The 144,179-nt window shown below is 36.6% G+C and overlaps 1 long non-coding RNA gene across 10 annotated transcripts; it reads right to left on the bottom strand.

The window, feature by feature from the left end:
- Positions 1–44,070: 44,070 nt before the first annotated feature.
- LOC119149169 lies at positions 44,071–129,264 on the bottom strand. 10 transcript variants are annotated; one of them, XR_005104595.1, is made up of 9 exons: positions 129,110–129,264; positions 126,498–126,651; positions 123,521–123,592; positions 123,046–123,145; positions 112,787–112,912; positions 65,312–65,376; positions 59,316–59,493; positions 48,328–52,428; positions 44,071–44,396 (listed from the first exon to the last, which is right to left on the bottom strand). It is a non-coding gene; the product is annotated as an uncharacterized LOC119149169 (long non-coding RNA). The 10 variants fall into 10 exon arrangements; XR_005104597.1 differs by lacking the exon at positions 126,498–126,651 and adding an exon at positions 46,766–46,849; XR_005104601.1 differs by lacking the exon at positions 126,498–126,651 and having other exon boundaries at positions 48,321–52,428.
- Between the last annotated feature and the right edge of the window lie 14,915 nt (positions 129,265–144,179).

The following is a 144,179-nucleotide window of genomic DNA, read 5'->3' as shown; positions in this document are numbered from 1 at the left end:
ATAGAAAGTTCAGATGCTAAATGAGTTGTTGTGCATATATAGTCCAGTCTAATATACTTATTTCATGCCTGCATTTTTCATTTGCTGTTAATCAATCTGAATTAAGTACAAACTACTGTGCTCGCTACACATGATGCCTGGCATTGATCAGTTCACTACACACTTACGTACTGTTTTAAATCTTGATCTGGAAGATATAAACAGTAATTTCCCAGGGAGCCAAGAGTCAGGACCCCTTCAAAGTACAACAGTAAGTGATAAATTAGATTGTTTAATTATAAACATGAGTACAGGTTATTTGTAATCTCAATAAATCATCCAACAATTTCTACACCTGGTAGAATTTTAATTCACCCTTTCAAGAGAGCCTGACCTATAATTTGCCTTTATTGAGCAGATAATGGAAAGACCAGATGATAAAGCTGGAAAGAGAATACTCAGATGTTAAGAATAAATCTTTTATTTTACTTTGCACTAAGAATTTTTACATGCCAGCATTTAGGATGTGTTGAACTGTGATACTAATCCATAGCAGTATAATTGTTGTAAGGAGTATAAGGACAAGTACGTAGGTACTTGTTAATTAGTGCTCAGAACCTCATATGGTAGCAGGCAAGATAACTACAAGACCTTTGGAAATGGAAATATGAGATAGCTTTCTAGAACATGCTTTAGTTTGGTGGGATAAGCAGAAGAGCAACCACAAAAGTTTTGGAGTCATTTCTCGTTTCTTTTTGTGGTCACAGCAAGTATCTCAAGCCGAATGTTAAACTGCATCTAATGATAATTCTTTTTATAAGCTTCTGTATGATCAGCAGCTGAAAAAAATTCTCGTCACATAAAGAATAACATGAAACTAGGTTTATTTATTCTGATCAAAGTTTACATGCAATTTATTACTTTCAAACGTAGCATTAGATAAGGAACACTTCAGAATGGGAAAGTATACAAGTTCTTTTGATCTTTTCTGTTTACTATCCAGACTGTGCATGAATCTCCAGGGTATTTTGATTAAAAACCCCTCTGGCCAAAATTTTCAAATTTCTTTTCTGAAGATCGGCTACTAAAATAATGGCCTAATTTTGACTAATTATAAATATTCCAAATTTCCCATTACCTTTCTTTGCAGTTTCAATGCTATTGATTTTTTTAACCACACTTCAAACAAAAACAACTCTATAAACTAAGTCTTGTAAAATATAGTAATGGCTTAGAGTATGTCACCCTCCAAGGAAGCTGTCTGAAATTCACAAGAGTAGCTTCCTTACACTCAATATCTGAGACATGGCCTTCATTATATAAATCATTTAAGTGGTTAAAAAGTGGTTTGCAGGCAGGGCAGAAAAATAAATAAATAATTCAGTGTTATTCTAAAGATAGTGCATCTTACAAGGCTAAGTAAAGGTGGTCTGTATCCATCACATAGTGACATTATAAATCTTTGTACCTTGCAGGGCAATGACATGAAAAATTAGACTGAAAAAAACAGAGATGCACTATTTGTAAGTCTCAAAGGAAAGGTTAATGCAAGTTAAATATTGACATGTCAGCAATAAGGATTATAGCAATTATAAATTTGCACTAATGCCAGCTGCTGTTTAATTATTATGTGACACTGACAGGTCAGACTGGTAGATTGACAGCTGAAGGCATTTGCCTTTTAAGAATTACTCAAAATCTTTGGAGTAGGCTCTGATCTCAGTTACATCAGTTTAATTTTACACACAAATCTCCTAGAGTCAGGGGAGTTAATTCATATTCCCAGTGGCAAGAGCAGAATCTGCTACTGTGTCACGTGTGGTATTCATTTTCCCTAGTGTCAGTAAAATGAATAATTAGCTATCATGTAAACATATAATAACACACATCCTCTTTTCTCTCCTTTAAGTCATTCTTCTAAGAACTAGACTAGAACATATGTAAATAACGTTAGCATCTGCCTGAGAAAAGGGGAAAGGGGGGGCGGAGGCAGGGGAGAAGTGGAATAAGAAATGTGAATTTCTGCTCTAAATGGGAATGTTTTCATTAATCTCAGTAATAATTATAAATCTTGAGCTTTTGAGAGGTGCTTAGAAAGAAAAAATATGTAGCTAGAGAAGGAGAATTTCATGTTTTCTAAGGAAAAATCAAGCACTGATTAAAACAGGAGTATTTGTGGTGTACAGGGAAAACAGTAGAATGAAGTTCTCTTCTGAAATATACTGGGTCTGATTAAATTACTCATCTGGGAAAATTCATTGACTGCCATTTTGCTGCACTTGTATTGTTCACTAAGAAATCTTGACATGTAAAAGCAAGCTGAAACTATGGCAGTAAAAGCCTGCAAATGACCAACACAAAGCCTGTGAATCAATTAAATTCTAATTAAACTTTAAACATACTGAATGAACAGGATTTAACTTGTGGAGAGATCTTAGTCCCTCCAAACACTGGTGAATTTCTAAAAGACTATATAAAACAGAAAATCAAGACAGTCATACCTTTCCTCCTTTAAGTTGTATGAAAAAAACCCAAAACACTTACTGATTTCAAATGGAGAAGATTACAGCAAGTCTTGTGACTTTTGAAATTTCTAGATTGTACCTTTTCTATTTTAAGTATCTAAGTAAAACCAGGGACCTGTCCCAAAGCCCCGTAGAGTTATAAATTTAAAATTTTATGGAAAAGTATGTCTGGAGGCTTCTATATGCTTCTATTTCCATGTTTCCCCTCTTCTTACACCGAGTGGCGTGGAATCAAGGTTTAAACCTTCCATAGGATTCCACTATATAAGTTTAACTTAAATGTAAAATTAAATTTTTGGTAAGATGAAACACATAAGATCAGTGGCACATAACTAAACTGTAAAATATATGACCTGAAAAACTGTTTGCATTGTTCTTTCTTCATCAAAACCAGGATGTTTCACTTGTTAAAACATGTTAAAAGTAACCTCCAAGAAATTTCATATGCAAAACTATTTCATTCTAACATTTTACAGACACAGAAATAAAACAAATCAGAGGCAACCACTGCAGCACAAGAAGATTGTGGCTCCTTGCTCTGAACCAAAGCAGACTGAGTGGTGACAGTTAGTGGATTCCCTCAAAAACCACACTCCTGATCCAAATATGAAGAGAAATATTGGTAGGCACATCCTGCAGTGTTCTTCACAATAAATGAACAGCTGAACTGAGACTACTTTATGGCAATATACTGAGGAGGCATACCATACTGCAGTAATTTTAAAACAGACCAAGGTGACCGAATTAGTGTCTTTTACCCAGAACTTTGTTGAGCTTTAGAGAGGAAATACTGGAGGTGTACCTACACTGCAGCAGTTTAACTGAGATTATTTTAAGAGCTTTCATGTGATCAAAATGTAACAGGCATTTGTATTATAAAAGTTTCAGTGTTAGTAATTAGCCTAATGTTTGCAAGTATGCTGATAGAATGAACTCAGAGTCCTCTCCAGATCAAAACCAGATTATTCAGATGGCAGCTCTTTTTCTCCTGCACCCAAACTAACAGCAGCAGCATTTGATTTAAAATAAATATATTTGTAAGTGTACTTTCAATTTAATAGGGCAGGGTGCATTTTAATTAGAATGCTTTCTCAACTTCAATCCACAAATCCAATTTCTGCAGAAAATGAAAGACATTTCTCCAGTTTGAGGGTGGAGTTGTAAGGGTATTATGGCACAAATTTCAAGGGCAAAATCCTTTAAAAGATTGACCAATCTCAATTATGTTGTTAATTCCTGAGTGTGCTCATATGAAAAAAGTCATAACAAGATCCAAGGGGTTTGGCAACTGAGCGAGTGTTTCTGCACCTGGCATTGTACATGCTCTGCATCACAAGCAGGCAGAAAAATAGTATTCTGCATTTTTCTGGAGCACTTCAGTAGCAGTAAGAGTCATGATAAACTTTCCAGGGGAGGGAAGAGATTTCACTAATGTCCAGTTTGGAGAACAATTATTTAAAAAACTCAATTGTAAAAAAAACTGGTTACTGAATTTTGTTTGTTTGTTTGGGGTTTTTTTTGGTTTTTATTTTTATGTAAAGGTCATTAACCTCAAACAACCATAAGCACATCTTCACAGTTATTCTTTTAATCTTCACTCGGTTCCCCAAAGGTTAAATCTTTTTTCATTTGTTGATTAAAGACTTTCATGTTGTTTAAAGACTAAGCAGACCTCTGCTACCTGGTAGTTATAGGATTAATATAATTTCAAATCTACTTAAACAAATTCACATAGAGACAACATAACGATTTTTGCTGTCTTTGTGGTTTTAATTCCAAGTACACTTTTTTTTTTTAGAAAAGCATGAAAAAGCTTTTAAAAACTACTAAAAATAATGGAATATATTTATAAATCTATAAAACACAAAAATGGGATTTGAAATGACCAGACACATTCCTTAAGATATTTTTTTTTTTCTTTAGAAAAAGTGTTCTGCAGAAAGCTGGGAACTGCCAGTCTGGATCATACCTATCACATCTTTTATCTTGCATGTTGTCTGAAATAGTGTCCAACACCAGCTTGCAGATGTCGCATTATCTATTCTACTGCTATTTTCCTAAACAGACTAAATCTTCTCCTTCCCATTCAGACATCCCAAGTCTGTGGGCTTTTTGAGGATGTGTCTCTGAGCAGAGACTCCCAGCACTCCTTCCTGAGTTGATACAATCCACATGTAATGTGCATAGGAAATTCAAGCAGTCCACTTCATTGTGGATTAATTAGTATTTTTTAGTTCTGTTTGCCGTTATGCTACCAAGTTACTATTCACATAATCCGCTAATATTTTCTTGTAGCTTTCTCTGGATTTAACTACTAACAAAATACTTTCTGATCTTCAATAAAAGTTTCATTGGTAATATTCACCCAATATTTAAAAACATTAACACTGGATTTGTCATGGAGACTTGAAACATTGTACTGTCAATCTGATGAGACAAAACTGGACCATTTACCATCTAGCTGGTTTCCTCTTGCCTTCTGTGAGAGAATTCTGGGTATAGACCTGTTCCTATATCCAATTATTACTTTACCAAAACATTCAAAGGACTCCAACAATGCATCACTTATCAAACTTTCTAGATCTGTTATCCTGGAAGAGATATTCTACTTCAAAAAGCAAAACTGTTAAAAACAAACTTCTTAAACTGACTTGCCTCCCAATAATGTGGATAGAAACCAGGTTCTTAGTTCCAGAGAGATTTTCAGCTTTATTGTGAGAAAAAATGAATATATTCCTGAAAATCCTTTGTGCTGTACAATGAGGTTAGAAAATCATTGAACTTCTCAGCAATATCCTTAACTTCCTCCAATGATCCCTCAATCACACTTAATGTACAAAAAAAGGCTCTGAACAATTTGGTCTGGCATTTACTGTGCAGTTAGAGTAATTGTTATGCACATGGCACTGAAATGATGAATAGAAGAGTTTTATTATCATTTACAACTTTGAACACAGCAGTTTAGTAATGTTAAAGATAAGAGCTGAGCCTGACAGGCAGCTGAAATCAATGAAAAGCAGAGGCAAACCATGAGCTGAAATGGGGTGGGGGGGGTGGGGGGGGTAGCTTTTCATGTCCCTTTATGTGTGAAAATCTCCCTCACACATATTATATGTTTGCAAATTATGGGATTCATAATGTTTCTGGGATCACTGTTGGAAAATGGAGAATAAGGCGGTGAGCAAATTTTCTCCTTTGTTGCATGATGTGGAGGCTTTCCTCAAGAGGGTAAGGAAAAGGTTCTGCATGCCCTTCTGCTTTCTTTCTAGCCTGTTAAGGCCTTGGGGACAAGGATTATCAAAAACTTATTTCTACCACAAAGGTATTTAAGGAAAATCCTCTTTCAGCATTCTCCTGTTAGGGTTCCCACCAAAGCAAGACAATAGTCAGTGGGGAGGTTCTATTACTGCCACTAAGTTCATCAATAAGCATGGAGTGGGTATTCTGTTTATTCCTAGCCACAGATTTTCACTGGTCAGACAGTATGTTTGTGAGGAGGGATTTATTCTGTGGGCATCAGAATGCCTGGATCACCAAGAGGTCTGGGTGGAGCATTTATTATCTATTTGCTATTTATTCTCTATTTATACTCAACAAAATAGGATTCTGTTTGCATGCCTAGAGTTCCTACATACTACAATAATCGTCATGATCACTGTTATAATGTCCCACTAATCTAAAAATAAAAGTAGGTTTGTTGAGCAATATATATTTCCCATAAATTCATGTTAATTGCCATGAACTGTTCTCCTCTATGTCAGTAAAACGGTAAAAGTTTATCCATTTTTTCATTATTAAGGATAGATGTTCTAGGCTTATAAATATCATACTCCTCATACCTGTAATTTCTGAGTATTGGCACACTGTAAACTGTCCTTCAGTCTTCTGGATTTTTTTCTGATATCTCTCAGATTTATTACAAATCAACACTAGCAAGCCAGAGATGTCATCAGCCAACTCTTTTGTATACAACTCTCCCAGCTTGATGATTTCAAATATGATTTTGAAAATGAGAAAGGGGAGAACTAGGCTGCATAACATCACAACCAGATGTTATTTAACATCTTTTTTTAGTTATTAATAAACAATATCTATCTATCTATACAACAGAAATATTAATTCTTTCCAAATGTAGGAGTGTTCCTAAACTCTTTGGCTTTTTTATTTCTTAAAACATCTTAAACTTCTCCATTTAGTGAATGACCTCTCTTTCCTAAGATTTCTGTTGTTCTAATGGACTTTTCTATATAAATCATAGCACAGAATATTTAATTTCACTATCAATAATGTACACTTAAAAATATCTATTTTTATTGGCTGAAACATGATTTAGCTTTTAACATTTTTTATATATTGTGTTTACCTTTTGAATTATGCTTTAACTTCATCACCATACAAAGATTAGGCATGCAGCCTAGTTGTCCACTTTCTCATTTTCAAAATCATATTTTGAATCATCAAGTAAACTCTGAAGCATTCTGAATTTTATTCAGATGGTCTTTTGTCTTCAGACTGCTGTCATATTTCTTACTGACAGTTTGCTTTCAGGTTTACTTAGACACTAGTAGGGCAGTATATACTAATGGGTTAACTTCTTTAAAAAGGAATAACACATTATTTAAATAAATTTAGAAGGGAAATGATTGATGTGATGTATAAAGGGAAATCACAGAGATGTGAAGGAAGGCAGTATCACCTGTCAGTTTTGACAATTATAATTCCCTAGTTTAAGTCAAACCTCATATGTTATTTGAATAAACCTTTTTCTGTGTATATCATAAATTTTTCCTGCCCAAGGCTAACAACTCAATAAATGTTGGACCTGGTCCATCTCTAGCATTCTGGAGCTGCTACTCCACAGTAGATTGTAAACTTCCGAGTGTTAAAACATGGAGTGAAAAGCAGCACATTCTATGAAGCACAATTACATCAAAATAAATATGGAATGGCTGCAGTGGTTATATCCTCTCCAAGGTGTTAAAAACTTAAAATTTTCTATGGTAGGGAGCCTGTATTTTTCTTTGATATTCTTAATATATTTTCCTGATCCTTATAAGCATGTATAAACTATGTAATTCATAGAGGCATGTGTGTGCATAGTCTTAAAGATCTGCTGAAACACTTCTGCAAGATGTCAAATTTGTAAATTACAATCTCATTCTTGCAGATATTTATGAGGATATTTAGTTTTACACTAAGTAAATAAACACTCTAAAGATAATAGGATCCATTACTGATTCTATTCACTGCACACTGAGACATATGTAACTTAATTTTTCATAAAGAAAGCATTACTGCTAATAGAGTTTTCTTTGATATTAGTCTTTCACACACAAGTGTTAGTTAAAGACTCTCGAATTTTTCTGACTGTCTAGGACACTCCTTTCAGACAGATGTGTTCTCAGAAATGTACACGTTCATCTTTTCTAGGCTAGAAACATGACAAAAAGTAGATGGGAGTGAATCTGGAAATGTGCAACAAAGTGTACCTTAAAATTCAGGAGAGTGCAGGTATTCAACATGAAAATTGAATACCTGGGCTGCAACCAGCATATCAGCTTTTTCTGTAGCTCTTCAGACTGCTGCCTTAAATCTCTCTTCCTAAGACAGTTGGAGGTGATAGAATTGCTCAGAATGAGAGAAATAATGGACAGTTCTGTTTATTAGGCAAAGTGGAGTGTTTTATTCTATCAGGATGGAAAGAATCTTCACCAGACTGATTCAAGAAAGCAAAAATTTCCAGAGTCTAAACCCCGTTTCAAACCCATTTTCTATGTCAATATGTGTTACGCTCAAAAATAAATTTACAAAATAATTAATAAAGAGAAAAAAAAAAAACAATTTCTCATTTTTTGCTAGAGTCTGTTTTAGGATGATTTAAGATAAATTATTCTTGGGGTGACCTACACAGATTTGGAGATAGACAGATCCCAACAGAAAAATAAGCAAATGTTACACACAACTTGGTAGTCTACATCAAACTTTCAAAACTTTTCTAGTAATTTATTGATGTGTGTACAAAGATTAAGTCATTCTAAATTGCTAACAGAGGAAACTCTGGTTTTAGATTAGTTTGGTTAATTTAAAAACAAGCAAAAAGAGTGGTAACCAGTCCCAAGACTATTTCAAATAGGTATACAGTCCATACTTCTGATCATGGATTTTAGCTGAAAACCAAAAGAGAATTAATTCCTGCTAGTATTATCAGGAAGGTAAAATACTAGCTTAGGACTCCTTCATAGTGTAAGCCCAAAGTCTGAGATTATTCTTACTTTTTAAACAGATAATACATACAAAATAGGAAGCTGAAGAGTTCCCTATACAATGCATATAGGCCTTTAATAACCTGTAAATTAACAAAATTGTTATAGTTACAGTAATTCACTCTGCTTGGAATGGGTTCCCTAAGACTAACAATGATATGTCCTCTCCCCTAGCATGAATGTGTATGGAAAGGCTCAGGGACACCAACATACCAGTCTACAAATCGAAACCTGCTTGCAGGTTTCTAATTTCTAATCCAACCACTAGTTTCTTGGCTGATGTCAATCAAGACAGTCCTGAGATGTTTATGGAGGGAGTATCCTGCTACTGGTGTTCAAGCACTGGTGGGGATCTCCAGCAGTGGTCCCGGGGCAAAAATGTGCTTCAGGAGTTCCAGACATTCAGGGCTGCTTAACACTTTCGTTTCAGAAGGGAAGTAAAGTTTTGCTTCAAAAGATCTCCTTTTCTAACAAAAAAGACATTGATTTTCCAAGATTCGTATTTTATGTGTTGATACAGAAGCTCATCCAGCCTTTCTCACTTCTCTGCAAATTAGCTTTAAGACTTTCATGCCAATGAACACAGAGAACAACTTCCTCTCTCAGTTACACACATCCACGCCTCAGCTAAGGTGTCCATACCTTATGTGGATTAGTGTTACCCTTTAGCCCAAGTGGGTGCTGAGAGGGAAAGACGAGAAACTTACAGCTGGAACTCCACCCGTCACCAGCCACTGTTGATCTGGAGATGAAGGTGTGTTTGTTCCCTCCATGAAATCTTTCTCATTTTACAAAATATAGGCTTTAAAATAAAAATAAAAAATAAAAATAAAATTTTAATTTAAATTTAAATTAAAACGAGTGCATATAGCATATGAACTCATGTAAACACGCATTTATAAATGTGTAGTGAAATGCCAATTCATCTGGCAAATGCAATTTTAACAGTAATATATTTTTTCTTATGAAAAGTTACATATTTTAAATATGTCTGGAGGACAACTCTTACTTTTCATTTCAGATCGATTATGCTATATAGAACATAATCTTTGCCATCTCATCCAACTCTGAAAATGCAGTGTGGCTTTTTAAAGAGGATAATTAATACCATGTTACTTTTAACAAAGTCAGAAACTAAGGGATTATATATATTCATGAGTATTTATAAGAAAACAATTTTCTTTGTAAAAGAACTTTTGACTATGTAGAATGCACATGAAAACTTCAGTATCCTACAATGAAAACATTTTTCTTTTTATGGGAATGCAGTGATTCTACTATTTCCCCAATGGGATTTGAATTAGTTTAGCAAAATGTAGTTTACCCATAACAGCTGCAGCCTGCACCTGTGCAGTATTTCAGAAAATCATTAGGAATTGTATATTACTTTTTCATTGCTGTGTTGTGGGGGAAACAAATGGGCAGAAAGTGGTTACTGAGACCTAATGAATAAGAAATTAATGCAGTATCAGTTTGAAAAGGTATTTATTTTTGGAGGTGTGCAACTAAATGTACAAAAGAATCTAGTTTGAGGAACAAAAATGCCATATTTTCACACTTTCTTCTGAACTGAAACAGCAGCAAAGCTGGATATAGAATGTTTGATGCTCCTAATTTTTTTTTCAAAGTGAAACTGTAACCTTTTTTAAAAAAACATTTTTTTTCTTTTCAGAATCTGTGACAAAGGTCTTTACTTCATTCCAGATTTTAAAGGCATGGACATAGAGAAGCCTGATGTGTGGTAATTCAGTCAGTGAGTGAATTAAACTCCCACGATGCTGTATCAGCCCTCAGTGAATCAGACAGGGGAGGGTGCTACAAGGGATTTAAGCTTACTATTGCCAGATGCTGATCTCCCCAGCCTGCATTCAAAGTCATGGTGAGCTACAAGTACTCACTGCATTAAGTGAAATGCATTATGTATTTTAATATCTGTCAGGGTTGTAGTCACTGGTTTGAGAGGTGGGGACATCCTCAGCATGAGCCACAGCAGGTCAGAAAGTGCAGGGTGCACATTGCTGTTAAAAGAAGGGGACAAGAAGCAAACAAAGCCACTCTGTGCACCACGCCCCACACACACCCAGACAAATCCGTGTATGCCTGCTCTGTAACATGTTTTGTTAGCGACAATGTTAGATGGCACAAGCCATCTTGGAAATCCGATATTTTCCCTGAATTCCCAATCTCCCTTTTGGTGACAAAAACATGAGCCAATGACCATAAATTTCTAACAGTATTGTTGTAATTGCATTTGCAGCATTTTAGCATTTCTTAAAGGCAGAAAATAAAAATAAATTAAATATACTTAGTTCCATCCATTTTTTAAAGAGGCCTATGGCAAGTTGCCCAGAAAATAAACATAAGTGCATCCCAGTTTAAAAAAAAAAAAAGAAGAAAAAAAGACAGTATATCTTCACATTACATGGAAATACAGTAACGATCTTATTTTAGTTTTTTTTCAAATAGCTACAAAGAAATCACTTAAATTAAAACATAAAAAGAATGAATGTTATTAGAGACTGTCACTAGGCTTGACAAGTTAATGAGGGTTAGATTATGAGAGTATTATTGTTTTAGCAGAGTATTATGTTCCACTCAGATTCTCCTCCTGACTTCATAGACAAAACTTGCTCAGAAATCTGTGCCAACTATTACATTAAGTTAATGGGACCCTGACATGCAAAACAAGGCAATGTAGCCCTGTTGACCTACCACATGGGAAAGGGATACTGTAGCTACAAAATTCAGGAGGGACACTAGACAGTTTTATTCTTTTTTTCTTTTGAAATGAGATAATGAGGGAAAGTGATTAAAATTATCTCTAATACAAGTAACAACAATTAATGAATTGTTGTACTCCAGCAAGGTACATCATTACACCTAAGTAAGATTTTTCCCCCCTTAAATTTTCTCGTACCTTTAAAAAAGGTAAAATACATCCTAGAAGACCAAGAAGCTGAGAAAGTCTCCTTAAGACAATATGTTCACTAGTAGCTTCCTAAGGATCCCAAAATGGATACCTTTGTTTTCCTTTCTCTTACCTTAAAAGACAAGTATAATGCTTTTGAGCCTAGGCACATGAACAGCACACCTAACACTTGCTAATTTGATTAAGTTCTGGACAAAACCGCCCCAATTACTTGAGCTTTACTTCAAAACCACACGTATGGCATTGTTGCTATGTTGTTAAATATAATTGTTCTGTGGCTAATGCATCCCCTTTTGTGCTGATTTTGGCTGGACTAGAATTAGTTTTCTTCCCAGTGGCCAGTTCGGGGCCATGTTCTGGATCTGTGCTGGAGCCAGCGCTGGTGGCTCAGGGAGGTGCCAGTGGCTGCTGAGCAGCGCTGACCCAGAGCCGAGGCCGTGTCTGCCCCTCACCCCCCAGCAGCGAGCAGGCTGGGGGGCACCAGCAGCTGGGAGGGGGCACGGCCGGGACAGCTGACCCCGGCTGGCCAAAGGGACATTCCGTACCGTATGGCGCCATGCTCAGCGGGTAGAGCTGGGGAAGGAGGAGGAAGGGGGCACGTTGGGCATGATGGCGTTTGTCTTCCCCAGTCACGGTTACCCGTGCTGGAGCCCTGCTCTCCTGGGGGTGGATGGACCTGCTTCCAGTGGGGAGGGGGGAGTGAATCCCTTGGTTTGGTTTGCTTGCATACAAAGCTTTTGCTTTCCCTATTAAACTGCCTTTATTTCAACCCATGAGTTTTCTCACATTTACTCTTCCAATTCTCTCCCCCATCCTGTTGCAGGGGGTGGGAGCGTGTGAATGGCTGTGTGGTGCCTAGTTGCCAGCTGGGTTTAAACCGTGACACCCTTATACAGAATGCAGAAATTTACACTAAAATATCTTTAGCCTGATAGGATTTATAAGCACAATTTGAATTCCAGGAACTTTAAGCCTGAACTGTCTAGTCCAAGACCCACAGAACAGGCATAGCAAGTAACTCAGAACCAGGTATGTAGGAGGCATGTAGGACATCCTGGAAAGCAGTACTAGACAGCAGATGACAGCATCACCAGACATGATCCTGTGGCAGGGATGGGCTGCACTGGGCATGCAGATGAGTTAAATGGGCAATTCCCTAAAGCAATTGCTAAAGCCCCTCCCAGCTCTCCTGCAGCTGCAGTGGATTCAGATCTCTCTTTGGTTTTGTTATACATATCCCATATCTAACTAAGATTTTTGACCCTTTTTTGAGCTTGCACTCAGCTGAAGAGTATCATCCAGGTCATATTTCTTTTGGCTATTTAGGAGGAAAAAAAATTATAAGGAAGTCGACCCCTCCCCCAGAAAAAAGGTCTGTGGGATCTGTCTTTATACATCCTATTGAGATTCATTGGCCCAGAAAGGAAAGACTCCCTAGCACTGCCAGTATGTCATTTGCACAGAAGAGGGAGACTGCTCTAAGTGGGGTTTCTGTATTTTATCATTTCTCTTTTCATTGTCACCTGGGTCTGTTTGTGGCTGCTGTTAGTGGGATGTTCTGCTTTTCTTAATGATTGCTTATAGCCTCTGTCCTATGCCTTCCCTCTATGTAGCTGCTCTTCTGCATAACTAATTAATAATACAATTTATATCCATCAATTCTGGTTTGGTCTTTACCTGGCTTAACCCCTTAATCATTAACCCTTCCAGCCTCTCTCTGGCACATAGCTTTACTTCTTTTACTTCTGTCTTGACTGCTGCACCTATTTGAACAGCTATTTCCTTCCCCCTTTTTGCCCGGCTATGCTCTCTGTCTCTCCTTTTCCCTCAGACACAAGTGGGCCTTTGTTGTCTTGTCATAGTTGAGATCAAGGGACCTGAGCCAATTCTGTCCTTAATCAATGACTTGCAGGACAGTTACTTGATTAAGGTGTGTGAACTTAGGATCTATAATGTCTGACAGCACATGTGAAGCTTGCCTGTATCCAGAAAGAAGGTTACACAATTCTTCCAGCTAACGTGACTGTTTTCTGATTACAAAATATATGTATTTTATCTATGCATCTTTTCCTACCCTTTTCCACATCCTGACAATTTTAAAATCTAATATAAGGAAATAAATTATAACTGTAATTTCCCTAAATAGTTAAATAAATTGAAGATCAGGTATGTAACCCTCTTCAGTTTACTTTACAATGATTTTGTACTGTACTGTATTTCTTCTGTGTACAGGAAGAGAATAATTCCTCTTTTGAAAAAGATTATTTTTATGAATGTATGCATATGAATATAGATTAGAGAGAGAGAAAAGTGACTTAGAATTGTAGAAAAAACTTTGGTAAAGGAGTATCATCTAACTTTTAGGTGAAGGCAATTATTAATGGAAAAAATTGACTGAACTACACTGAGCAAAGATTTATGAATGGAACTGTATGTGTGGCAAAACTAATTTCACCTGCCTTTGTAGGAGAGCTTAGACTTTCAAGCTGTGTCTGGGCCAAGAGCCATTTTGAAAGGCTTTTAAATCATGTTAACAGAATGCAAATCAAGCAAAAAATGTGAAACACTGGTATACTAGTTACAGCAAATGTTCAGGCTTGTGCAACATTCCATTTTATCATAACAGTAAATTTTTTCACTTACTGTTAGTATTTCAGAATGGTAGCACAAGTGCATGTGAACTTTTCTTATAAACTGCTGGTTGATCAGCTTTACCTCAGCAGCAGCATTTGTTTAATCAGCCTGCACTGACATTTTGTGAAAGACACTCATGCCATAGTGTCCTGAGAGCGTGGCCTCTCTGGATTTTATTCTTGTTTGATCATTCCTCAGATGTGGCCCCCACCCCATTACTCCTTAAGCTATGCTCTGTGGTTTTTTACTGATGGTATTTAAGCTGACATAGCAGCTGAAATGACAGGCAAACAAAGCCACAGAAGCCCCTCTGCTTACAGCCAGCCTCATCCTTGACAGTTTGACCTTGTCCTGCTAATTTTAACTGTCATGCCAATTGGATTTGAGAGCCAAAGCACAGATGAAATCAGTAATACAGAAATATTGTTTACATTTTATGTCCGTGCTCCTGTTCACAAGGAGAAAAGGCAGAAAGAAATCATGTTGCCCAGTCAAATTTGAGGATCTGGAGGTCATTTTGCCAATAGATGTATTCACATGGAAAAAATACTATTAAGTTTCAGTCTGTGAAATAAGCTTATCAGACTGCAAAGAATAGATCAAGGTCTTCTGTAGTAGAAAATGAGAACTGTAGTCCTATCAGCAGGAGCAGCTTCTACAAACCTCTCTGATGACTGAAACAATACACTTTAATTTGCTTCAGATAAACAATGTAGCAACTGTTTTCCGCTACATTTTTCTCATAAAGATTCTTATATAGATTTTGAAAGTTAATTTGGATATCATTTTTTTCTGGTCATTCCTATGGTTTCCCAGCAGTGCCTCTCAAAGGCATCATATTCTTTGCAAATACTTTTACACTCATTTAATTATATATGTGTATTATATACTTATATATATGTTTATACTTAAAATTCAATAACTTTTATATTTATTCTTATTTTAATATTTGCTCAAATCTGCAAACCCAGTCTGTTTTTTAATAAATTTGTCAGTTTTGTAAGAGCAATACAAATAAAATACTGAGTTTCAGGTAGGCAGATGAACAGTGGAACACAAGTACAATTTCTTCCTTGTTAAGGTTACTGTACTCAGGGAATTCAATAACTCTGTGCCATCTAACATGAAAGTGTCATTTGAGATCCTGTTACCAGAAGAAACAGGAAAATCACTATGGCCATAAGTGAAATTAGACAGGAAGAAAGGAAAAAAAATTTAATATGAAACAGAAAGTAATCACATTTCTCTATATTCTGTTCTGTCTCAGCTGCCAATTTCTTCTAATTAATCCGCTGAGTGAAGTGGTATTTATTCATGACATGAATTCATGGGGAAAAAAAAAAAAGGGTTCATGTCACTGGGGACTTCCATAGGAAAGTTCCTGGTTTTGCAGGAACTAGAAAATCTGTATCTGTTATTATGCTTAGAAGTTTTCACAAGGAATTAAAAAAGGAGGAGTTTTCTTTTTTTCTTTGACATTTTCTGATAGAACAGCTGTTGACCAAATCTAATACATCTTCCTCTGTGCTGTACTCCTATTGAGTTTGTGTTTACAGATGGTCTTTTGCTCCTCAGTAAAATATACGAAAGAAACAAAAACAAAACTCTTGAACAGTTCCTTCCTCTTCCCCATCTGTCCACAGAGCTGTCATCTCAATCAGTGACTGACATATTCATGTGTTTCTGAAGATGCAAGAACCATACTGACTGGTGATTGCAGGCACAATGGATATAAAAGACATTCAACATTTATCTGCATGATGGTTAACAATATTCAATTCAGATCTGAGCTTTTAGTAAAGGGCCTATCTTTGAGTTATTTGTTTGTACAGTTTCCTGATCCCTGCTGGAGACTCCTGAATGAGACCACTATAGAAATTAGAAATAATGATGCAACCAAAGGAAAGGTGCTTTGTTCTCATTCAGACACTCTTTTTAAAGGTACCATCAGTGCCTGGATTCAGTTATTTATGGCAGAGGTCTATAGAGCAAGCCATTGTATAAGTAATGGATTTTGAAGTGGCAAAGATACAAAGACAGAAAAATATGACAAATTATCCATTAGAAAGAAGGGTTATAAAAAGGCTATGACTTATATGAGCAAAATTCTAGTACGCTCATTGTGCTGGACAATTCTTTTCTTAATAATGTGGCAAATTAAGAGTCTAATACTCTTTCCTGTCTCCATGGACTTCACAACTACTGAAGTCAGTGGACTTGTAGAGGTATAACACTGGTGTAAGGGAGCAAAGAATCAGACTCTCATTTTCCAGTCTGTATATAAGACACAAAGTCTTCTTTGGTGATACTTTGACCATAATATACAAGGGAAGATACAGTCCTAACCACTTGAATAAAAGGATGTTGCAATTCAGCTGATAGTAATAACAGCTCAAACATTTCCTTTCAGCATTCTTGCAAGCAGATAATAACAAATAAAAACAATAATAACAAAGGCACACAATAAAGAAAATCCAGGGACTTGTTATTTCTTACTATGATGTATTTGTGCAGAATAGCACACTTCCATAGAATAAAAGATTTTACCAACATGACTGAAGCACATCCATGTAAACTGTGTATGTATCTTTCTTTTAGAGATAAAAATATGCAAGTTGAGTGTTATGAAATTTCTCAGCTGCTCAGATAAGATTACTTCACTGAAATTTTCTCTTAAGGAATCTGATTTGATTTGTAAAAGAATAAAAAGTATTTTAACTAATCTCATTTATTTTTTTAATACTGTCTAGTTCTTGAAAACCTCATGAATTTCCTTTTAAACTCATAATAACTGGGTTAGCCTAGAGACACAACACAACTGCTGCCTTAAGTTCCACTTATATGGAGTGTCATAGTATGCATAACTAACACACCCTTCTACTACACGCACAAATAATATCAGAGACATCTAATACAGAAGTGTCTGAATTAGGGAAAGGAAGAGGGAAGCCTTGATACTGTTTTTTTTTTGTAAGTACTTGTATAGAATTATAGAAACATAGAATATCTCAAGTTGGAAGGGACTTGTAAGGATCAAGTCCAACTCCAAGCTGCTAACAGAACTGCCCAAAATTAAACCATATGAGTAACAGCATCATCCAGATGTTTCTTGAACTCTGTCAGGCTTGGTGCCCTGACCACTTCCCTGGGGAGCCTGTTGCAGTGACCAACCACCTTCTCAGTGAAGAACCTTTTCCTAATGACCAATCTGAACTTCCCTGACGCAGCTTCATTCCATTTCCTTGTGTCCTATCTCTGGTCACCAGAGAGAGGAGATCAGCACCTCCCCCTCCACTGCCCCCTTCAGGAAGTTGTTGGCTGTGATGAGGTCACCCCTCAGCCTTCTCTTCTCCAAGTTGAATAAACTAATGCCCCTGAGTCCTTTCACCACCTTGGTTGCCCTCCTTTGGACAGAGATAGTTTGATGTCCTTCTTACATTCCACACCATACTCGAGGTGGGGCCGCACCGGTGCAGTGTAGAGTGCATTAACCATCTCCCTCAGCTGGCTAGCTGTGCTGTGCTAGATGCAGCCCAGGATGCCATTGGCCCTTTTGGCTGACAGGGCACACAGTTGACTAATATTCAACTTGCCATCAATCCAGACCCCTAGATCTCCTTCTACAGGGCCTAAGCAGAAAGCCTCTCATCCCACAGTTTGTATGTATAAAGTGGATTATCTCATCCCAGGTGGAGAACCCAGCACTTGCTCTTGTTAAATTTCACACAGCTAGTGAATGCTCAGCTCTCCAGTCTACCCAGATTTTTTTGTAAGATCTCTCTACACTGGAGGGAGTCCACAGCTCCTCCTAATTTAGTATCATCGGCAAATTTACTTAATGTATATTCAATTCCTGCATCCAGGTTATTTATAAAAACATTAAAGAGCACATACCCTAAAACTGAGCCCTGGGGAACCCCACTGGTGACTGGCCACCAGTCTGAGGTAACCTCATTTACTATATAGCTCTTTAAGCCCGACCCATCAGCCAATTGCTCACCCAACATATTATGGACTTGCCTAGCTGTGTGCCAGACAGTTATCCATGGTAGATTTTTATTAGATATTAGCAATACATTCTTTGCCGTGAGGGTGGTGAGGTTACCCAGAGAACTTATGGATGCCCCATCCCTGGAAGTGTTTAAGGCCATGTTGGATGGATCTTTGAGCAACCTGGTCTACGGGAAGGTGTCCTGCCCATGGCAGGGGGGATTGGAACTAGATGATCTTTAAAGTCCCTTCCAACCCGAACCGTTTTAAGATTCTGTGATTCTGTGATTCTGTGATTATGGATAGTGAGAGACAGTGTAAAAACTTTGCTAAAAAAATAAAACCACCACATCTACTTTCTTCTCTTTGTCAACTAGATGGATGACCTTGACATAAACAGAAATTAAGTTGGTGAAGCAGGACTTTCCACTTGTGAACACGTGCTGGCTATGAGCAATGACTGCATTGTCACTCCAGTGTTGTTCGGTAACTCCAAGGGTAACCTTCTCCATAGTATTACCAGGCACTGAAGTGAGACTGACAGGTCTGTAATTATCAGGGTCTTCCTTCTTACCCTTCTTGAATATTGGGACAATGTTTGCCCAGTTGACTAGGACCTCTCCAGACTCCCAGGATGATTAAAAAACAATGGAGAGAGGTCCCGCAATAACATCAGCCAGCTCTTTCTGTACCCTGGAACGAATCCCATCAGGTCACATAGATTTATGCATGTAAGTATAAATCTATGTATACATATGCTTATGTAAACATATGCAATGTATAAATATGCTTATATAAGAAACATTTTTTCTGATCATATTTATCTACAGGTATGCATATATAAATCTGTATCAGCTTTGGCTAAAAATAGTCCTATTTCAGTAACTGCTTTACAGCATAAGTGACAATTGTCTCCTTACAAAATCAGTTGCTAGTGTTGCACATGGATGTATTTGGACATGTGAAAATACACACATGATGAAACACACAATGTAACTATCAGACAATTGCAGTGTTAAGAATCAGTGACTTAAGAGCGACAAAAAAAGGAACTGGGAAGAGACAAAAGGTCTCTCACAGTACATAATTTCTTCATAGTATCTAACCTAAAATTCTTCGTACAGAAGTGATCACATACCTTCTAAAGACCCTAGCTGTTCCAACAGTAGGTAACGTTTCAGGTTCTTAGTTGATGCAAATATTCATACTTCAGATGACAATAGTGAAACCATATAGATTTGTGATAGAGGGCAAATTCTCTTTTATACAGATTACACAGCTATGCACATTATAAAGTTATCCAAAATAAACTCTTCACCATAATGTTTTTTGGAACTAGCAATATTCAATCATCCCAAGATCTGTGAATTTGAACGGTAAGGCCAGAATATATCTTTAATTTTAAATACTTTATTACTGTTTCTTCTCCAAAATAGTCCAAAACTAGTGTGTTTTCTAGAAACATTATTTAATAGGAGGATTTTAATTCAAAATGTGATTTAATCATGATAGGACTGCACTGTAATTTCTGTATCGAGACTTTCCTGTGCAAAGAGAGTTAGATTACATAGATACTATAAAAAAAGAACAGATTCTACCCTGGAACAGATTCTCATTTACATTGTCTCTGCTAACTTGGTCTTATTTATAACCACTGGGGGTTTACTTAAACATTACTAGCATGATATGAAGTGGACTTCAGTGAAGACATGTTTACTTATCAAAGGCACCTTTCCCTGCAAGAACAGAAAGCAGATCTTAAATATATAAATTCACTTGACTCACAAAATTGAGACTGAAGGATGAACATTTGCCACCTATCCATGTTTAGTTCTGTAGTTTCTACTATAGCAGCCAAAAAGTACTTCACCTAACGCAAGTAGTGCAGCACCTCAGTACTTCAGGTTTAGTTCCAAAACTTTTAAGGTTTGGGGTGGGGTTTTTAGTTGTTTTTGAGGGGGGTGGGGAGTTAATTTACAGTAATTCATATCCTACCTCTTACTTAAATATCGTTAACAGTCATTTAGTTCTCTTTGAGGGTTTTAGGTGAGAGGAGTCATTACATCAGTATCGAGGTAATTTGGAAGTATATATTAAGTACTTAATAGAATATAACAATCTATCACATCATGTCAATTAACAGTGTTAAACCACTGAAATATTGAGACATGAAAGCATTGGGATAATTCTTATGTACAGCAGTCAGCTTTCAAACATACACACACTCAAAGGAAAGAATTTTAAAGGCAGACTTAAAACAGCTGCAGTTTTGAGAAAATATTCCTTTTGCCTCATAAGAATACAGAATTGCCTTCATTCAGTTATATTTAATCCTGAAATAAGATTTACACAGTGCAGACAGCTTTTTTTAACAGCTTTGTTGGTCCATTGCCTATGTCAGAGCAAATTGAACAGGTATTTCTATGACATAGAGCAGAACAGTTTCATTTGATAAACATACATTTGGAGGAATATGAGGAGGCATTGCTAGAGGAAAGAACAAGATGCTAAAATATAGGACATGGACTGCAAATTTAAGTTTTGCAATTGCATTGATGTGCAAACTTAGACTTGTGCATGGTCAGGTGAATGAACTCAGTGAAACTACGAAGTGATCTGAATGAATACTGTCTGTAAGCTTTATAGAACTGGTGCATCAGATCGATAGAGATCCTACCTATTCTTTTTGTATCCTCGGGTAAAGTGTGCTTTGCAGAGTAACAGTATTATTTTTACAAGGAAAGGCCATAGCCTGTATAAAGACTTTAAAAAGTTTCTTCACTTCCATTACTCACAGGCTGGACTCTAACACAAGACCCAGAGAACTACTGCTGCCACCTTCTTCCACTTTAGACTAGCTGTGACCAGTCTTGGCTCTACTGATCTCAGCCCAGCTACCAGGAAAATCTGAGTTCATCACTCTAATCCAGTGAAGAGTGTTTGCAAAGTAAGCCAATTATTTCCAGTGACACCAGTTACTACAGATGGTTTTATCTTAACACGTATTCTTGTAATTGACCATTAACTCCTTTCCCTAAAGCAAGTGCATAATCCAACAACAGTCCTGCCAGATGTTCAAGCTCTGAAAATACATTTCATGGACAGTGACCCATCCCTCCAATCCTACCTTGGGGAGCCATTCAGGATTCCCTGTTCTTTGAAAATAGCCTGGTATGGCCAGATTTCATACTCATTATACGAGCTCTCCTTTCTTAGACAAACTTGTCATAGCCATCTGAATAGTGCAGGAATCCAAGCTCCTTGTTACATAACATTTTCCTAACCAAATCTATAAGAGCAAAGAATAAAATAAGAATTAAAAACCACTGGAACAAAATCCTCTGTATCATGCAATAAGAAACTACTAGTTGGAAGGAATCAAATATTCATTCTTCTGATCTGCTTTACAGAAGTACTACACATAAAAGTCTATTTTCATTGTTGGAATCATTCTGGCCAATGTTTTTTCAGTAGTAAAATATCACGTCTCTTTTCTTATTATTTTTCCGTAACAACATTCTCAGTCTGTCAAATAGTTTTATGTACATACACTTTATAATAGACAATTCAACATTGTCTAGCTTTTTAACAGGGTCATCAATGTACTAACAAGATTTTAACTATTATGTAACCTGAAGTAACACCAAGAAAGGGTGGTAATAAGATGGATCTTAGCTGAGTAGTACTCCTAAGCCTTTTAAAATCATTTTGATGCAGTTATTCAAAGGACAAATATTTTCTACAGTATATCTACAAATATTTCTACAGTTTTTACTATGTAAAGACTTTCTCACTACAAGTGCTGCAAGCTATCCACCATATCAATGCAATGTACAGTAATCATAAAGAACAATCTTCAAATAAAATCCTGTATGCTGAAATTGTAAAATACTTGTTATTCAAAAATTAATTTAAAATACCTGAAAGAAACAGGGCAGCAAAATAAAAAATACTGACCAAATTTTTAAAATATTAAACACAGCCAGCTCCAGAAGGAATACAGAATTATTGAAATGTCAACTTATTTAGTTTTGATACTCGTTTTTTTATAATCTTGGATATTCAGATTTCATGCCTATTTATAGCTCCAAATTAACATTTATTCATATGAAAACAGCAATAATGTAAGCCATTAAGAAAAAATTGGTAGCACTTATAGAATAATACATTACCTTTTATCATATTTCTCTCTGACCTGTCACATTAACTTCCTTTGCACAAGAATATTGTAAAAACCCAAGCGACTAAGGACCAAATCACCTCGTCCAACATGCAACAAGACCAAAGAAACTTAAGACTTAGGAACAATATTTCCACAAGTCACTTTGTCATAGACAGCACTTCACTGTGCAAGTAATGTGCATGTGGATTCAGTTCTCAGATCCATTAGTCTTTGGGAACCACTAGGAAACAGGGCCTTTTAAAAAAGGCTGATCTTCCTAATTAAATTTTCATTTTTCTTCCACGGTTCTGGACAACAAGAAAGACAAAGTTCTGCTTTGGACAGGCATTTGGACAGATTTTACTTAATAAAGATCATCTAGGCACACAGCAGCCCCAGGTGGCAGACGCCTCTGGAATCACAGACAAAGACAGCAGGGTCTAAACACAGCTCTGTCAGCCTAGAAGAAACCTGCAGAGGCAGACCACAGTAGATGGTTCTTGGGCCATGTTATCAAGCTGCCATTGCTAGAATTAAAAATGGGAATTAGTAAGTGGATGGAAAAGGCCAAGGTTTGCAAAGCTATGATCCATATAAAGCCAGACATTTCACTTCAGTTTTTAATAAATCTCTGGTAGTGGGACTATGAAAACTTTGCATTATACCATTGTCTTATATGGAACAACAGTTATACTGAGTCCCACAATGTGAAACCAATTTATACCAGTAGACAACTGGGTGTTCTACATATTTTCTTACTGTTAAAATAGTGCATTTTCCATATTGATAACTGCATCCTGAAGTCATCTGTTCTGCAACATTAGTAAGTAGGATTTTGGTATGTTTTACTTGAAAAACACATGACAAAATAATTAACAGATTTCAATGAGGTCCTGTTAACCATTTGAAATATCTTTTTAATTAATTTCTACAAACTGGCTACAAGAATAAGTAGTTTACAACTTCAGAATTTATAACAGATTTTTAACTGCTACCCAAAGGAGCAGAACTTAAAAAATGTATTTATTCTAATCCACTGAGAGTAGCACAGTTGTAGAATATTCATAAGCAGAATAATAGCAGCAAAGAATTGATGTCTGTGCTTATAAACACAACACCTTACTATAATCAAATGCTGACACATGGTGCATTCAAATGAAACACTGTTAACAGTTATACTGCAGACATAAATTTACCACAAAATTCTTCTAATTAGCCATGATAATTTCTCAAGTCACACAGTTTTCTTCAACAGGCACCAGGATTTTGAGTTTTGGGGTTTTTTTTCTGATACAGGTTAAAATTGGAAATTTTCCCCATCTCTGCCTGCAGGAAACTTGCAATTTAGAAGGGAAGAAAGAGGGAAAGAAAGAGGGAAAATAAACACCAACAGTCACCAGGCTCTTCTGCAGGACAATTGTATCATTTATAGCAATCATGGTATTGATATCAGAACTACAAAGGTAAAAGTTATGCCCCAGAAGAGAAAAGTGCAGGCAGATTTTGTCAAGTCAATGTAATGCAGTGTTGCAGTCTAAGGTTATGAAAGATGGTTATCCAGGCGAGAGATTCTAAGGTGCATTCTTTTTTCTTTGGTTTGGTTTTCTTTTTTTAACTTCTAAATGAACTTTATGGTTGTAGCATCAAGCATTTAATGTGGCTTGGTCTCTATAAGCCTATATCTACCTAATTAAAAAATAACCAAAGGCTCCTCAAGATAATAAACAAGAGAAAGAGCACAGACAAAACAGGATGGCATTATCAGGTGAAGAAGACCACACACCACCTTCTAGCATTTACATTCAGCAGTACAATTTTCAATAAAGAACTGAAGAAAACAGATGTCACAAAAGATTGTGCATGAACTCTTGAAATCTTCAGAACATCTTCAAAATATTCTACAAGATTAGCAAAACAGCATGCTCATTCCTTTCCACCAGTCCCTCCCAATGAAAATGTACGTTAAACTTGGAAGACAGTGATAAGCATTTAGATTTTAAAGCATGAAAATGCTGGGCATGTTGTACAATTTTTAGTTTCTTCACACAAAGCTGCTTTTCTCTAATGCCATAGCCCATAGTCTCATCTTTGTGTTTTCAGAAACCTGTTTTTCAACGTATGTCTGTAAACTCTGTCTCAGTATTTCTGCCTGCACAACTCAGTAACAAAAGTCTGTTTTCCCACATGTGATGGTGCTGCATTAATTTTATTGTTTGTGTAAGTATTACCGTGCAAAATGCTTTTAAGTAAAACTAAACCCAGCAGAGTTATGATTCTCACTGACAATGGGTATTATCCAAAGATTGCTCCTGCCACTACCTATCAAAAGGATTAAAATGAGGATAATAACATAGATGGAACAGAAACAAATTACGATTTTGGTTACTATATTTCAGTATGCACTTTAACATAACTACGCTGATCTTCAGTCCCTAGGTAAGAAACAACACTGATAGGCTGAGCTTGGCCAGCTGCCAGACACCCACCTAGCTGCTCTCTCAGCCCCACTTCTTAACAGGTCAGGGGGAGCACATAAGACAGAAAACTCATGGACCAGGATAAGGACAGGGAGTTCACTTATCAATTACCACCACAGGCAAAACATATTTTACTTGGGGAAAGTTAATTTAATTAATTGCCAATTAAAATAGATTTGGGTAGTGGGAAACAAAGACCAAACCTAAAACCCTTTCCCCCAACCAGTCCCCCTTCCCCAGGCCCAAATACACACCTTCACTCCTGACTCCTCTGCCTCCCCCCTGCCCCAGCCAGTACAAGGAGATGGTGAGCTGGGGGTTGTGGTTAGTGTGTAATGGTTCCTCTTTGCTTCTCCTTCCTCCTCATACTTTTCCTCTGCTTCAGTGTGGTGTTGCCCCCATGGGCTGCAGTCCTTCAGGAAATATCATCCTGCTCTGGTGTGGGGTCCTCCACGGGCTGCACTGTGGGTATCTGTTCCGTCATGGTCACCCTGTGGGCTTCAGAGGAATCTGAGCTCCCCCCCCTCCTCCTCCTCTGACCTCGGCGCGCACAGGGTCCTTTCTCACATTGTTTGCCCACTCCTCCTGCCATGCTGTGTTTTGTCTTTCCTCGAGCACATTTTCCCAGAGGCGCTGGCAGGCTGGCTGTGGTGCCTGCGGCAGGCTCGTTAGGGCCGGCTGGAGCCGGCTGGAGCCGGCTGTGCCTGGCACAGGGCAGCCCCGCCCCCCCCGCAGCCCTGCCCTGCCGCCAACAGGGGCAGAGGCCTCACCCAGCGCACCCCCAGGGCGGGCGCGGTCCCTCTCCGCTCTCACCACATAGCTCGCACGACTTTGGATGCTGGCCGTGTTGAAGAAATAATGAGCATTCTCTATCTGATACGGAGCCATAACATCAAGAGATGCTTAAGGTACTTTCCCCACCTCCTTCCTTTCTAATTTAAGGAGCGCAATCCACCTGACCCACGTGGCAGGAACAATCCCCAAACACCCCGTTCCTGGTTGGAGCTGGCAGTGTGTTTGAATGAAGGACCGTGATAGAGTTACTCTTGAGATATTTTTTTGATACCATACATTTTGAGACTAAAACCAAATACCTAACCAATAAAACCATGATCTATTAACCTCTCTTTTGATAGCATCCTGAACTTTGTGAGGTATTATTTTCCAGAGAAGCCAAAAGAGAAAAAAATTCTCTCCCTTTGAGTGCAACAGAAAGCAATTAGAGATGTAGCAAATGAAAAAGTACCTAAGCAGTAGGAACCATGATCTAATTAAGGTTTATAATTAGAATTAAATTGAGATTGAAAAGGGAAAAAAACCATCAGGATGCTTAACATCAGAAGGAAATAGTTGTCAGATTAGTTAATATATTCTCAGGGGTAAACAGGCTACCAAGCAACAGAGTAATACATGTACAATGCAGATGAGTGTTGCATTAAATGCAACCAAAGGCATAGAAGAGAGGAGTACCCTGCAGCTGTATAATCTCAAATATAAAAATGAATTGAAGACCATGCAAAATAATGAGGGGAAACAGGGAATGAAGGAAAATAACTCAGAAACCAGCAGTGGAAGACAAGATCAGAAAATTCAGCCTGATAATGTAGGACACACAATAAAGAAATTCCAGTGATGAGCAGCAGTAGAAAATTAAAAGCTTTCTAAAAGATCTCTGATGCACTCAGTGATCAGCTCTTATACTAAATCAATACAGCTTTCTTACTTTACTAGTATTTTAACTAAGATTAGACTCAGGCAAGGCTATTTTAGCTTTTTACACTTTTTATTTAGTTTTAAATTTCCCATGCTCAAATCTCTGTCTAATTCTATCTTGAAATTTAAATTATTCACCAATAAAGAAGATTTAGAGACATATGTCACAAAAGGCCTGTTATCCACACACTTCTTCTTAAGGTTGGGTGACATCTTTTTAAAAAATGCTTTTCCCTTCTCCAGTGCCAAATGCTGAGAATCAGTGTTCTGTGGAAACACAGTAATTTCACGGCAATGATCAGGAAACCAAGCAGGCAGCCAGGCTGACCTTGAACTAACCAGCCTGGACAGGTTGACCATCCCGACCAGCCTTTGTCTTTTTAGACCAATGGGGTCCAACTTTCCTATGCTGCCTGACAGAATCTTATTTCCTGCACAGCTAGCTGTGTTTATATTTCTTTATTATCTGTTTATTTAGTAGAGCACAAAGGCTGCAATCCACCTAGTATACTATGGATCAGAAAAGCTGTGGATAAGTTGTGTTTTGAAGTAATTAAAATGAAAGGAAAGACAAAACTGATTCCTTCATGGAAACTGCCTCAGAAAGACAAGAAACACAACTGTTACAAGATATATAAGGATACAGTATAGTTGGGAGAAAATCTGGCTCATACTATATGACAGCGTGTCTAAGACTTGGTCCTAAATGTGAATGTGAGTGTACTGCAGAACTGTCCTGCAAGACAGCAGATGAGACAATATTAAGTGGTCTGTGACATGATGTAGGATCTCAGAATTAAACAAATGGTGTAAATGCTTACAATTACTATAAGTTTGAGAGTGGTTAGTCTGTTAGACACTTTCAGAAATATGTGACCAAAAAAAATTTGCATTTTTAGCAGTTCTTCAGTTCTAAAAATATTTTTTTTCCTTTAATATATTCTGCACATACCATTCCAGATTCTGGAGCCTGCAGTTCCAAGATGTACTGTCTCTAAAACAGAAGAATATATATGTTTTTTCTTCAAGGAACTTACTGAAAGTGAAATTGTAATATAGCAAATGATGGTGTAACCAAAAGGAATCATGCAGAAGAGAGACCTGAGAGAAGGGGAGGACATCAAAGTTGATGCAAGCCTGGGGAAGTAAAAACTCATTGCTTAAATATTTGTGAATTATATGATTTAGTCTGAAGCGATATCTCCAAATACAGTCCCCAAAACATGTTTAATATATAAGTAGGTTTTATTTAAGACTTAGTAATTTATATAACCTTATAGTGCATGTATATGTATGAAATACTGAATACATATAGATAAAATAAACTGGTGTAATAAAATAAATATCTGGAATTTTTTCTTTCAAATTTAGGAGTGGTTAACATAGTTAAATATTCCTAATACCTGCAGAAATACTGTTCATTCAGGAGTATGCTTTCTTCCTCTTGTATTTAGTACTTTTTTTATTAAATCTGTGTCTGCAAAGATCACAGTTGATCATATATCACTAGAACCAGGATTCAGACCTTCAGACCACTGGATGGGACTTGAAACAAGACTAATCAGCACAACCATGAACCAAGAGAAAAAAAAATCAAATTGACTTGAATTTATCTTAACCTGCTAATGGTGCAAATGAGTTTGGGTCTTAGTAAAAATAACAATAGCACCCTGAATATCACAATGCAAGTAAATTACTCTAATCCAAGTCAAGTGCAGCTGGTCTATGGAACTGCTGGGTGGGACTTTCATTCTCTCCTTCAATCTCTTAATCATAGTATCAACTCTCTTATTTCTAACATACTTATTAAATATTTTAATAATAGTATCAGTATTTAAAAATTATCAGATAGCTGTAACTCAGCTGAAAGGACTAATGGATATAAAGGACTTAATCCCAAAGCACTGGCTTGTGCATGACACATCCATCTGTCATGGTGATTGATCAGAATGTCCTTTCCACTAAGACAATCTATGGATCTTTCCAGGTAACACTAAATTTAGCTAATATGGGGAGATTTGCTCTTGTTCAAAATTGTGTATAGCACACTTGCGGGGACTGGGATGCAACTGAGCTGCAGCAGATTACTTGTACACCCTAGTCCATTTCTCCCTCTCTCATGATGCGGTTTGGACTATGCTTCTCATTAGGATGGAAAGTGTTTCTTTGATTAGCCTTCCTGAGCTTATCTTTGTTCTTTCCCAATGAGGAACTGAGAGTGAAAACAATAAGACAATTTGATTCAAAATAAATATTCTTCAGATGTACAGTGAAGGTAGAGTAAGAGCAAGCTCAGAATTAGTTTATTGGATCACTGGGTAGTAGACTATAATATCAGAGCAAAGAGAAAATCAAAGAAGAAAAACAAATCAGTATTTCTAAGTAGAAACTCTTACCCTGATAAACAGCATCTATGCTATTACAACAGAAAATGCCAGCCTTTTTCAACTAAAACTGTTCTTTCTATTTCTTTTCTTTTTATTTTAAAAGGGATTACAGATACTCAGGATGGGGAAAAAAATACACCAGTGAGAAATACTATTCTATCATATTTCAGTCATCATCTTGAATTATCTGTAACTGGACTAAACTTCTAGTTAGTATAAACTGAGTAAACTTCAGAAAGTTGAAACAACCTAAGCAATGGTCAGGGTCATCTTATCTAATATGAGTGGTATTTGGAGGTTGTCCAAGAACCTGAGGCTATGGCTGAGACTTATTCTTAAGAACAGTGCTGCTGTCATTCTTTAACCTCTTATCTCTCATGAGTCTTAAGGAAATCAAACCCAGTGTAACAGTTTTCCTTAAAGTGCTATTAATTGCAGGTTTAAGTCATGACTTGGAAATTCTTTAGAAAAATATCTTCATAAACACAGAATTTAAGGCCAGGCAAGAATATGATAATAATTTAATTTGACTTTCATAGCACAGGCCGTACCTTTCATTTCATGAAGCCTATATCAAACATAATTTCTGGTGAGTTTTGAGCATATGTATTTAAAAATCAAAACTTGACTTGAAAATCCAAGTAAATGCAAGCAAGTTTTTTTGAAAGTTACATTTACTACAATACGCACCTTACCTTCAACTTCGGAGGGTTTTTTTCTTCCAGTTTCTGCCTCCTGGCTCTCATTATGCTTTTTCTCTGTTATAGGTCCTCTATGGACAGAAATATTTTCCTCATGTAGATGCCATCAAATGTTTTTACATAGAGCATGCTGAGACTGTCTGATACCTTTAAGGCACTTTGATCTTTTTCACTCATAAGAGCCTGGTTATGCTTATTTCTGTCTTTGCCAAAAGTTATCCATTTTGCATAGCATGTGTTTGACTGGGGATCAAAATTTTAGGGAAAATTCAGGCTTTCCTGAAAAAGGATGTAAGAAAATGAATGAAGTTTCACTGCATAAAAAGTCTGGCTGCTTACTCCACACTGTAGGAGTTTGCTGGATTATGCTGTATCCCTAGATGAGGTGAGGGTCTGAGGAATTGAACGGAAAGACTCATGACTAGGATGTATCATAGGATCACGGAATACTTGGCAGGGACATCTGGAGATCATCTAGTCCAATCTTCCTTCTTAAGCAAGGTCATCTAGAGTAAGTTGTTCAAGCCCATGTCCAGTTGGATTTGTAGTACCTCCAAGGATGGAATTGTTTCACAAATGCTTACTAATTATATAGTCCTCAATTTCTAAAGCTGTGGGGCCCAAATGCAGAAATGCTCGATATCTCCCTACACAACCAAAGACAATGAGATCAGTAATCTGAATATACAATTCTATATGTAAACACCGACACCCCAAGAACACCACGACACTGGAAACTTGAACTATAATATAACTTTGGAGCTTTGTTCATGTATTTAAAAGAGTATAGTACCACCCACTTCTGGTTTTACAGGGTTGTGAAATTAAATTAATTTTGTCAAGTACTCATACGCTACGTCGATGAGTTAAACATAAGTGCCTCCCATTAATGTCCATTAATTCAACTTTTAGTATAGAATTTGAAGAGTATGCAACAAAGCCACAATGTGGAAAAAGCTAAATATTTCTGTGTGTGTGAAGTAAGCACTAATTAGCCTGTGCAATGAGTCAGGCAATTTTGAAGGGGAAAAATAGCATGTAACTGTCCAATTTAAACCATAACAGAATAACTCTGTAGATGGGAATTGAGTTAAATTAGCTCAGCAAAATCTTCATATCAGTATTTCCCATCAGCCGCTTTGGGGGAAGGGATAGTTTTATGAGTTTCTCTAGTTTTTAATGTTAGGCAGATTTAGAGGAGACAAATATGTCTTCCAAGTATTTTCTGAAACATTTCCAATTCTTCAACAGTCTTTTTAAGTCTGGGCACCAGAACTGGACAAAATATTGCAGAAATATGGCCTTACTAAATCTATGCTATTATCCCTTTATATATGAGAAATGAAATCATTTCCAAGACAGGTTTAATTTTGAAGTTCTGTGGTTTGCGTGAACACACATGTGCTCAGACATTCAGTGCACTTTAACTTATTTTGTTCATAAATTGTCCCTAATGCACAAAAAGCAAGTCCAACGAACAAAACAACATACACAGCATTAAATGTATCTGCTAAATAAAAATCTTAATTAAAATAATCTCTGAAATAAGCATTTTGTTAGTAATGTCTATTGGTGTTTGGAATGCAGTAGACTGACTTTTTCAAATCACGTCCAGGAAATATTGAAAGAATTTTAAGTATATCAGACAACCTCAGGCTTTCCCCCCACCCCCACCCCCTGTTTTTTTGCCTCTATTATTATTTTGACACTAGGCATTTCAGAAACTATAGATCAATTTTTTGGCTAGGAAGTTGGTGAAATCTGGTGAGAGGAAAAAGCTTTGCTGGAATAATAAAAAGTCACGTCTTCCTGGGATCCCTAATGAGTCGTAAAATAATTTCTGTTTGAAAACAGACTTGCATAAATGCTATCATCCTTTCTCTGCATTAGCCCCCTCAAACATTAAATTTCCCTTGAAATTTTTGGTTTTCTTCAAACTTCTCTGTCTTCTTCAGTGATGACCTTAGAACAAGATGAAGGAGGTGGCCACCATCTGCTGGGAGTCAAGGACATGTTTACAAAAATGAAAAAATAATTATTCACCAAAGATAATGTTTAATAATAGCAATGAGTCTCAGATTATTTTAAGGAGGCAAGATGATGGTGGAAGAGCCTTTCTGCTTCTATCTTTCCACCACTTCTTATCAAATCTTTTGTGTTCTTTACCCCAATTGTGCCATATTTTTTCTCTTCTCATAAAAATTCTTATTCTCACATGGCTCTTCTCTCCCCAAAACCTTTCACTAATCTTGTTCTTTCTCATTCTCAGTTTTGTTCCTAAAAGTTCCATTGTATTTATATCCACATACCTTATCCATCTATGAGACAACAGACCCATCAAACTTCTGTGATTTCTCACCCTTTTTATCAGTATTTCCTAGGGAATTTGCTCGTGAATTTGTAAAAGCCCTGGAAGTAAGCAAAAGAAACCAGAAGCTTCACCTCCTTACCACAGTGGCAGGGCTCATCTGGTCCAAGCCCACCCTGGCCACAGACCTATAGCATTTCCAAGAAAGGAATTAAAATGAAATAGGAGCTGAGACAGCAGCAGGCAGGTGCTGGTGAAAAGCTTCCTGGCCTGATGGTCATATAACTCCTCTGCTGGGAGATGGTTCTCTGTGCTTTCTATTCAACCACTGAGTACATCTGAACATTAAGAGATATTTTGACAGTGGGAGAGTGAACGAGTACAGATTGCTATTGCATTGTAAGCAGGTTCAGGCTTTCCTTTCACCACCTAACACAGGGTCCCTCACCCCTCTGAGTCAGCCAGAATTTGCAAGGCAGCATTGTTGTCCTGTTCCAAGCTGCCAGTGACATGAGATGCCAATCTTCTCAATTGCTCCATACTTAACACCTAGTATAGAAGGTTTTCCATGTAGAAGGACATAGATAGACCTATACCTATAGATTGCCTTGATCAATCTATAAAATAAAGCTGTTTCAATAAGGAGCTAATTATATGTATTGGAAGAAGGAGTCAGTGCTACTAGTATATATTAGTTTACAAAATACATTCCTCACATTTTTTGTATGAAAGAAGATAGGAATTTTTATTCAATTAATGAAATAATAGTTTCTCTTGTGATTATCATAGATATATTTTCTTCCAACACAGTAGAATTATCTGTTGTTAAAATTTCAGGAATCCTGTAAACATCAGCACTGTTTGCTTTCTCTCTGTTCTTTTTAAAATCAACAAGAAATTCCAGCAATACATAATCAGCTAGGTCATTTTCCATTATCAGTAAAACACCAATAACTGAATCCTTACCCTTTTTCAATACTCCACAGGGGAAAAAATATTTTAATAACTATATATTTTAGTGCCTATTTAGTAAAGAAACCCTGAAATATCTATCTTTGTTTCCTAGATTTTCTAGGGCTTGGTCTAAAAGCTATTCAGGTCAGCAGAATTCTTATCATCAACTTCATTCAGGCCCCAGTGAACAAAAATATACAACAGTAAATAAAATACACATGTTCATCTGCATTTGCAATGAACCCAGAAACAGAAAGAAAAAAAACCCCAATGTCCTGCAAACAGCAGATTTCTAGGTAATAGCATATTGTTGCACTGTAACTCCAATGTGGTTTTTTATTATTATTATTATTATTATTATTATTTGAGGTATCTTAAAATACATATCTATGTTTTTCTTCTAAGTTTTTAAGTTATCTTTCATCTAGTCTGCTTACTAAGGGAATACATTTGATGACACTCTATGCTAACTTACCTAAGCGATAGGACTTTGCCGCCAGAGGCACATAAAAAGAGTGCCATCAGTATTGTCTGTATAAGCGAGTAGTCTACACAAGACTTCAGAAGTTTCCAGATCAATTTTTTAATACTTGAGAGAGCCTCCATGGTACAAAAGATATGTAGAATATTTGGCTGCTTTTCCTGTTGGGAACTATATTTTTTAACATACATATTTTGATACCTTCACTGTATCTGAATATGGCCATACCTCTCAGGATAGTAATAAAATAAGAAGAAAGAGATGCAAACCCCCTTTATTCAGTCATTTTCATTTTACTGCAAGCCTATGGGATATTCTTGACTGATGTATCTAGACTAGATTTAAATTATTCAACAAATTGAGCTAATTGTCAGTCTAAATTTTTTCTTTGCGTAGTGTATCACATCACTCTCAGCTATGTCCCATTTGATTAGCCAAAACAGTTCTTTTTTGTCTTTTATTCTTATGCCCTTCAAGACTCCTAAATGCTTGTTACAATCTCTCTTAAATGTTCCTAGCCAAAGAATGTGAGATGTGTTCAGAATAGTGTCTGCCATCATGGGAGCAATGAAATAAATCATTAATAATATAGCTTAGGGCATTGGTTTTTTCCATGAATTTTATCTAGTTGTGTTATTTTAATCATGAATGGGGAAAAAATCAATAGACTATGAAGATCACATTTTCCTGCACTCTTTTTCTCTCAGAAAGCTTAATGGGGACCTAATAACAGCCTTTCAATACCTTTGAGGAGTTTATTGAGATGCACCTTTATGGTGGTGTCTGGCAGGAGGGTGACAATAAACTGAAACAAACTTCTGGCTGGATATCAGTAAAAGCTTTTTCCCTATGAGAACAGTCCAGCAGGGGAGATGGTTGCCCAGAGACTTGGTATCATCTCCATCCTTGGGAATTTTCAAGACCCAGATGGATAAAGTTCTGAACAACCTGGTTTGATCTCATAGCTGACCCTGTTTTGAGCAAGAGGTTGAACTAAAGACTTTCTGAGGTCACTTCCAGTCTCAGAATTATTGTGTCATTCTACATGAAATTATGAGGAAGTACCCAAGTGAGGAAATAAGAAACTGAAGTAAATAGAAAAAGAAATAATGTGCTTGCCCAGAATTTCTGGAAATACTATTGGCTTTTTACCATACATTTGAATTTAAGAAGTAAATATATGAAAAAAACCTTTCATTCCTTATATAATTATATAATATAGATAAAAAATATATAATTTAAATGTTCTCTCACAGTTGCTAAATTACAGATTAAAACCACATTCAGGTATTGGGGGAGAGGAAAAAAATTAAGATGTTTCTCATAATTAACAAACTCATGGAAGATTTCTTGGTAGGACATTAATAAAAGTAATTCATTGGAAGAATAAAGATGTACATTAATATATACATCTATATGACTCAACAGAGCATTCAACTCTCAGCCCCACCTATTGCCAAAGCCTGTTTCAAGAATTGCAGTGTTGGGCTATTAGGAACTTGCTGTAAGTCACCATTATGCCTGAACTTAGTATTCTAAAATATGCAGCATACATTCCTGTTTATGTGCTGTGCATTTTAACCTAGTCTGCCTCTGTGCTTGATCAGCTATTTAAACAATACTAATCCCTACATGGATTCAACAAATGACAGTTTTATTCTGAGAAGGAATTGTTCTATTTCTTTCCAGATACATTCCACTGAAATAAATGTTTAATTTTTTAATTCCAGTGATAAACGTGTTCGAGAAAATCCACAATAACTTTAAAAATATAGGGAACTATTTTAGTTAATGGTCCACCACTTTTCCAATAATGTCTGAATACAAATAAAACCAAATTATAACATATGCAATTATAGTGTTTAAAATTTTAAAATTACTTATCAGCCTAAAATAAAAAGCTTCCTATAGTACTATGCTTGTGGTTACATGAACATTTCCATATCCTCTTAGTTTACCTGTCCAAACAAACTCTATATGATTATAAAGGTCAAGCTGGCTTCTTTCTCTTATTCAGCTTTCAGTCACACACATAACACTCTTCTGTCTGGCTACATGGCTAAAACTGGGATGATACTTCTGCTGATACATCAGCAGGGACAGAATCTCCCAGTCGGGGCTCTGGGTCATAGGCAAGGAATACTGAAAACTTATTTTTTTCATTAGTCAAATATGACTCTGAATATACCTATGCAATAGCCTTGTGGATCAAATATTTTAGAGAGGAGAAGATACTTCTTCATACGTATGCATGCTTCTAAAGTTCAATAACAGATCTTCTTAGAATGCTTGGTTCAACAGTTTCCAAAAGGCCTTGCTTGTCAAATGTATTAACTGATCTTCACGAAAAAAAATATACAGGGTAGTACATCTGTCATTACACCACATACTTCCTTAGCTCACTAATAAACTGAGAGTCAGACTGAGAAACAGTCACACTGATTGATGGCTCACTTTAAAGCAGTGTTCTGCTAATCAGTCTGCCATGGCACTGAAAGAGTGAATGCCAGGAATGTGCAAGAATTTTTACCAGTGCCATCCTCAGCTCACTGCTATGAAAATGCTTCTTTAGGGGGCTGATCCTCACAAGGTGCAGAGGAAACCACTCTGGAGTTCCCAGTTTCTGCAACTTGCATTTGCTCAGAAGGGAATTTGGAGCGTTAAGTCCTTGGAAGGCAAGCTCCCACTCACTGATGTTGAAGCTTTGAGAGATAATGTGTGCATTAAATGTATTGTTTCAGAACCTTTTATGGATTTAAAGATAAATGCCTTTAACTCAGAACTGATGCCATATGATTATCTCCAAGGAAAAGAATAGACACTGTGATTATTTCAAACTTATCACAACATGAATTCACCGGGGAAAAAATGTTTATGTGCTTTTTCAATTCTAAACTAAAATTATATTGCTAAAAAGAGGTAAAAAATGTGATAGCTTCTTACATTTCTAACTTGCGCAAAGATTTACATGTTTTGATGGTGCAATTATTTACTATGAAGGATCTGTGCAGAGACTAGAATGTTTGCTTCATTTTGTGCTTTAGTTTGGAATTGAAATGTAAATATGTCAAAGGCCAAAGCTCTCTCCTCCGAGCCCCCCTCCCCCCTCCCCAGCCCTCTTGACAGCATCATAAGCCTGTACAATAGTTCTCATTTATTAAGAATTTATGAATAGCTGCCATGAATACCAATAGGTGTAATGCAAAACTGTTTGATTGCTGCACTGCAATTTAATAACCAAGGTATAAAAGCTATTATAGAACATGACCTACTGGCCAGGCACAAATAAATATTTAATCAGGAGTCAAGATTTCCTTAAACTTGCTCTTAACAGAACTGCTTCTTAAAGTAAGAGAAATGGAGATTTTTCAAAGTGTGTGTTGTAAAATACTTATTAAGTGAAGGGTTGTTAAAGAATGGATTTTTTTGTTGTTGTTTTAAAAGTATTTACATACATATATAGAAATATTATATGCAAAAAGAAAACAAAGATGTAAATAATTTTAAAGTGTTCAATTCAATAAGGTTAATCATCTAATTGAAAAATAACTACATTATAGTAAAGCAACTATATCAGCCAAGATTTTCACTATATTTCCTTAAGGAAAAGTCAGTGTGATCCTAGCAATAGCATGTTTTCTCATGTTATCCAAACCCCACTCTTAAGCAATATAAATGCTCAGCTCCAGGGCTCCTCCGGGACATGGAGCTATACAACTGGAACAGTTGTTACGCTGTCATAGACTGTAAAAGAGAAATCATCTCTCTAATTTACGTGCAGTAAATGGGAATTGAAAATTTGTAAGAAAATGGAGGAAAAATGGAATGTCAATAAAATGTATATTGAATGGAAAAATACAGACTTTGTCACAGCCTCTGATTTTGTTTAGTAATATTTGTTTTTTGTACTCTACTGAAGTGCTATAGCAATCTCAGGACACTCTAGGCAGAAAGAACTAGCTTTGGTCTTTCAACACCTCTTCCTTTTATTATGGAATGTGAGTTAGAGCAGTTAGGTAGTATAAACAAGCTCTAAATCTCATTAATCTTGCTGCCCTTTCTGTTCCCAGTTGTGCAGGGTCCAATATGGCAATCATATTTTGCACTTAGTCAGCCACCATTTACTCAGAAAGAACAATGTCTATCTTTAAGAATATTTGCCCAGATCATAGCAAGTGCCATATTGTCTTTAGCATCCAGCATCTATAAATTACCATAGTTAGGGTTGCGTTTCTTTTCTTATCTTCACACATAATGAGGAAGGGGTGGGGAAAAAAATGCATGGTATATAAATTTTTCTCTTTCTAGAGATCAAATACATTTTCAAATTTTTCATTTAGCCCAGATTAGAGATGGGGCAAACAGAACCTCCCATCCAACTGTTCCAAATGTCAGCAAGGGGTTGTTGAATTCATGTATCTCCATGGCTATGAATAGAAAAGAACTGTGCTTCCCTTCTCTCCTTTGAATATGACAGCAATCATGTAAGAAGAATCATACTAACAGGATTTCAGACCAAACTGGCAGTCACGTCATAGGAAACACTAATCTCAAGAGATTTCCCACCATTTATGGCCAATAAACAGTGAGAAATATTTACAAGCTTCTACCTAATATTTGTGAGTCTAAATCTGAACCTTGACCTGAGTAAGAGCACTGCTACCCTAGCCAGTTTCCATGGGTATATGCACATGCCATGGCTATTTCATGGTACCAGGATTATAATAAAGCAAAATACAGTGGAATGGTAAAGACTTCACTGAAGTTTAAAATAACGCCTGTTAGGCTGTCTTGGGCACAAATTTCTAAAGCTACAAAGGAAAAGTGTTGTTGAATAAATAAGTCATAGGATGTGCTGCAATATTGAAAGAAAATGAATGTATAACAAATTATACTATATAATATGTTTGAAAATACTGTGTTTGCTTTCAGACAAGGTGAACATTAACAATAAATTTCTTTGTAATTCTTTGTAAATAAAGTTATCTTAAAAATTCATGTCATGTGCAATATGTGCAGTGATGTACAGTCAGATAAAAAACACACATTTCTACTATCAAAAAAAAACCTAATGAATTATTGGATAGAGATATGTGGCTAAGAATCTTAATTAGCAAACTGCTTAATTCCACGTAAGTAGAGAAAAATTAGAGGAAATTAATTCTTAATAAAGGTCTCTTTTTCCTCAGGCTGATATGTCCGAGGTAGCTGTCAGAGGGTTTTCCTCATCTTTCTTGCCATATATACAGATCTCCAGACTGTCAGGTCATAAGTACAGCCCCGCTCCTCTGAAACCCTTGAGCTTATTCTATTTGACTTGCTGAATAGTCAGCATCAGATGGGTAAAAGGTTTTGTTTTGTTTTAAAGAAACAACAACAAAGAAAAGCACGCACCAGCACACAAAGGGCTGTCTCAAAATTATGTGACCTAATTAGAGTCTCTTTATTTTCCAAGACAGTTATGGTAAATCAAGTTTGAATGCTGTTCAACTGACTTCTAGCCTAGGTGTGGTACAAAAACTTCTCTAAAAGAGTATATGTGAGAGGAATGAGGACAGAAAATTGAACTATGGGTATCCTAAAATTAAACAGTTGTCAGAAATAAAAATCAGATTGTTTTTCTGTCGTTTGGAAGAAGTGAAGGCATGGACCCAGCCCACTCAGAGTACAGGCTGGTATCATCAACACAACTGCACTCAGCTTGACTGGCACACCATTCAGCTACCACAGAATTTTTTTTCTCTACCAGGCAATAAAAAAAATCAGAATCAGTATTGTCATACCTATGTAGGCCAAAATCTCTGCTTGGCGTGTTTCTCATGCACGAATTAATTTTTAATAAGTTTTAAATCTATTAGATTAGATGCACAAAGACACTTGAACAAGTTCAGTAGTTAACAGTCGTCTGAGTTAGATCATCCCATACTTGTTCAAGTCTCCCTGCTCTGCAGTTAATACCACAGCTACAAACAGGGAATATGGTCTCATCTGTGGAGGATTAACACATGGCATTGTTGTAATGAGCAGAGAAGCAGCTAAACCGTGAGAAGAATATTTACTCTAAACAACTACTGACTCTCTTTACTAATATCAAAAGAGCACAGGAATATAAAAATATCTATATTTGGCTTTGCTATTTTTTTTCTTTTTTTTTTTTTTTTCTTTTTGTCTTGCTGTAGTGTAAGCCTATCTGGCTTCACCCAGTTATTGAAATCTCTTTGGGAAAAGTAATATGAAACATGCAAGATAATCCACAATTAGAAACACAGGTACAACATAACCAAACAGTAATTCTAAAGTAATTTAACTTCACTTACCCTGCTGGAGCTAGAACATTTCATCTGTACATTCACTAGCTACTGTTGTGTATACAGGGTATGAAAATTAAATACATATGCTCTAGCCAATATGAACAAAATTAATCAACTACCCTAAGGACCCCTGAGTTTCAGAAAAAATAGTGCTAAAGGACAATCTAAATCAACTAAAAATCAAAAAGTAACCAAAAGTTGTAGCTTCTCTTAGTGTATGTAGATATAAGCATTACAGTCTTCCTCCAAGTTTCTACATTTTACTTGAGGCTCACAATTGCTCTAACATACATATCCAATCTAAGATGTGTCAGCTGTCTCATTATAAACAAAACACATGAATTAAACTGAGGGATGTATTTCTTCACCGTTTCTAGTCCTGCCCTTAAGTCTCTAAACCTATGCTGATCTTTTTTTTTTCTTTTTTTCTAAAAAATGTGTTAAAGGAGTTTATATATGTTTATATATCTTTATATGCTTGTTGCATATTTATGGCCATTTCATATACCTTGCAATAAAGCATAAAATAAAGCATAAAACAGGATTGTCCAGATACCCCATACAGCATAGCTAAATGTTTGGACATTTGTAAAAGTTAAATAAGATTCAAATCTTCTCAGAAAAAAACTAGAAAAAACAGCATCCTCAGCCAGGGAATGCTTTGAGTTACCTGTAGTCATGTAAAGTGTAAAGATGCCAAATGCTGCTAGAAGAATATGAAAATTAGGCTAATAACATTACCTTCTCTTGGTCTAAAGACCTGTGTCTCTGTATCCAAAGGACATCTTGCAGTCCTGATCTTCCAACTGACCAATGCAAGCAATATGCTAGAACACGTTCTCCTCATTTCTGAACCATGTGCCTTATCTCCTTTCCCTTGCAACAAGGCCCCAGGATACAGGTGGACTATGCTTGAATCTTTTGCTAAATCACAGTCATGAAAAATAGCAGGGGCATTTGTCCATGGTGCTCAGAATTCTGTTGCCTCTGTTGATCTGTCTGTAAGCTATTGTGTTCCTGCATGGTACATCCCTCTTTCAATGTCTGGATCTAACCTTTAATGCAAGGATTCATCTTTTTCTTTTAAAATACACCATCAAAAAAGGAACGGGGGCAGAAGAGAAAGATGAACATTTTTATATCCCAAGGCAAGGGAGCTCACATTCAGTTCCTTTTCCTGTCTGAGAAGACCAGCATCTTCCTTACCTCTCTCCCTGCCTGCTGAAAAGACTGAAATACTATGGTATCCTGTATTTAAGCACTTGCCACCACGTGCAGAAGAATTTCCAGAAGTCATTGCTTTATAAGTAGGCAATAATTAACACCTGATTTTATAGCCTGATATTTGCAGAATCTCCTGAAATTTTTAGCCTTGAGATAAAAGTTCCTTCCCTCAAGGAAGGCTTTAAATTGAGAGAAGGGCTCGACTCTTGTGCCTCCACTGTCAAAACAGAGATTTTGATGCACTTTTGTAAAAATGTGGGGAATGTAAGGTAAAAACATATAGAGTCCTTGGAACTTGGGCAATCTTGTCATTAGGAGTCAGCTAATCAGGGGCTTTCAGAAAGCCAGGTTTAGTCTTAAGCATCTAACAGTTGCCTGCATCTCTTGTTGGATCTGGTCCATAGTTTTGTCAAGGAAGCTCATATAGGCTTGACTGTAGCTTTTATTTGAAGACAAATCCTGGGAGAGACCTCTAGTTCTTAAGTAAGTTCTAACCTTTTCCTGTGTAAGCAAATGCGCTTCATTCTTAAATGTGTTTCTGTACATACACTGTGTGAATCTTCTACTGCAGAGTATTAATGTCAACAAAAGGTTAATAAAAAATAAGGCTTCCAGGCCTTTTTTCATGCTTATCTGCTCCCACGTGATTTGCTTTATTACTGAAGCTGATGGTTTTCAATAACGCTTACAGCAGCGGAGTTTAACTCTCACTTCTTATTGAAAAAGACAAATCAAGAGTTGAGTAATATCTGGAACTTATCTGTTCCTTTAAAAATAAAAATTGAAAGTTAAAAGCTGGCAGGGTCACAGGTAAGTGTTATTGAAAGTCACAGCCAGCAGGCCATTTGCAGCTGGAAGAAAAAAGGTCTTTCCCTTCCTTTTCTGTGGTTGGTCATGGCATTGCTACTCTTCAGTGTTTGTTTTATTCTTTTCTTCCCATGCTCTTTAGTCAACACCGATGGTCTGTCTTAAAATAAAATTCACCTCTCTTATTTTTAGATAAAATGTAGCATGATCCAAAGAATTCTGCAATCTGGACTTTAAATCTCAAATTTCTACTGAATCACCATGCTACTCAGTTTTATATCCCTTCCTTCTTTAATTTCCCCATTTTAAAACAAGATATAATGGATAACAGTTCTAGTAAAGTACTTGGAGATCTATAAAAAGAAAGGGTTAAAAATTATTTCTTCAGCTCACATATAAGTACTGCAGTCCATAGGGAAGCTAGAAGACAAGCTGTGAGGAACATTTGGGTGTTCAGAGATCATTTGAAAAATTGCAACCTCCTTTATAATAAAGAAAATCTGCCAAACCTAAAACATGAAAGAATAGATCTGATGAAAACGCATTCCCTCACTCTTACTATTAATGGGTATTAATGCTAACACATGTAAACATCACATAGGATAACATGAACTGTAGAGTTCATAAGAAGAGAGAAAGAGAGAGATCCAAATACTAAGAAGATATGGACCTTTCCCTTTTAGCAAAACTGAATGTTTTAGCAGAACACTGTTCAAATGATTTGCTGTAACAGTAGCTAAATTATCAACTACTACATGAAAGATTTTTATCTGATCTTGATTTTTAGTTCATCTCCCAAGGTCATCAATGAAAAATCTTTCTATGTACTGAGCATTGTAGGAGATCCTAAATTTTAGACCTATACAGGGCTTTGACAAACCAGTAGTCATTGGTAAATGACATTTCATCAAATCAAATGAGTTATATAGAATTATGTATTTCAAGAAAAACCTATCTGGGATAAAAGCTAGGTCCATAATGGAATGTATGGACAACATAAAATATAAACTTGGATAGTCAGCTGATAACAATTAAAACTAGCCAGTCAGTTAAGACACTTTTAGTGATATGAGTCCAAGTTTCAGAAGAAATGGACATCCATGTTGCTTTCCCTTATTCCAGGAAATTGATTTGGCCAAACAAAATACAGTAAAGGCAGAACTGTACTCTGAAATCTTGTTTCATTGAAGAAATGTTAAAAGAACTTATTTTCATTGTGCAGTGGAAAAGGACACTACTATTATCTGAAATCTCAGAAATTTTCTGATAATAAAAAAAACACTTCCCACCTTTCTTTCCCACATTTATACCTTGCTAACTACATCATTGTTAAAACCAGAGTTTGCCTTCATTTATTTTTTACAGATTGAGCCTGAAAATATTGGAATAGGCGAACTCCCTGCTACTGGAAAAACATGAAAATAGAATATTGATATTCTACTCACAATTGTTTTCAGAACATCAGTTACATGTGTTTAGCATCCTCCTCTTTGATTGTACAGTTCTTTTTCAAAAGAATCATGCTGTTGCCTTCACAACTTTCTGCTTAACAAGGTTGCAAAGCATAATGTTACAGTTTGTTACCCTCCTGGCAGACAGAAATGCCAAAATAGCATTCTATCTTTCTTAAATTCATTGGACTATCAGTCTCTGTCCTGTTCCCCTTTTCCGTTTACACAACAAAATGAAATTATATTTACAGAAGAGACATCATTGTTCACATTACAATTTAATTAATGTTGAATTAACAAGTAATTTTATTAACAAGCTTTGAATCAACATGCTTCTTGTGCCCTGGTGGAAATCCTCCAGAATTGATTAAAGCAAGCTAAGGATTAAGCTGGTGATTTATTGACAAGAAAAATGTCACCTTTATCTACAGGCAGGGATGTTTGTCTCAGCTGGAGAGTTGCCAGTGCATTTCATGTCTTTTTTCCCCATTACCTTTTTGCTCACTTCCCCCATTTTGAGACACACAAAAAAAGTATTCTTAAATTTGGGGATTATCTGGGGCAACTGTAGGAGTAGGAACTACATCTACCTGCTGGTTCACACATTTTCTTGGGCTGATGGAAACAAAGCTTAAAACAAACAGAAAAACAGCCAACCAGAAAAAGCCCAACAGAACAGAAAAACTAATTTTAAAATATTTTTAAATTTTCTTTTCTATGATGAACTCAAAAGCCAGAAGTACAAACAGAAAATTTATTCAACCAGACAAAGAGTAAGTTGATGCCATCTGTCTTTATTCAGCTAATACACATTGCATTGTCTTATATAGCTCTGGTGGACCATTGGTCCTGAAAGATGTACTTTAATAACATGTGTTTGTACATCACTTAATACACAGCAGTGGTGATTCATCAAAATGCAAATCAGACAACAAGAAAACTGTAATAACAGCATAGAGGAAAGTGATTATAAGCTCCTATGAATCACAGAACTAGGTATTTCACTTGAGATATTTTATACAATGATCAGTTTGACTGCACTTTGCACTGGGCTAGCTCATTTCCCACAGGCTGTGTTTCAAGGCAATATCCAATATAACCTGCACAAAAAGAAAACAGATATGAAGGTCATTTCAAGCAGACTAGAGAGAAATTGCAAAAATGTGCCAGCAGAGCAAGCTGACCTCTCTTTATAATTCATAAAATTAAGCTTCCTCAGCTGATGAGGATAGCTTACTTAAATTTTAAAATTTTCCTATACTGTGGGATGAATATCTTTACACATTAAAACTTATTTTCACACTTTCTCCATTCAAAAAAGTCCTTGCTACAATCAAAATGCTGAAATACTATATAGACAGGGTTTAAAATTTTCCTTCCTCCATTCATTTTCAGTCCCAGATTTATTTGAAATTCAAATTTCGTAGCTATTCTTAAAGGAAAGCACAATATCAGTATCCAAAGAGTCTAGCTAAACATACTAAACATTATCTTTTCTAACAATTTCTAGTAGACCCCATGATTGTGGTGCAGACTACCAACAAATAATTGTACTACCAAAACCAAATCATACTACAATTAACAGGAACATTATTCATGCTCTTCTCTAATAAAGAACAGGACCAGACCCATTATTTGAGGCAACAATCTATCTGCAACAATGAGATCTGATCAGCAGGAATAGGCAGATGTCTCTGGTCTCCACAGTGTTGCACCTTAAAAGTTAGATTCTTATTTCAGCTATATAACTGTAAAGGTGGTCAAGCAATGCCATGGATTTCACAAAATGTTCCTCAGGATAATCCTGGTCCCACTCTGCAGTGTAGTCTGGCATCAGTCTTAGATGTTCAAGAGCCTTTTTGTTCACTTTATTAGAAATATTTGATGAGCAAAGTCTTGTATATCTGATTTCTGAGATCCAGAGATCTTTCAGAGGGGCACTAGAAAGGATTAGAGATAATATTAGCTCTGAGGCTTGCAATCAAGAGCTTCTTGTGAACATAACACCCAAATAGTGATAAAATATGACAGCAGGGAAGAAGGATTCCAAACGGTTTCACACTTCCCGTCTTTACTATTATGCTTTGGAAACAAGACTACAACAGTTTTTTTCCTCAGAGAATGTTTAAAGCGCTCAGTCAGGAAAATCAGATGGACAAGCAGACTCTCACTCCAGGGAACTGTAACAATGAATTACTTCTGAAATCTTTTGACAGACAGAAAAATGTAGGCTTGTGCTGTGTTTTTGGCCACTGAGTCCTCTACATAGCTCATTTCTGCAGTGACGGGTGTGAAGTGTTTGACCCTTGCTGTTTGTAATTCCACACTCTGCAGCAATGGCAGTAGTCTCCACCCACTGATCATCCAGGTTAATTGCCCCTTTTCCACAATGACATCATTTGCAATAACTCAGCCTTCAAAGGATGTATCCAGGACTTTAACAAACGCACTACCCTCAAGGTAGACTACCTTTGATCTAGTCTACTCAATACAGGAGTCAAGTTTTGTGAGTTGTGTGAGGGCCATTTGTTCAAGACACTTGAAAACAGGAAAAGGAAAAGGAAAAGGAAAAATATCTGTCTTCTGACTGTTTCCTAACTCTCAAAATGTCAAATTCTGGAAATGCTGCTTCTGGTCTATAACCTAAAAGAAGTGTTAACAATTATGATATTTTAAAATAAATTACATTAAAAGCTTAGCCATACACTCTCCTGGACCTTCTGAATTAAATATAAATTGCTCTCTGTGTTCCTGTTTATGCCATAGAGTTTTGGTCTTCCTGACAATCAGGACTGAATTTTCATTTGCTTAGACTCTTTGGAAATGGGTGGTTTGTACTTTATGCAAACTGCCGGGGAAAAAACGTTGTACCTCAGGACAGTAAGTTTAAAATACTTGATTTCAGCCATGAAGGCACAAGGCTGTTCAAGCTTGCAAAGGAATAGCAAGTTACATTACAGCCTGCTTACTCCCTTGGACTTCAGGGCACATTTATTCATTTCCCTCACAGGTTTTGCCTGCACTGCAACGAAAATGTCAGGGGTACTTTATTCAATAGTTCTCTGCATTGGACTGACAGTCCTGGCCCCCTGAGGTGGCTTCTGGTCGCCATGCCAGGGCCTTGACCACATCCTATATCTTATACATGTAGGACTAATCAAGCAGTAGTACAAATAAGGAAGAATAGTCTGAGGTAGGAAGAGAATGGACGAGTACGCAGAAGTGAAGGGTGATCCCATTTTCTTGTCAGATGGAATGTTCTTAATTTGACTTTTAAAGGACATATCACAATGAAAATGTGTTTCTATTTTCATTACCTTTAAAACCACTGATAAGGTTTAGCAGAAAAGGTTTGGGGTGGTGGAACAGAAGGCAATATGGTCAATTCCTTGCTTTCTAGCTCGCTACTCAAAATATTTGAGTTCTTCCTGAACAATCATGACATGTGAGAACACACAAAATAAAATACCAGAGGTCTTTACTCAGGTAGTTTAGCAGAAGTCAGCGCCTTTATTGTCCTTAAGGTCATATGACTTGAAGGCACACCGCTAACCTACAACAGTAGTGAAAAAAATTGGAAAACTGAGACATCTATGGCTGTAAAAGCTGGTACTCTGGCAAAATATTTGGTTTATGCATGTCACTAAAATATTTCAGTAATTTTTTAACTTTCTAAAGAATAAGCTATATTTTATTTCTCTCTGTAGTTACATATGTATCTGCTTGAAACACATTTTCCCTGTGTCCTGAAAAAAAGACAAAAAACATTCTATAGAGCAAGTGATTTAAATGTGATCATGCAAGTCAAAAAGGCTTGCAAGTTTTCCTGATTATGAGTCCTTTCATTATTTTTTTACTAACACAGTATTTTGAAAAAATAAGTTCTTTGAAACTTTACAGATTTCTAAGAAAGAATTGAATGTCAGACAGACACTTCAGCAAAGATGAGCAATATGCGACAATTACTGAACTAATAAACTACAATTTTACTTTGCTAATTAAAACTAGAATAATGCAATAATTAAATTCAGGTCTCCACTAAAATTGAATCAATATACCAATGGATTGAATGATTAAATCACCAAATTAATACGGCAAAAAATCAGATCAAATTAACAGATTGGCACCACAATGACTTAATATGCATTGGTCTTTTCTGTGAAGATTTTAAGGCAAATATACTTCCTCAGTGAAAATCAGATTGTTTTTTCCTCTCAGAAGCTGAAAAAAAGATTGGAGAGGATGATTTACAGGATTTTTTGCCAAGAAAATGTGCTCAACCTCTTGGCTGATGTAAAAGCTTTCAGAACAACAATCAGAAAAACACTCTTTTATAAGATAGCTCATGATCAATTGGACACATTTTTTCCATACTTGCATTGTTAAAGGCAATTACCTCACTGCTCTCAGCATTTTAAAAATATCCTGGACTTTTTAATGTCAAGGAATTGGACAACTAGTATGAGCTCATGTATGAGCTCATAAGTCATTCTAATGTCTGTTGACATGAGCTGCTTTTACATTTATCAGAAATCTACTCATAATTAAGCAATTGTCCCAGCTGTACTCATATTTCTGCCTAAATTCTTCACATGATTAATCACCTTAGTTCTTTCAGTATCTTTTGTTAATTCCAGGCAAATATTCCCCGGAGTCCCAGTTTGTGGTAAACCCCCAGTTATTTAGTTTTCTGATTCAGAGACATTGTTTATTTCAAAGCACTTCCTCTTCAAGTACTTATTTTCTTCCTTTAAATCACAAGATGAGAAACCCTGCTGCTCTTGCTGCCTGAAGGTCAAAGGGTTGTGTGGGAGAGAATTTGCCATGGAAGAAACAATCCAGCTTTACCTGGGTGACAGCAATTATGCAGAACAACAAAAGGAGAAGTTAAGTTACAAGATGAAAACTCTAATACATTCTCCCCAGGGTCTGCCACTCACTCAGCCGTGAGAAAAACAATGTCAGACTTCATTTTAGTAGTTACATCTCTATAATGCGGAGACAGTAAAGCCTATCATACACACAGCATACTTTGTTGTTTTACTTTCCGGGTGTCTGCTCTTCAGGTTACCTCCTCTTAGGTTGTCATTCCTTGGAAGAAAACAAAGAACAGAAGTAGCGCAATCAATTTTTAATTTAAGAGTCCACATGAATAGATAGTGGAGTCATAACTTGCTCCGAAAGGCCAAACCTGGACACGCCTTTAACCTGCAGTGAAAGAGAAATGTGGGAAAACGTATGGAACCACATTCACAGTGTATTAATATCCAAATCAAGAAATAGAAATCTCACTGGGGAGAGAACTGTGGAGGGCATGGACTCTTCAACCCTCACAACAGGAGAGGTGCAGCAGGGGGGAAGACACGTTGTCTTGATTTGGGTTGGCGCTTCAGGAGGAAATACTTCGAAGAGGTACTCACCCACACACATTCCCCACAGTCATTTCCAGTAAGCCCTGAATGTAACTGAAAAGTGAACTACACATGAAAAATAAATGCACCTTTACCTCTTGTGTGTTGTGTATGAAATATATCCAAAGGTCAAATTTATTTATTTTCTTATGTCATCATTTGAATTCTTTTTCCCACACTCAGGCATTTTTGATCATTTAAAGTCTAGGTAATTTTTGCCATTCATCCCAAGTCACCTCCCACCCTGAGTGTATTTTAAACACTCTAGAAATATTGATTAATATCACATGTAATAATATTAACAATCATTGTCACTATTTCTAACCTTGAAAAATTGAGACTCAGAAAGATCAAGACATTGCCCACAAAATTTGCTGTTTCCATGAAGTAAACTTCAGTGGCCCATGAAAGAAACTGAAGAGTTCTGATGCCTAATCTTGTCTCTAAACAACAAAAAAAGCCCACTCATTCTCTGAAAATCACATTTACACAATTACTCAGACTATTAATTTATCCCTTTATTAACAATTATTGACTGAAGCACAAACTAAAGACAATGGGAAATCTAAGAAAAAGAACTTCCAGGCGTTTATGTCTCAGTTAAACACTGTTGTTGTTTTTTTTTTTTAACACACTGATTAAAATAATAATCTCTATTTTCAAGTAAACAAAAAAAATGCAAATATGGAAATAAATTCCCTATCATAGTATATATTTATATGGTTAATCTATAGAAGTCTTCTATAAAATACACCTCTGTCAAAAACATTTTTCTATAGTAAGTGATTAAATAATACTGCCTAGTGGATAATATTAGTACTTAAATTCAGATCACCTTCCTTTAACAAAAAGCTTTCTCTATACTTGTTAGTATGTACAGAAATATACAAATTAATATTATAGTACCAGACAAATTTCAAAAGGCTAATACTCTGGAACTGAGCAAATTTATTAGTTTCACTGTTGTTTGATTTTTTTATAATTCTATGGATAAAAATATTTATATTGATTATATGGATAGAAATAGTGTACTGCAAATCCTATATTTTTATCCAGATTTTTATATTTTGGGGGTCGCCTTCTGATAAGTACTATTAAAGTACGTTTGACTTCTACATTGTGAAAATGGAAAGCATGTCTTTTTCTAAAGGATATTTGCTCCGTCATTTTGTAAGTGGTAAGTCAAATGCAGCCCAGTGGCATAAACATGCGGCCTTATTTGAGGTCTGGTGAAAAGCCACTGAAGACCTCAGTTGGCTTCCTTCAAGTCCAGCAGAAAGCTCTTGGAAACAGACATGCTTCCTGTAACTATACTGTATGAAAAAATCCTCTCCTATAACATCTTATGTCTTAGTTAAATTTCCATCATTCTGCTAAACTTTGCTATCTTGTTTTTGTAACATCATGCACATTTTACAAAGCTAATAAATATTTTTATTTTATTGTTCTTATTCTTCCTGGTCCTGCTACTTATTTTCAGCAAATGGAATTGCATATTTTATGTGGATTTCCTTCTTTCTCTCCTTTCCCCGCTCTCTTTTGTTTTGTAGGTGTTTATATATGGAGATTGAAAACTTTCCATGCTTTCATTCTCAAATAGAAACTTTTCTTAATGACATTTGCACCTGTGTCATGAGTCATTAGAGAAATCCTGACCACAAACATCAATAACCTGAAAGACAAGCAGAAAACACCTGAGGTAAAGCCACATTCTTAGCTTTCATTAGAAACTTATGTTTAGACCTTCCAGTGAATGCTTCAGAGGGAATGAAAAAAGGATTTCTCAATGTTTTGCAATACATGTTACATTTAAGAAACACATTTATGCATGTGTTATGTGTATATATATGTCCAAAATTGAGTTACATAATATGTATAGGTAGCATATCCATAACATGAAAACTTGCTAGTCACCAAATACCCTGTGGGTTTACAAGCACCTGGCAGCAGCACTGTAATATTATTCATCTAACATCAAGTGGCATCCTCAAGTTCAAGCCTGCTGATAGAGCAAGACACACTCAAGAGCACACAGTCCCTGCTAGAATATGGTCTTAGCAGCTACTAAAACTGGAAATCAGTTAACTTGTCACTACCAAGTTAATTTGGTGTCTCCAGGACTGGGATAAATGAGTTGGGACTCAAACTATGTCATTAGGATGTTTAAGTTACCTATGAGAGTTTAAACCATGTACACAGTAGAAATATGCTTTCTGGAACCCATATGGTTATGGTAAACACAAAACCGTAATGAAGTTATTTGCCTTTTTCTATAACAGCTGCACTGCATTACTAACCTTTGTCCCACTTTACCCTCTGAGCAGTGTAAAACAATGGGTCATTTCTCAGCAGATGTAAGCAATGTTTACCATTGATTTAATGAATAAATAGCTAAGCAGTGGAACCAAACAGACGTACACCAAGGATCTGGTGTATGCCTCATTTTTGAAGTCATCTTACTACAGAAACAGTCTCCTCATTCCAATCTCAACAAAGAATTGTAGTATTTTCTTCAAAGTTATTATCTTCTGCTGAGCAAAATGGACAAATGTTATAGCTCAGAAGAAATCTCTCAAGATCTCCCATGCCTGAGAGAAAACCATGGATCCTTGGGAAAAAAAAATGCAGCTGCTGTTTTCTGAAAGGTCTGTTTATAGCAAAATTTATATTATCAACTATAAGGATCCAGTATGAGATACCCATCCCTCTATTGTCCCTATACATTTAATAAAGCAGGAGAGAAATTTCTCCGGGGGGTAAATAATTTCTAAACTTAACTGCTATTCTGAATCATCCTCTGCAAGACACATAAGTGCACAAATATTTTTGGTCCCTATGATTTCCCCTTCTCTACCCACAATATTTCAAAACTAGAGGATGTACTCTCTTAACAGAGACATCAGAACTAGATGTCTAAAGAGCAAGACAGCTGGAATATCCGCTATTGTTTCTATACCTGAAAGGTCCCAAAATATTGCACATTACAGTTGGAGATATAAAAAAATACCATATAGGTAAATAATTTCAGGCCATTCATAAAAATGGTGTTTTCTTGCAGCACCTTTTAGGAATTTTTGTATGTGTAATTGAGTGAGAAAGAGGTTACAAGTCAAAAGCCATGACTTGGAAAATGAGGGGAAGAATATTTTAACCTGTAGGTAATAGTATATATTGTTCTTGTTTTGTGATTATTTTTTTTTTAAGATAACATTCTCAACTACCCTTTTCCTTGAAGGCACATTTATATAATTACTATGTTTGTAATAAAGATATGCACAGCAAGCACTTTCAGTGATATATTGAATAGAAGAAAACCATCCTTGCAAGGTTATTTGCTTTCCCGGAAACAGCTAAGACTGTGTAAATATTTAACTATAATTATGCTAAAGCACTATTCTTTTATGCCACAGTCACTCACAAAATACAATCCTATAAATGCCTTTCTTGAGATTTGTTACATGCTGGCTTTTGGTCTTATGGGAACAAATCTCTCTCACTTCTATTGATCTGTTCTTTAAATTATTCTCCCATGAGGCTTTCAGCTAAGAGCATCTTTTTGTTGAATCTCTTTGTATTTTTAATTGGCTTATGTTTGTTTAAACAAAATCACACCAGTGCCTTAGGCTGCAGCCGTCAACTCATTGCATTCAAACCCAGACACACTGTACTCTAGCAGCCTTTACTTCTGTCCTCTTCTGGGCTCATCTCTTCAGGATGGAATCTGTCACAAGGAAAAAAAAGGCATAAAAAATTCCCTTTGGACTGGGTTGCTAGGGACATAGCTGGGATTTGCATAATGCTGTTAAGAGTACTAAAGATGAAAGGAAGGGTAGATTGTGCCATTTGTCTGCAGGTTCTGGCTAGCGGGTGGTGAGGAGCCACTGCCCTAGGAGGAACACTGGAGAGATGGTGCCTCGGGCAGGCCCCAGACCTCCCATCCCGCATGGTCGCCCGGCTGTGAGGAGAGACTCTGTGCAGTCTGCTTTTGTCTCTCCCGTGGCACAGAGCACTCTCTGCACTCCACCGGTCCTGCTCCCCTAGGTGAGGTGAGACTGTCAGTGCTGCAGACTCAGCTTTTCCCTGAACCTCGTCCATCAGCAGATACCAGTGTGAGTCGTTTCCAAGCTCCCCTCGCTGAAGGGAGCCCAGGAACCGCTATTGTGTGCTGCCCTTGTGCCACCGTACAAAAAGGAAAAGGTTCTTATTTCTCCTCTACCCCTCCTTGGCTGAGCAAACAGGGTTCAGAGCCAGAACCCGAAATAAGATAGACAGTATGAGTGGGGAAAGCAATAGAGAGAAGCATTTCTTGTCATTCAATTTTATTCTTACGCACTTTGATCCCAGATTATTTTTGAATAGTGTGAAGTGAGGCATATTCAAGGATTTTTAACTTTTTCCTGTTCTTTTAACTATCTCCAGTCAATTACCAGCTGCTAAAGCATTTTTCTTCTTCTGTGGCATAAATACAAAAGGAGGGAAATGAAATTCTGCTCATATTCTATTATGTTTCAGTTTAATTCAGTATGAAACCAAGTTTTTTTACAGGCCACATGGGCACGCTAACTGTACAGTCAGGCTTGGGCTGTATAGCTCACCTCTGTGGAACACAGCCTCACACAGCATTGCCTCTGCATCACACTGTGTCTGGAAAGAATTAGTCCCTAAACCCTGTTTCTCCTGAGTGTAAACCTCTAGTGCAGATGCTTTTACTCTGCTCTCATGATTCTATCCTCTCCATGTAGTGTGGATGCTTCACAGTGGGGTAGGTATTGTAGGAAGTACACCTACTCCCACGTGTCCCCTTATCAAGGTTTATGTGACCCCTTGAGTGCTCACTCAGTAACCTACAAGCAGATGGACACAGAAGTAGAGATAGTAATATATTTCAAGAAAAATAAAAGGACACCTGTCATACACTTCTAGAAGGCACACACATTTTGCACTGTAGGCAAGGACTGACACACAATGCTGATAACCAGTGTTGTCTGAACCAACGATTTTTGTGGCAAGGTTCCAGATCCTCTATGGTACCATCCTCCTGGTTAGCTCCATTCAGTCTAAGCTTAAGAATGCTCAAGCTACCCACCCTTAAATGAACTAACCACTGAAGTTTGTTATGGAACTATTCATCTCAAATAGTTAAGCTTATGAAAAGGAATGAGAGATACTGAGCTCCTAGATTAGGGGAAGAGACATTGCTGGGCTGTGTGAGCGCTGCACTGTAATTTCCTACACTGGAATTTATACAATTGGCATGATAAAGTCATCAGCCGTTAAATAAATAGTGAATAGGGCAAATATGAAATTTTTGTTCACTGAAGCCCATAATAGTAGAAATGAACAGCACTCAGTTAAACTAATAGATTGACTTATAGCTAAATAGCTAAAGGAACACACTTCCTTGTGCAGTCAGTGGTGAACTGGTAGAATTTGCTTCCACCACGGTTGGGGAAGGATTTCAAAGCAGATCTACAATAAAGAGAGAGTCACAAAAGCAAACAACAGAAGGTATCGTCTATAGTCCTTAGCCCACCAGCTGTGGGTGCTGGGGCAGGACAGGAAGAGTGTGCTGCAGAGAGCAGCCAGGCTCACATGCTCTCCCTAAATAGAGTTGGCTGCAGCCATGTCTGGAGACAGAGCACTGAGCTACACAGATTGCTGCTCTAACCCAGTTGGGCATTGCATCTGTTCTCATATCCTTAGGTTATGCCTGCAAGCAGCAAGTAGCATTAATATTTCCCTTGAAATCATGCCTAAAATATCCAAAGTTACACACCACACAAGTGTGAAACTCAGAGCAGCCCTATAAACCAGGGAGTTAGTCTAAATCCCGAAACATTGCCATAACCCAGAATATTCAGAGGAAATGCAAGAACTCTAGAATGTTTGCAGATCAGTCAGGTTTGCATGCATGGAAGGATGACAAAGTACTTTTCACAAATCACAAAATCACAACTGATGATGCAAACTCACCATCAAAAATAAAATTAATTGGAACAAGGTGACAGACATTTAAGTATAAGAAAAAAAATGAATTGTTTTGATAAGGTGTTTTGCAAGCTATGAGATTTTAATTAAATCACACAAATCAACAATATCCTTGGAGAATTACATTCAAAGATTGTTCTTGGTTTTTACGAGCTCAGGTGACATGAAGAATTAAAAATTTTACATGTCCCATTTACTCATTCCAGACTGAAAACCAGGATAAACAGATCACCAATAATTTCCAATGAACAATGCAATGCAATATAAAATAAATTTTATCTCAGAGCCCTAGACATAAAATATCTGATGCAAAACCCTCCTCATTACTACCTTGATCTCATAATCTTTTGTTATCTTTCTTCATATGCCATCCTTTAAATAAAATCATTCCAAATTTTTGTGCTGACAATAAGGTTGATAAAAATATTCAGTTAGTGTCAGATGTCAAAACTCAAAAGTGAAGATTTAATTGGACTTTGTATCTTAAGAAGGCTTGGAATCTGTTTTCCCAATGGTAGTGGTAGTGGCTCCCAAGATGCAAAAATCACGTATGGTATTTGAAAGAAGCATCCAAGAGGAGAACATTCCGTAGTTTAATTTACAAAGGAAGTGGCAAATATGAATAATTCAATGTAAAGTCTGAATTCAGGTAAGCTTTTGGAATTTACAGTGTCAAGCCACTCTATTACACCATCTCCAGCTGCATTCCCCAGCTGCAGAACTCTCTGTAAGACTGACTACTAACTAAAGTGTGATTTCTTCCTTTGAAGAAAAGTAACCATCCTCATGATACAAAGCTTTAAAAAATTATTACTGGAAAAGACTATGCAAAATTTTCAGTGTTGTCATCTTAAAAATTATACAGATGGCACTGAAAATACCTATGGCTCTGAAAGAATTGTAATACTACTATCGCTTCATTCATGGTTTTTATTTACTACCTAAGAAAATGGTTTCTAATACACTTATAAACAAACAAAAAAACCCCAACAAACAAACCAATCCATAATGGTAAGTTTTACGTACTAATAATATAAGTGATACATACAGAGGAAAAGTGTTTTACAGAAGTGTGGGCCGTGGAAGTGTTTTAGTTAGGCTTAAACAGTGCTGCTTATCACTTGATGAGTATTGAGCTGGATGCAGACACTTCCAGTGACAAGCGGCTGCCTAGGGATATGGCTGCCTCCCAGTGAAGTGACTCAGAGGGCATACCACAAGCAGAAACAGTAATGCAAGGGAAAGAAAAGGCAAGCCCTCTGGTAAATCTGTCACTGACCATTGTCATGTTCTGTGCATGTTACTCTCTCTACCCAATTTTATTTCCTTTTCCAGTTTCTGTTCTTATTTGTACTGATGTTTACCCTTGGAATTTCGCTCTACCAGATCAATGGCCATTGATGTAAAAGGACATATCAATGTGGTGAAAATGTGCCTTAGCATTTTTGTTGGACCTAAGAAGCAAATGGCCAATATCATAGGTCATACTGGAAATTCAGTGAGCTAACCAGCTCACCTGGGATGTGGTATAAACAAAGGAGCTAAAGCTTTAGACTGATTTCTTCATGACTATGTCCTTATATTGGGCATTATCTTAAACAAATGAATGAATCAAGACCAGGTAATTTTTAGCACGCTGAGCTCCAGAGACCACAAAATACATCTGAAACAAAGGCAAAGGGTTCAGAGGTTGAACTAAGGGACCAGACCAGCAAATTACTATCACACATTTTACTGTTAGTTCAGTGTCACCCAATGCAGGCCATGTGTTGCAACTTTTACTCCACTTTCCACAACGTTTTGCACTTGCTCTGTTACTAGCTTATGCATTCATATTGCATACGCTAAGTGAATTTTTGGTGTAATACTTGGTTGCTAAAAGTGTATATGTGCTACAACATGATTAAAAGAACAGCAAACTGCTGGATGATGTTTGCAGCAAAGGAGTCCTGGTTCAGAAGTTTTCTACATACCTAGCCTCCCCTAATCAGTATTTTTTTCAAATCTAACATAATTGAATTTCAACATGAATAGCAGCTAAAATTGGACTGACTCCAAATTTAGAGAAAAATCTTTCTCTTCCTAGGATCCAATTTTTTTAATTTTTCTGTTCATAAGTGATACTTTTAAATAAATACTACAGTAATGTAAACAAAAACCATAATTTTAACCAGAATTACATTCAAAAATTAACTGGATGAAAGTAAGACTAGGAGCTACACAAAAACCTTGTGGAAAATTTAGATTTCATAAATACCATGAAAATTTAAACTAAAGATGCAGTCATTTCTGACAAATATATATCCCATTGAAACCAATGCAGATGAAATCACTATTCATTGCTTCATAGTGCTGTTCAGTTATAAATGCATTAAATATTTTTCCTCCTAATCAAATATTATTCTTCCCTGGATCAATCTGCTTATTTTCATTGGGAGGTATAGGAGAGTTAAACAACAACAACAACCCACAGCACCAGCATCTTATGCCTACAAATATCATGGACATTTAGAAAAACAACTTCATCTATTCTGTTCTTGTGAAAACTATTGCCTTCTGAAGCAAAGCATCTACAGAAACCAAGGAACATGAGATAACCTAAACCAGAGTTTAAAAAAAAAATAAATATTATCAGTTTTTAGGGTTGAGTACTGCCCATTCAACATGTATAACAATTAAGTCTTTCAACTCAAATGAAATTATAGTCAATGGTCATCATCTAGTTTATATTTTCCTAACTCTTGCTTTGAAGTGGTTTCAATTACGTACTTTTAATAAAAGCAACTTTTAAGCACCTTCTTGTTATGTCTGCTGTAAAAGAAAAGCAGATGGAAACTGAATGTTTAAAGATAAATGAGTAGGAATATTTGTACAGAGAATTATTTTTTTCTTAATGGTTAATTAAACCTATTGAAAGTGCTAAGGAAGTTGAATGTCATTCTTGGGTTAATATTCATATCTCTTTGTTATTTAGGATTTCTAGTGTTCTGATCACTGGATTCAGTCACTAAGAGCACAATTCACTGATGGTACTGAAGGATGCTGCACACTCAAATCTTCCAGAGGGTTTACACAAGGTGACAGCATCATAGAAGTGACCTGTGCCTTCTTTGCATGTTATATAAGGAGCTCCCCTTCGGTCCACTGGAGTTTGCACAGGGGTCTGGGGGTGCAGTGGCATCCTGTGTTCTGGATGATGTTCTGCAACTGTCATAAAGGGAACAAACATGTCTGGCAGCACAGCTGTCCTGCAGTATGTGGATCATGAGGCCTTAGTTACAGGTAACTGTGGCCACATGGAACATAGATATGGAATAAGACAGTGGCTAAGGGATGAGGTGGGAAAGGTTGTGGGGAGGTTATTGTGGAAGGTGACAGAGTGCTGAGGGCAGAAGATTTTAGGGTGGACTATAAGGCAGAGAGCAATGACAGGCAATTCACAGCTTAAGAGTTCATTCAGGAGGAGGAGTAAAAATTTTTAGACAAACTCATATAAGAGAATTATGGTTAAGCTGAGGAAGTGAGTTTATTCCAGATGTGTTTGACAGCATGAGAACAGAAGTGGAAGTAGTGCTTTTGGTAAGGAGCCAGTACTGGGGATTAGTCAGGTGGAGAGCCCTGAGAGGGGAGTGAGAAGCTGAGAGCACAAGGGTAAGAATTGAAAATACAGGCTCTGGCATCAAGCAAAGGGAACGAAAACAAAGAGGGAAGGAAAGGAATTAGAGAAGCTGAGAAATCAAAGGGAGGTTTAAGAGCAAAGCCAGCTTCGGTAGAGATCACAAGGAAAGAAAAAAACCAAGAAGGGAGAATAAGAGCTACTGAGGGAGGGATGCTGGTGTTTATGGGGAGGAAATAAAGGGACTGAGATAATTTGGGGCTAGATTTCAACAAGTGAAGATGAAGCTCTCAGACTTTCCCACGTTATGCCCCGCAGAAGGGGTTTTATGATCACTGTTGATCTGTGCATATATGTAGTCAGTTCTGTCAGTCTATCTGATTTTGTATTCTTTTTTTCTTCCCTTTTCTCTCCAAAATCTGCCATCTAAGGCCTTTATTTTTGTAACAGTGTCATTCTCTTAAGTAGTCTTCCTTGTTCCTACTTTTTAGCATATGGCACTGTATTGTTCACACTTTTTCTGCCAGCCTACTGCTACGTAGACATCCCTGAGAGGCATTTAGAGAAGCAGCAAGCTCTCTGCCACAGAAAAGATCTGTGATCAGAAATATTTCTTAAGGCAGAGATGGCTGACCTTGGCAATGGAATACATACAAAGTTTGTAAAAGAGGAATCGGTATGTCATTGAGTACCTTTTTAAAAAGGCTGTTTAATTTAGGCAACTCATCTACCTACACCCATATCCATCTTCAGACAGATTACAGGACTATATTTTAAAGTGTCTCTATCAGCTTGTATGCATGCACATGCGATATATAGGCTATAAACATGCATTAAGTAGATAAAACTTCAAGCACATGTCAAATCAAGGCCCAATTGCTTTTTGCTTTTCCACAGAGAAGTAAACTCTCTGGGCTGAGAATGAATACTTTTACTGAGCAGAAAAATTATAGTAATATTGAAATGAGGTTCTGTTGCCAGAAAAAGGGATAATGCACCCTTACCTTGGTATCTGGACACCTTGATGTCTGCACAGAAACATTGAAAACATGGGAGATTGAATCTCAGGAAAGTTAAGCCTCAGCACTCATTGGTTTAGACAGCGGTTGACATCAAAAATGAAATAGCTTGTGAGCCCTCTGGTGGTATTTATTTTTTTATTTCTCAAATGGTAGCAGGATCCTGCCATAGCAACAACATGTAAATGTACTTGGATATATATGCAGTGGTGTATAAGTATTGCTGTGCAAATTTATGTACACATACTTACATATGGATACATATGCGTATAAATACATAAACAAACATAATATAAATATAAAGGATTAATTAAGAGCAGAGAAGAATACCTCGGTACATTGTAAGAGTCACTGCCAAAGCAAGGAAAGAACAAATCACTTGCCATCAGATCTGAGTATTTATGTAAGTGTCCCACTCACACATGACAGTAACAGCACTATCTGTCTGGAAGAGGAAATATGATCATACGCTAACAACACTAAGAAATTTAGAAAGATGTTTGCCTTTCCACATCACAAGCTCTATCTATAATATAGTGCCACCTGGTAAAGGTGAAAGAAGTCTCTGCTATGATCCCAAGGAAGAAAATTAATTCCCTATAAGGTTCCAGCTGGATTTGACAAATATAAATCTGTAAAAATAACACAAATTAGAAATATTTTATAATTGTTATAGATCACAGCAAGTAACTGATTAACTTCATAATAATAACAGCTTTCCAGTCAGGACTAAAAGACAGTTCTCATTTTCTTTATACTTGCAAAACCGAAATATATCAAAAAATCTTTTCCTATATTGAACAATTTTATATTATCACCATGCTACAGACATCCAGATATTGTAAACTTAAGAAAAAGAAACAAAGAAGAACCTAACAGAATGGCATCTTGTGCTGAAATTGACTTCCAATGAATGTCATTTATGTTAATAAAACTCCATGCCTGCTACAGTAATTCATTATTAGATTGTCATTATCGTCCCTTTATCTAACTTATGGGGTAGATTTTACAATTTAGGTGTTACTCATTGACAAGGATAATAACCAAGTTTCATTTTCAAAATATTCTTTGGTGTTACAAGTGTTTGGGGATTCCTGGTTTAAATTTGAATTGTAATACTAAATTATTATTGACAGTAGATATAGAAACTCTGCCATAAGGGATTTTTCATAATCCCTCTCTTTTGGATATATTTAAGTATCATTTCTCTTTAGGAGGAGCTTTAAGGGGTAAGAATTTTCAAATTCTTTCATATTTTCACTTCATTAAAAAAAAACCAGTACATTAATCAAAAAAACAGGTGACTAAAAGAGTGTAACTAAGTTGTTACATACACATCAGGTTTGGAGGGATTTTCACTGCCATAGTCTTTCATTTATGGCTTTCATTTGTAGAATCTTGAGTAAAGTATCATGCTTAAAAATTGACAAATTTACTTGACTCTAAACATTCACTTCCTATTGTCCAGTGCAGGTGTTGCATTTTCTGGCATGAAGAAGGTTTGAAATGTCGGTGCTGTGTATTTCATTCAATGCTCCACTATGTTTCATGTCAGCTGGGAGTCAGGGGTGGTGAACAGTTACACCTCCCCAGAGAGCTCTAGGAAAAAGCGACATCTCATGAGGACGCCCCTGAACTTCTGCAGTACATTGCACTGTGGTGCAGCTGTGTATTTTTCTGTTTCTTTGGATGGGAAGAAAATAAATGAATTCCTGGAACTGCAGTGCCTTTGGAGCTCCCGTTCTGTTCCAGGAGGGAATATTTTGTATCAGACCATCAATACAAGCAGACCCCTTTCCCCACCCATGCCCTACACTGTTTATGGTGTGCTATTGTTCCTGAATACAGTGGACTGTAATTGCAAAATTAATTCAAAGAAGTTTTATTATTCGAATATGGGGTACTGAAATCAACATTTCTGGGTGCCATTTTTAGCCTTTTCAATGTGCTAATCAGTGCCTTTGGGAAATTACTAGGCATTGATCTAAAAGTTTAATTGGACCTTGTTTCACGGTCTTTACTCTCTGTGCATTAATCAATGCATCTACAAAATAAGTTTAATAATACCTGGATTATATCCCAGAAAAGGCTTTAAAGTTTAGATCACTGTTATTTCAGAGCACCATGTCCTTTGTTAGTCAAGTATCAACCAGAAAAGTAAAATGTGACTGCGATCATGACAACTCACATAGGGCATATCCATGTTGAGCAATAAAGTTAGAAGAACCTTAGAACAGTAGTAATAGACCTGACCTTTGAATTTGAACTTTTGACTGATGATTTCACTGACCTCATGGTTCAACCACTCTTTGTGCAATGATAATTCTGTTCCAGTTTTTAAAAAACTCACACCTATCTTCTCAGCCCTACCTCATACAACCTAAATGTTTAAGAGTTAAAAATATGTCAAAAATTAAGAACTATACTAAAAGCATTGAGCAAATTTCATTAAAATACTACCCAAATTACCAGTGTACTCTATGTGACTTGTTCACAAATGATTTAGAGTTATTTGGAAATCCATTTGTGAAATAAATAGTCATGGGCTTAATTTAGTAAAGTAGTCATTTGTCTTCCACAACTCCAAATTGGAAATCAAAATACAATAAAATTTAAAATGGTTATTAAATCCAGATGGATCTTCAAATGAAAGCAAGACCTATGGTAACGACAGCCTTTAAAGGGCACTGTCAACTCAAAAAACATAAAGCAACTGAGAAAAAATTTATCTCCTTTTGTTGCAAGTAACAATTCTATTAACTTTAAAAAGGCAAAACAAATTAGTTTCCTTAACTTTCCTATAATTTTCTTTTTTTGTAGATTTCTTAAAAACCATTTTTACTGTTCCTTCTTTACAGTAACTTAACAGAATTTTATTTTCCTAATTTCAAATTCTCTCTACTGGCATCCAGTGGGACTTACATAAATACCTTAATATATTTACAGATGTACCTAAGCCTAATGGTATTTAGGCCTGTAATTATTTTGTTTAAAAAAAAAAAAATGTCTTGTGGAAGTTCATAGATCAAATTTTCCCAAATAACTTAATTTGTCCCACTGTACTTACAGAGCTGCAGCAATATTATTTACAGCAACCATAAAAGATAGATACTCCAGGTATTAATTCCTTCTTGGGATTGCAAGGTACGTTAATCCACCATTAAATTCTGCCAAAAATGTTCTGTATTAGCTTGTTTTTGAGAGATTACATTGTTAGGCTTATTTATTTTGATTTTGTTGTGAGTTGTGTGCTGCTGGAAGTGTCAGAAGACTACATTTTGCTTTCATACGACACTACATTTGTATCCATAACACAGTGACAGAAAGCAAATCAGGGACAGTGGCATGGCTGAAGATGGCACAATATAAACAGCTTTTGAAAGCATATAGCGTTTTATTTGTGTACATTGCATTCTCTATGGGAACATTTGTGTTTGGAATGGGTTGCTATAAAATCTTCAGGACATCCAGAGGTAAGTCCTCCATAGCAAAGGATTTAGCAGTACTAATGATTAGGTTACCTCTGCACACAAAGAAACCATCAAAACACTTCCTTTGATATTTTAACGTAGAACCCTCTAGGTTCCTCCTGAGTTACAGCATTGGGTGTTTTGTCATTTCAGGAACAGTAGAGGTACATGAGATTATCACAAGCAGATGGCAACCAATCAGCCACATGACATCAGTCCTTCCTGTTCATTTGTTGGGATAGTACTCCAGTAAAGAAGTCACAACTGGCACTTTCTAGGAACTTATATATATCGTCCTCAAATGAAATTTCAGAAGCCAAAAAAAGAGAGTAACATAAAGATCAGGCAGATTGAACATTCTCCCTGCCACGCCACTCATCAAAACTCTTTCTTTCTTTGTGTATGTATTTCTATTGCTAGCAGGAGAGGAACATATTAGTTACACAGAACATCCATTTTGGTTTCTACCTTGTCTAGCTGAGGAAGTGTTTGAGCCATATGTGGTAGACCACATCCTTTCTCTTATGCTAGCAGGATGACGAAGGAGCACATCTGGATTCAAAATTTCATTTTCACCCTCAACATTTCTGTATTAACACACTGTCATACTTAATATAAATTGGAAAACACTTAGTCCCATAGCATTTGATTTTCTGGAAGAAGACAAAGCATGACATTGTGGAGTCCATAAACAGCAGGGGGTATAATTCATAGTAAAGCTATATAATATGTTCCATATACATTGCAGCTGTTGATAGATTTTATTACATTTCAGTTAAGGGCCTTATTACATTTGCAGGCAAGATTTATTATACTTGGTTGTATTACTTCTAAAGTTCAGGATATTTTCACATTTGTAGCTGGCTTATTTCATCTATGATCACTGAGTTTATATCATAACCTTGTTATAACTGTAGGTTATGAATAATGTCACCTGTTGTTATGACGCTTGCAGTCAGTTTTCATTACAACTGTTCCTAATGCTTCACAATATTTTGCAGGTGCTGGATATTAGGTTGTGGTTTTTAAAGACATATTTTGAAGTCAACAGAACATAACAGAGTAACGTCTGAAGTAAAGGCTCCTGCATGACAGAAATGAGGAAGCTGGCCAGCAGCATGAAAAGACAGGTGGGGAGATACCTGCTTATTCACATGCAGATTACTTTAGCCACATAGTTATAAACTGGAAAGTACTCTATTCTCAGATATTTCAGATATAATAATTTAGCATAAGAATAGTATCCTATTCTAAAAAGAAGAATCACTTTTTTTTCTTTTAATCTTCCTAGTCAAAAGTTCACCCATACCTCAATGTCCCCTGGCCTTTGTGTGGTGAAGATGTGCTGGGTTTTTTGGAACATCACGTGAACATGTCTGATGTTGTAAATGTTTATGCCCATCTTTACTTACCAGGTCCCACCATTTTTCACCATTAACACCTAACACCTTCCAGTGCTAAACAAACATTGTGTTATTCTGAAGTCCTTTCTTTCATCCTTTCTCTCCTTGCTCCTAAATCCATGAATTTTAATAGAAAAAAAAACCACTTATGAAATTATTGTTGTAAATTGACATAATGACCAGTGAAAAATATTGAACTAGCTGCACTAAAACTAACTTCTGATTAATGTGATTAATTAAAATGTATTTACATTGTTGCAGTATAAAATAAAGGTTCAGAGCATCCAAGCTGCTTTCTTCTGGTTACTCATTTATATGCTAAGACCCCTTCTCTACTGTTTATAATTTCATCTGCCGTAAGATGGAAACATGCTTGCCACAAAAGGAGGAAGTAAAAGGTCACATTGATTCATGAAAAAATGTCAGTGGTTTAACAAGACAGTAATTGTATAGTTTCAAAAAACATTAATTCAAACTAATGAAACCACTAAGTTTGACACCCATCAGTTGTTTAACTGTGTTTTAGGAAACACTTTAAACTGTGTCTAAGAGATTCTGTTCTGGTTTCACGTATTTTAAATTGTTACTATCTTGTGTGTAGATATCTCCTGCAAGTCAATACAGACATATATAGTCTAATATATGAAATAGCTCTTTTCCTTTGTAAATTCTACTTTTCATTCTCCATTTTGAATCAGGTGTGTCCTCAGCATAGGAGCTTTTTTCTCCCCAATCACTGGGGTGGAAGCTGTTCACCAGAAAGAGTTCTTAAAAACAGTTTTCACAGGAATCTGTAAGAACTCCTCCTGCATGAGCTTCGGTTATGTCTTATGCAGTATATAAAAGCAGAAAGGGAACTGTGTGTGCTAGATTACTGAAACTAAAGTTCACATGACATTTGAATTCTATCCAGAAGATTGTACAATTAAGATCATCTTTCTGTACTCTTAGCCCCATGTATAGCCCTTGGCCTAAAGTGATTGCAAACACTATTTCTATGCCATTGTCATGGGTTTTAATCATGTGATTAGACTTCAACCAAAGAGAAAGGAATTAAACTAACTTTTTGAGACAAATACTTCTCTAGTTTTCTTACCTCTTTACTTACCTAAACATGGTTAACAAACTAGTCCTGCTTGTAATCCAGGTACACCTTCTTTGCAGAAGACTTCACTAGAAAGAAATTATTTAAAAGAAAAGGGTTGTCAGTGCTCACAAAGACAAAAGACATTCATAAAGGAAAGAGACAATGAAAGGCACAGAGAAGCTGTGATCAGGAAAGGGAATCTGAAATTCTGAAATGACACTGACTCAAATGCTGTAGGACACTGAGAAACAATGAAACTTAGTAAGGGAACTACATAGAGGTGTTCTATTGATTTATCTAAGTTCTGTTCATTTCCTGTATTAAGGAAAAATTTTGTAATGTTGGTGCTATTCTTGGAATATGTTACATGCTTGATCTAGCATTTCCCTCTTGAGATATTTACTAGAAATTAAAATGTCTCCTTCCTGGCTTTAAACTGACAGTCTGCACCCAGAACTATGGTGAAAAGATCAGAAAAAAGAATCTACATTGTTCTGGGGAAGCTTAAAATACTTGGGTCTAATATGACCTGCACAAAAGGCCTACCATATGTTTGTCCAGAACTGAAAGTTCAGCAAATGCCATGAAATACATTTATACTTTCTGTACATTGCCTTTTAAATGCAAAGCATTATTGTTGCAGTCTGGCCCTGAAAAAGCCCTGAGATGAGGCAATTAAAACCAACCCCTATGAAATGAGTGCAGTTATGCTTGTTAGTTTTCATCAGAATTGTTTTGCTCCATTTTTTCTTTTTTTTCCCTTCACAAAACCAGAATAATCCTGATTGTGAGCACAAGTTGCAGTTTTTATACTTAGAAAAACATGATTCACTAAGAACCACTAGGTAGAAGCTCTTCAGTATGTCACAAGCAAAGCAACTTTGCAGATCAGGCCCTTTGCTGATTAATTTCATTCACCTAATTAGTGATGCTTCTTGAAAGAATACTTTTTTTTTTGTCCTTTTGCATTGATGGTTAAAGTTGGAACAGGCTTATGTTTTCCAGTTACATGTTCTCCAACAAGCGTAACAACAGAATTTACATCTGAAAAGTTCACAAAGCACTGTGTTGTAGAGTGAATTATCAGTGACCTTTCACTACCAGAAGTGTGCATGTCCTGATAATGTAGCGGAAAGCTGTTTTAGAGGCAGGAGCAGGGGAAATAAAGAACACTGTGAATTAAAGGAGATTGTTACTGGGAGTCTCATTTTCTGTCTTCTGAGTTTAGAGACTACTATTTCTCACCTTAAAGACTAGTCTTAGCAGGCAATTATTCACCATGTCCAACATATTTACATGACATAATTGACAACATTTGTTCAAAGGACTGGAGAAGCTGGGATGATAAAAGACTTTCTTGCATGACTAGGGTTTGGTCATTCTAGGTCAGGGTTTGGTCATTCTAGGTCAGGGTTCAGGTAGCATGACAGGGAGTCTGGCACCCAAACTGAATAAATGTAACAAATTTCAGCTGGGGTGTGTCAGGTCTTTAAATACGAGATTCCACTCTCTATCATTTTGCCAGTATTTTGTGTATGGTAGCATTGAAAGTACAGCTGCATATTTCCAAGCAATGAGGGAAGTAATTGATGTTAATTATAAGAATTCAAGATTAAATTATTTTGCATAGTGTCTACAGACTGGATCAATGTTGTTAGTCCAAAGTGGTCAGAAAAATTTAATATTACCAAGCGCTGAAGCAAACTTAGGACTTCATCCCTAAGCTGTAGTGTTATTGACATACTGTGGCTGTTCCTTTGAAACTATAAATGGATGGTTTTATTGTGCCACAGTGCTTAAACTTTTTAGAGACACACAGGCTTGTGGATTTTAATTCACACATACATATCTGGGAGGGAGCAAACAAAGCTTTTTTTTCCCCCACTTGAGTTATTTGGCCTCATCTTTTCAATTTTAATTTACTTAGGAAAAGCAACTAATAAAAGATTCTCAGGACTTACTAAGTCCATTTCTCAGCTGTAGTGAGACAATTACTTTCCAAGTGATTGCAGCATCCTCAAAGATCACATTTTGCAGAATACAAGAATATCAGGAAAAATTTGCTACTATACGCATTCTACGTTCACTTTTACAAAATGACTGAGAAAAATTAAAAGTAGATCATCTTCTATCTGTGGGGCCACAGTACAATGGCATTAATACTGACACATTGGGATTACCCTCCAAGATATATGTACAAACCACACTAGCCTTCCTGACATTTATATCACATTTCTTATTAATACCATAAATCATAGAATCATAGAATACCAAGTTGGAAGGGACTACAAGGATCATCTGGTCCAATCTGTCTTGGCAAAAGCACGATCTAGACAAGATCGCCCAGCACCTTGTCCAGCTAGACGTTAAGAGTGTCCAGTGTTGGGGAATTCATCACTTTCCCAGGAAGATTATTCTAATGGCTGATGGTTCTCATTGTGAAAAATTTTCCTCGTGTCCAGTCAGAATCTCTTCAGGAGTAACTTGAACCCATTACCCCTCATCTCTTCCACATTACTTTTTGTAAAAAGGGAGTGTCCATCCTCTTTGTAACCACCCTTTAATTACTGGAACATGGTAATAAGGTCTCCCCTAGACATTTTTTTCTCAAGGCTGAACAAACCCTGTTCTCTCAGCCTTTCCTCAGGCTTCCCAGTCCTTTGTTCATCTTCGTGGCCCTTCTCTGAACCCTCTCCAGCCTGTCTACATTTTTTTAATAGCTGGGATAAAAACTGAACACAGTATTCCAGGTGTGGCCTGACAAGCACTGAGTAGAGTGGGATAACTTCTTTATCTCTGCTGGTGATGCCCTTGTTGATATAATCCAGCATCCTGTTGGCTTTCTTTGCCACAGCAGCACACTGTTCACTAACGTTGAGGTCCTTCTCCTTTTTCATATAGGTGCAATTCTCCATCTTAGTCTCCAACAATACTATTCTCACTAAAATTTGTTGTTTTGTTCAAGATTTTGATTTCAGAATCCGGATTTCCTTCAGAAGGAAGTGAAACAACAGAGGTCAACTCAAAACCTAAATTAATCATTCATTTGTATTTCATGTATTTGATTTATTCCTGTTGTTCTAAGCTGCAAGCACATTCAGGTCTTCTCAAATTCTTTTCTATATTGATTCCCGACTACTTGTCAAGACATATTTTAGTAGAACTCTCCTTCCTTTTCTGTCAAGGTGATTAACAAAACTAGATTGCCCTAAAATTATTCCTATTTGCTTTAAACCTTCAGTACATTATGCAGTTGGCTGTGAATTTCCTATGTACAACCATATCAAATGCTTCATAGAAATCCAGATGACTTAGTTCTACTGTATTTTCTCTGTCTAGATTACTATCTTATCAAGAAACGTATTTTCTTTTATTTGTTTTTTCTTTTGGCACAACCTGTCTTTTCTATTTCATAATCTATTTCTTTCTTTTTTCTTTTAACCATGTGTCCATAGAACCTCTGAGTAGTACTTTTAATATCCTTTGCAAGGTCTACCCCACCTTGAATTCTTGCATTTTTTTCACTTTATCTCCAAACCTCTATAATATATCTTTTTTTTGCCATTCTTTTCCCATTCTTTATAGCCTGAATACCCTTTCTGAGAGTATTAGGTCATCCAAGCAGATCTGGATCTCATAGTCTTCTTTTTTTCTTCATTCTTTAGAGTACATTTGAGCTAGTTTATGCACTTCTACATTAAGAAAATGTGAATTTTTTCAGTTGGGTGTTGCAACAAGCTTCTCAAATGAATTGACTTCAGTAACTTTCTTACATTGTCAAATTTATTCCCATGACATTGTGAAGCACCGTTTGACGGTCTGCTTTTAGTTTTCCATTTAATTTTGGCTGAGTTGGCCTTGGCTTGCTCAGTCCAAGCCCAGTGGGGGAGAGAGTTGTTTACAAAGTTATTCATAATTTTCTTTATCATTTACATAAACCATCAAAGTTTACTAGTTTGACAGTTATTTCATAAAATTACAGCAGTAACCCCTAGGAATAAGTATGAGCTAGCATTATTCTTACTATTTTTCCAACCTATATCCAGGAATTTTTGAAATATTCCAAATAATACTGTACAAGAAACATCACATCTCTTCAATAGCCTTACTTCTCACATGATCCAAACCATGAGTCCACAACAGATCTGCAGTCAGACCTTACTTGATACTAAATGCAAAAACTAAGGTACCAGTTTCCCTACATACAGCAGTCTCCAAGAGAACTAGAACTTGCTGTTCTACACAATTTCCTCACACATTGAGCTCTCTCTCTTTCAGTAATTCTAGAGTTAAGACCTTGCTACTCTAATGAAACTTTGATTATTTTATACATCTAATATTCAATCCACAAAACATTTGTTTTTATTTTTGTTGGAGATTGTTTATCTCAGTAATATATTAAAAATCCTCAGAAATGTAAACTATAAAGAGCAAAGTCGTCTTAATTGTAAAGTCCAACCAATCCATCTAGTTTTCCTTCTCTTAGCCTGATCTCCACATGTTTTACCTCACAGATCATTGACTTAGAGAAGTAATTTAGCTAATCATTATCTGCTACACCTATTCTTAATGATTCATGGAAAGTTACTGCATTCAGCTCCATGGATGACTGACCTGCTCAGGAAAAGGGCTATGTGAATCGGGGTTCTGATGATCCTCAAGGGAAGGAGGAGGCCAAGTTACCTCCTTGTCTGCTTAGGTTCACTTTAAAGCCAATACTCATAAAAGGCACAAAACAATTTCTACTTCCATCCTCAATTTTTCTCTTGGCTTTCCTAAAGAAACATCTGCAAATTCTCCATCAAGGATATGTATAAAAAGTTTGAACTTACTACACAGTTGAACTTACTACACATCCATTGGACAGAGTCATTATTAGTCTGGGGATGTGGGCACCAAGTTCTAAGTGCCAGAAAATGTTAGAGTGGTGAAAAATATTCTATCCACTCGGTCACTCAGGCAGAGGCTTCAGACTTCTACAAGTAATATAATGCAAAGCCTCAGGGTGGGATGCCAGCCTATATGAGGGCTGATTCCTTTCCTGGTCCTAAAATGTCTACCTGCTCTGTTCGTGTTTGGTAAATAGAGAATCTGCAATTGGATCCTTCATGTGCCAGTTTTAGGATCAGTACTGAACACTACATTTTTACAGAGATTTCTTTTCAGTTACTGTTTTAAAATGGTTCTGCCACTAGTCTGTCTTTCAGGTAAGTAGTTTGTTTCAGTTTTCTCCAGTGACAGATTTTTTGATCAACAGGCTCAGCAGGGAAAACGGTAACTTTTAACATTCAAAATCAAACACATTATTTTTCCCAGTGATCATTACACATGTCCTATTCACTATTCAACTAGTGAAAGAAAACTAGGGCAATTTTGGCATGACAGGAAGCCATAACCCTTCGCTATTATTTTTAAGGCTTTAGACCCTCTCTTAACATCAACAGATGAAAGCATGTTTTTATACATCAGCATTATGGATTCCAGTCAACTTACCTGCTCTATCTACTTCAAAAAAATTATATTATTCTAAACTGTCTTTTCTTTTATCTCCAAGGCATCATAAAAAGATAGTTTGGTGCAACTGCTTACCTACATGGAATGCTTTCTCAAGCTACAGGTATGCAAGAGTATTGAAGGAGGCAGAAGACAAGATGCATTACAATTCAGTATGATGATAATTTATTAATTTTAAGATTAATATAGGTAGTTATTAACCATTCATAATAGTCCCTTTGGTATGAATCCCCTCACAACCTTCAGGTTAATATAGCAGTAATAGTTTTGTTTCTTCCTTATAGTCATCCCTTTAAGAAATTCAGCACAGGTTTCTTTTTATCTGCCTCCACAAAAAGGAGAGGATAAAATTAACATGTTCATTTCTTTCATGAGAAACGTGACATTGGAGATCTAAGATGAAGTTTATTTAAAGTGTTTAAAAACTTTGAAAGCACCATGCACTTCCAACTGAATTAATAGGCTAGCAGCTTCTGGGACATATATATATACACACAGAGCTATACAAGCATGTGCATGTGTGTGTGTGTATGTATATATGAACATACAAATATCAAAACCTGTGGTGTGTATATATATTACATACATATATATGTTTGTTATTCCTGTATTATTTAACTCAGACCATTAGAAATTTGAGGGAATGGTTTACAATACTTCAAAATTCATATTAAAATCTCATTTATTTTCACTTGTCTTTTAATAGTAATATGTGGTGATACACATCTTGTAGTCAAGGTAAGCCACTAAAAGATTTGTTGAGTGGAGAGCTGCTGTGGTGATTTCATTCAGTTCTCAAAAATGATATCAAGGCAATCTTTAATCTAAACTTTCTTATCCTTTCTTTCTTTTCTTTGTTATTATCCCTGTCTTTCTTCTCATCAGATAGCAAAGGTTTTCGCAAAACCGGATCACAAGTTACTGCTGTATCAAGTTTTCACTTGTCCACATAATCTGTACATGGATTAAACAATAGCAGAAGTTTTAGTGCAGCCAAGTCTTCACAAAAGCTACTGTCCTGGAAAGTGATGACAGTAATTAAAATCAGCCTTAGCTTGCTGTCTTATAGAGACAGTAATTTCAGGAATAGGGTGAATTAACTCTTGAAATTCACCTGGAGTGAAACTTGCTGTTAAAAGTACAAGTTTTGTTCCAGAAATACTAAATGAAAAGGGAAGAATATCTTAGTCTAGAAGGAACAAAGACCACTCTCCCTGAATGAAAATTGTCAATGTGAGAATTAGGAGATATCATATTAATTCAAAATTTAGTACTTTAGATTAGAGTTCTTTCAAAGCAGATAACTAAGTAATTTAGAAAACATACTTTAGATCAGTCTAAAAAACTAAATCTCCTTTAAGCAAAATCTCCTGTTTAACAACAACATAATCAGACACACACAAATATACAGTCTGATCTTAAAAAATGTGTTTTTTGTAGAATTGTCAAAATCTGGATTATCACCTGTATGTTATATACTTCACTTTAAATATTGAAACCAGCCCATGGAATGAAGAGTACAAATTACTTATGTGAAAATTGCAAGACAACAACTTGTACTGCAGTTTGTATGAAGAAAAACAACTTTATCACTATGATGCCTACTCTACTGACTTTTTTTCCTCTTCAAGGACATATTGAAAGTCACCCTGCAGATCAGTAAACTCAATTAACTTCTTTTTTATTATTATTATTACTATTACTATTATTATTATTATTACTATTACTATTATTATTATTATTATGCTGTACTTAGTGTACTTCTGGATAAGGACCACCCTTGCCCGGTGTTGTAAGCCTGCCTCCTAGGTTCTGGAAACGCAAGTTAGGTCAGAGCTGTTCGACAACAAATGGCATGGAAAAGTCCAAGACTGAAAAAATTATTTCCTGCCAATTTGGGAAAACTGCTTGAAATTCCCCATGAAGACACTATTCCATAGGAGCTTTTTAAAAAAATAAATACTTTTACTTTGAAAATTCTGAGTTGGTTTCATTGCAGAATGGGGTTAAATATTTCTTTGGTAATTTGAAAAAAGTATGAAAAGTTGTACAATTAAATTTACTGATATGTTTTGGCTTAAAAATCAAAACAATAAATTTTTAAAAAATTTAACAAAAGTAATCAGTGCACAATTAAAGCAAAGCATACTCACAATGAAGCAAGACATGAGATGTTTTGACTTTCTTACATCAAAGATTTATGGTCAACACTTGCTAGATGCAAGATAATTTGTTTTTGACATAAAAAAATATTTTCCTTTCAACAACTCTACCTTTGCTCCCAGCCAAGACAAAGCAATAGGGAAGGCAGCTGTACCTCCACTGAAAAGCAACTTAATCTGCAACTTTGACAGAGCTGACCCTGATTAGTTAGTCTAGCTTCCTGTGAACAGGAACTATGGCAATACAGTATAGACATAAAATTGTTATAATCAGTAAGACCAGTAATTCTTTTAACAAATGGAATTATAAAACCAGTTCCTTAACAGTATCAAATAATGTAGCTCCACTGATACAACTACTTTGATTTACATGGACAGCCTAGCCAATACCTTTTATAGCCAGTTTACTTTCCAATAAACCCCTTGAAACCTAATAAAAATCGTTAGTTCCCCCTAAAAGTGTACATTCTGTGAAACCATTTACACTTTAGTAGCATAAATGTAATCACTTTGGAAGAAATTCAGGCCACAATACCTTATGTATCTCAAACCAATGTGTATGTAACTCTATCAAAGCAGGATGTCACCAGGTGACTTTGCTGGTCATATATTTCTCAGAGCTATGCACCACTGAAATATAATCCTATAGTACAATAAAAATTGGATGGTCTACAGGAAAAGAAAAAGAATTGTGGATAAACTTAGATATCAGACAAGGGATAGAAGTATCGTTAATACCCACTGATTTGTGTTTGATCGTATTTTTAAACTTTTTTCCATCACTTGTAGGAGAGCAAGGTATAGAAAAATAGGTAGATACAAATATCCACCGGTTCATCCTGTGAATTCAGAATTCACAGATTTCCAGATGTTTCCACCAGTATCAGTTCTACTCAGATCTGTGCATAAAGGGCAACATCTGAGACAGCGGACTCCTCTTTCTCAGTGATACTCTCTTCCCAGTCCATTGGATGCCATACTGTGCTTTGGTGGGAAAAGTATCAGTGACTGTTTAGTTGTCCTGAATCACCTTCTGGGTAAGAAAAGCCTAGGATCATCACTCCAGCAGCTGTAGCAGAAGTTCCCCTACAGAATACCAAGGCACTTATTTGCCAAGCTTGCCAGAAGGCAGCTGGATGAGGTAGACACACTATGCCTTCTTTAGCCCCCAAAACCAGAGCTGGCACTGCCTCCCACCAGGCAGTCTAAGTAAAAATTAGAGCTAAAGAGCGTAGCTCCAGAGCTGATGCAGTGCAAATTTGTTTCTGAGGGTGTCTCAACTAGACACCTGAAAATCTGTTAGAACAGGGATCAGATCTTGCAGCTGATTTTACAAGCCAGTAATCATCCTCCCCATGGTATGTTACAGTGGAGACTTTCTTGTCCGAAATTACTCCCTTCCTAGTTTTTACCATAGGAGGGTCACTAGTCCTATGTTATGCCACCCCCTAGAAAACTGCTAGTCACCACCCTGGATATGAAACACAAGAATTTGCCTCTCTCAAACCCAGAACATGTGTTGCAATGAAAGATCTTGCACTGGGAATAGCTACCATGAGCCCATTTGCTTCCCATACCTCTCCTACAGGAGAGAGGGGCTGGCACTGTAGATACTTTAGTACTATGAAATGTCGCAAAGAGAAGTTACAGTAAGAGGAGAATAGGAAGGAATAATTACAGATGGAAAATAATAGAATTAACTAAGAACTAATGCCAAAATAAAAAAAAAAAAACCAACACCTTTTTATATGAAAGATAAAGCTTGAATTTAGTGGCTGTATATAAAAAAAAGAGAGTTTAAAATACAAGTATTTTAAAAAAGTATTATAAGAAAAATAAAGTCTAAACCAATGGAAGCTGTGCCATCCAGAAAATGAAATGAGGACTTTACCCGAAAATGTTGAATAAAACAAATTAATTATTTCTATGTTTTGCAAACTTCTAGAGAAAATTTGAATTGTAGTCAAAATTGACTACAAAGAAACAAAATATTTTGGCAGCAGTGATAGCATCCGTAGTTTGAGAGACTTGTCTGGAGACCCAAAACTCAGCAACTGAATTGAAGAGATTATTTATTAAGATACAAAGAAATGATAATAGATCAAACATTTTCTATACTGAAAGTGGAAATATATATAGGAAATTTATGTTTTAAATAAAAATATTCTAAATAATTGCTGTTGAATTGTTTAATGTTGTTAAAATTGTTCCCTCAAACATAATTACAATTCTGAATGTTGTAGAAACTTAATAGTTTGCAAAAATAAAAATAAATAAGATGACATTTCAGTGAAAAATCACCTTCCCTAAATAACACCCATCAGAATTTTCAAGTGTTAGCCTAAAATATAGAGCACCTGTGACTTCCTAGATGCTTTACCTTCAATAGGTAGGAATAAACCAAGCAACTCAGGATTCTGAGCTTCACCCTGCAAATTTTCATGTCTAAAAATTACATTTCCAAATGCTTTTAACTGCTGAAAGATGTGCATAAGTATTTAAAAAAAGCCTGTTAAAATCTTTTAATTGGGTTGGACAACCCAAACATTAATTTTAAGAAATTTGTCTGCTGAAAATCTCAAGAAATGTATATTTTGATCATTAACTGCCTATAAAACTATTAAAATTTAGTTTCAACTGTACTTTCAAATTTTTATTTACCTGCTTTTGAAAAATAAGCTCCTAGGGCCATCTCTAGACACACATTTAATGGTGAGGAAAATAAAATAGTTATTTACAGTAATAAAGTTAAAATTCTGGTCTGATGTTTGATTTTTCCAAGTTTTTCATGACATAAAACTTTATTTCAAGGAAGAATAACAAAGATGTTTACTCACTCAAGCAACCATTTTTTTTTAAGCTTTAAGCAATGGATTTTGATGTGGTAAGAGTGTTCTTTTGTTTCCTATGTCCATTTTTGGTATAACTTGCATGTCTCAGCTGTAAAAGGGCAAATTTGGAGTCCTGTAGGCAAGCTCTTCGTTGCAAGCAGGGCAGGCACATTCTGTTTCAGATGACAGATATGATTTCAGACTTCTAAAGACTAGCAAGTTTCATTTTGTCATACTGCAACCACTGTGCCCACATTATTATGTAAATTAAAACATTTTAGACAGGCTCAGAAAGGCATAGTAAGGACTGTCATGTTCAGAAAGCAATGTCATTGCTAACCTCTAAGGTCATACTAGTCTATTATCGAAGTGTCAGATAACACTGTGTTGATAAGTAGATTAGACAAAGTATTACTTTATTATTTTATGAAAAAATGTCAGTCTTATCTGAATGACTTTTACATGAATTACATTTTCCTCTTTTTTTGATGTATTGTTTCTTTAAATCAGCCAAGAATACTAAGGAGAAAAACAGACACTTTTGTTATTGTTGTTGCATGAACTAATAAAAACACTTTAATCAATCTCTCCTTTTGTGTAGGACGCAGCATCAAATTAATTGTTTCTATCCTGATGCAATGGAATGCAGTGAAACAGTGTTGTATATTTATTGAGTTTAATCTAGAATTAAAGTACTATTACATAAAAATAGAAAATCCTGTTATAGATATTTTATTCCCTTCCAATGCCTTTATTGCCAAGGACCAGGTGAAAGCTGAAACTTGTCCCTGAAAACGTAGGATAGTACATGCTGTGTGGTAAATGTTCAAAGGAGTATGCTAGAAACCAGTTCTCTGGTTTCTGGTATCATTAGAAGAGCTTACCATCTTAATTCACAATAAATTGTGTTACGATATTATATCCATTTATAGTAAAAGCTAAATGTGTAATACCCATAGAATTGTATCTCACTAGCAATTATTTCTGCTATGTGTTATGACATATTTTTCCTTTACTTAGAGCAGGATAAAGCACACTGCGTGGGCACTTTCCTGTGATACATTTGTGCTATAGAGGTATTTGCCACCTAAGTAAAACCTCCTAGTAGCAACAACCAAATAGAAAAGCGTTGTCAGGGAAACAACAAAGGCAGCAAAAAAAATCCTACATACGAAAGCATATACAAAAAAATATGCTGGACAGTATAAGAGCTTGTTTATACATTCACTGAAATCTTAAATATTCTTTCCTCTAATGTCAGTGAATTTGGACCATGGTTAAGAGATGCTATATCTTGCACTAGACTAAAGTAAAGTTGAGAAGAAAGGCTAACAGTAAATTTAATCACTTTTATCTTTTTTACTTTTTCTTTTTTTTCTACTTTTCTCTTTTCCAAGACAGAAGGAAAGCAACTTTTATTTTTTCTGTTGGCCATTGCTTCTTCTAGATCTGTATTCCATCTCTGATGCAGGCTTGTGTCAGGGGACTTAGAAAAATGTAGAGTAAATCTCACAACAGGTACTTCCAAAACAGTGTGATCACAAGAACATTGGTTGTTTTTTTCCCGTTTGCTATCCTTTCTTAGTTGGAAACCAACTTATTACTTGATGGAAAAGGTGAACCAATAGTAATGCATTTAAAAGGACTCACTGTGGATCCAGACTGATAACAGTGGGCCTTGTTCCACCCACCAGACAAGGCTGATCACAAGATCCGCACCCATATGTAAATGGACACTTGATCATTACAGGTCACCAAATAAGTGTAGCCACAGATGATACCAGTCAAATTACTTGTGTGATGCTTCTTCTGGAAAATAGGATGCCCCAAGCAATAATCATGCCTTTCTGTCTCCTACTGCCTGATTTACCTCAAAAAAACCCATCTTTTTTCCCATGTGCCCCTGTCTCTACAGTTCTATAAAAGGGGTGTGATCAACGCAGGAAGGCAGATACAAAAAAATAAAAGCTCTTATAGAATACCTCTTTTTCCATTTTAGTGAAGACTGAACTTCAGAAAACCCAAGATTAAATATAAGAAGCTTAACTTCCAATTATTCTTGTGTTTGACCTAAGGCTGGAAAGGAGAAACCACCATATTTTTCAAGCATCTTTGCCGTATTCACATTCAGGTCAGGATTTCAAGTTGCTTGTACTTCTATTCTAGCTTCTGGGGCCTCTTAGGGGTCCTGCAGAGTGGGCAATAACTAGAATGCAATGTAGTCTGCCCCACCCCCCATCTATGGCACACTACTATTTTTCCTGGTCACTCTGGGGAGCAGAAATTTTCCAATTAGAAGTATTTTTCAAGTCCATACTCCCATTCAGCCAGGAGTATTTTTGTGCAGTAAGATTCCAATAGGGGTTTTTTGTCATTTTATAAAGGTCTCTTATATTACCAGTACAAAATTAAATTAGTCTAAACAAGCAAGATTAAGACCCACACGATTATGAAATTTTCCTGCTTAGAACAAATATATTGGGTTTGACTTTGCTAGTTGTACAACTCCACGTGTACTCGATGAGTCATTTTCTGGGGAGGTGATAAAAGGGAAAAAGCTTGGGAAAAATACTGTAATATCTACCACAGATATTTAGCTTCATTACTACTCTGATTCTCTGTGATGATTAGGCTTTAGTGCCTGCATAGGATAAGTCTCCTATTTTTGAATAGATTAAGGCTGTAATGGTTACCTGTTTATTTATTTTACTTATATTGAGAATTTTATTCCCTAAACTTCCTTGGAGCTCTAATGTAACATGTAACCTGTTTCCCTTAAAAAAGGGACTGCTGTTTGGTCCCTGGTAAGTGTGTCCTGCCATTTCCTATAAGTGTGAGGAAAAACTCTTATTTTAAACTGAATTTCTGGCTTTGGTCATAGTTGAAACTTTTGACCTATCCATCAGTCAATGCTGAGGAAACCACAGCACAAACAAAAGCATCAGTTTTGCAGAATCAGATGAGGAAGAAAGTAACTGCATTATGGAGGACAGAATGTATCAGACATTTTTTGCTTAAATATATATATATATAAATTTAGTATTGCAAGGCATCTGCTACCTAAAATGTGCTGCCTTATTTCTACTCCTTTTTTAATTTCCTACAGACGAGAGCAAAATACAATCTTATAAATTAGTCCATCAATGCTCCTAATTGTATTAACCAGAAACAAAATGCTTCTTGCAATATCTAGAGTTTAATCAGCTTTATTCATAGAGAAAATAATCTCGTAGGCTGAGATTTCTGTAAAAAACTCCTACTGTGCTGGCAATATTAATCTCCAAACACAAAACCTCACTTTAAAAAAGCACAATTCTTGGACATTCTGATGACTAAGTTATCATCTCTTTAGGGTCAGAGCTGGATCAACACCCTACAAATGTTTTCTTTAATCTGAGATTTTTTGTAGCTTTTCATATGTTTTGTTTTGATAGTTCATAATCATGAAAAAACAGATAGTTGAGCTTAGAGTTAGAACAGACTGAAATCAAAGTCATTCAGGTGATTCAAAGACAATTGGAAGCAAATCCAGACAGACTAGCAGAAGTTGCCAGGTGTGGGAAAGTTCTCTGGCAGCATCAAGCTAGTGGAGACAGCTTCTGATGTAATTTCCCCTCCTGGGTTCCCAGTGGTGGGGAAAGAAAGAACAATATTCCTGCTCCTAGTTGGCTAATGCATGGCGGGACAAGCACTGGGATATTTGCAGCTCAGCAGTGAAACACTCCTGGAATGGTGGAGACAACCTCATTCACTTACTGACTGCCAAATGATTTGTTAAAATCTGTTATTCTTCTTTATCATAGACATTATAAGTACAAGTGTGTTTGCTGTATCTATATCAAATCCTTTAGTTGTCCATTTTTGATCTCTACCAATAATAATAATAATAATAATAATAATAGATGCATAAGTAGAATGATAAAAAAGTTTAAGGAAGCAACTGGAAGATTATTACAGAAATTTTAATCCAGTGTTTACCACTGAAAGGCAGAGCAATATTTCTGAATTAGTTTCTCTCCTTAATTCTTGCTTGTTCTCAAATAATTTTCATACTTCAGGGCTCCTGGTAGTGGCATCCGCCACCTACCTATCCAATCCTCTGAGGAATTGACAAAAAAAGTAAAAAAAGTCACCAGCTTCTCAGAATCTGGTACCGCAAAGGTCTAAGAAAAAGGGACACAGCACACCAGCTGGGTTAAGAGAATGGCTCAGGGTCAAGAGATCTTCTAAATATTAGAAGCTCTCTTCTGTTTTTCAGAAAGACAGTCATGTTTTAAGCAATAAGTATTAATGCAAAATGAAAGTAATATGCAGGATAATGTGTTTATAAATAAAAATTTAAAAAAGAAAAAATAAAACAACAATGAACATTGCTATATACTATTATTTTCGCAAATCTTTTAAGTGCAAGGGTTAGTTTTGTCAAAATGCATTTCTTATAAGGACAGCTTGCAGATGACATGTGAGCATCATAGACGACAATAATAAAACCATCATTGTGGCCTTCCCTTCAACAAATGGAGGCTCCATTTCATTGAAAAGTCTAGCTCTGCACAGCTTGACAGGAGCCTGGGTGAAGGCTTACCAGTCACTGTACTGATCTCAGGCCTCAGCTGCTTCATATGACCTGTTATGATGAAAGTCATGAGAATGCTCCAAGCACTCACAGAACTTGTTTAGTACATTTTAATTATGACTATACAGAGCAAAACCTTTAGTAATATGGTCTCCTTACCACAATAGTTAAGATAGGGACATCGTAATCTTAGCACACTTTATTGCTGTGAGGAAAGGCAAAGTAATGCTTATCGTCATAACTTCTCCCAATTAATGAAACCTGTCTGGAGTCAAGTTTCATTTTGTGAGCTATAGGTCTTAAATGCTCAGTGCATACGTTTCAGTTCTCAAGGGTCCTTTTCAAAGAGTCAAAGTATGAATTTAGTCAAGCTTTTCAATTTTCAGATCAAGGTTTTCCATGTTGGTATTTCCTGTCTGGGGACTGTGGTGCAAAGGATTTGATAAAGGAGTTTCATTTTAAGACAATTTCCAAATATTGGTACTTGGGAGAGGACATACTTCTAGTCTAGACTATACAGGAATGTTGCAAGAGCCAAGACACAAGCACGGCACCAATTTTTTTCCTTATAATCCAGGAAACATAAATCTATGTAAATTTCATCATTTTTGCCCTACTGTTCTGGTCACTGTATTATTAAATACCTTACCAAAAATGTATATATTCCCTTTACTCATCTGATGGAAAAAGGAGTAAAATCTAATACACTCTACCAAACAAAATCCATATTATTGCGATCATAATCCTAAACATCACTGTTTTTCAGCTACAGTTATGGTAGCATAACACTAAAAAGGTAAGTGATCGTCACTGGGCAACCACACATAAAAACCCCTGAAGCTGCAGGCATGTAAGTAAGCAGTCTGTATCACTGTTTAAACCACCTGCTGCCTAAGAATACCAAAGTTGTCTACAAACATTAACTTTTTTCTCACAACAATTTTTTTGGAAAATCAAATGCTGTTAACCTCCCTGTATACAGATAGGAAATGAAGCACAAGTGAAGGACTTGACTAGAGAATCTTTGGCAGCTGTCACAACATAGTCAATTTTCTAAGCCCTTTTTAGCTGGAAAACTTGACCCATATATATGGCCAGAATATTTATATTTATATTGATATTGCATGCATAGCTTTTTTTTTTTTTTTTTTTTTTTTTTGCTACTATAAAATTAACTGGCCATAGCACATACCACATATATGGTGATTTATGGAAAGAATGAAAGAAAAGGCAATCATGACATAACAAGAGATGCTCCCATCACGAAGTTCTGGAATCCCACCTCAGTCTGAGCTTCCCCAAAATGCGTTTGGACTCAAGTGTCCACTGATCTTTCAGAGGCACATCTAATCTGACCCTGCACAAAGACTGGCTACTCATGGCTTACATGGGTATGCTCTGTGCTGGGTAAAAAGCTGGCTGGACAGCCAAGCCCTGACAGTGGTGATGAATGCAGTTACAACCAGTTGGCAGACGGTCACAAGTGGTGTTCTCCAGGGCTCAGTACTGGGGTCAGTTCTGTTTAATATCTTTATCAATGATCTGGATGAGGGGATTGACTGCACCCTCAGTAAGCTTGCAGACAACACCAAACTGGGCAGGAGTGTTGATCTGCTTGAGGGCAGAAGGCTCTGCAGAGGGATCTGGACAGGCTGGACGAACGGCCTGAGGCCAACTGCGTGTGGTTCAACAAGGCTCAGTGCCAGGGCCTGCACTTGTGTCACACTAACCCCACACAGTGCTACAGGCTGGGGGCAGAGCAGCTGAAAAGCTGCCCAGCAGAAAAGGGCCTGGGAGTGCTGGTTGATAGGTGACTGAACATGAACCAGCAGTGTGCCCAGGTGGCCAAAAAGGCCACCAACATCCTGGATGTTATCCAAAACAGTGTGGCCAGCAGGACAAGGGAAGTGGTTGTCCCCCTGTACTCAGCCCTGGTGAGTCCACACCTCAAGTACTGTGTTCAGTTTTGGGCCCCTCACTCCAAGAAAGACACTGGGGTGCTGGAGGGTATCCAAAGAAGGTCAACAAATCTGGTGAAGGTCTGGAGAACAAGTCTGATGAGGACCATCTGAGGGAACTAGGGCTGTTTAGTCTTGAGAGGAGGTGGCTTGGGAGGACCCTATTGCTCTCTACAACTCCTGAAAGGAGGCTGTGGGCAGGTGGGAGCTGATCTCTTCTGCCAGATAAGTAGCAACAGGACAAGAAGAAACAGCCTCAGGTTGGGCCAGGGGAGGTTTAGATTGAATACTAGGAAAAATTTCTTCACTGAAAGGGTGGTCAAGCATTGAAATAAGCTGGGTGGAATCACTGCCTCTAGAAACATTCAAGAAATGTGTAGATGTGGTGCTTAGGAACATGGTTTAGTGGTGGAGTTGGCAGTCCTGGGTTAATGGTTGGACTTGGTGATCTTAAAGGTCTTTTCCAGCCTCTAGGATTCTATCATTCTATGATTCCAGGAAAAGAAATTGAAGACATTAGAAAAAAATCTTACTAATTATACATTCTCCTGTGCATAACTCTTGATGTCTTATCTGTATAATTACTTAGTTTTTCTCTCTCATTCTAATTGCTGTTTTCCTGTTTTGTATTGGCTTTTTCATATATTTATTAGATTTCAATGTTCTGAGTGGATCATAATTTCAAAAATTATTTTTACTCTGGAAGAATATGGGGGTCTAACTGAGAGCTCAACACACCTGTGTTCTCAGTCGTGGGTTTCCACTGAGATACTGCATAGCATTAGCAAAGACACAGCCCCTTCTCTATACAGTTATATTTCATAATTCTCATATTTTGAACAGCCATGTCCTGGTGGTTCCAGCTGATACTAGAGCCCAGCAGTGTTAGGCACTGTATTCATGAGCAGAAGATGACAATCCAGATCTTGGTACTATTCAGAAGGACAAGACACAGGAGTATAAGCAGAAACAGTACAGGGAAGTGTCTGTCTCAGGACCTCATGGTGCCAAGTTCAATGCTGTTTAAAGCAGACAATATGACAGCTCAGAGACCTTGTTTCAGAATTTTCACAGTACATATTTTGGCTTACAGATTTATTTTCTCATTTCTAAAGGCCAGTTCCTGAAATGTGTGGAAAACTTTCTGTGGGTTAAGGTCATTCAGTGCCTTGCAAGACTGACCCTGATTTTCAGAGGTGCTGAGCACACACAGCTTCTGTCGACTAGACTAAGAGTTCACAGTACCTCTGAAAATCAATTCGTGTCTAATGGCCTTTTCACCTGTCAGAAATAATTGCTGTTTCACAGAAGCAGGCTAATTCAGTCACCATTTTGTTTTTAAAGGAGACTATTTCTTTTTAGCCTCATTGGAAACTGATCTGCTAGGAAGATCAGGAACAAATTGTGTCCCAAAAGAAAAATAGATTTTATATGAAACACTTGTTCTGCTGACTGCCAGTCATAAAAAATACATATTTTAATAGTTGTTCCCCTTGCAGAAAAATCTGTTTAACTAATCCGATCATATATAAAAATGTTTCTTCTTACATTAGATAGTTAGCTGGGTATTCTCTGCTGGGATATATCCTTTACAGTATGAGAAAAGTCCTGAATACCAGTAGGAGCAGATTAACATGTACTGGGGGGTGTCCTTTCTTTAGTTGGATCTGTGCCCAGGCCTTGGAGAGCTTTTTCACTGAAAGGTATTATCTTCAGATTATCTCCTGATACCTTCCTGGCTTTAATGTTCTCAAGGACAGCACCATAACGTATTTTTCTGCTGTTGTACGACAAGTTTGGAAATTAAAGCAAAGCTTTTGAATGAGTAAAATGTATACATTTGAAAGGATGTGGCAGCAGGGCCACATCCTAAAGTGCAGGTCTTTTCAATGGAAATTAAAATGCACATTGGGAAATGCAGTAAGCTGCGTGCTTTGGCTATAATAGTTAACAGACAGCTCTATTGGGATAGCATCATGCGTACAAACTCAACAGAAAGTTCTAGATTTCATGTCCCTGCAAACCTTTCCTCACAAGGTTAAACTTCGGCATGGTTACAGACCTGTCTTTTCAATGGCAGCACCAAGGGGGCTTTTGTCTTGTCTCTAGACAGGTCTTCAGTTCCCTTATCTGCTAAAACTATATTTCAAGGACAAAGTGAAATTTCAGTTTGAGAATTTAACAAAGAGCTGTGAACACTTGGTTCTTATTTAAAGCTTTTTAGCCCAATATATCTTCATATCTATTTTATATATATATATATATATATATATAAATGTATATGAGAACAATCTGAGTGATTTTGACAAACTATGCAATGCAAAAACTCCAAGTACATGGTTTTGATGTATAGAAAATATTTCCATATGGCCCTGTTTAACATGTACCCCTGGGTAAATGCCATTGGTATTCAGATTTTTAAAGATAGAATGGTAAATCAATAGTGTGCATATATCATAAGACTTATTGGCCCCTAATGTCTCCTAGCAGTCCAGGGACATATTATAGCTCAATCCTATTTTCAGGGAAGTCAATGACTAAACAGTATCAAGGACCAGAGCTCCCTCCCTCATGCAGGTGTTGGAAATTGAAATTAAAAATTACTACTCTTTGTACCCTGGAGGTTGGAAGCCCCAGACCAGTAGGGCTGAATCCCAGGGAAAACAGCTGGAGGCTACTGTGATGAACACTGTGGGGGAAAAAGAGAAAACAACCTCAATTGTTAGTGAAGTAATTATTTCCTCGTGCCTGTTCTAACAAAGTGCATCACCAGCATTCTGCATAGGCATCTTTTCTAACTTAAGAGAGTCTAGATGTTTCTGGAGAAAATATACATTACCCTTTTAATCTTTCACTTTGACAGAAGTAATAAAAGATCACTTAATCCACATAGTCCATCCTTTGCTGCAGTTACAAAATAAAAACTGCACTTGACAGTCTGGACATGCAGTTAATGTGAGCTGTAAATGGGTATTTCCCATGACTAATCTTGATATTTTTATTTTAGTTATGACCTGTTCTTTTGTTGGGTGTTTGGGTTTTTTCCAGCCTACATAGTATTGCAGTGTATAACTTTCCTCCCCATACCTTATTGCTATAATTTTTATTTTGTTTCCATCTGGAAAGGAAAACTATGCCGTACTATACAATCATGCTCTCTTTTCTTCCTGACCTGTGCTCTTCTGCTCCCATTGCTTTGCAGCCCTTACTTTAACAAAACACTTCTTTGGCTGAATTAGGAGGTTACTTGTTTCATTGTTTTGCTATCTGGATGTCATTCTCATTGAAAATATTAATCCGTACAGAAATTAAAATTGTAAGTGTTATTGACTAAGAACTTCATTGTTATTGACCAAATTACATGTCAGCGTATGTCACTTCAGTTCCTGATTTAAGCCAATGAACTGATATATACAGTAAAAAATTAATATGTTCAGAATGTTCTTTTCCACAGTACCTGCATGCACTGCATTGCCATATTTACAGCCATGTTTATATCACAGACCATATGTATCTCTTCAGCATATATTATGATAAATATATTAAAATATGCATTTGTTGGTGATAAAATCTATTTTCCTAATTCCCTTACTTTCTTGGAAATCAAAGCTTAGATATGCTGGGAACAAGCTAATAATCCTGGCAGAAAAGTATGATGAAATAGACAAACGTTTGGTGTAATTATATTATTTAGTGATTTTGTTCAGCTGCAATGCTTCATCTTATCCACTATCTCTTTTCAAACATGAAAGGTATATCAATTTGTGTGATATGATAAGATTTTGCAGTAAGGCTAAATAAGCCTTGGTGATATACCCAACATCATCTTTTCATTCTACTGCAGAGCTACAATGCTGGTCCACCTAAAAGTACTGTTAAAGTACACAAATTCTGTGTATAGATGGGATATGTAACAGTACAATGTACTTTGAAATTTGAATCAAAGGAGTTAAACTAAGGATTAAAAAAAAAAAAAAGGGAGAAAAAAAAAAGAAACTAAACATCCTCAGTAGTTATGCTTCAGTACTCTGGTCTTCAAATGTCCTCGTTTAATAGAAGGCAAATGTTCCTCCCATGATCTCCATCATAACATTTCAACAGCAGCTTAATAACATTTTTTCAAGTGAAATAAAATTTTCAACCATTTCTTCACATGCTCCCAAATATCCATTTGCAATTCTGTGCTAAAGAACATTAACAGCAAGCTGACTTCTGCTGAAGATGTAGTGATCAGGCAACAATCTATATTTCAGGTCACTGGAAAGGCCCTGTAGAGGAAGCATTATAGACATTTGCTGGATGATGTGAAGCTGAGAGTGTCTCACTTTAGATCACAATTTATTGCACTCCATCTGTCAACAAAAGTGACAAATTACTGCAGCTGGGGAAGCTCTTCCCTTCCCAACAAACAATATATTGGAGAGGCCCGTTAATTAGTCATCCATCTTTAGTTCAACATTTCAGTTAATACAATCGTAATTAAATTTGTATCTTGGAAAATAAAATCTTAAAACATGGATTTCTGACTTAAGAAAAATGTTTTCCATTTTTACAGTTTTGTTGATTTTCTTTTGACTACTGATCTGATATAAAAAAGAGACAATTCCATTCCAGCTCACTGTTCTTATTTTAATAAAATCATGAAAGTATTGACTTTAAATGGATTTAAGTTTCCATTGAAGCCATGCTTGCAATGCAGCTTGTATTGACAAAAAAGGGCTATATTTTGTCTTCCAACAAGTGGCATGCTATAATAATTAAATAAAATTAATTGACATGGAGTCATAATGCTATAAGTGGCTTAGATTTTGATGAAGGTCAAACACTTTAGACTTCAGTGCAAACTCATTTGGCTCAAGGTGAGCAAAAAGATGTGATGACTGGTTTCCAAAGTCCCAGAAGTAAATTCATCAAAGATACATATCTGCAGATTTAGGGTAAATAATATAAATCATTAAAGACAAAAAAAAGAAAAAGGAAAGGGAAAAGGAAAGGAAAGACCAAATGCAAGCTTTCATTAAAAAGAGCCTTTAGGAGTTCACCTCAAATTCTTGTTGCCTACCAGGGGTGTTAAGGTGTGGTGACTTTGTCTAAACTGTTTATAAGGAATGCAATCCACCCAGGAGACTTACACAAGAAGAGGCCTTTTCTTAACAAGACTTTTCAAGTGGACACTGTTAATGAAGCACAGCTCAGCACACAAAGGAAAGGGGAGAGACACACTCTCTGAGAGGCCTGGAGTCACTTTCCCATCTGTCCTAAGGGTATAGCACAGATAAGAAAGGAAGTTTCTTAATGGCACTGCTAATCTTTTTCAGGACAAGGACATTACATGGCTCTTTACCTTTTCAGTGTGAGCTTTATCCCCCATGTACAAATGCCATTTCCTGCACCGAAATGTACAGCTGTAATGTTACCTAGTAAGGAACAGATTTTTACAGCACCACATCGTCCTCCAGCAGTGCACTCCCCCCACAAAGGAGACATGTTCAAATCCCATTCCTGAAAGCAGCTCCTGAGTTTTGTTTAGACTGCTCTTAGCCATGGAGAGCTACACAGGGCAGAATAAACCCTATGCTCCTCAGCGGCTCAAACCCAGCACAGCTGAGCCCACTGGAGAAGCAGTTTCTCATACCATTCCCAGTGTCTTTCTCATGGAAGTAAGCACTGATTACCTAACTGTAACTGTGCCAATACACATGCGCAAGAGCACTCAGTACCTCGGGTGTGTGGGTGTGTGGGTGTGTGTGGGGGGGGGGGGGGGGGTGCTATAAATGCCACAGGATTTCTGTCTCCAAGATGAAAATAGTAAATGGAGAGCTGTAGGGACCAAATCATCGTCTGAGCTCCTCACAAATTTTCAGTTGGTACTCGGAAGGAACTCAGAAACGTGCTTCATTGCTTAAGCAGCATTTGTCATTTGCCTCAGGATTGAAATAAGCAATGTATGTAAAGTTTTCATGCAAAGAACATAGCAGTACAATGCAGTCCAAAGCTCCCTTTATTCTAAAATTAAACTTTTCTATTAAAATCTACAAAATCTCTTGATACAGAAGTGTTTGTTCCTTGATAAAGCTCTGATTAATGCCAGTGACTAAAACCTGAGCAGGAAAATCAATGTAACTGCTGATTATCTGTCCCCAGGTGTTATTTACAAAGATTATACCTGTTCTTAATACTGCCTATCTAAGCATGAATTTAAGTGCCACATGTATAATTCAATCTCTTTGGTTATGATGATGCTTAAAAATCAAAAGATTGAAAGACAAGGATGGAATTAAAATAAAGATCTCAGGTTTTCATTTTCAGAACTATTTGGGAACATTTTTAGTTGTAGAAAGGACCCATTCAGATGTTGTTATATAATTCCGATTACAGATTTCATCATGGTAACTAGGGACACATTTAGGTGCACGTGATTATAGCAATTTGGCTTTGGACACATGCCTTAATTTTTTTTTCGAACTGATGGAATTCTTCACAATTGGATAGGAACGGTTCATTCAATCTTTCTTGAGAGGATTTCACCTTCCCACTTTTTTTCAGTCTTGAAATCTCATATGAATAGGCTATCCCAGGTATATTTCGAAAATACGGTAGTGCATAACATAAAAATCAGCTAACAAGAATTCTTATTCTATCTCCAAACTATGCGGTGTTTCAGACAAAAAGTCTTCCAATGACTTTAATTTATCTTACTACATCCTATAATGCATTCTCTCTTTGCACAACAATCAAAAACTTTGAAGTTTCTTAAGCCAAAGATAAATTTTTATGTTGTCACTCAGATACCTTTCTTAGTTTATTGTAATCTTTTTGCTGATATACCAAGTGGGCAATTCCTGGTAAAAATAAGGGATCACAGGATTTGCCTGAGACCCATGGTTTTCTTTTCTTGGAACTTCTGCAATCACCTACTTGTATAACATTATTACTCAGTTACAATTATTCATTTCTCATGATACAAAAAATAAATCCTTATCCAGTTCAAATTTAGTAACAGTGAACATCTACAACTCATTGAAATTAATGGTACTTGGGAACACCCTGCCCACATAAACACTAAGGAAGCCCTAACATTCTACCTATGAAAAATCAAACTGCCACACAAAAATGAAACATCTGGGTAGGTTTGTGTAAGGGTCTTTTCTGAAATCTGTGCAGGCTTTTCCTGCTTGCTCCCAAGCCCTGGATGTGGAGATAAAGAAAAGGCTTTGTTCATTGTCTGGATGCCAGGCTGCAGAGTCATTATGCCTTAAAATATAGTGAGGAAGCAACTAGCTCTATATCTGGCTATCTGAGCTCACCTGCAAATCAATTCTGTGCACACCTGTCTGCAGTGAGGGGCATGCCTCCCACATCTTAAGTATCTGGGAAGAAATCTCCTCAGATGAGCATGGAGGAAGATAAACAGCTCAGTGGAGTGTGAACTGGCTGTAAAGGTGTTTTGGTGCACATAGGCACATTTGGGGACCAAACTTGGATGGATAAGTGATTGTATATAACTAGCACTTATGTATGCAATAACGGATCTCTCTTGTGGTCCGTGCCTTTGTATGTTACAGGTTTGAGTCTTTTCTGTTTGTACATATGTACTGTAGACACAAATGCTTACTTCTGACAAATTAAAATACTTATTAGATCCAAGGCTCCTGAAAACAGATTTGTAAGAAACATGAGTAGTATGTTTCCACAAATAATAAATTCAGAATATCTGTTACACTCCTTCAGTGTGGTCATGAATGTTGGGCTTTTTCAAACTAGTTCTTGTGAATTAGAAGATAACTCTTAAAAACGTCCAAATTGATGATAAAAAAAGAAAAACCCTGAAGTAATGGAAAGGGCACAGCAAGACATGGTAAATTGTTTCAGTGGGCTACTTTCTAAATCTTTCTAATATCTTTCCATCTTCATTGCTAGACCATACAGCTGCTTTTCATCAAGTTTGTGCTCTTCTTTACTGGAGAAGCTATGCAGACTTTATCTCCTACATTAGCACTGCAGATAGGGTGCACAGATCCATATCCTGCAAGGTGATTGTGTTTATGCACCACCCGCACTTGGATCGTAGATACTTCTACCCTTAGTTATCACCGAGGCCCTCCTTAACTGTAGCTGTGTGAGCTAAACAGATCTAGCTTCTCACAATTCGTACCACCAGTAACATTTTTTTCAAATCTTTGGTCTTTCTTGCGGGTCTTATCTGAAGGCTTTCTAATTTAACAGGATATATATTGCTCTGTTATGAGACTGGATAATAATTCTCACAGAGGTCAAATTTCAGTGCTAATATAGAAGCAATATAACACTACTTCATATTTAGTTTAAATTTAAACTATCTAGTTTAAATAATAGTTGTAGGGGTTTTTTTAAATAGCAAATAATAGTTTAATCCAAATAGCTTAATTTAATGGTTTAAGCTATTAAACTGCTTCCAAGAATACTACCTCCTCTTCAGTTACCATTCTATATTAGAAGTCTGCACTTCACTGAAGTCCTGAAATCACAGTTACTTGATTGAATCCGCAGCAACAGCTGCAAGTGAAGACCTGTCAGCTAGTTTGCAATCTGTTCAGTGCCTGCCATGTTGATTTTGATCACGTCGGTTGAACTACACTAACCACAGTATGAAAGTTTTTTGGGACAAGTTCTTCCTACAGTTATTCCCATAGGTCTTACTAATGAAGACAGATTTTTTTCCCTCTGGTTTCTGCAACCTTTTTCACTGGTTGTTCCTTGTTTTGGTGTACCTACTCCTGTCAGAGGGCCTTGTTACCTGCAAAGATCCCCTAAAAAAATCTCAAATTCTTTCAGAGAAAGATGCAATATACAAACAAAATAAGTGAAAAGACATTACAGAGAATGGCCATGTGTTTGATATGAATCCCCAAAACCCACATGATGACCCTTAGAGAAAATGTGGTGAACATAACAATACATAAACAGCACTTTTATGGACTTTTAGTTAACTTTTATGTTGGAGCTAACCTCCAACCTGGTTATGCTGTGAGAATTTTAGTATTTTAAAATATTTCCCAGTGATTCCATAAATGCATCATTGAAATCTATGTAAAAACATGGATTGAAAACAGGGGGACGAAGTTCGTGCCTGACATTTGCATCATAAATCCAGCCAGTAATCAGAGTGCAATAGCCCACTGAAAGCTGGAGAACTCTCATGATAAACAAGCACATTGGGAGGCACAGCATTATCGCTAAATGGATTATTTATGCTAGTTCTCGAAACAAGGAAGGGAGGTGAATAATCCTCTTCAAATCTCAAGACTGCTGATCAAATAAAAATTTCCAAGTACAATAAAAAATTTGGCTCCTAGAAATATACTGGAACTCATTGAGCTTTTCTTCCCTCAATTCAGGAAAGAAAAAATTGTTCCACAGCTGCAAAGAATCAGTTTTTGGTACTCCTGAATTAGGATTTAAGTTCCCCATGAGACTGCTTAAGCTTTCCATCCCCTTTGGCTCTCTGTGGGAGGCACCCACGGTTCTGAGGAAAAACACTTCTGAGGCCAGGCCAAGTTTTGAGCTAGACGGCATGGCCAGGTGTTGAAGCCAAGTCTGTGAACCTCCATGGCACAGAGGTCCTCCAGACTCAGAAGTCGGGTGGGGTAGTGGGAAGATTCACATCCAGAAACTTTTTCTTTTCCTCCCACTTTGTGGCAGATTTGGCACGATTCTGTCTCAGGTACACAGAGGGAAACATGTTTTTCACTTAACTCCCAGTTATGTATAACTTTGAAAAATTAGGCAGGTCACAAACCAAGTGGGTTTGCACAAGATTTAAAGGTGAAATTAACATCACATGTACAGGCGGTGATCGAAAGCCCAGTGGAATCATTGGGCAATTTTCCACCGAGATCAATGGGATCTGGATTACACCCATAAAGCCTGACTAATGAGGTGTTATGTGGGTTAAAAACACAGGTTAAACTAGGAAATACAGTACCTCTGTGCCAATAGGATTCTGGATCTCTTTGGCTTCACTTAGAGGTGAATAGCATAAAGAGAACAGACAGTCCCTTGCAAAGTTATTGCGTGCAGTCAGACTCCATGCTCTCACAGAGCCCATGGGCCCCAGGCCTACAGGAATAAGGACTTAGCTTGCAAGCTCACTGAGAGAACCTTGGTGTCATATATGTTACCAGAGTTTCATGAATTCATGAAGCATAACGCTAACAGTGAGCATTTCCTTTTTTTCCCCCTCTTGCATGTATTTGCATCTGTTGTGCATGGAAAGGTGAGGTTATATCCATTTTAAAATGTATATATATATATATATATATATATATATATATATATATCAGGCACAAAGAAAGCAGTGTTAGACATGTTAAAAATCTGAGTCAATACCTGAAAGATTTGCAGAACAAATTTATGACCAGACTGGTTTCCACAGTCTGGAATATCTTGTACAAAGTATATAGAGAGATGCAATAATCTATTGTAGGAAGATTCTTACTGCTTTATGTTTAAATTAATTTTGCTCATCACAAAGCAATGCTACACTATTTTTCTACAAATTTGCTATTACCAGCACTGCCAAAACATTGATACGCTTCTCCTCACTGCATCTCTGCAAATACATACTTTGTTACGGATGTATTTTGTTAGGGAACAAAATGACTGATATGGTATCTGGGACCTGTGAACTCACCATTTTTATCAACCGAGATTTTAGTCATGGAAGTGGTCAGCAGGAACAATGGTTAGGCATCCAAAAGTATCCTAATTCAGAGAAATGAAAAATACAGCTTGCAGTGCCAACCAAAAAGAGGAAAGTAAGCACTCCTGCTATCTGCAGAGGTAAAGTATTGCCTTTTAGCTCTTCCCACCAAAGCTACAACACACAGCATGAATCGTAAACTTGCAAGTGGATAATTTTCCCTTCCTCTGGAGGACACCATAAATCCCACGCAGGCCTGCAGGGACTCAGAATTCTGCTCATTTAAAAAAGTACCAGTAAGTTGCTGTTTTATATGCTGTTCTACACAGACTGCTGGTGCTGAGTCTGTTCTTTTCCTTTCCTTCCTTCTTTCTTAAAGTGTAGCTTGGGGAGCTGCTACTTCACTTAAAGTGGTTAACCAAGCTTTAAACATTATGACAGGAAATGTCAATACAATGAAAAATATCATATCTATCAGCTAGATAAGATTTAATTGAGATTGTGAGTCTTAATGTTTCAATGCTTATGGAGAAGTTCCATAGCATAATGTATACCATAAGGTGCATTAAAACACCAGCCATCCCCCATCATCCTCACACCATGGTCTATGGAACTCCACTGTCCTGGTTTAACCCCAGCTGGGAACTGAGCCCCATGGAGCCACTCGCTTACTGCCCCTGCAGCAGGATGGGAAAGATAATTAGAAGAGTAAAAGTGAAGAAAAACTCAAGGGTTGAGATGAAGACAATTTAACAGGTAAAGCAAAAGCCACCCATACAACCAAAGCAAATGAGGGGGATTCATTCCCCCTCCCCACTGGCAGGCAGGCACAGCCACCCCCAGGAGAGCAGGGCTCCAGCACGGGTAACCGTGACTGGGGAAGACAAACGCCATCACGCCCAACGTGCCCCCTTCCTCCTCCTTCCCCAGCTCTACCCGCTGAGCATGGCGCCATACGGTACGGAATGTCCCTTTGGCCAGCCGGCGTCAGCTGTCCCGGCCGTGCCCCCTCCCAGCTGCTGGTGCCCCCCAGCCTGCTCGCTGCTGGGGGGTGAGGGGCAGACACGGCCTCGGCTCTGGGTCAGCGCTGCTCAGCAGCCACCGGCACCTCCCTGAGCCACCAGTGCTGGCTCCAGCACAGATCCAGAACATGGCCCCGAACTGGCCACTGGGAAGAAAACTAATTCTAGCCCAGCCAAAATCAGCACAATACTGAAAAGAAAGTGTGACAGAAGCACAAATGATCACAGAAACCACAGAGCCATCACATAGAACTAAGGACTGCACCTAAGCCATTTTGCATTTGAAGCATCTCATGAAGGTTATATGCCTTTTCAGTGCAGTCACAAAGCTGCAGCAACAAAAAAAGGCTGCCAGTACAAAATAGTGCAGAGATAAACATAGCAGAACTCATTTGTCTATTCAAACTACATTTCTGCTCTAAACATTATGAAAATTGTTTAGTTTCAGTATTCTCATACATCAAATTATTTTAAATAACACTGACTTTATACAATAAAAAAAATTCCAACTACATAGAATATAAAAATATAAGTAACATAGGTCTGTGTTGTAAATGGAGCTGCTGGTCAAAACACAGATCCTGGAGGCAGCGACTTAAATAAGTCAGACAGAAGTGGCCTACATAGTCTGCATTTCTGAGTCTGTATCAAATTATTAAAATCTTATTGTCTTTAATTATTCAAACAGCATTTGCAAATATGGCAACATTGATTCCATGAGGAAACTCATAAGTAACCCTGTAACAAGAGTTATCAACATAAATTACTCGAGAGATGATTTATTTATAACATCGAACAACTTAATTTTCCTAATTTTGTTACAGTCACTGATCACTTGTAATCAATACTGTGCAAAACCTGCCCAGAAAACAACTACTTGCAGTGTTCCTTGGCCTCTTTCCTAACTGAGCTATGTGCTCTTGACTGCATTCAGCATGGAGTACGTCACAGCGTGGGTGTACAGTTCCCAGCCCTGAAGTCAGGAGCTGCCGTTGAACTTGGCAAGGTTTGGGATCCAGCAGCAGCTGCTTCTCACAGAGGTGATGCGATCCCTCCCACATTAGGCAAAGCTACCTGCTTCTTCACTCCCTCTGGGTGTTTGATGCAGCAGAACCTGAGAGGTCCCAGTATGCAGAGAAGAAACGCCTTGCATCCCTGACTGGGCAGGTGTCTGCCCTCCTGCTGAGGTCGGAGCTCAGTAGAAGATGTGAAACAGGTCCCACTGCTCCTCCCAGCAGGCAGTACTGCGGTCATGCCTGAAGAAGCATGGGGGCTGGTGCCAGATTACTCTATTGGAAATGCCCAGGTGACTCAGCTGAACAAGTGGGTCTCACTGACTTTCCCATAGGCAGGCCTGACACTCACCCTGGGAACGGAGGGGCCCATTCCCACCGAGCTTTACAAACTTCACTAAAATCTTTATTTTCCTTTCTTAACAGCAGCGTGCAGTCACAGTGTAAGGCAACAGAGGCGTAAGAGAACAAAATAAGAAATAGTGTAAGCTACTCATCAAGACAATATGAACAATATGAGTATATTTAGTTGTTAAACATTGAAAAACAGAAAAAAAAAAAGAGTTATTATGTGTTAAGAGTTTCCCCACACATTTCTTTTTATAAGTGCTTAAACAGGTTACAGGGTTAGTGCACCTGCACAGTAGCCCTCAGAGGTTTTGTAGGTTGCCCCCCAGCTTGCAAAAGCAGGCATGTGGCAACTCAGTGTAAAGAGGGCAATCCTGAAGAAGTAAGTTATATGCTTCTTTACAAAGTAATGATGCCTTTATCTGCAGTTCTTCTTCCTAATTTGAACAGTGTGTACATATAAACTCTAGTCATAAACAAGGATCTTTACTTCATTCAAAATCAAGCCATAAGAAGGGAGAAGCATGTCTAGTGTCATGCATAGCACAGACAGGACACCCAAGTAAGCACCATTTCAAAGCTTAGTTCTGAGTAAACTTGCCCCAGGTTCTTGCATGCTCTTATCCAGAATGGAGCTACAATCTCAGACCAATTTGATGTTTTTATTGTCTGTACCCACTGGTTTTCATGTTCAGTATTCTGTAGATTTTCACATTAAATTATCATCTTCTACAGCAAATTTCTATTCCCCAGGAATGGAAAATAAAAATAGCAGATGTCTCTGCTCAAGCATATTGCAATTCCTGTTCTGAAAGAATATAATTATTTTTTTATTATTATTATTTAAACAACCTCCATGCATTCTCTAAGAAAAACAGACTTAAGCTGTTTCTTTAAAAAAAAAAAAGTTCAAGCTTTGATGTGATGGATGCATTGAACATGTCAGGAAGAGTATTATCAAAAGGAGAAGTTTAAAGCCATTCCCTGGGGTATATATGTTTTGAAGTCCTACTGTCCTTGTCATACATGAAAGTATTTGGCCTATCCAGAAATTCATTTGACCCAGAAAAAACAAATTGTTCGGAGTTAAGAGGGGAAAAAAACCACTCACAGAACAAGGACTGGGACTATGGTATGCTCAGTATTACACTGCACTTTCTGAAGTCTACCACGAAGAAACAGTAACAAGTAATCAAAATGTGTCCCGTTGGCCTTGTACTACTATCCAAAAATTTCTGTAATACAAAAAATATAATCAAAGGACCCTAACTCCCAGATGTTTTGAATGGGTTTCTTCAGGTCTCTACCTGGGCATTCATTCAGATGGCACAAGCTTCCTAGGTCACAATATACCTGGAAAACATTTTTTAATGGAGGGTATAAGTAGTCTAAGGGCAGAATCAGCCTAAATTTCTTCTGAATGAAAATATAGCCATTAATACTCAATTCAGATGACAGAAAAACAAAGGTTGCATCAAATGTGATGATACCAACCTCCCTAAGATTATATGATATTATTTATTATTTTTTAAAAAATAGATTTAAAATTACTCTTAAGCCTTTGGCAAATGTGACTGCTCAAAAGACATCTTACAAAATGCAAGCTCAAGAATTCTTCCCTCAGCTTCAGAGTATTTGTAGAAAAAGCAGGCAGCTCAATAGCAAAAATTCAGTGCAGATTCCAGGACAGCTTCTGTTGCCCTACAAGAGTGTAAGAAGAGGACTTATTTGCCACATGTTTCTGGAAGTCTTGATTCAGTTCTCTTTATAGTTAGCAGACAGAGTACTACAGACTTCAACACTAGTTGGGTCACAACTTCATAGAGTAATGTCACTTCCTGAATGCCTATTATGTCATAAACTGCTTCACAAATGAGATAACATGAGTGTTAGAGCAAGCTGTAGCGAAAGTCAGTGACTTAAGTAAAGAATTCATGACAGGTTTATTCATAGCAGGGAACTAGCAATAAACTGTTAAAAAAGCTTTTTGCCTATGCAAGAGTGAACAGTATCTCTAGCAAAACAACAGCTGGCCAAGGTTAAGAAGTATTACCAGTTCAGTAACCTCAGAGTGATTTTCTTAAAATAGCAGAATAGAAAAAGGAGAGCCACCTTGCCTTGTGGGCTTCACCAGCTCTCCTATTTTGTGTTTTGGCAGAATGATGGTACCAGTGAAAAAGACTCAAAACTGAAGTAAATCATAGAGATGCCCCTAGATCTCATACAACACATGTCTAAGGAATGATAAATTACAGCCCTTTGGAAAGGACCAGTGTATTGAAAAAAGTGACCTTGAATGCTGGTGATGACAGTCCACCCAGGAGTGACTACTCTTACCCAACAGTGAAAGCCAGTCTGCTGTAACCTTATCATCTTGAAATTCATGGTTCACTGCTGGAAAGAATTTGAAAAAGACAGAGCTGCAAACTTTAAAGCAGCTCCAAATCTATCCCCTGGCTCTAGGCTTTCTGAACACTTGCCTACTGTAACACACTAAAACACAGTTTTGGCGAGGGGAAACCTCACTGTTTCAAACAGGTCCTGCTTTCGGAATGAAGAGCATGAATGAATATATATAGAAAATTCCACAAGACCATCACAGATGTGTCCTAGTGTGTACAAAATGCACACTGACACACTAGACAGACTCCTTCCCACACCAAAAATGGTTTACTACTATGTAGAGAGTCCTACATTACAAACAGATTTATTAGCATATGTACGAAACCAACATTCACATGAAAATATTTATTTTAAATACAGTAAAGTCTGCCTTATTAATTCTTTTTATCACTTTTCCTTTATCTACAGATGACAGCACAGACTTGAACATGAGGTACATGACTAAAAAGTTGAAAATTGTGGTAATATATGAGTATATTGCTGACTTGTGTAATGATAAAATGTTCTGACATAGTATAAAATGCAAATCATGTGTTATTGCCTTAAATTGTTCCAGTTCATTTATCTTGCTATGAGCATTCATTACAGCTAATTATTGCAACAGATTTTTATTATTCATAATTACTTTTTCACATTGTAATGATCATAAATTTTGAAAATTCCGGTCATCATCTGTCACCATTCATGCTTGTCAGGTCTTTTTTTGTACAGAACATTTTGCATACTCGTTATCATTAATACGTTTGTAGGCTGTTATTATTCAAATCTAGTAAGGATCTTTTAAAGGAAATGCAATACTGTTTCTTAAATACATCCTTTTAGACCTAATGACAGCCTGATGCTGATCCTAACTTAGAAAATGAAATGAAATGCCACTAATTAAATGTACAGTTTACTGCTTGCACTCACTCCGTCAGGCTCATGAATGCACCTACAGTTAGAGAGAAATTATTTCACTGTTATTATCACCCAGGCAGAAAGGCATTTTAAAGACCAATTTGTGAAATGAAAAGGTTGAAAACATAAAGCATTCCTTCCCAGCAAAAATGGAGAATGAGAGAAACAGCAAAAGAGAGAAAGAAAACTGCCTACACAGCTGTAAGCAACAAAATGCCCACAGAAGCAAGAAACACTCAATAACTTAAGCTCATCAATCTGCTCCCATTTTATGAGGTAGCTGTAGATGCCAGATAGCTGTTTCATCAGACAGAATAAACACAGAGATTTTATTGTGGGGACTGCCGCTGTTCTGCAGTTGCACTTGGCTTGCTGCTTCTGATTAAGCCAAAATACAAAGACAGTACTTCCCTCAGAAGGGATTCTGATTTACTGTTTCCAGAACAGCAGATATTACTTGGTATTTTCATAAAAAGTCACAAAATGGTTTAGGTAACCCCAACTGGCAGATGAAGCAAGTTCACAGAAAGAAAAGAAATAACCCAACCAAAACCAGTACCATCTTGATTCACTGTGTCATTCAGCACCATCAGAAGTTCTGGATTCATTGGTTCCTTATTAAGTGATGCAAAGCGCAGTAATGATGGCACCATGCTATCACATACTGCAGTCAATAGAGAAAAGGAAAGAATACACTACATATCAGAAACAAGAGGGCTCTTTTATTAATGTTGTCAAGTCTCTGAGGAAGTTACTGTGGATTGAAGCTCACTAAATATACTTACTATTTAGTGACAGACAAAAGACGGCAATTATGAATTTCACATTTTCATTGAGTTTGTGCATAAAATATGACACCAGCACAGTTACAGTAAATCTCTCAAAACCATTTGGACAGAACACAGTTTGGCAACTTTAAAAGAAAATAACTGCACATGTGTTGATAAAACTATTGTACCTCTGACACAAAAAGCAGAAGATAAGGAGGTTACCAGTCATGGTTGACTAAATAAAGCCTTCAACAGAACTTGACATTTGATGATCCAACCTGAAAGGTTATGGAACACATTCCAGGCTGATTAAATGGGTCAGAGCTTTTCCTATGGACCATAGCCAGCAGGTTAAAGTCAATTGTGTCCCCTCCAATTGGCAACTGATTAATGGAGATGTCTCCCCAGGGCACTAAATTGGGACCTTTACTCTTTCTACTAATGATTAATGACCTGGTATACGATGCAGCAATAAAGACTAAGCACGTGATGCTTCCCTCGTGCAGTTTTCTAAATCACTGCATCGGAGGTCTCAAACTTCAGGAAAAAGGTAATATAAACAGTTGGGTATGATTTTAAGAGTTACTAACCATTAAGAACAGTACCCTCTGTTCTTAGCTGAGCAATACAAATGCAGAATGATTCCACCCAGTTACTTGCCTTACACAATAAAGTTGAGATCAGTATTTGGACTTTTTCATCACAGTTCTAGGAGAAATATGTTAGAACAGTATGCAAATATAATTAGGAATACATGAAAATATTCCTAGGTATTTTTTCCTATTAAAAAATTAAGCTTGAAAAAAATCAAATCTCTATCAGCAAATATCTTAAGACATCTTTAAGGAGAAGTTCCATCACTTAAAGATGCTGTGGTACACATCAGGACCACTTTTTGAAAATTCATATACTGTCATTTGGTCACACTTCAGAAGATGAACCTATAAATATAAAAACCTTTCCATTACAGTTAAGGAAAGAGAGCTGAAGATAGCCAGCTTATATGTTGCAAATGGAAACCAGCATCAGTGCTTTAGAAGAAAATCAATTATTTGTTAAATTAATAAGAAGACAGAAGAATCTGATTTGCACAATTATCTGAAAGTAGTTTTTTACACTGGTTCTTCACTAATTTTGTTCATAGCTAACCACATCTTCATTTGTCATGATTCAAGCAAAATGTACCTTTATTCCCATAAGCTCCCTTCAAACTTCTAGACAGCTTTTAAAGCTATATTCAGGGAGGTGGGATGGGTGGGTGGTGAGTGTCTTTTTCATTACTAGAAACAGAATTTGACTGAGCTATTTCAAATAAAGCAAGATATATTGAGAAAAGCTTCAGACGAAATCAGTCTGAGGTTCAAAGGACATCAGATTTAACTATGTTCATCAGTTTGGGGAGAGATCAGAGGATGAGCTTATGGCTGACCCTGAGCTGAGCTAATGTCCCCACTTTTTTGAGCACATCAAAATGAAATCACCACAGATAAAATATGTGGGAAACCTCATCAGAAGAAAGAAAAGGGGAAAGATTACATGGAAAAACAAATCATGGTATGTTTTTCAAAATGAGATGTGACTCTGAAAGGAAGTACTTAGGTAAAAAAAACAAAAAAGCAAACATTAAGATTGGAAAAGATTAATGGATAGGTCTACATAGGGTTGTGAACAGTGAATGATTATCAGAAGATTCTGTGTCTAATGAGGAATATATGGGATAGGATCTCAGATTTATGTTAATTGATATATTTATCAATGCAGAATATAAAGAAACATCAAATCGCTGATGATAATGTCTGAAAAAATTTGATGAGTGAGGAAATGTAAAGACTGAAAAGACATGGTCACTGTTGCAATTACGTCTTAGAAGTTCGCTGGAAATGCCATATTGCATTTGAAACTTTTTCTAAATGATGTGTCTAGTTCACACAAGTAATAATTTGAAAAATCCTTGCAGTCAGGTGGTTAGATTAGATGCTGACAGCTGCCCTTCACGGCATCACAGTCTATGAATCTCTAAGTCTAGTATATTTATTTCTTCCTATTTGTAGAGCTGTACTTGACAACAAAAGAAAAGTTTTGAGTTGGTGTCATGAGATGACTATGTGAAATAGTGAGAAGATAGAAACCTTGTCATTAGTAGGTTAAAGCTCAGAATTTTAATACAGTTATTTGACAAAATATAACAAGAAGGTAACACTGTATTAAACCATGTAATAATTTGGTATGGTGCATTTCCTCTTCTTAGAAGCACAGAAACGTTGGTCAGAAGGGACCTATGTCAGCCCTTTGGCTCAGAGCAAGGCAACTTAAATGTCCCAAAGTGCAGCCTGCAGCTGTTGCCCCTGATTATCTCATCTGGTGCTACTGAGAAGAGTACAACTTGTGTCAGCTCTGTGACTGCCTTTCAAACTGCTGTAAGCTCTCAGATCCCCCCTTAGCCTCCTTGCTACCCAGCCTTATCACTACTCAGGTACTTGTCAAACTCTAAAAACAATGCTGTCAAACACCACAGTGCATATACCATTGAAGAGGGACACTTTATTCTTTTTCTCAGAAGTGAAGAAAAGACTTAGTTTGCACCTTTCCTGTGCTAGGACATAGAACATTCCTTCTCAAAAACAAAAATGTACCCTTCCCAAGTTGCCATGGCAAACTTTTCTGGTTCCTTTGAAGCATGAGGCTACTCTAGGTTAAAATTATTTCTTGTTGTTTGCTTCCTGGTCTAAATACCCAGTAATCTGAGGACCTAAATATGCAAGAGTACAATATAAATTTATGTATGTGTAACATACATATTGAAGCTCTGAAAGGAAACATTTAGTAGCCTTGAAGGTTCTTTCAGACTGTCAGCAGCCCTCTTCAAGTTATTTCTTCTACCGTCTGTATCACACCCCATTTCAGAATGACAAAAGTGGGAAGATGTATGGCACAAAATGCACACTACAGAATTAAACCTAACTAATATCCTTTTTTTATTGTCAAAGTACTGAAATTGAAAAGATAAATCTAGAATTTTCTTCAAACCAAGTCTAAAACTTCAGTGGGTATGTAACATTAACCTCCAAGCACCTTAGAAGATTTCTTGAAAGCTAGAAATTTAGGAATTGACAACTGGTACTGTAATCAGTGGCAGGAAACAAACAAAGAAATCAACCCAAAAACCACGCAAGGAGTGGTTCATCTCTTTCATTACTACTTTTGACTGATATACTATTTGAAACTAAGATAACTCATTTGAATGAACAGAGGTTTACATCTAATATGCATATTAAATGATGATGAACTGCATGGCAATTTTTTAGTATCTAGTCATAGCATCTGTCTTGAAGCCAGCTCTAAATTACTATTATTCCAAGTCATCCCGTGTCTGGACTATTGGGAAGAACATGCAATCTAAGATACATATAGCCCAAATATTTAAAGTGTTATCGTCCAACATATTTGACGGCTCAGATAATGAATTAAAAGGTAATAAAGGCTGTGAGGCTCAAGTGAAAGCACAACACAAACATGGTGCTACAGTCTGAACTAAGACTTCTAAATGAAAATTAAATTAAACTTAAAACAAACATACAGTAACTCTTTTTTTCTGTAAGTTCATATAGAATAAGTTACTAGATCTTCCCATTTAAATAGGAATATTGTCCTTGTTTATCAGGTGCTGTTGGTTAGAGTAGTAGGAAAGTAACACACAGCTTCCATCAAATACCCAAGATAACCCTGAAAGATGACCATTACTAGTCTTTAAGATCCTGTATTGTTCATCTAATGATGTAAGCACATTTATTTTGCCAATGTTACAAGTTACGTACAGCATAAATGGATGTCAGTTCTAGCCCTGCTGCCAGTTTTCACCCATGATGTATGTTCTCTGATGTTAGTTTGCACTCACAATGACCAGGATTGGTAATAGCCTTCATTAAAAAACACCCAAGAAAATACATAGGTTGGCAAGCAAAGTGTGCAGGGTGCTGTGGACAAGTGAGACCTCGTAACCAAGAAACCAGGGCTGAAAGGAGGCCACCCCAAGATTATACACACAAATAAAGAAATGCAGACAGGACAGCATGATGGTGAATATGTTCACACTTTTCCTGGGAAATCAGCATGAGCGGAGCCCATCTGAAGTGCCTGTACGCTAATGCACACACAGCATGGGCAATGAACAGAAGGAATTGAAGATCTGCTTGGTATTGCAGGGCTACGATCTCTTTGGGATCACAGAGACGTGGTGGGATGGCTTACAACAGCTGGAGTGCTGCCATAGCTGGATACAGACACTTTAGGAAAAGTAGACTAGAACAGCAAGGGTGGGAAGTTGCCATTCATGTGACAGAGCACCAGGGATGCATGGCGCCCTGCCTAGGGATGAGTGATGAGCCAGCCCTGAGCTTATGGCTTGGGGTTAGACAGTGGACCAACCAGAGTGATGCTGTAATGAGTGCCTGCTACTGACTGTAAGTATATTAGCTGACTTAATACAAATTAGTAGCTCTTCTGACAGACCTTGCCCCATGTTTATCTTTAGACCACATAACACCATTACTGTTTGGAGTCCCAGCCTCCTTTCAGAATAGTTAGGCATTAACACCTTGGCCATAGTGAAATGGTTCATTTTCTCAAGCAATCTAGTTTTTGTCTTGATGATAAATGAACCAATTGTTGAAATGTTACTTTCTGTTTGAGGAACAAAATTCTCATTTTCTGAACATGGACCAATAAATTTGAAATAGTCAGCAGACAAACCTAACTTTTGCTGATTGTTTAAGCAGACAATGAACAAGACAACCAGCAAAGCCCACCAAAAAGAAAGGCTGGAAGGTAAAAGGAGTTACATGCCAAAGATGATCAAACAGAAGCCTATAAAAAATGTTCACTGGGAAAGGAAAACTACATATTTATTTCTCAGGCTAGGTTAAACACATGGGGAGGTTTAATCTATAATGTTTATCCTTAATGTTAAGCTTATGACCAAATCTGGAGTCTGAGTCTTAACTGAGTCTATGTGCAGTGAGCATGTAATTAAATTAACTAGCCCCAGACACTCTAGTTTATCTAACCTCTTTGTGAGGTACTGGAAGGATGCATTATTCTGAATTTGTTCTACTTCACAATGGCACAATACACCTTTGAGTTTACGTATACTTGTTTGCCATTTAACAAGCTTTCAAATGTCACCTTAAGCACTAAACACCAAAAAAAAGGCAAATTATGATAATTAAGTTAAATTTGGGGCAATTGTTCTCAGCCTGTACTCACTTCGAAATTTGCTGTTTCTGCTGCAGACACGAACTACTTGTGTGCATAATTCTAACAATGATTCCAACAGAAGGTAATTTTTCTCACTACAATCCCTTGCTTACTCTAAAGAAAAAATAAAAAAAAGATAAAATGTGCATAGAGTTCTAAATATTTAGAGATAGATGAAAATGCGAATTGTTATTTCTAACCATTGACTTCATTGTCTGTCCCTAACTTCTCCCCAGCTGTGGCTAGCAATAGCTTACAGCATTTTTGCTTTCCACCTGAATTTCCCTTTTTCAAAGCAAACTGAAAATATAAATATAATTGTAGACAGTAAATATTGGTGTCTAACTCGAACAGCTGGAATTCAAGATTTTAATCTCCTTTTTGAAAGATGTTGTCCATGTACAGAAATATGTTTCATGTGGCTTTTACCCTCCTGCACAGTATATACACAGACTAAATAACTGAATTGACTAATTTCATGCAGGCAACACAACTTTTCTTGAAAACAGCCTGAAGAAAAATTTAGTCTTTATACGTTTTCAAGGAACATGAGATGTTACAGGTGCTCTGGAGAAACAATTGAAGAAGTTGTGACTAGATGCTTAGCCAAGTTAAATGAACACAAACAATGACTGTAAATGTGAGCAGGATGTCCAGAGGTTAACACAGCACTGCATCCTGAAGGCTCGAGAGACCATTCATTTATTATGGTAACCATTTTTTGTTAGTTGAGGTTGTGGACTCCATTCTCTAACCTGCTGACTCTAAACTGCTGAAAGCCACTTTGTTGGAGCCACGATGCCAGCTGATCCACTACCACCTCATTAAATCATCATCATATGACCAGCGTAGCAGTTCTAACAAAGCAGAGATGCTTCCAAATACATTATAAAGAAATGAAACATGAAAAGACATCTGCTTCCTCAGCCAGAGATACTTCATGTAAGAAACCTAGGTACTTGTATGGTGGTTTTCACTTGGTTCACAAAGATGTTAACGTGCTGAACATTTTTTCTTATTACTATACCACATTCTGCTAGTTTCCATCAGGCATTGACATGGCATAGCTCCATCTATCATGCCTGATGGCATGAAACTCCATGTGACACAATATGACTGGACAGTAGATCTGACAATGTTGCAAATACAGTGATCATGTGTTCAAACCAGTGAAGGCTTAGCACTAAAAGTTCAGGTGAACTTTAAGTTCAGATGCTTATCCAAAGCTTCTTGGAAGTTATAAAAATATGATTTGGGTTTCATGCTCTTTCTTCAGATCCCAAGTCAGCAAGATTTCTTTCAAATTATTGTCCTGGTTTCAGCTGGGATGGAGTTAATTTCCTTCTTAGTATCTTCTCCAAACTAGTAAAATTCTTACCCTGAAGTCATAGAATTTTCTTGTAAATTATTTCCGTGAAACAAAAATAGATTTGCACCTTCACCTATTTTATCCTCTTCTAAGCCATTTTTTTTCTTCCCTGATACACAGTTTGCTGATACGCTCCCTCTGAGCTCTGTGTCTTCAAGAGGTACAGTATTTTGTGCTCAGCCCAACTGCTGTACTCAGATCTTTGAGATCTGCCTGGACCAGGGATGCATAGTACAGATGTTGCTGCAACCGTCAACCTCTCAACGATTCAGAACTGTGTGTCACAACATTTTGACGAGCCAGAAATGGTCTGAGTAATTTCTCAGTTTCTGATTTAGATTTCTATCATCTTGCCCCTTCTAACTTCTTTTTGACGAGCCAGAAATGGTCTGAGTAATTTCTCAGTTTCTGATTTAGATTTCTATCATCTTGCCCCTTCTAACTTCTATCACTGCTATTTCTCTACTGCCTCAGGCACACTACCTCTGTGTAGTAGGGAGGAGCAGGAACCAAACCCGGGACCCAAAATAAGTGGTGTGTTGTGTCAACACAGAATACAGAACTGCTTAGCAATTAATCTAAATGACTGTGTGTTTGTAAAGGGTAGCCAGACAAGTAACCCACAGAGAATGCACACAATATAATTCTGGTTCTGCCTACAGCAAAATGTCAGTTGCTCTAATTGTGGCACATCCCAGCAAATATTGAAGGTGAGATGATAAATACAGATCAGTTTGACATCAGCTGTCACAAGGAAAACAAATGAACTTACAATGATGGGAAAGGTGGAGAATACCAATAGCACAGACAAACTGAAAGGAAGTAACAGAATTAGATCTTGCCTAGTTTTTTTTTAATTGATGATTAGACAGAAATGCCATGTCTAAAGAAGGGTATATAAGGAACTCTGGAACAACTACAGCATAAGTTTATCGAGCCTAGAAACCTGTAAACAGAGTAAATATACTGCAGCATCTCTCCAGCATATGCCTACAACCTCCAACAGACAGTTAAATTATATGTCATGTAATTAAAATACATGGGGTCTGTGTTCCCAACCTTTGGTGTCATTTATAAAGCACCATTTCTTGGTGTTTCAGGCTTCGGCAGAAATATTGACTTCTTTGAGGTTATCCACTCCTGTCTGTGGACCATATTAACCTTAGAGTTCTTCCAGCAGAACCACTCCTATGCCTCTATGCCTCTGCTGGGAGCAAATCTGGCCAATTGCTCTGGCTTGAAGTTTACCTGGGAGAAAAGAGAGAGAGAGAGAGAGAGAGAGAGAAGGAGACAGGAAAAAGTGTTTTCAAAGCCCAATAAGTTCGCTGCCAGATGACAGTGTGGATGCACAGACATCTGTGCCAGCACAGCTAAGAGCACCATTCATCACAGTATGATGAACAAGCAACTGAGAATGTTTCTACCTCTTGTGATTGTTGACAAAACCTTGACAACAGAGGGAATAGAGGGAAAGAGACTAAAGTTTGTTATTTTAAAATCTTTCCCTTACAGACCAGGAGATACCAGCTAACTCACAGAACAGAAGCTGTTGCAGGAACTGGAAGTGCCAGTGAAGGTGGCAGTTTCAAAAGCCAAGGGAATCATTAAAACAAAAGCTGCTGAAGTAATTCCTTACTGAAAATTGGAATGAGCACTTGCAACTGTGGATCCTTCTCATAGCAGTTGGTCTGGAACCACTTTTCTTACTTTTTATCGAACTTTCCAGCCCATCTTTACCCTGTCTGTTCCTTACATTGGTTGAATACTGCCTCAGTCATAAAACAGACACAAAGCAGGTACACTGCAGCACTGAAGCTGTGCCTGCGTTCAGTCTGTAGTTTTCAATTTTTCATACAATAAGTGAGTACCCTTTCCTACTGAGATACTTTCAGTTATAAATGCCTCCATTGTAGAGGGTGCTCTGGAGGGAGCTGGTTCAGATAATGCAATGCTGAAAGGCAGGGGAACGTTTTTCCTAATTGGACTCTTGAGTTTGGAAAATCTTTCTTTACTGGCTGGAGGAAATACTTCAGACTGAATGTCAGGACAAGAGATGATATATAAGAAAGGGAGACAGAAGGAATGTAAGGTAGAGCCTAATTTATGACTCCTGAATAAATCTCTTTTGATTGATTGCATTCAGTCTGTTTCTATGTTCAGTTGAAACTCCCTTAAAGAGCAGCCCTGTCTCTTTCATTTGCAAAGATTTTAGAAATATGCCTCTCTGTCTTATCTTTGGTGTTCAAATGACTGTAAGCATTTTTCATGCTAAGAATACTGGTCCATATTAATTCCTGGTTTAATACTGTGGCTTTGTGCCAGAGATCATTTTGACCCATTATATATAACAAAAGGAGCACTGTAGAAGGAAAGAAGTTTTAAAGAGCATAATGAAGACTTGAGCATTAGCAAAAGATAAAAACAGTTGGGTAAAAAAAAAAAACAACCAAAAACAACAAAACAGAAAGGAAGGTAAAAGACCTAGAGAGAATGAGAAGAGAACTGCATGACAATAACCCCACTATTACAACAGTAAACAACCATTCTCTTTCATTTAAAACACTTAGCAAAAACCTGAGAAAGATAAGCTGACAAAGTTCAAGAAAGGGTGGAATTTCTCTTCTCTTACTAAAAATAATATGCACAAGATAGTAGAACTAACATCAGACATAAACTATTTGTTCCTTCTAACTCCTTAGTGTCTTTATATATGGGAGGTCTGTGTCAATTCCAAACTTAACTGGATACACTTTAACTAAGTCTAAGAAAATGACCCCAGAAGTCTCTATTTCTGTGACCACCATTGCCAGTCTTAGGAAAACTCAGAAGTCAGTTGGCACCTGCCTGAAAAACATCTAAATGACATATCCAAGTGTGCACATTTTCCTGGTGGTTTTTTTTTTTTTTTTTACATTCTGTACAAAGTAGTCAGGACAAGTTAACTTGGAAGAGAGAATGGCAGGAGCAAAGCACATGGAAAGAAATTAACTAGTGAATGGTACAGTGCAGAGGATAAGAAATAATACTTACTGAGTGTATTACTTGTATTAAAAGAATGAAGGGGTCCTTAAAGTGAGGATATTGTGTGTGAATCAATCAAATCATAATTCATATAGTTCAGTTGTACAACTCTTCATAACAAGATGTTGTAAAGGCCAAAAAGGTAAACAGGTTCAAAACAGGGTTATGCAAGTCATTGATTATTTTACATTTACTGGTGGTTATTAAATACAACCTTTGAAAAGCAATCGTCCAGACTGCTAGAAGTATACCATGGGATGATCACTCTATATTGATGACCACTATTGATCTAGATGGAGACAGTATATTGGGTTAACAACTCATATGTTGGAGTCTTCTTTCCTTTTGACTGTTTTATAATTTGATGATTAGTCTACTGTGAAGGGAAACGCTGACAGCAAACCCCTCACAATGAGCCAGAAAATCCTTCCAACATTTCTGCTTCTAGGTAAATGATCTAAACATTAGTAATACATATATGTACAGTATTACCTATAGTTGCAGGTATCTTTTAAAAAGAAGGCCAAACTACACCAGTTTAGGACCCTGAGCTTCCTACTGGGCAACACCATGAGGAAATATTCTAGTGAATTACAGGAAATATTCTAGTGAAAATTATGCAGACAGCCCAGATATATATATCACAAAACTTCCCATTTTAAAAACTAAGTTTAATTCTATGAGCCTTATGTGCTTTTCAGGTGAGTTCCTCTTTCATTTTGTTTTCTGACTGTGAATTTTGGATTCTTTTTTACATAATGTTCATTTTTCCAACCTTACTATCATTTTGCTCCTTTTCGTTGCTCCTAATCTTATTTTTTGTTCTGGCTACTGTCTGATACATTTTTAAAGTTCTTTCTGGTTTTTTTTTTTTAATAGTCTTTTGCAAAGGAATAACAATAATTAAAATCACTCTTGTCAAACATGGGAAGTTTTTAGTTTCCTCTTCATATAACAGCATTTCTGTCCAAAGCAATTTAGAGTAGGTGCTCCAGTGATATAATGCATATAGACATTAAATGTAATGTATATATAGAATGCTTCTGTCTACTAATTTTATACAAATCCTATTGCCTACATTTTTTTCTTTATTGAGACCTTGGTGAAATGACATTAAAATCAATATCTTCATTTGTCAACTACTTATTCAAACAAAATTTGTGTATTTAGTACAAGAACATAGCCAGTGAAAAATTTTTAGCAATACTGTGTCATACAATATTATTGTTATTCGGGTTCCATAGCTAACACACACCAGTGAACAACGCACATGGCTTTATTATTATTTTACTCTGACCAAAGACTGGCAAGAGATGCAAACTGAACACAATTATTAAAACTTTCTGTCAAAAATTAACTGCTAGTTAATGGAAATGGAGTAAAATGTTCATCCGTTTCAAGCCTAAAGTGAAGCCAAAAAGGAGGCTGGACATATGGCAGAAATTTAACTGTGCAGTGGGTCATAAATAATAAGCTGAATTACTTGGTTAAAGAAATCCTAAAGCAGCCCAAATTACGGTTCTCCATCTGGAAACCAAGAATGCAAGCTATACCTCAAGAGTGGTTAAAATGGCCTTTGGAAAGCAGTGATTCAAAGGAAGGTATATGGGTCATTGTAGATAGTTACATCAGCATAGCTGTCAGAGTAATCTGCAGCAAAGAAAGCTCATGTAACAATTATGAGCATAAACTGAAGAACATCAAGTAGGGAAAGTTTTACCTCTTGTGCAATTTAGTAGAGGAAACTACCTCTCTGTTGAATTTTGTGGTCCACATTTGAAGGATGTGGAAGACACCGGTCAGAAATGGACTGAGGAGCAGAGGTTGGGATGATGAACAGAAAAACAAGCATTTCATAATAGGATTTATGAAGTCAGTGTAGCAGGATAAGGAAAATAATGGCATTCTAGACTCATTCCTGAAAATACAGAAAGAAAATTTTGAGTATTTAGTATGCATGGTATTAGCCAAATTACATTGGTGTTAACTTGTCTGAAGCTACTGAAGAGTTCTGGGAATTAATTTTTTCCAATTCTTTTGATGCAGACAGAATTCAAAAACAGATATTTCACAAAGATGTAAGACTCTATCAAATTGTGCACTTTTTGGACTCTGAGCAATGAGCAGTCAGCAATGTAGTTATATGATCACTCACTAATGGACATGAGGATATCCTCAAGAGCTAAGATGTTGAGTGAATGCATGGTTTTTGTGTGCCATAGGTCAACAGAGAATGACACAGCAAAAAATAGGCAAAATAGATTTTTCCAAATAAGAGCTAAATAGAAAGTACAGAAGAACACAACCACTGCAGAATGTCTGGGTTGGTAATTCTGCTGTGCTACTGGTGAAGCAGTCACCCTATTGAGAAGAGATCTAGAAAATTCAAAACATCATTTAATCTTATTTTTTGCAAAAATCTGTGCAAGTCTAGAACAGCAAAATGAAGATGAAGTTGGGTATAAAGCGTAGTGATACTGTCTCTCATTAGCCTATTTGCTTCATGTAGGAACAGTGACAGCACCCAGAAAACTGTGGTTCATATTAGCTAACATTTGCAGTGAATCGACAGGTATCTAGATGCGACATGTGAAGCAGAGAAACCCAGTGCCAAACAGAGCACAAAAAGAATCAGCTAAATGCAGGCTTGAGAATAAAGAACCTAAAATTATATCCAAGTTGAAATTGCATGGCAGTTCTTCTGTAATGTCCTATAATAACATGCAAACAAATGCAGTACAAAAGGACCATTTTCAAAGTTGGTCTGCCTGCTATTTACTTCAATAGCACAGTAACTAAGGCAAGAAACCTTCACCCTTCCCTCATTATTGACCTAGAGCTGTCACTTGTCAGTATCCTTGTACTTCTATAATATGTTTTTAATGTCAACTCACCTAGCAGTATTCAGGAAATCAGTAAAAAAATAATCTTTTGCAGTGGACTTGTCACACTAAAGTGCTACTCTTAGAAATTAAAACTGAAGGTATGCCTAGCAACCCCTGGCTTGATTAAGCACCAAAGCATGTTCAGCATCAATGGGAACAGAGTGGAACTACAGACACTGAGAATAAAGAGTTCAAAGTTATATTTTATTTTTTTTTAAATGTGCTTACACATTCTTTTTTGCATATGTACACATATCACATGTATTTGTGCATCTTAGACATGCAGCTCTGACACAAATGTACTGTCTGACTAACTATGTATATTTCACAAGCTTCTGATGAAATGCTCTGAATCTGTAGTGCCATGACCAGTAGAATCATGGCTCTGTGAGTTTACTAACTAATAAAGGAGAAAAATGAATATACCTTATGCATTTAATATTTTGTCTTACCTCTTTCAAAATCAAAGCTTAACACTCCAGAAGAAGGTGCTGCAATCATCAGCAGTGTGCTATACTGACACTTGACATATGTACACTGATACTGAATCATCAGTAAACTCTGTGATGTTTTGGAATTTAATGTTTTAAAATGTTTCTTCTTGACATCACATTGCCTACAATAATCCATAAGCATTATTTCACATTTTTTCTAGACAACATAATACTGTTGTTTAAAGAACTCTACTCTCTGATGAAACACAAATACTTTGAAAAAAATTTGCATAGCAATGCTGCCCACACAGAAAGAAGATGAATTTGGGAAACTTTATTATCTTAGACAATCATGTTACCTCAAGACAAAGTTGGAATCCAAAGAACAGGAAGGAACGGAATGAATCCAGGAGAGTCATAACCAGACAATACTTCAAGAGATTTGCCTCTTGCTAATGGGGCAGCATCGATGTAAGTGAGGTTCCCTGGAAGAAAACTTTTGTTAGTAATTTAAGACCACACCTACTCACAGAAATAGCACTTATTGGCATTATGTAGGTTAAATTACAGAAATAGATTGACATCGATCAGTCTTCCTCTTGATTTTTTCTTGAGATTGAGTTCAAATTGTCTTTGAATCTCCCCCTGTGGCAGGAAACCGTGTGTCCACTGCACTAAGTAATGCAAAACAGGCCCATAGCTGTACTGTCTTAGGCTGTGATCCTGCCAGATTTCATAAGGCGAGTAATACCAGGCATTGAAGAGGAGGCCTCTTCAAAGCAAAACCAGATAGTGCAGGGGGTGGTGCTGGCGACTCAGTGATTGACATGCTTCGTTTCAAGTCAGTGCTGAGCTAAAGACAAGCTGAGCTAAAAGCCTAACATGGTGCTAGGGGTACTGTCAAGAATCCTGTCTTTCAAATTTACTGTAAATCAAAATCTGTGGCTAGTCCTTCTCCCTAACGGTATTACTAAAAATCTGAGGACTGTCAGGACAGAGAAGGAACTAGTTACTGTCAAGAACAAAGGAGGACATGTGCTTTTCCAGATTAGGGAGTGGATTTCATAGGTCAATATTCCTGTGCATCTGCTGAGACTCCATACTCTGTGCAAGTCAGAAGGCACAGGGATTTTACACAAAATGTAAAATGTGAGTTTCATTAAATACAATGAACTCTTGGTACTAGTCCCCCTTCTGTTGTAGAACCACTATATTTCTATTCAAGTTATTTTTAGACATGTTTCCTACAATTTTTTTTTTTTTTTTGGTGTATGAATGTAATCTGGCTTGTTAGGAGTAAAGTATTACAAAAAATGTACACCCTGAAAAGGCTTGTGACCCAGACAGTTTTCAACACAACAGTTTCACAGAGTCCAGCTGTAATTGCCCTGCAGAATGGACATTGCAGACAACAGCTTGGAAGCATAGCAAACCCTGGTGGCACGTATAAAAGATTTTTGCTACAAAACATTCATGACTTAGATGCCCTCAACCCTTTTCTACCAACTGAAGTAAGAAACCAATCCTTATCCATTCGTCATGTTCTTTCTGGTGACCATCTACAGTGAAAGATGCCACAGATGGCAGCCTGGATGGGAAAACAATGCCTTTTCATTTCTTTTACCAAGCCCACCAAGCTGTCCAGAAGCCTGAACACCAGAAGAAATCTCAAGCAGTGAGCAAATACAAAGCCTTGGAGACACATAGTTAGAAAGTGAACAGATTAGTCAAGAAAGGTCCAGTATTCTTAGATACAGCACATGTGCCACTCTTCAAAAGTTGCTATTTTTTTAAGAAAGAGTTTATAGTATGTTCCTGACATCATTGCAGCTGGGTTAGCACAGAGTACCATAGACAATAGAAGTGAAAGTGCTTCCCCTACTAAGAAAGCTCCTTGTCCGGTGCCCCTTTGTCTTACTTATATCACAAGTCTTCAGACTGGAGCCATTTTTTATGTGATTTAAAGAACATGTCATTAAGAATTGACTAGCCAGCTATATTCGTGGATAACACTTTCCTCTAGTAAGGGCATATATAAATATCACAAATGTGGTCCTAAGCATACTACTGTTGTTAAAGCTAAAGGTAGTTAGCACTTCAAAGCAACACAGAGTATGGTTTTTAAAACATCTGTAATAAAGTCTTTCCTTTTCAGCTTCCTATAGTGTGCTTTTCGGGAACCACAAACAAGCAGTATGAATGAAATAGTGGTGAAAGATGCGCTAAAATCTGCTATGGATTTGTTAGCTTTTTTTTCCCCACAGTGTTCCTTCTTTGCATATGGGTCCCAACTGTGTATTGAGTGGAAAATTATTCCCACCTAGAGAGCTAAGCCTATCAGCCTTCTAAATTGTTTCTTATAACAGTTTGTTTTCTTGCTTCTACCCTCATGAGAGCCTAACAAGCCGTGCACTCTCATCATATGATGATTACAATTAGTGTGTAAGACTGGAAAGGCAGTATGAGTAATGCATCATGTTCTGTGTTAAACAAATCTTCTATTGAAAACTAGAAGAAAAATGCTATCCCAAATATTAAAAATAAGCAAAATGTTAGTAGATTAATTGATAGATTAGGTCCTTCCTGCAATTAGCTAATTCACTCCTGATTTTTATCTTGTGAAAGGGCACAGTATCTTTCAGTCATCATTTTTTAATCTGACACAGTAAAGTTTCCAGTTTTCATCGACTTGGATTTTACTGAAAACAAAAGGAAACAAATTCTGTCTGAATAATAAAAGAGATGGAAAAAATGCCAATGAAGTATTCAGTCTGAAAGCATTTTTCTAAATTTCCATTCTGAATGTCAAGATTTGGAACAGGGATGAGTGAGATGAGTTTTATAACTTTGAAATTCTCTTTGACACCACTGCTGCTTCTGGAATTTTATGCTGGTGCCAGTGTTCTGGGCATTTACGGACTTTTGCTCTTCTTACAGTAGCATTTTTAGAGTCACTCCTTAATTTCCCTTTGTCCTCTTCTCTGAAACAGTTAAGAGGACACAGGCTTTGTGTTATATATTATATCTTAAACTTTGAAAGAGAGGAAAGGTAGAGTATAAGTAATTTGAGAGTATGTCTTTAGCTTATATATCATATATTATATAATATCATATAGTATATTATATAGTATAATATATAGTTACTATATTAACATTATATACTTCTGGTCTAAATGTTTACATGTCAGATGTATTATTATGCTAATGATTTCCTTGTGCTGTAACTAAGAAATGGTCCTCACATCAAAGTATGACCTGTCAATATACTCTCCAGATATTAAGATTTAAAAGCCTGTTGTATTCACCCCCCATAAATCCACTAATCTCCAAAACTAAGGGCTTTAGCTGGTAACTAAGCCCCACGCAGCCACTCACTCACTCCCCCTCACCCAGGTGGATAGGAAGGAGAATTGGGAAGGAATGTAAAATTCAGAGGTTGAGATAAGAACAATTTAATAATTTAAATACCATTTAAAAAAAAAAAAAACAGTACTAATAATAATAACAAATAACAATTATAATGAAAAGGAGGCAGAAGGGAAGAGGAATAAAATCCAAAAGGAAGGGAGAAAAGAAAACAAGTGATGCACAACATAGTTGCTCCGCACCCGCTGACCGATGCCCAGCCAGTCCCCAAGCAGCGATCGGCCAGACCTGGCCAGCTCCCCCCAGTTTATATACTGAGCGTGACGTCACATGGTATGGAATATCCCTTTGGCCAGTTCAGGTGGGCTGTCCCACTTGTGTCCCCTCCCAACTTCTTGTGCCCCTCCAGCCCTCTTGCTGGCAGGGCCTGAGGAACTGAAAAGTCCCTGACTTGGTACAAGCATTACCCAGCATCAACCAGAAACATCCATGTGTTGTCAACGTGGTTCTCACACCAAATCCAAAACACAGCCCTGCGCTATCTACTAAGAACAAAATTAATCCTATCCCAGCTGAAACCAGGACATTTGCACGAAAAACATAAATATAGCTTTGGGAAATTCAGCTCCACAGGATTTCCAGAGAAAGCTAAACATAATTTAATGTCAATGAAAGAAACATTAAGACTTCCATTTTCTTTTTTAAACAATTAATGATTACATTTCATAGGAAAGGTGCCCTTCAGCTGTGGGTTTTATTTATCTGTTCATTTTACTAATACATTAGAAGAGCAACAATAGTATATTCTTTCCAATAAATCTATCCATTTGACAAATATTTTATACCACTGGTTGACTACTCAGCATGCCTGCCTTTTGTTAACATCATTGACAAAGGAATAGACACACGTCTGGGGTACCCAACAGTGTATTATCTACAGTACAAATCACCTGTCCTCACTTGTTAGCTCCTGCATTGAAACACACAAGGGAGCTCAGGTGTTCATATCACCGAGGCATGAATTCTTAAAACTGTTTTTCCTTAAACTGGCTGGTGAACTGTCATGGGTGAATGGGAAAGCAAAAATAAGAACTGGTGCATTTGAAACAGAAGTTGACACTTTTACAAAAACAGAGAGTGAAAGCCTAGCCACAATGCTGTTGTGCCATATCTGGAGTCACAGAGAAGACAGAATGTGAGCTGACATCTTCACTTCATTTATGCTTAAGGGCAGAGGACAAACTCCTCTAATAGTGTCATTTTTTTGATTCCATCATCTTGCGGAAGCTCTGCAGGACTTTGGATGTACCTCTATCTAGAAATGTATTTTGGTTTTCATTTTTTAAGTATGTTGCTTTGAAAAACCATCCTGTAACTCCAGTACCTGTATTGACACCACCGTACCCTGTTAAGATTTCAAGAACATTTGAAAAAAGCACTATTTTCTCTTTCACTAATAACAATCATGTATGTCTTTTCTAAGTGGTGTACACAGTAGGTAAATAACAATATAAGGCTCATTGTCATCTTACAAGCCTTGATTTCACATGTGACATTCAAATGTACAGGTTAGGTTTATGGTATTAATCAAATTACTTGTTAGGTAATTGCCTTCTGGTACGTCTTCCTTACAAACCCCGTACCCTACCATTTCTCAAATAACTGTAAATAGTCAGTAATAACAGACCTCCTATCACTCCCCATAGTAGTTGATTAATGACTGAATTAGATAGTTGAACAACATACACCATAACTGCATTTGATGCTATCGTATTTGCAACCTATATACTTTTCTCAAGCCTCTTTGTAATCTTTAAAATACTTGGAATTTTTTCTATCAAAGTCAACGACAATAAAATCAAGTCCATCATATTTTAAAAATAACTTAATATGCTGAAAAACAGTAGATGTCAACTCACACGGTACACCTGATAACTTGGATATCACATATTTAACTTAATGAATAAAAGAATGTCTACAATGTCCTTTATATAACACAGATGTAAAGCAATTCTAGTTTTGTGTGAAATTCAAGTGACTTTTCCCTGGGCTGCAATGGAAACTGAGAGGAAGCTTATGGCATTGCCTGAGAAAATTGATTCTGCTTGGGAACTGCCTTTCTCTCTCCCTTTGTGGAGCAGCTCTTAGAAACACAGCTATAGGCTCTTTTTGTCCACAAAGGCCATAGGCCATACAAGAAAACTCACACCAGTTTGCGGAATATCATATTAACTTAAATCATTCTTCATTTGAGCATTTAGGTTTTCCTGGATGTCATCTACAAGGCAACACTAAAACACCAAAACATATGTTTAACCTTGAGCGTGTATGCGGTTCTGCTGAAGCCTTCCAGATCACTCACATGCTTAAACTTAATTAACTGCCTAACAGCTTAATTAAAGGAAAGCCAAAAGAATAGATTTCCTTTATTATTTCTGATGGTCTTCCACAAAGAAGACCAAAAAAAAAACCAAAAAAAAAAAACCACCAAGCAGAAAGAAACTGTCATTATATAACCAAAAAGATCTGGGAAGATAAATTCAGAGCAGATTTGGGTTTTTTTAATTTATAGTTTGATATTGACAATATTTCAGTTGGTTTCTGCCTTTCTAGCTCTAACAGTTCAGTTAAAGTTTTGTTTTCTTTGCTTGTTTACAAAAAATTAAACTGGTTATCCAGTTGTCATGAGCTTACGTTTTCACGCAAACTCACATAGGCATCCCTGTTTGCAAGCTGAAAAACTGTTGTGTTGTATCTGGATTGGAATCACACACTGTACCTTTACACAGAACAGCAGAGAGACAGCAGTTACCTGACACGCAGTTCTTCAATACGTTCTCTGGGCTTTCAATATGTATTTATAGGCCTTATTTATTGGTCAGTATTCAATTCCTCCTTGTGGACTGAATCACACAGATTTTCTCAGGGGCTTTTCAATCAGGGTCTTGGTACTCTAGAATCTGAATACTTTCCAAACCTTAATTAATCTATTGTTGCACGCTCCTGTGAGAAAATAGGATTATACTCTCCAATTAACAAAAAGGGAAGAGAGAAAATGTAAGGTAAAAACATCCATTACATCAAATGCCTATTCCAATATACTTGTATCTGATTTTCCCACAGTACTGAATGTTAGATAGGACTTTATATTTTTAAGATAGAAGTCCCTTGGATTTAGCTATAGCTGAGAATGCAAAATAGAATGTTTTAAAAACAAATATGACATGTTCTAGAAAATTAAAATTAATATGTGACAATAGTGGTTTAAAAGGCACATTTGCCATTGCAAAAATTCAGAGATAGTTAGAATTTTTTTTTCATGGCAGCATATTCATTTGCTTCAATGTGAAGATTTCCTTTCCACTGGATTTTTCCTTCAGTCATGGTAAATCTACCTATTTCTGCAGTAAATCGGGCAGACATTATACAGACAACAGCTCCTCTTGTTTCATGAACTTTACTAAGCTGCAGAGAATCATTATCCAGTGAGGCAGGACGAAAAATTATTAAGTCAATTGATAATGATACAAAATGTTTGGCATATGTAAAAGTCTGGACAGTGAAAGGAACTCTTTATGTGATATATACTGTAATGACATAGATTTTCATTTCAAATAGATCGAAATATGTCTCATAAGCATATCATAAGATTGATTTCCAAGATACTCAATGCTAATAAGTAGTCCTATCATAAGATTTCATCAGAGAAATGCAATTAAATGACATTATCAAGGACTTTGGCAATATGGGTCAAGTGTAAATGTATTATTGTATTATCACAACCTAATTTCTGGATTTTATTGTTGTCTGACTTTGCCCAAGTTTCAGAGTCTAAACAGATAGGAAGATAGGTGAGGCAAGGGAGGAGACAAGGGGGTTGTATCTATTAATTGCCTAAATAAATTAGAAACAGAGATCACTGCCAGTATGCAGAAGTTGTAGGAATTAATTGGTCTGAATGGCTCTTGTGTGTTCTTTTTGCTGAGCAGGAAGGTTTTCTCATTGTTTGGGAGCTATGAAGAGGAGGAAAGGACTGTTCCTTCGCCAAGAACAAAAGACTCATTGATGTAGGAATAGAATAAAATGATAACCCAGGAAAAAATTGCAGATCTGGGGGCTCCAGCTATGTTATAGTAGATGCACTGTTAACTACATCCTCAGAATATTAAACTTCTTAGGTTTTAAGAAAAAAAGAAAGATATTCTGATCTCATATGCCTGGAAAATGGCCACCAGAGAAAATATTACTATGCATTTCAGCTAACTCTTGTAACCCAGAGAGTAAATGGCACCAGAATTTAACAAAACAGTTTTTTCCTCTAAATTCTTTGGCTTTTTTGTTCCCCCCTATTTGTTCCTAATGTTGTGAACTATTTTTTATAAATAAAATATAACTGAAACATAGTAAAAATGAGGAAACGGGTAGAACACTTTATTTCTTACTTTCCTGTTGGCAACTTTAGCACGAATTCTGATATTTTTCTCAGGCTGAATCAGAAAATAAAAAGCAGTCTCTATGGCCATTACCAGGATATATTCCAAAATCAGTTCCTTTGAATCATGAAAATTATTTGCATATCAAAACAAAAGCAAATTATGTTGCTTTTCTCTGAAGTATTGTATCACTATTTTGTAAACAACATAATTCTCATTAGACTGACAGGGTGGGAAGGATTTGTATATTTATACTCTGTGTGGTACAAGTACCAATATTGTAAATGTGTACAGTTCAGTAATCCGTGTCTATTGACCTTGTCATTCTGATTCCACTGAGAAAGTGGGAACTGTATTTTCACATCTTTTATTTATTTACAGGCTGAAATTAGTTCTATGGCCTGTGGGCTCCCTGAAGCTACTTCTGTGATTCACTGAATTGCTTCTGCTGTGTTATTGCACATTAGAACTGAAATAACTGCCAACAGCAGTTGCTTTCTGACCGATACTGCAGGCCAGATATACTTGTATTAAAACATTTTACAAGAGGTATCTTCAGAATAAAATGAATATAACAATGTTTAACTAGCCATTATGGATGAGAGCAAACTGCACTTGAGCTGTGTTTAATTCCAAGCCAAGGAGAATGTTCCAACTAAGCTTTAAAACTGTTTTTATTAACTGTGTCAACATTATTTGCCTGTATCTTACTGGAAGATTAAACTACTTTAGCCTGAAGCAATTTTAAGACATACTTGAATAAAAATGTAATTCACATCTGCTCTTTAGAATCCATTTTAGAATCAAAGTGATCAAAATCAGAGCATACTAATCCTATGGGATCCAAGATTGTTCTTGAACTCTCAGCCAAGGTGCGCTCTCCGTCACACCCCCGCTGTGTGTTAGGATGAGACCTGAACATGAAATACAGGAAAAGGAGCACAGCTGAAGAGTGTCCCAAGGTGGACAGCCATGCAATTAGCATGACAAGAGCACATATGCCTCTCTACACATAACTGCAGAAAAACATCCTAATTAAAATCTCTCAAAAGTTGTAAATCAGAAAAATATTTAAATGTTTGCTTAGAGACAACTGAAGGGTGCATAAAAAGGCTTTTCCAGATAAAGAATTCCATTGATATTTACACAATTTCTCAATTAAATCTGCACTAATGGAAGTAGGTTTTCACCTGTATGTTGTCACGGACTTTCCAATGTCATGTCATTAAAGATTTCCATGACAGGATGGTGCATTTCTTATCATTTTTGTATCAGTTTATAGTAATTATTCATTTAAAAATCTGCCCGTGGTAAGCATGTTTGTAGTAATAATCATCATCTTCATAGTCATCATCATCAAAAAAATTATTTGGTTAAATTCATTTTTAGCACTCTGGAGCTTCTAGAATCTTCTGTGCACACACAGATGAATAAAATATCATAGGATGCATCCACAACATAATCATTTGTATAAGCATTTATACATATAAAGCATGAGGCAAACATTAAGTGGTCTGTACCCCTTTACGATATTATCTTCACTCTAATCAATATTTTCACAAGTCACAGGGCACCAAGAAAATACACTGATATCCAAGGCCATAATCTTTGGAGCCAGATACATTTCTGCTTGTGCCCATGCTTGCAGTAATTGCATGCCAGTCTAACACTGTGCACTCTGAACACTTTGAAGTGAAATCCTAGCAAAATATTTCATGTCATTTCAAATTGAGAAAGACAATACAGCTTTCTTGAATCAGTACGGCCATTTTCCAATGTTAATAAAATCTCATTTCTGTAACACATAATCCTGAGGCCCACAGCCCCTTAAGTTCCAAATTATTTCATGACAAATTTTACATACTGATTTTTATAGGCCTAACACAATTTTAAACACAAAAGAAATAACAGTGCACCATGCACTGTTATTATTTTTAGAAACACTTAACACAACCACAGCTGTTTAGCTCTTGTCCTGCTTGCAAAGAGCTTTATTTTTCAAATTTAGTCCAACAATCATGGAAAATATCAATACACAGTAATATTAGTGAAGGTATTACATTAGTATATAATACATTTACGTCACATTTGCTTCTCGGTGATAGTAAATCCACCAGCACCATCAAAATGAAACAAATATTAAGATATTATCAGTTTACAGGCATTGTAAGTTTAAAAGAACTAAACCTGGGAGAAAAGCATTATCATGAAGAATCTATTCCCCATTGAAAGGTGACTACCTATAGACACTGATAAACACAATAATCATGTTTGTGAGATGCTACTGCATGATTAGATATCAAAAGCAAAAGTATTAGAGTAACTACAGATAGAAAAGCAGGTTTTTTCCTAAATTTTAAAATTATTTTGTCTTCCATAGTGACTTATCGCTCTAACTGTACATGAAAGAAGGGTAAATGTTATGCTTCCATCTCAGAAAAATTATTCAGTATTCTAAAGAAAAAATACTTGTGGTATTTTTGGCAAAACAACAAGCATATTCTAAAGTATTGAATCAAAGCTCTCATCATATGATTCACTAAAAATGTGAATGAGCAAACACTAAAATTGGAAAAATAATTGACGGAAGTTTATGCATCCCTAAGATTCTAGCAGTAATAAAGGTTGTCTGTGTATGAAAAAAGCTTTGTGTAAATGAAAATATCTATAGTGGCAAACTTCATACGAATCCATCAGATCTTATTCTCAATTCATTAGGAAAAAAAGTAATTTAAAACATTTTTATAATTTTATAAGTGCTTATTTATGACTTCCATATACTGAAAAACAACACCCTCGAGAAATATTTGTTAACCTACTAGCCCAGATCCTTTGGCATCTCTGGTCATTTCATAGCTCAGAATTATGTACAGAGTTCCTCTGTTGTGCTCCAGCTCTCCTGATTTCATCTGTGAAGATCTGAAAGCCACATAAAAATTGAAGGATCAACTCACTGCCCTCAGGACCTTCTACATAGATCTTAAATAGCTATGGACCCTCTTTCCCCTTTGTCAGCTTACTGTGGAAAGTGGCATAAAGGTCTTTTTAAACACCTCAGCTTTCTGGAGGATCAGTCTTAACATACAGTAAGACAAATTGTAAAGTCAAATTCTAACAGCGAGGCAAGATTACTCGTTGCCAGAAAACATGCAGAAGTCTGAAGAGAGGTTCTGAAGGAATCAGAAATGGATACAATAATGTTCACACACCTCAATTTGTCATCCCGCAAACAGCAAATCACCTCCAAGCCTACATACACAATCTCTATATATGTCTGGAAGACAGCATGCTTACCTGGTTCTTTGTCAGGACAACGTGATGTCTTGTATGCTGTTTTCAGTGTTATCAGAGAACCTGACTATCATACTGAAATTAATACAAGAGTAAGGCATCATTAGACCTGGTATTACAATAAATTACACAGAAATAAGCAGTTTTCCAATGAACATTTCTTCATTATTCCACTGACTGATGAAACTTTACATAAAAAGCCCAACTTTCTAGGCAGCTTAGAAAACTCTGTTTTGGTATTTTAAACATACCACTAACATTCGGCCTACTCCAACATCTCTGCCACCGATTACTCTCAACAGCCAAATGTTTGCTCATGAGACAAGTGAAGGAGAAGTGTTATGGTAGGGAGGAGGTTATTCCAAACTCCCAAGGAAACAACGTAAGAAGGAATGCCTACAGGAGACATAGGAATAATATAATTTCTTGGCAGTCTGGAGGAAAGATCACTTCAGAAGGGGCATGCAGGACAAAAAAGATGGAATATTGCAGTAAAGTATTCTAATGGCACTGAGGATCTTCACCAAAACCTTGCTGTAAAGTCCAAGGGATTTCCAACTGTTTTGTTAACGAGCTCAAGTTTTCAAGTGAATCCTCACTGAAATACGTCTTGTTTCACAGTATGTGTATTGACCTGTAAAGATCAGAGGTAAATGCAATATAGTGATAAAAAACACATGGCAGTTTTCTGCCGGTAGACATTGAAGTATTCATTCCTCTGTTATTTCTTTTTTAGCCCTGTATCTCTTCCCATATAGGAGAAAACAGTCCCCCCCAATAAGGAAGAGTTGTAGGGGGGATGATAAGTTGTAAAAAAGAAAATAGACCCAAGGAACTCAGCTTCAAAGCTAGGTTTATAAGGCCTGGAAAAAAATCAGTTTGGGTCACACCTCAGTGCAGGCAAGAGTTTGGATCAAACAATTTGCGCAGAGATGCCTGACTGTTAGGTCAATGAAAATGCTGAGCTCTTTTGTACCAGGCTTATGAATGTTTATTGTTTCTAAATATAGAAAATACTTTATTTTTGGTTATTCACAAACTTCTCACTTCTTTATTCTTCTAACTAAACTAAATGACTCTAGTGTCTTGCCCTGGTTTCAGCTGGGATAGGATTAATTTTGTTCTTAGTAGATAGCGCAGGGCTGTGTTTTGGATTTGGTGTGAGAACCACGTTGATAACACATGGATGTTTCTGGTTGATGCTGGGTAATGCTTATACCAAGTCAGGGACTTTTCAGTTCCTCAGGCCCTGCCAGCAAGAGGGCTGGAGGGGCACAAGAAGTTGGGAGGGGACGCAAGTGGGACAGCCGACCCGAACTTGCCAAAGGGATATTCCATACCATGTGACGTCACGCTCAGTATATAAACTGGGGGGAGCTGGCCAGGTCTGGCCGATCGCTGCTTGGGGACTGGCTGGGCATCGGTCAGCGGGTGCGGAGCAACTATATTGTGCATCACTTGTTTTCTTTTCTCCCTTCCTTTTGGATTTTATTCCTCTTCCTTTCTGCCTCCTTTTCATTATAATTGTTATTTGTTATTATTATTATTACTGGGGGTTTTTTTAAATGGTATTTAAATTATTAAATTGTTCTTATCTCAACCTCTGAATTTTACATTCCTTCCCAATTCTCCTCCTCATCCCTCAGGGGAGAGGTGGAAGGAGTGAGCGAGCAGCTGCATGGTATTTAGTTACCAGATGGGTTTAACCCACAGCAGCCCCATAACTGCAATGGTATAGGTATGATAATACAATGACACATACAGGTGCTTCAAATTCTTGTTAGAATTTTTTTTTACACTTTAAATAATAATGTTGTTGCATCAGCTGTTTGATTTAAGCATCACCCTGTATCTTCCTTTTCAGGAGTTTAGTAACACAGGTAGGTTAGCAGATTGGAAATAAAGTGGGAAGGATCTGAAATATGTCCAAAGCATCTAGTAAAGTTTCATTTCATCTGATTTTAAGCTCAAAATACATTTGCTATTCCAAAGTCAATATATTTACAGGAATATAAACATCCTTTTCTCTTTTTATAGTGGCTGGAAAGAACTAGAAGAAAGCAGCATCTCTCCTCCTCCCCTTGAAAATTCCACTTCATCTTTTGAACCAATAAAAAGGTTGGTATTCCCTTATCTGAATAGAAGGCATTTTGCTGTAAAATGGCAGAAGCTGATGGCAAACTTCAGAACAGGCAGGCAGAAAACTGAAATTTTATTGACATATACAGATAACAAGGAATAGAAAAGGAAGAAACACCCTCCAGCAAGTAAATCTCAACAATTTGGACATACAAAACAGGTAATACTTTGCATAGTGCAGCTATCACAGTAGACACTCTGCTGTTTATCATATATGGTTTTATATAATTATATATATTATAAATATATATATTATATATTTATTATGACAATTCTCATTCAAGCTGTACTAATAGCCCTGGTAGCACTGGTCTAAGGTGCATTAGCAAATGGGACTTACACCTCCCTTTCCTCATTGCCCTATGCCTGTCATTTGCTCAGCAAACTACTCAATCCACTGTCCTTCAAACCCACCCTTGCTGTCAATGCATTGCCTGGAGGAAAGCAGGGGGCTAGTAAAGATGGAAAAAAATTCTGCAGTAACCAGACAGCACTCTGGAGAGTAAGTATCAAGTTGTATGTTCACATCCTAGATTTGGATGCGCTGATAAATTCTCCGCATCTCCAATTGGATTTAGTTCGGTTGATACAAAATAGCTCCCCATCTAAATTCCAGTGAACTATGTTTTTCTTAAACAAAATCTATATTTTTCTGAGTTATGCTACTAACACACAACATGAGTAATTGTCTTTATCCTAGTTCATAGTAACAGCAAGGTTTGCAGACTGATTTTCAGCATATATCTTGGTACAGTGCCTGCACCCCCCAGGCAATTGCGCAGAGAATGCTGGACACTTAAATCATCACAGAAGTAGTGAAACTGAATAGTGATCTCAATACCCGAGAAGTGGGACTTTTTTCACCTCCAAGAGGTGGAAGAGTGTCCAGATGTGCCAGACATGGTCTGCAGAAAGTCTCCAATAAGGATATTGGAAATGTCTCTGCAGCTAGTAATGATAGTTGGAGCATGTTCATCTGTGGATGAGTGCAGTGCCTGTGATGGCATTGAGAGGCAGTTTGAACACCAGGCGATGAACACCTCCATTCATGAAAATATTTCATTAACATAATGAATAGGAAATGAAGCAGAACATTTTGAAGATATTCATCACTATGGCACTGGCAAAGTCTTCTCTATTTCATGTTACCAAAAATTGCATGAATAAGACCTGATAGATTAGCAAACACAAAACTTTATGTCAAAGTCCTGAATTATTTAAAAAGTTTTTCTCCAGGAAAGAAATGAAATCAGCATACTAAAGTAAGTCACATATACTATCTGCGTGAGTCCTAGTAAAATAAGCAAATCTTTCTGGGTAAAAAAGAAGGCAAGGAGGGGGCAACCAGGGAAAAATAATCAGTTGTATCTTTGTCAAAACCAGGAAACAGACTTTTCCAGTATATAATTACTCAACGTAAAACATAGGGTTTGCTCCTTGAGGTCCTAGATATACTGGACTACACTGAGGTTTGCAATATTACATCAGAATACTTAGTTTCTCTGTGTACATGTGTGTTGACTTGCTTATGTTAATATTAATCTTTCCTATAGATGGTCTACAGGACCAGGAAGCAGAATACAGAACAGCAATATGTCTCCAAATCATTTAAATCATACAAATTTTGAGAATGTAAACAGATATTCTTTGAAACAGTAGCAAAATCATACACTTGATTTTACTTCATTGGATTAAAACAGCACCCTAAAATAAAGAACCTTCGTTTGGCATCTGGTTAATTACCTGGAGGCACAGTTCTTAAAAAATTAAATCCAGCTTTTGGTATGATTACAACAATTATTATAAAACTGCATCCTTAGGTTGTATCTCAAAATCAACAGTTCCGGCATCATACCTCAGATCTTAATTTTGTGCCTCCAAAGATTTGGAGAAAATACAGGAATAACACTGCATAGTTCCAGCAGCAGCAAAACAAAACTGAAATTCACACACACTAGTACTGAAGTTAGGGGCTGGCAGTACAACTATATATACCATCAGTATACTTTTAATACAGTTCACTATCAAAAAAAAAAGAATGTATTCCTCACCTTTTTGTCATGAGAAAATAAAATCATTCAAAAAATTTTATTCATACAAACAACAGAAGATGCCATTAAAAAAAAATACAACAGTTGTGGAATAAGTTTAAAAAAAGAACTTCGTTAAATTGTTGCTAGCATAAAGTCAGCTTTCAGAAATTAATTTTTTGTGTGAATGTGGAAATTAGAAAAGAGTGTAAGTCTAGAAAGTGAAATATAAAGCCATAAAAAAATCTGAAAAGATTTTAAGGAACTTTTAATAAAGATATAAAAACTAATAATAAAATCTTTTTGGCATCAAAAGCAGGCAGTCTGCCAAAGACTCTAGCACCAATAGATGATTGAGGAGCTGTAAAAGTAGATAAGGCAACAGCTGAGCAGTTAAATTAATTCTTCATATTGGTGTTTTCTGTAGAAGAGATTAGACTGGTTTCCACATAGGAATCTTTTTTATAGAGGGAGAGTTGTAGGAATTGTCTGCAATTGGACTCTCAGTTAAAAAATTCTTAGAACAAATCAATAAAATGAATAGTAACAAATCACCACAAGACATGATATTCACCAAAGAGTCAAAGAAACTCAAATATGAAATTGCCGGATGATTAGTACAACTGAAAGTTATCTCAGTGCTGAGAGAATCAATGGCAACAAAAGTAAACCAGTTCTACTGACAGGTTTCAGCTGGAGTAGAAGAAAATATATATGAGTAAATCTGATGTCTTTATCAGGAAAAAAAACAAAGGAAACTAAATTTTAAAAACTGGCAGACCTACAGATAAATATGATATAATGAGGAAAGCTAATTCAGCTTTTATAATGTATTATTGTGCCTTGTAAACGTATTGGAGCTCTTTGAAAAATTCAATAGTATAGTGGCATGGGAGATGTGGCTGGCATAATGTACTTGAAGTCCAAAAATCTTTTAACAAAGTTACTCACCAAGGGGTCTTATAGACAATAAGTTACTTGGAATAACTGGAAAAATATTCCTTAAGATTCTTGATTTGTTAAGTGATAAAAAATAAAGAATTATAATTCTTAAAAAAATTCTCTGAAGGGAGTTTTGCAGAAAAGCTCAAAAAGGATTTGGATATCTCTTCTATTCAGAGTCTAGATGCAGGATCCAGGGATGCTGATGAAGAGATGAGAAATTTTGCCGACAATGTTAAATTATTTAGTGATTTGAAAAAAAACCTAGCTGCAAAAAGCTACAGAAGGTTATCATATATCATATCATATCATATATATCATAATAATGAGTGTCTGGACAAGAAAATATCTGACTAATATCAACATTCATTAATACAAAACAACTATTACTATAATGAGTCTAAATTAGCTATGTCCACTCTAACCAGAATTTTGGGAGCCTTTATGAACACGTCTATATAAACTTCAGCCCAATACTCACAAGAGATCATGAAAGCAGCAGAATGGTAGGCACAGTTGGAATACAGAATAAAACTTGTTGAATATTGAACAGAGCTCTACTCCCTACCTCTGAAAATGGACTCTGGAGAACTAGAGAAGATACAGAAAAGTGTACCCAGGGTGATAAAAAGTTGTTATTTAATGAGGAGGCGTGAAAAAAGACTAGGGGGAAAAGAAACACCCATGAGATAAATATGATGAAATCCTGTAAAATATTAACTGGAATAAAGTACACGGAGAACTGTTCCCTGGTTCCCACTATGAAGAAACTTTGGAGACTTGGTTATCAAGTGGCAGGCTCAAAGCAAACAAAAGGAAACACTTTTCACAAAGCATGTAATTAAATTGTAGAGCCCATAGCTACAGGATGTCGGAGATGTCAAAAGCTTAGGTGGGTTAACAAGCAATTAGAAAAACATACAGAAGAAAAAAAAAATATCAAAGGCTATTATGTAACACACACACCAAAAAAGAAATTTTTCACATTCACAGAGTCCCTAAGCTGTGGTTTGACAGACGTTAGAAGCAAGAGCAGGAAAGGTTTTACTTTCTGCTTGCCCTGTTCGGCTATTCTCTCCCAATTCTTTAGCTACTGGCCACTGCCAGAATACTGGTCTACTTACATCTTTGTATGTGTTCTTATATTTATGCTCATCACTTCATTTCCCAGGGGATTTGCCTTTGATCTGTGAGATCATTACTTCATAAGAATTAAACTTACTAAAGTAAGAGCAATGATTACTCTGCAAATGTATTTTTTCTATAGATGCTTGGTGAGCTAGTGTTTTACCCAAATTAAATGTCTATCCTAATTTGCAGGGAACACCATTATTGTCTGTGGCAGTCTCAAGACAGCTTTATCTAACAACCTGTAGCAAATAGGGTTTATTGCCCCTGTGGCCTCTAAGCCACATTCTTCTGCAATCTGCTTCTAGGTGCATCTCTAGACACTGACTCATTGTTTTACAACAAAGGAGTTTTGATCATTTGGGGAACTCCAGCTGATAAACTTGAATTTAAATAGACAGCTGCTCTGAGGGAGCAGCCCCCAACTCCTGAAGAACTTTCAGGAGTACTGTATTTCCACGTTTTCTGAGCTGACAGTAAACAGTTGAGCCTTATTAGGACCTTATTAGGTATTTCTCTCTTAAGGTCAATGAATTGTCATTTTTAAGTTAAAAAAATAAACCTATAAAGCTCTATGGCTGGCCTTTAAAAAAAGCAGTTAATGTCACCTGCTATTGTTGGGCTTCTCCAGATTTCCCAGGAGAGGGTACAGTTAATGAAATTCATAGTCAATTTGCATACCTTTCACAAAAGGCCACTTTTTGTATGAATTTAAAACATTTTACTAGTACTTGTTTAACAACAAACATTATGAAAGAGTATGATTCCTAAGGTTTTTCTGAGCTGTTAGACCAAAGCTATCTTATACCAGAGTAGCATTACATAGCACGGGCCAGTATTCAGTTGATATAAATCAGGAATAATTCACGCTACAGAACTACACCATTTGCACTCAGAGAGGATGTAACTCAGTCATTAGCCTAATAATACATGTTTAAATTCATCCTTTTATATTCGATCACATGATTAATAAAGGTATTGTTACCGAGTTGCTTTGAAGCTATTTCTTCCCAGAAGGATATTATAACATGTCTTGTCTCAGCAGCACACCAGAGCTTTTAAATCAATGCAAACCTGACAGTGGGGGACATTTGAAGGAAGCTGCTATCCCAAGCAGCACTGAGGCATGGACTAGAAATAAAACTCAGTCTGTTCACCTGGTTTGTTCTTGAGTAAATAATTTCAGGAAATCCAGTCTATACTATTGCATATGGTGACTTTTCAGACTTTGCTTATTTAACAACGTACACAAAAAGCCCATTGCAGCTCTGCTGTATTATCTATGCTGATCTGAAAACTTTCTGGTGCCATTTTAAGTTGGTTTAAATCGCTAAGAGTTTCTGAAATGCACTGGTATTAATTTATTTACAGTCTTGACTCATTTTCTTAATTTAATTTCTTCTGTCCATTCTTGAAGTAATACATTATTTATGTCAATTCTTGATTTTCTGGACTTCAGGCGTTAAGGATTCAAAAAAGCATATGGGTGCTCTCTTTAGACTCTGCTACTAAGTGGAGGGAATAAGAACAAATAATTCAGAGCCCATACCCCTCTAAAGCAACTGTATTTTAAACAATGAAATTAAACATGTATAAATCACATCTAAATTAAACTGACTGCCATCTTTGCTATTAGTTTCTAATTATAGTGGTAAAGACAAAAAAAAAAAAAAAAAAAGCCTTCTACATCTTTACTAGAACAGCTACAACCTATACTGATACATTGCCAAGGGCAGGGTCCTAAGCAGAGAGATACTATTTTGCAGAATTTATGTATGCCCATTTATTTATGCTTATGAATATATAAGAACCTGCAACTTTACTTCATCACCCCCAGAAAGTGATGCCTCTAAAAAGCACTCCATGTCCTTTAAAATCAAAAAGCTTAATGATAGCAGCAAAACCTACAAATGAAAAACAGTTGATATCAATCCCCAAATGGGTCAGATCTATGCTAACACACATGAACAGCAGGGACCACGGACACAGTGAGGGCCTTCCTGATCTCATGCAAACAGAAATGGATTCAGAGCATCTTCTACAACAGCAATAAACTCCAGAAAGTGTGAGTCACGCCATATGTTAGACAAACTCATCCTACTTAGAGGTACTAATTTTTGCCTGCTGAAACTGAAAATCCACTTAGAAATTAAATTCACCTACACCTGAGTATAACAGCAAATGATTTTCGTGATAACATAAAAATATCTGTTGGCAGACAGGCCCTATCTACTCATTAATTTCTCTCCAGCCATTGCTTCTGATGACTTTCCCTAACCATTAAAGAAAAAATGCAAATACTGCAAATGTTCTGCTCTAGTTATATTGATTGTCATTATTGGTAGGAAAAATCTCATTTCATTAGCCTTATATTATCAAAATAAAATGAAATGAACTTCATCAGGTAGTAGCTGGCATAACTCCAGTGAAATCATGATAGCTTATTCTACATTCCCTAGTTTTTTTTCTCCATGGATTATACAGCATCTAAATTCTAAAAAAAGAAAATTAAGTATATTAGATGTCATTTCAACTTTATAGCACTTTGAAAAAATGTCGAATTAGATCTCAAATTTCTTCTAAAGTTTGTTTTTATTACTGACATTTGATTTATTAACACACTATCATTTCTTATATGTATAATAACATTCAAATTTAAGCACGTGAATATTTTTTATCAAACTCGGATTGCATTTGAACTTATGCGCATACAAAAAAGAAGATTTAAAATAATTATCATTACTTCTTACTATAAATTATTTATGTCTCACAAGTATAAAAAACATACTTTTTTAAAATAGATGTTACAGATTTACATCTATGAATCAGTCCAGCTGGAAGCCAACAGGTTTTTATATATCAGGGATCTGTTAATCACATCTAATGCCCTTAGTTTTGATCCTGTAAATCATTGTTCAAGTACATTTTCCTACTGATCAGCCCTACTTGCAAAGTGCCACATACCATGAAAAAGTAAACCAAATGAGTAGACAAAGGTGTCAATGAAGAAGTCAAATACAAAAAGGCAATTAAAAAATGTTATGTCTTATAACAGGTTGAATATTCTAATATGAACACCTCAGTCTTGACAGGGTTCTGTTTCCATGAAGACGGCTCTTAATTTTCTGCTACGTGGTCATTTGATTTTTATTCAATGTAGGACTCTCTTCAATCTGCAAAATAAAGGCTTTCCTTGGGAACAGCAGCAGATTCATGTGCAATGCAGCAAGTACCAGAGTCAACACACCTTCAGTAACCAAACGCCCCTTGGAAGAACATCAGGCAGAGCAATGCTTCAACTGCCTGTTGATGCCTATTTCTAATTTAACATCTCCCTTTTTCTCTCACTCCTATAACATTGGAATAGATATCACTGTTTTACACACCACATGTGCATGTTTATGTACATCAGTCTTTCAAGAAAGGCTTTTAGCTATTTGGATAACTGATCTTCCCACAGATACAAGCTGTCTACAAATAACCTGCAGCATGATTACTACATATGGCAAAATTTCTAGGAAGTCTTATTGAACACTGAATATCCTTGGGGAAACAAGTTAATGATTTCAGACATTGCATTACCTAACTTGCACCTTTCTCTACAACCCTTTCAGACATGTAAGTGACATATAAAGTATTATAAAGCAGAGGAAAAAAACTCCATAACTTAAAATACTGAGGACTTTCTGCTACCTGCTCTAGTTCCTGTATATTGCTATGACACCTCAGAGAAAGCCTGGATCTAAAGTGAGTAGAAAGAATACTGTCTGTAATTTTTACTATTTTGCAATCATGAACAATTTTGAATTGTTTTGTTCATTAGCTGTTTGTCTTCTCTTCTTGTCTCCTTTGGCATGAAGTGCGAATTTTAGGCTGAAACCTGCATTGAGGATATGCAGAACCTGAACTATTCAACAGTGGATTGAATTCAAGATATCCAGCAAGATTAAGATAGCCAGGCTAGCAAGGAGATGAAAAGATCACAAGCAGTGCACAAAATCACAAGCATAATAATAGCAATGTTCTTAGCAGAGTGCTCATACAGAGCTCATTTGTAAGCTGCAGACAAGTGTTCATCTAGCAGAGAGCAGTGACCATTGAAGATATTAGCAACTCTAAGAGTTTCTTCCTGTCTCTTCCCAAGAGGCTGCCAATTCTGCAGCTTGTTGGCAGAATGGGTCATATGAGAACTCCATATGGAGTCATGGCAGTATTAATCAGCTGATGAAGGCAGTTTGAAAAAAGAACTGACTTTGCCTGAAGTGGATAAGGCAAAGCTCTCAGACTCCTTTGTCTGGCAGAGCTATGGGAACGGCAACTTCCAGCTGGCGGATTACAGGTTTGGAGAGCTGAGTATAGTAACATCCTCATTCGGCACTGCTAGATCTAGAAGAGATCTTCTCGTGACCCTATTTAGATTAGACATTCTAAATTATTTAGAGGCTTTCTTTCTTTTTTTACCACAAAGTCACACATAAAAAAAAAAAAAAAGCCTATAAATGATTCCAAAATAAAATGGTATCACTTTTTCTATATTTAACAATATTTAAAGGGGCAGAACGATATTTGGATGTATGCCTTTTTGCCCCTTCATGATATGAAAAGAAAGCTTGAAGGTTTTTTTCTTTTCCCTCTTCTTTTAAAATGAGAAAATTCAGTCTTTGCTTATAGAATATTCTGTAACTAGAAGGAATAGTAAAACAATGATTTCACAGAAGTTGGGAAGGTGACAAGAGAACAGAAAGCATTTTCATTGCAAAAGCTAGTATTTCAATATTTTAGATAAAAATATGTTTATTAAAGCTTAAAAAATTACTCCTACAGCTGAAGGCACATAACAGGTTAAAGACTTCAAAAAGGTTTCTAACAAAAATAGGTAAGGTTCGATATTACCATTAAACATATGTAAGATAGCAAAAAGTAATTAAAAAAAAAAAAAAAGACCTGCTTGTTTTCATGAATTCTTTGTAAATCACAAAGACTTAATCTCTTGGTTTTCTCCCACACCTCCTTCGTTATCCAGCCTCTGCAATAAATGTCAAAAAATTCTAATGAATTTGCTTAACAACATTTGGCCAATGCCTGTTATCCCATTATAAAACTGAAGTATCTCAGGAAAAAACAGTTTCTTTTACAGTAGTACGAGTTGTACTAGTCCTAAAGTTTTTTTATACTTAACCTTCAAGCCATCATGCTCTAAGATATAAACCAATCATCACTGACAGAGATTAACAAGAAATTTCCTCTACAGGCAGAATATTTCATAAGTCTTCACTGCAGGGTTACTTGCACTTTCCTCTAAAGCATCTGGTAACGGCCATTGTCAGATGAAATAATAGCATAAGAAAGCTGCTAGTCTGTTCTGGAAAGGCTCCTCTTCTACACTAAAGCTTTTGTCCCTGATCTTCCTGTGCTTTTTCCCTGCAGTTTGAAAGAGGCAATTCAAATACGTGCACACCTATTACCAGGTAACTAGTGAAATCTCGCTCTTATCCTCGCATACTTTGCTAGAAATGTAGCAACTGCCATCACAGAGAATCACAATTCATCTTAGCGATCATAAGCAAACTCTGGGTATTCTTCTGGACCGGCTTTTGGAAATACTGTTTTAAATCATGAAGTTTAATGTAAGATTCATCGTCCGAGTGTTCCTGAAATTTTTACTGTTCCCAGAAAGTAGACATTATGTAAGTATTTCTTCCACTGAGAGAACAGACACAAATAAACAAGATTAACAAGTATGGCCTACACAGGCTCATAAACTTTTGATATTCACATGTCAAATTAATTAAAGTGCAAGTTTCTTCGGCAGATACATGAACCAAGAATTAACATATTTTTAAAGTAGTTGTCCATACCATTAGTTTCCTTAGGAATGAACTAGTTCTTTGAGGAACATCTCACATCAGCTCATTTTTTCTGACTAACCATATTTTGGGAGGGTGGAATGCACGAGAAAAAAAGAGAGGTTAATTTAAAATGTCACTATGTAAAAGACAATAAGGATATTCGTGTACCTCTAGCAGTCACATTCCTCTTGTCCTTGGATTCTGATTTGATTTAAAATCCTGCGAAGTGCCATGAGGAAAACTATAACTCAAAGGTAGCCTACACACGTACGTAGACATGTACATAGATATATACATGGATACAATTGTTTCTGAATGGAGTTTCATATGTCTGTGTCTGAAGGGAATAGGCCTACATCATAAAAGACCACATTTGATAAAAGATATTAAACAAAACCCTTCTCTTACCTGTTGCAGCTCAGTTCCTAGTTTACTGATGATTCTTAACACACTTCAGTTATTGAAATTCCCATGCTAAAATATTCCAGCAATACAGTTTTTTAAAACCGTGAAAAATTATGGAGATTAATTCATCAGTCACAGTCCAATGGGTTTGTCGTTCTGATTGCATGCAAACACTGAGGGTTTTTTTAAGAGACCTGTCTGGGAAAACTAACTTATTTTGCATTCTTAGTACTATGAAAAAAACAGTATCTAAGATAGTACTGTGGTAAACACTGGCATCTGTAGACTAACACTGCCCCTGACAAAAACTGAAATTAATGATGATATTACAATGTGAGTACAAAAAAAAAAGGTTAGTCAGCAGCAGCTACAAGCGAACTCACCTGTGTTTTGAGCTCCTTGGCACTTATTTGCTAGCTAAGTGCTAATGGAAACCCCATCTTCACAGGAAGAACTATCACAAAATGCTATCATTTGTTTAGTGAGGTCCTGAGTCCAGTATCGTTGTCTGGGTTTAAAATCTGAGCTAACATTTTAGTATAGTTAGGTTTCTTTTCTTGTATATATGCTGAGTTCCAATGTCTGGTCAAAACCATGAAGGTGGTGGTAATGCATAGTTTATTACTAGGTCCCTTTTCATATCTTCCCCTAATGCATCAAGTTTTGCACATAAGAAGCATGAAATAAAATGACATGGAAATGACAAAGCTAGAAGCAGATATTGTCACTTCCCTAGCATCCTACTCACTGTATTCAAAATATCAACCCAATGGAGTTACTCCACAGTGCGCCAAACGACGTGATATTGTTTGAATAGTTTACATAGGAAATTTGTCTTTCTAAAGGTGTTGGTGTGTCATTTATGCTAATAAACTTGGCATGTGGCTCTTTCACTGTGCTTTATTAAAATGTACTTGCATTATGCAATAATCATGCATTCTAGATCCATTAAAACAAATAATCCAGATATCAGCCATGGATTTTTCTCAGATTAGAGATGTTCTTACATGGTATAGATGATAGTACAGACAAGTGATGTGCTGCTTAAAGAACTTAACATTATTTATATTACGGTTAGGACCATATGATGAGATAAATGTCCACAATCTAAAAAAAAACTGAGCATAAACACTGTAATTTCAAAAGTTAAAAATTTAGTGTAAACCCTTAAAGGTCACTATTTTAGAACTCTCCAAACAATGAAGTCATTTTCTCTGTATTGATTATTGTCTAAATGTGTGTCATTCCTTCTTGCAAGGGGAAATATATCCCCTGTATTCATAGAAAAAATATTTTCTTCCACCTATAACCAGTGCATTAGCACTTGTAGTTATTTTTGGAGTTAAACATGAGGCAGGAAGATTTCTGTTTGTCCTAAAAATGTACTTGGAGAAGTTTCAAAAGCCCTCAGCTTTGGCCTAAATCCATTGCATGTCAGTGGCAAAACTCATTGATGTCAATACAGCTTTAAGTCATGCCATTAAAAAAAGGAAAAGCTTATGTGTCAGGCCACAAAAAACTTGACTGTCTTTAAAATACTTATTTTTCAATCATAAATATGGATCTTCTTGCTTTATACTTTACATTATTTGCCAATCTATTTCCCAAGTGTTTTCTGCCATAGTCCTCAAGGCTAGAAAAAATTATTTTAAATGAAAACTGAGATTTCCAGATATTTATGTAAACCAAGGAGGTGAGTCATAACAGAAATGCACAATATTATGATACCCATCCCCCAAAAAATATAGAATTGCCAACGTTGCTTCCTGGGACAGAAAGGTTAGCCAACATGAAGCCTTTTTAAAAATCCCATCTCGATGAACTATGCTCTAAAAGATATGTTTTGAAAACTGTCAAAAAAAAAGTATTTTGGGATTCTTCATTTTACAGAAAGAAAGCTCCAGCTGCCTGTGAAAATGGAAGTTCTTTAATACTCATCAAACTGTCTGCAGGACAGCATCCATGCGAAATATTTTGATTAATATTTTCTGTGAATTTCAGAAAATTTATGTCTACATTTCTCAGTCTACTAAAACAACACAAGCTGATGTCAATTATTTTGAAGAAATGTACTTACGTTTTAAAACAACATTTCCAGTAGGCTAATACATGTCAGAAAAATGGCAGAATTACCAGTGACAGAGAGTAGAATGTCTCAAAAATACCCAAGACAACTGAAACACAAAACCAGCCTTCTCATAAATTCCTATGGTTTGCAAAATTAAATGGCAATTTGGATTAGAAGTGCCATACTGTAGCTGCAGAAATAAAGGAAGTTCAGGATAAGCTTTTTTAATTCCATGGGCAGTTCTGTTAAAAACTTCTCAGGTTTGAATGGGAATTCTGCCATCTCGTGGCCACAGTTTTTTCTACAATATTTCATTTTGCAAATTAATGTTGAATATAAATACACATAGCTTTTCCAAAGATTCTTTTAAAATAAACTTATATTTTAGAAGCTCTAGGATTGCTCGATAAATTTGAAATATTACCTCAACATACTAATACCCTTCAGCTCAGTGAAATTTTGAACAGTGTGTTACCTATAAAGATAATTTTATCTCTCTTGCCTGTTTATTCTACAAATTTAGAGGATATATGTAATTTTTTTAATTAATTTTCACTGCTCAAAAGTCTTTTGCTGCACTTTTCTGTGTATTCCATAAGTGATGCCTCAGTTTTGTATATATCTGGCCATTATAGATAATTTGCTAGCATGCAAGCTGCAGACTTCCAAGCCTGCTTCTCCGTGAGAAGAAGGCTTTGTTTTGAGATACAATAAGTGATGATGATTATGGTCTATGAGTTCAAATTGCAGAAATATTTGTAAATTATCATTCACTGTTTTTGACATAATGCGAGATGTTTCAGTACTGCACCAAGGGAACATACACTCATAAATGAGGTCTACGTGGTATGATGAATAGAAACACCTGGTGACTTTCCTGGTGTTCACAATTATAGTCTTGTGGCAGTTTGTTAAAATGATCAATTAAAGTTCCGAGATAAAAAGCTAGAAGTCAGTCATCACCTTTAAAATAAAGGCTTTTGAACTTGCTCAACCAGACTTCACACATCAAGTTCATCCCAGAGAAGACTGGAGTTCTTTGAAACAGCACTTTTCCACCCTGTCTATCCATTTGCCAAAACTCTTCTTACCACCATCTGCTCCCCCAAACACACTCACCCCAATGGTAACTGCTTTGCCAACACCCCAAGAATTTCTTACTCCTGCAGATTTTCTTTTCTAACTCTGACAACCTCTTTCTCAGTGGTTCACTTCCACCCTTTTCACAGCCTATGTCTTTCTTCTTGCTCTTTATGTCTCCTTTTTATATATACTCACTTTGCATTTCTCCCAGATTGCTAAAATGGAGTGAATGAGCAACTGCAAGTGTGAGGCAGAATAAGGCATGATTTAGTGGGTGACTGAGTCAAACAGGAAAGAGACAGAACGGTGAATGAAATAAACCCATGTATGTGGGCGATTGTTAGCAGGAGGAGAAAAGTAAAGCAAGTAAGTGGGTGGATGAGGAATGAACAATCATAGCTGAGCTGAAGGAAAGAAGCAAAGCACAATTAAGGAACACTGTGAGGAAAAAGGACAAGGAAACAAACCTACTCAGGAAGGTTTTGCTGGAAAACTTGCAAAAGGGAAGAGAGGGAATTCAAAGTAACTGGAATAAAAGCCTTTAAAACACAAGAAAAAACCCCACCAGGCCCAAATAAAAATAATAGCAAAGGGCTTAAACTAGGAAATACTACAAACTATATACATACAACACTAGTACAATAATACAAACCATATAAATAGAAGATAAAAAAAGGAAACCAGAAAATTAATAACATGTCCACTCTTTAAAGTAATTTAGTTTCTATATTAAAAGGCAGGAAACTGGAAAGGAATAAAGACTTGGTACAAGCAGGTGATGAAAGAAACCCTTTCATTCCTCATCTCATGACTCATCTTCTTATAATCTTCCACATAGCCTTTCTATCTACCTCCAAATAAACACTACACCACGGAGCAAGTTAATTTTTGGCATGTATCCTCACTATTAATTTTGAAATCTGGTCACTTCTTGCTCAGTACTACTTTTCTAACCCTTCAAACACATTTCTTTCAGCCAATTCCTTAGTGTTCCTTCCACATCATATATCAGGCAAAACAATCAATTTTCTGTTAGATAGATGCTGTACTTCAATCTTTATATTCTTGTTGGTTTTCCATTGTTTTTAATGCAATTGTTAAAGGAAGAATTTATCTGGTGCTTTAAACTGACATGAAAAGAAACTGAAAAGAAAGCCCACAGATTTCATTTCATTTTTTTAACCTTTGTCTGTGAATAGAAGCAGCAAACAGTAAAGGCCTTTTTTTTCTGACTAAATAGATATGATCTACTAAAGAGAGTGGAATATACATCCACAGACTCACACAGACATAGAGAAAATCTGGTGACTGCAAACATTTCTCTGCTTTGCTACCATAGGTTATGACCAGCTATCTCCAACAATGGTATCCTGGTAACAGTGACATAGGCTTCAAAACAGTCTGCACAATCCAGCCCATGACCTTTGGGTAATTATTCAATATCTGTGTAGCTACTCTGCCGTCATCACTCACACTAGCTGAGAGTAAGCAAATTTAGGTATCTTCTGGACATGTTGTAATTATTATGTGCCTAGGACAAAGACACAATTTCTGGGCTTCTTTAGAAACAAAATACCATTTAAGAAAGGCAAAGAATTTAACCAAATTATTATTTCAACTTGATGTGAAGACAAATACTGAAATAACAAAGTTTGATTACAGTATACCCTACCCTTCTACAGGTCATAATGGATTTCTCATCAATTTGGCATATGGATAGACAAACCACTCAATAAAATCCCTGTATTCTCATTTGGTGAAGTGGCAGAAATTTTTAGCTTTAAGTTGAACTCAAAATAAAGAATAAACTGGGAAAAGCAAAATTTTGTTTGTTTACATGTTGGTGAAAATTGATCGATAAGGCAACACTGTCATAAAATACTTACTTTGCGGAAAATCAATTTTCTGAAACTAATCCTTATTAAATGGTTTCCAGAAGGATTATTAAAAATTCCAAGCAACCTAACCTCAATGTTAGCTGTAATAAATATGCAGAGCAATTCAGAGACCAAGTATTCTTACCATGTCAGATTATTAAAGATTATTACAGACTAGAATTAGCATTTGTACCAAAGCAAGCTAAATTATGAATGCATGCTCGACTTGGGTAAAAATCTTGCTTTTAAATTGTGTCTTATGAGGTCATGTTGTTGAATAACCAGCTCCGAACATCTACCTAAGGACATCATGTCGAGCCTATTATCTGCTAAATGTGCCTATTAGAGTAAATGTATTCACTTACATGCTTTAGATGTTGCAGTGGGGTGAAGAACAGATTTCACAATAACAGCATAGGTACCTCAGCCAAACCACTTCAGAAGCCCTGGAACATGTTTTGAAAGAAAATAGAGAGCCAGAAGCACCTATGAGCTAAAACATCGAATCTATATCTTGCCTGACATTAAGTCAAGCCAGAAATGTACCCTGGAATAGAAATGTTTAAAAGAACCTGTAAAAAAACCACTACGATCATTTTTTTAATAGAAGACTTGTCTCCTCTCCATTATGAAATGTTCATGAGCATTTAATACCTTTACTTTGAATCACCTTTCTGGGTAAAAGTGCAACTGTCTATTTATACAAGAGTATCTAATGACAGGACATGTTAGAGAATCAGATCTAATTTAGACTGAGTAATCTTGTTCAATGCTGTCTGCTCAATATCAAAAATTGAAGCTAAGCCAGAGGTTATTATGTGTAGTTCACTGAAGAGAGAAGTGCCATTAAAATTAGGAGACATCGGTTCTTTTCCTAGCTTTGCTACTGAGTCAACCTTTGGGCTTGAGCAAATAATTTATATATACATATATATGTATGTGTATACACACATATGTGCATAGATGTAGATGCTAGTGTCTGTGCATACACAACATGAATACAAAGTGTGCAAAGTGTGAACATTTCTCTTTAGAATGCTGAATGTCCTTCTAAAACCCTTTCAAAAGACATCCCAAAGCACAAAGTATTTCAAAGAATACAATATACTGCTTCCACCCACCATTATTTTTTTCTCACCATACTATCCTCTGGAGCATATTGACACTTAAATCCATACAAAATTTGTGTGCTACATTATAAGGAATGCTGAAAGACCCTCAAAGGAATTAGTTTATCCAATTCCCAAATATTTCATCAATCCAGAATACACTTAGGCAACAGGTAAAGAACTGATTGGCTGTGAACTGAAGACAACACAGCTAAATTTCTTTAGACACATACCTCAGAAGCATGAAAGTTAACACATTTTTTCTTTGTTCATACCAGCATTTTTAGATTTAAACAGCTTTAAGTTCAGGTCATTTGTGGCTACTCTTTTATCTGCACAAGCACAGTCTGAAAATTCGGTTTCATATTTTGCACTTAGGAAGTATCATATATATGTGTGTCTGCATGTTTACATAAGACACTCTAAAATCTTAGTTTTAAAGCAAGATTTCAAAGCATAGTCAGTTGTTCCTTATACTTTCATTAAACAAACATTGACGCTGATTTGCATCTGAACAGGGGGAAATTTAACTAGGTATGACTCACAAGTAGAAAGTTTTTTCTTTTTTTGTTGTTGTTGTTGTTGGGGGGGGTTTTGTGTGTTTTCTCCCCAGTTATATTTTTGTGGCCTTCCCTGGAGTCTATAAATAAAGCAGAACAGTGGCTCTGCTTTGGCAAGTGAAAAATCAGATTTCAAGAAGGACTCAAGATCAATAGACTGCTATTTTGTAGTCATAGCCTGGATTATTCGTCTCAAAAGGCCAATATATGTATTTAGACAGAACTCCTAAGTTTTATTTTCTTTATACTTAAAACATTTATGCATATATGTGATTCTGCCAGCTTTAAAATCATTAAGCATAACGTCTGTCTGTATGGATTAGGAACATGTCAGTGATGATAATACAGAAGATTTCATGTTCCTAGAGGACAAAATTCCATATAAACATTTATTGTCATGAATACACACAGCATCAAAGCAGGGAGTGGCATAATATCCATTAAACAAGTGATACAAGGAGGAGCAGAGAAATAACCATGATTTAGCCAGTTTTAGAGTCCAGAGGTCAAACAGAAGATTAGCCAGGATTAGAACTCACAGATTCCAGGTGCTAAATGCAAACTCCACCCATCACACAGCACTTCTGCATGACAGAACATGTTCTTATCTCCAGAACAAGCCTTCTTTCCAGGACACCACAGGTTAATAAACCTTCTCAATTAAAAAGGAGATAAATTTCACTGAGGCATCCAAATCTCTCAAACATTAACACTGCCAGAGCACAAGAGCTTCCAAGAGATTTAGTCTTACTTCAAAGGTTTCCACTGTGAACTCTGAAGAGTGTAGCGCTTGGAGAAGGAAAGTGACATCATAATTTTTATTACTGTACTAGTTGATTTTGCCTCTAAATGTCTTACCCTTGGTGTAAGGATGTGTGGTTCATCACTCCCTCAGTTAAAAGGAAGAAATCAAATAATTTTAATCTTTGCTGGGGCTGCTTAGAACTACTAGAAAGTAAAGAAAACAATAAAAAGGCACCCATGATTGTGATGAATTAAGGTGTTTTAAAGAATTCTTAGCATCTCAAAATTTCAAGTTGCTGATTGCTATGACAGTGTCTATTCTAGTTACAGTCTCCAAGTGAAGGGACATAAGGCTAAATGGTTGGAACAATTAGTAATAAGTGAGAAAAACAGCCTTTGACCTCTAGAAAATGTGTGTTCGCTTCCTATCCAGATCTTTATTTACTTGAAACTTGTTATTATCACATGGAAGAAGAGTATCTAAAGTGAATTCTGCTATCTACCAGAAAACTAAAAACTAACAAGATATATTATTTCACTGAGATACCAACTGTGTTTGTAAACACAGTCTTAGTAAAGACTTTATTCAGGGACTCTGCCCCCAGCACTGATTTATCAGGTGCTGTATCTTTTGCCATTGGCATATGAGGCATTAATGTGTAGTAATAAGTGAGAATGACTGGAACTCTGGATATGTATCTTTAGGCTTTGTTTTAATTAAAGTTTAT

This window comes from Falco rusticolus, chromosome 1, assembly GCF_015220075.1.
Source record: "Falco rusticolus isolate bFalRus1 chromosome 1, bFalRus1.pri, whole genome shotgun sequence".
NCBI classification, from domain to species: Eukaryota; Metazoa; Chordata; class Aves; order Falconiformes; family Falconidae; genus Falco; species Falco rusticolus.
This window is presented reverse-complemented; position numbering and strand designations above follow the sequence as displayed.